Below are 119,340 nucleotides of genomic sequence, written 5' to 3'. Positions count from 1 at the left end.
TCCTACCTCCAACACTCCACCCTTACCTCCCCCTTCCCCCCCCCCTCAAACGGAGCACAGGGGTGATCATTCATCCATCCAACATTTATTGAGTACCGCTCCCTGCTAGTACAGTTCTAGGGGCTGCGGATACCAAGTGAACAAAACCAAGGCCCCGCCCTCCTGGAGCTCACCGGGGAAACGCCCCCCTTCCAGGCTCCTCCCTCAGTGCCCTAGACGCAGCTGGGGGAGGCAGGTCTGCCCTTCTAGCTTAAGTATTCTAGATAACCCCCCAAGTCAACTGTAAGTTCGTTGAAGACAGGTTCAATCTTCAGCTCGTATTTCTGAGGATCTAGAAACAGCAAAGCACTCTTCTCGGGCCCCAAAGATAAAACCTCGCCCTCTTGAGAGGCCCAGTCTTGCAGTGGAGGGGCTGGGGGAGGTGACAACTATGCTCGTTAAGATTGGCTACAAGACAGGCGGGGCCAAGTGCTACTTTGGTGCTCCTCACATAGAGGATTGATGTTTGGGAGGTGAATCATCTTTTTGTGGATCCCATTACTGTACTAGCAAAGGGCAGACTGGACACACACAGGCACTTATAGCTGGTTTCCTTTCCTTCTGCTTCACATTTGTTCTGCCCACAGGCAGGGAAGATTGAACCTCACCCACAGGGCTCTGGGCCAACTAGCGGAATGGGTAGCTGACTCCTCAGAGGCACTCAGGGCTGGGCTAGCAGGGTCGTGGCAGTTGTTTTGCTGATGAACATCAGGCACATGATCAAACCCTTTGGGTGCCCCAGGCAAGAGGACTATACACTTGGAAGCATTTCCTGTGAGACGAGGAAGGGCCAGTACCCTCAGAGACAGACAGCCTCTGTATGCTCAGTTCTGCTTCTCAGAAGCTATGAGCTTCTCCCACGAAACTGTTGTCTGGAGCTGCCCTTTCATAACTTGTCCTGTCTGCTCACTTCCTTTAGCTTGGTTGGGGAACTCCAGAGCCCCACGTCAGAGTTCAGGGTGTGCCTTAGGAGCTTCAGCACCTCTGTGGTGAAAGTAGAGTTGGCCTGTGACTGGGGCTGCAGGCCATCAGCTTCCCAGGCTTCATTGCAGGCTGTTCCCAACAAAGCAAGCCCTGATCTCCACCGGATCCCTGCAAGGCCTCCACTAGCCACCAGGAGGCAGTAGCCCAGGCACTTTCCACTACCCCTTGCAGCAAGTCTGAGCAGAGCTGATCACCTAGCCGTCTGCCTCACCCATGCCCCACTCCCAGTCCTATCTCCCAATAGCACATATTCTCCTCTCATGAGCCCAGACTTGGCCTTTGTCTCCTCCTGCCTTCCTCTGTCCAAAGAATTCCTACAGAAGCACTTTAACTCTCCCTTAGTAAATTCCAGAGAATGTTTCCCCAAACTTGGGAAACTAAAGCATAGACCATCCCCTCCTTCCCTACCTCTTCATGCTCCAAAGCCCTTGTTAGTTCTCTGAGGCAGTGGTTAGATCCTCTAATTCAGATGACAAATGGAGAACACACATGCAATGTAAGATGCTCTGCAAACCCTGCCACCAGCCATCTCCCCCCCTCTGAAGGCACTGATGCTGTGCCCAATCCCTGGCCACTCACAGCCTAGTTAGGGCTGCCCCTGCAGGACTTGCCATGACTGAGGGACCAGCTAGCCTCAAGCCACCCTGAGTCAGCTTCGCTGTTTCCTCTAGAGCCAGGAAATGCGGTCCTCTTCAGGTGAGCAAAGGCAGAAAATGCCTAATGAACCCCACTGCATAAAAAGAGCCTGCCAGCAGTCTGCCCTCTGTTCCCACCCCCCACCTTCACAGGTGCCATCTCAGCATCCAATATGCTCTAAGTTATATCCCTTTCACCACCACCCAGCCAAACAGCTGTTCAGACAATTCCCTGATCAAACAACACTGCCTTCTTCAGTTTAAATTTTATTTTACAAAAAGAGAAATAAACTGATAGGCAGTTATACTGACTTACAATTGTTCTGTTTGCTTTTTTAAAAAAGTGACATGAAACACAAGTAAAAATAAATACGTCATAGAAACAGCCAGTTGCCCAGTCTCTGGGGCAGGAGCACCTGCCCTGCTGAGAGAGGAGGGAAGCCCATGATCACACCAGCAGCTGGAACACCCAGCTACAGATGTTCCTCAAAGCCAGGCGCAGGTCCCAGGCCTCAGGGGGTGTCCTGAAGAAAGAAGATGGAAAACCAAAGCCAGGTGCCAGGTCCCTGGGGCCACCTCATCTCTCCCCCACCCCACTCCTCCTGGCAGCAGTGTGGCCTTAGTGGTTATCCATTGTGACCCCCTCAACCCACCTGGACCCCCTTCCCCGACCCCTCTGGAGAGGGTACAGGAAAAAAACAGTCTTGGGCGGGCTGAGGGGATTCTTCTGGTGAGTCCCCAGCCCACCCTGAGTAACACAACCAGATAACAATTTACACCCACGTGCACAAGGGCATGCGTGTGCACACATACACTCTCTCACACACACACACACACACACACACACACACACACACACACACACACACACACACACAAACCTGGGCTGAGCTCTCTTCCAGGGGAGGGCCCTGGGTCAGGTCACAGTATGAGGTCCCCTCTTTTCTGATTATTATCCCAGTAGTGGTAACAGAGAGTACCCAAATCACTCCCAGCCCCCAGCCTTACAGACTCTGCAGCCTGTCTAGCTACCTCTCTCCAATGCACTAGATTACTATATCAAATAGACCTCTGAGAGAGGAAAGGAGCAGACTAAGGTCCCTGAAGAGCAAAGAAGTTGGACACTGCCTGCTCAGGAAGTTCATCGTAAGACTCGGGTATTCATAAAAGGCCTAGGGCCAAGCCAGTGGCACAGAACAGACATTAAGGGGTCACAGTGGAATACACAGGACAGCAGAGAAGAGTCAGTAGGAGGGAAATAGAGTCTGAAGGTGACTGATGGAGAGCATAACCTTCTCAGGCAGACCTTGAGGTGTGGATTTCTTGGGAACAGTCAGCAGAGGGCCAGAAAGTCTCTTGGGGAACTAATGGGGGAAGGAGCTCTTCTCTCAGGAGTTTTGATGGGGGAAGAGTCACTGAGTTGGGTGCATAGGAGGCCATGGCTCAGAAAGGAGAGACTGGTCTTCTGTGGAATCACAGGGAACTGGGAAGCACAAGGGGGTCATGGCCAGGAACACTAGGAACAAGGAATGTAAAGCCCCAGAAGACCTTCCCCATGGGATGAGGACTCAGTTCCAGAGCAATGCCAGGCATGAACAGACAAGCAGAGAGCCTTGCTCTGCTGAGTGCTTTGGGAGTGACAGTCCTACCCAGACGGCTAAAGTTTGGTTGAGTGTTTCAACCTATCAGCAAAATATTACCCCAACGATTTGCTTCATGTCCTGGAGTGGGAAATTTTCATATTTAGTTGTGAATCACAAGTATATAGTGATTCCACACACTAATTCCTAGGGAATAGAGTTCCAAGGACCAGAGACATCCTTAAGTCAAAAGATGCTTAAGAAGCATAACTCAAGGGGGTGAAAACTTTGCAGATATCTAATCTGAAGAAAAATATCTGGATCCAACATGGTTCACTTACTTTCTCAATTAAATGGCTAATCTGTCTCTGTTGAATTTTTATCTACAAAGGTACTGAGAAAAGGGAATAAAGCATTATTACAAATGGTAATCCTGAATTATTAAATTGTACTATATTCCCTAGGCTGAGGATTTAGGCTAAACCAGACAGATGGGGCTTGAAAGGCCCTTGAAAACATTCTATGGAAGACAGTAGCGAGGCAAGATACCTAGACCTGATCTTCTGCCCTCCCCCTTATCACCATCCTTCCCTTACTCAGGCCTGGACGGTGCGTGGACATCAACACCAAGTGTTTCTGATCAAAGGAACTGTAAAACATGGTTCTTGGGCTCTGAGACATTTCCTGCTACCCTTACACATATGCTTATGTTTGGTGTGCATGCACGCTTGCCTACCAGCACACAGAAAGAGACGACAGAAAAGTCAAAGTATTTTCAGGTTCAATAAAAAAAAACAACAACAAAACAAACCATGGAACCAGTAGCACTCTTAATTTCCCATGATCCCAGCCCTACCCCCTTACACAATATAAGCTGCACATATCAAAGAAAATCTTGTCTAGCCAGGTCAGCCTCCCAAAACTATGGCCTCTCCTGAGTTGAAGCAAGACCCAGCCCATGGAACCACTGGGTAGAGAGCAGGCACATGCTGCCACTCACAACACCCATTACTTCCCGGTACCTTCAAAAGCCCATCCCTTCAGTGACTGGTTTTGGTTCCTTGCTGGGATAGTTTCTGGATTCTCAGAGCTTGCTGCTGTGATTTCCTAGAGGTGAACATAGAAATATCCCTCCTTCCACACACACACACACACACACACACACACACACACACAATTTCTGGGATCCCAGTGCTCTGGAGCCTTAGAGGCATCAGTTGTAACCCAGGTTGTGAGTGTGCTCTGCAAATCAGAGATCCAGGCTAGCTTACTCCCATTAACCAGCCTCAACCTGAGAGCCCACTCTAACTGAGTCCCTTCATCATTCATTCTTGGGATGCATCTGAAAGAGAAAGCACTGGTTGGAACTGCTGTTTTTAAATTATTAAAATAATTTGCATAGCTAAATTGTAGGTCTAAGGCTTCTATAAGTAGGAGAGTTAAATGTCTGACAGGGTGCTTATGAAAATACAGAAAGCAAGCTCCCTAAGTTCCACTTTTGGTGTAACTGAACAGTGCACACACACACACACACACACACACACACACACACACACCCATCCATCAGCCATCTCCTTGTCTCTTCTCTGGGGATAATATGCCAGAGTGTGCTAAGACTCCCCAACAATGGAAACAGGCTGGTCAGAAGAGCTGCAGAAGCAAGCAGATACTACTAGGGGTGAGCTGGCTAAGTTGCCTCCAGGGCTTGGCAGAGGCAGGTGCAGCAGCTGCCCAGTGAGGAGGGACCCATGGGTAGGTGGTAAAGCTCTAAAGCCAGACAGGGTTTGTTCATCATAAAGAACTGCCCAGCAAGGTCTTAGCAGCAGGGGGGAAAAAGGCAATATGAAGACAACCAGTGTTTATGCTTAACGCCTAGATGCCCCCTCGCCCCTGGCGGAGACCCAGAATGACTGATGTATTCTTTTAAGACGATTTAAGTCTCCTACAGAGGAAGGGCTCCTCCATGTTCCTTCAAAGAGGATGGAGGTAGCAGACACCAGGCCCACAATGATCATCCGATACGTTGAGGAAGCCAAGACATTTCCCAATAGGAAATCAACAGTCTGTTCCCTCAACCCAGCAGCCACCTATACACAGCTTCACTAGTCAGCATAGAGAGCCTGTCCCTAAGGTCATCCCAGGAGGACACAGCTCCAAATTTGGGGTCACTTACTTCCCAATTGCAAACTCCATGATCCTAAATTTCAAGCACTGTGGAATGAGTCTCACCATCACTAACTATCCAGTCACAGGATTCCCTGATCTTCCTGAGGGGCCATTTCCTGAAAACATAGTTGTTTAGTGTAAACCTTGGTCAAGCCTAACTTTCTTTCCTTGGTCAATTCACCATCTACCCAGGATTTATTCACCAGCAGCTATGGGGTCTGAGATATCTTAAAATTTCCCTTCCCATCTCCTACCCTCCTTACCCTAACCTCCCCTCCCACCCCCCCAAAAAAGAACCAAGACACATGAAAAGTCCAAATAATAAATAATTGCCCTTAAGAAATAAATTAACATGGAGCTCTCTAATGGAGAAGGAAAAGGAAAGGCCACCAGAACAGGCAGCTGGGGGCTCAGTTCCAACCTTGTGAAGAATGTTTTTTCTGGCCACAACTCCATGACCTCCCACTCACACACTGCAATGCTTCTCCCTCCCAGTCTCTGCACACAGACAATCTCACACCCCAGAAAGGGAGATCTGCTCAGAGACAGCCACTGGGGAAAGAGACACAGATTGGTAATGCCCATTTTCTCTAATAATTTCCCCCAAATTTTAAAACAAGTCTGGCTCTGATAACCAGGGACGTGGGTTAGCTGGGCCTTGTCTTCACCCAAGTAGAAGGAAACTTGTGGTTTCCATGGCTCTTCTCCTGGGCTCACCCTGATGTTCATACTAATAGTTGCCATGAACCACCACACTCTGATTTCCATTTTACAAAAGATAAATTCATTTCTTAGTTTCCCCTTTAGTCCCTCCCTCCCTCCCTTCCCACCCGCCTTCACCCCTGCTCTGTTACATACATGTAAGTACAAACATAAACACACACGCACAGGCACACACACACATACCTGGTCTGCTTCTTTCCCACCCCCTAAAAGGATTCCACTTCACGTGGAATCTCAGTCTGCCTACCCTTCTTCTCTTACCCTCCCTCCCTCCCCTTCCCTCTCCAGGCCAAGCTAAATCACCCAGTAAGGCAGCTCTCTCGGGAGAGAATGTTCCCAAAGACAGAAATGGGATGTGAGCATCTACCCTCAGATGGGCAAGCAAGCAAGCAGACAGCATAAGCAAGGCAGGCAGGAAGAGAGGCAGACTGCCCTGCCTCTCCATTCCTGTTTTAGGTCCCTGATTTCCCACTATTGCTGCTCTGTTGGATTATTTTTGCCTCTTTTGTTAAACAGCAACAGAGCCCTGCCACCTGTGGTCAACCACCCTTCTTTGTCCTCTTCCTTTTCCCTCCTGCCAAGTGCCCTATTCTCAGAAAGCCCAGATTGCTGCCTTCCATCTTGGTGGGCAACCTGCTGGGGCCCCGAGTGAGCTGCAGAGGGGCTCCCCAGCTATTTCCCAGTGACCTCTATTACATCATCGTCCTTATCCTCATCATCATTGGAGCTGAACCCCACCTCAGCAACCTCATGAGAGTCAAATGGAGGCACCTGGGACCGGAGAAGGCCGCCAGCTGGGTAGCCTGCATGTGGGGATATGTAGCCTGGGTAGACAGACATGCCCCGTGAAAGGTTGCTGGGCAAGACAGGGGAAGGAAAAGGCGCAAACATCCTCGGCTCGGACAGGAGTGGCTGTGAGAATGGGAGTGAGTAGCTGGGTAGTATCCCTGGTACAGAGGGGTTGAGCATGAAGGAGGGGTTGCTGGCAGTGACTGAGGTAGCCGTGGAAGAGGAACTGACGGGGCCTGCTGGCACCAGAGGGTCAGTAGTCACTGGAAACACCAGGCGGGCATCTGCCAGCAAATTGGACAGCTGGTAGTAGGAGGGGGTACTGCCCATAAACAGGGAATTCTCCCCAGCCTGGGAGGTGAAGGGTGGGGTGAGGTTATGGTTTAAGGAGACGGGTGGCATGGCAAACCCGCCAGAAACTGGATACCCGTGTTCATACGGCTGCACGGGGGCTGGCAGATGGCCCTTCCTGGACCGCCGGCGGGCTGACTCCTGGGCAGCAGGTGGTGTGGCCAACTTTCGCTTGTGGCCCCTTAAGTCCAACACTGGGTGCCTGTCACCACAGGGCTGGCCGGTCACCAAGAGGGAACTATTGAGGCAATGACCCCCATGTCTAGGTTCAGTCCCAAGAGCTGTCCCAGGAACAGCACTGCTGTCCACAAGTTGAGCTGGGGGGCCAGGCAGGGCAGCATTGGAGCTTGGGGAGCTCTGACGGGATTCCCGGGCAGCAGCCACATCTGCATACTGCTGGAGCTCACTGATGATCTCCGGGCTGTCTGGAGAGACAGGCCTGGCCAGCCCCTCAGGGTCGGGGGCTTTGGGTGATGAGGCACTGTGTCTGCCGTTGCTTGTAGACTCGAGAGAAGGCCCCTGGGAACCTGGGGATGAAATGTAGGTAACTGAGAACCAGAATGGTCAGGGAGAGAAGGCGGGTGTAAGACAAGATTCCATTAAAAAAAAAAATCCTGTCCTGTGGTCCCCCAAATTCAAATAGTTCGATGTGCAAACAACATCACCCAGTCAATTTTTCCCAATCACAAAGAAAGAAGTCCTTTGATCTAGGAAACAAGTCTATCCATGCAAAGACATGTAACTTCTCTGTACCCCAGTTCCCTGTAAAACTCCACCAAGGTGGATCCTATGAAATAAAGGATATGAAATGCTGAAAGATATTCTTTTAGTCACACTCCTTCTGGGGGCAAAGATGGTCAGTGACCAGGATGGGAGAAAAGAGGAAAATGAAGTTCAAAAAGCAGTCCATCCTGGTTAAAAACAAAACAAAATCCATGGCCATGAAAGTGAATAGGGCAACTGGGAAATCTGAAAATGGCCTGACTAGTAGGGAATATTATGGGATTGTTAACTTTTTTTAGTGCGATAATGGTTTTGTGACTAGGAGGAGTATGTCCTTAATCTTAGCAAATGTGTGCTGAAATATTTAGGGATGAAATGACATGATGTCTTCAACTTACAAATAGTTCAAATAATAGGAAGGAGGAGAGAGAAGAAAGTTTATGAGAATGATAACAGTCATTGGATCTAGCTGTAGGATACATGGGTGCTCACAGTGCTGTTCTTTCAACTTGTCTGCATGTCTCTCAATTTCCATGATAAAAGCTGGGAACAAGAGCAATCTAGCTCTCATACCCTCATACCTCATGGTGGGAGGATAAGTGAGAACCACTCCCACAGAGGGGACTTTTGCAAGAGTTCCTAACATTGTTAATGTGCCACACATATACTCTTTGATCTGGCAATCCCACTTCTAGGAATTTTTCCTATAGATACACCCATATGACTGTGAACCAGTACTGTAATGGTGGAGCACAACAATCTAAATGTCCAGGGACAGGGAACTCCGTAATGCACTGTATTACACCCATCTAACTGCATCTTGTGCAAACCTTCACTGAGGAACATTTAAAGAAAGGATAAGGAACAAGCACTGAGATACACTAGTAAATGAAGAAAAGATCAAACAGTATATTACAGTAAATTAGCATTTGTTTAAAAATGCAAAGAAAAGTTATATACATATATACATTTTTTTAATATACACAGATATACACGTACGCATATACATATCCCTGTACCATGTATATGTATAGAATATCTTTTAAAACAAAACAAAACAAAACAAAACAACAACAGGAGGGACTTCCCTGGTGGCGCAGTGGTTGGGAATCCGCCTGCCAATGCAGGGAACACGGGTTCGAGCCCTGCTCTGGGAGGATTCCACATGCCACAGAGCAGCTAGGCCTGTGTGCCACAACTGCTGAGCCTGTGCTCTGGAGCCCGAGGGCCACAACTGCTGAGCCTGCATGCCACAACTCCTGGGGCCTGCGCACCGAGCCCGTGCTCTGCAACGGGAGAGGCCACTGCAATGAGGGGCCCATGCACCGTGGCAAGGAGTGGCTCCCGTTTGCTGCAACTAGAGAAAGCCCGCGAGCAGAAACAAAGACCCAACGCAGCCAAAAATAAATAAATAAAAATAAATAAATCTATAAAACAAACAAACAAACCAAACAAAACAGGAGTAGCACCTCCAGGAAGGAGCAATGGATGACTGGAAGTATGAGGGAAGAAAAACTTACTTTTCACTTTACCCCTTCTTGTACCCTTTGAATTGTGAACCATGCACACATTATCTATTCAAAAAATAAATTAATTACAAACCAACCCCCCCCCCAAAAATGCCATGTAGGTCAACGGAAAGTAGAAGCCACTATACCTGAGGCAGCCATCTGACCATCTTCAGGGGCCTTTGGTTTGCCAGTCGCCCGGACAGCAAAGATTCGCCCATCACTGGTACGGATGTATGTCCCTAAGAAGAAACATGAGGAAGACTGTTAGGAGCAGACATGCAATACAGCCAACCCTGGGAAACTCCAGGCCTGGGCACTGTGGGCTCAGAAACAGCTATAAAACTGGTGTCACATCCTCTCTCAATATCCCTGAAATGAGGAGTGGGATGACTGAGCTGTGGACCCAATATTACTCACTTATTCCACAAACACTGACTGCGTGACTACCATATACCAGACACTGTTCTAGACACTGAAGTACACAAGACAGAAAAGGGCCCTGTCTCACGGAGCTTAACTCTAGAGGGGGAGATAGACAATTATACTAGAAAATATCAGGAAAGGTTAAATGCAATGGAGGAAATAAATAGGGTGCTGTGAAAGAGAGTAAATTGGCTCCTTCTGTTCTGGCCCAGGTCCTCTTGATCTGGAAGGAGCCTTATTTCCTCAATAACACCCCTCCCTTGGCAGGAATAATTCAAGACGGCTATTCTATTCCCACACAGCACTAGTCAACCTTTCCTTGGTCTTGAGCATGTCATTTGATCTATCTCTTGGTAGGGCTGCCTCTTGGCCAGAGGTCAAAAAACTTTTTCTTAAAGGGTCAGTTAGTAAATATTTTTGGCTCTGTGAGCCATAAGGTCTCTGTTGCAACTACTCTGCTGCTGTAACATGACAGCTGGGTGTGGCTGTGCTCCGAAGGTCTTTATTTATGGACACTGAAATGTGAATTTCATATCGCTTTCACGTCACAGAATACTATACTTTTGATTTTTTTTTTTTCAACCAATTGAAAATGGTTGAAAATGTAAAACCCATTCTTGGCTCAGAGGTACAGTAACAGGAAGCAGGCATGATCTGGTCCGTGGGCCACAGTTTGCATACCCCTGCTCTAGGCCAGGAAGAACCCAGTAAGGGGGCTACATATGACCTTCTCTGGGTGTCATGTATTTCATGGCATCTTTTCCCTGAAACTAAAAGTACTTTAACCCAACAGAGGCTAGGGCAAAATCTCCTTACTAAACAAAGACCCTCGGGGAGCCTCACACAGCAGAGGCTGACATGAAAGATAGGCTTCAGCTGTGTCCTAACACCATCCAGCCCAGATTTCTCCAGCAATCTCATCTGGAGAACTCCATAAGGAGGCCAGAGGCAGTGGACTTTTCAAATGGCCACACTGGAAAATTCTGTCATGCAACCCAGGTATACTTATTCATCCACCCACTACATTTTCTAATCAGAGACATCCACCCCACTCTAAGCAAGTAGGTAAGACGGCACAACAATAAACAGGTTGGCTTATAACCCATTCCACAGCTCATTCCCTCTGATTCTGGCCTCCCTGTGTGTAGTGTAAGTGCTAGACATTAAGCTTTTGACTGCTCAGACATCCATTTCAAAGACATCCATCTTGGGTAAACAAACTGCCAGCCATACGGCACAGCTACTAGCTAAACTACTAGGTAAGGAACCAGGCTGCTCCCTCCCTTGAAAAGTTCCTTTTTAGAAAGCCTGAGGTAACCTAGGTAACTAACCCTTGAGTGAGCTCGCTCTTCCCTTCCCACACACTAATTCCCATTCTTATGTTTTAAATTCACCAATAAAGGGACTTCCCTGGTGGTTCAGTGGTTAGGACTCTGTGCTTCCACTGCAGGGGGAACAAGTTTGATCCCTGGTTGCGGAATTAAGATCCCACGAGCTGCACGGCGTGGCCAAAAATATAAATAAATTCACCAATAAAGATTGAACCTGCGAAACCCTAGCCACCCCACTCTTGGACCCTAATAAAGACAGAGACCCAGGTCCACAATCTCTTTCTCTCTCTCTCCCCCCACAACCTTCCTGTGTGGCCCTTGAGTGTGCCATGTACCCTACAGGACCTGTGAGTAGTAAACCTTGTTTTTTCAAAGTTCCTTGATGATTGTTGCTGAGGTGCATCTTGCAATCATAATAAGAACAACAAGGGCTGGTCTAGCCACAACACTGGCTCTGGGGAAATGTATGTGGGTGCTTGCCACAAGTACTACAGGACTGGATGAGTGCCCCAGGCATTCCTAGCCGATACTATCGATAGGCTGAGACCAATACAAAACACTGTGTGTATCCAAACCCACTCCAAGAGTCTCCATAAAAACGATGGCAAAATATAGGAATGCAGGGACCCTAACTCCTTTCTTTTAAGCCACTGACAGATATCCTTTGAGCCCACCCCACTCGGCTAAGCTCCTAGAAATGTCATTTTCTCATGTTTCCCCCACGTGTTACACTCCTATAGGATGATTCCTATCTTCTCTCTAGCTCAAACCGTATGTATTTATTTTGCTTGCCAGCCCACCACTCTCAACCAAAGGTAGGGAATAAGCCCTTTGGTCAGGCTCTCACCTTTTGTCCCACGGATGATGTGGATGCTCTCACCAGCATTAATTCTTGCCTGTACGTCTGTGGAGCTGTTGAGTCCAGGAATAACAATATCTAGTGGAGACAACAGACCTCAGATTTAGATTACATGGGGCCTGACTGAAGGAGGGAAATAAAATGCAAAGTCCACATCCACCCCTGTTCCTCAATGGTTTCCCTAAAGCGTCTCAGTGGAGCAGAGGTCAGAACCAAGGAAGTTTTGAAACCAGCAGGGCCTCTCACAACTGTCTAAACAAAGAATACTGTGAAAACAAGAAACTTTTTAGAAATCTGATCATCTTTCTGATCAATTTTCCTTGATTTAATTTAAAAATCATAGAGTTTTTGGTTTAGAAAAAGTTTCAGTTCAAATGTTTATTTCTATTTTTGTTTCTCCCTCCCTAAGCTATTTGCGTGTATCTGCTGCTCCTGTCACTATGAAGAGAAAGAGCATTTTCAAGAATCAGCAGAGAAACAGGATTATGAGAGGCTCTCTCTTTTTTTTGGCTGTGCCGCAGGGCATGTGGGATCTTAGTTCCCCGACCAGGGATTGAAACCACACCCCCTGCAGTGGAAGCGTGGAGTTTTAACCACTGGACCACCAGGGAAGTCCTGAGAGCCTCTCTTTTTGTTTTTAATTTGTTTCAAATTTTTTTCTTTTTTTTACAATGAACAGCTATTATTTTCATACTCAAAAAAACCAATTAAGATGTTTTCATGAAAATGTATTATGAGTATTTCTAGATAACAAGATGAAAAACAGCATCATGAAATGCTTTCCTTCCCAATTACCCTGAACCACAGAATCAATTGCAGGGACGGATGGGCTGCCCAACTCCTACCACTGGCCCATCATGCTCGATCTACATTAAACTTACAAAGAAAGAAGCAAGCGACATTTAGGTCTTTTAACTAAAGAGGTTGAGAGCTGTCCTTCATACCCACCTGACCCTACAAGTCAGGCAGGACTCAACACATTCACACCTCTCTCTGAAGACCAACCCTATGTCCAGTGACATTTCCACAATCTCTGCAGTGTTCAGAGTCCATCCCACCCACCACATTCAAGAAAACCCAGTTCCATGTTGCTCTTCTTAAGACATTTCATTAGAATGCAAATTCTTCAAGATCAGGGACTGCTGCCTTCTCTATTTTTACCTAGAGTGCCAATGTAGTATGGCCTACAATGCAAACATTGTTTAATAAATACTTCCTGAATGAACAAAGTAATTTTAAAAGGGACAGCACCCTGGAAGAGAACTCAGGAGCTCCCAACCTGTTGTGGTGACCACCTTCTGCACAAGGACTCCCGCACGTTGCAGGTAGTTGATTGGGAAGTTCATAGCTGGATTTGTGCTGGAGGCAGAGCTTACACTACCTCCCAGTGGGACATGCCGTGGCATCATGGGGATTGGGGTGGACTGTACAGGACGAACACTGGCCACAGGCTTCTCATCACTCTTCAGTGTTGGCTGCCTAGGAGAGAAAGAGAAGCACACTAAGGAAGTTTGGCAGAACAGCCCTTACTTATCTTTCTGCAAAGACTGCTGAGCCTCTCCAGACTTCCCCATTCTACAGCCTCAGATGCTGCTGAGAGAAGGATCAAAAGAACCTGCAGGGTATGGTAAATTCAAAAGGAGACTAGAGGCAGGGCTGAGACAGAGAGGAGACAGAGATAGCAAGGGGTAACGCCTCTCAGAGTCTAAGAAGAATCAATGTCAGTGGAATAATGCCTTTTTGGAAATGTGAGGTGACATCTGCTCCTCTAGAATTTGGACTGTCTACATAAATTAGGAATTCGTCCTTGGAAGGAATTCGTCCTTGGAAGTCAGGTAGAGGCAAAGAGGCATTAAGTGGGGGGGGAAGTTCTTCAGAACACGGTGCATACTAATTTGAAGATAGATGGGTGGAATTTTCCCACTAACCCAAGAAAATAGGGCCATGTGACGTCACATGTTCTGGTGGTCTTGAGACTATCTATCCAACTTTAACCATCATTACCCTCTGAAATCTCAAGTTTCAATAAGTAATGCAGACACCTCTCTCTTCTGAATTACTTTTCAATGGACTTCTCCCAGGGCCAATCCCCAAAGTGCCCCTAAAGTCACAGCCACCACAAAAGCAGCAGCAGGCAAAACGCCGTGCACAGAAGTTGGGCTTCTACATGGCACAGAGCCATGGCCAGCCTGAGTACCGGTTGTGCATCTCTTACTACCAAAGTGCCAAAATGTTATCCTGTGGTCAATGATGCATTCCTCACTTTTCACCTTCCTTTCAACTGGATGTTGGTACCTTGAGAAAGCTACTCCTTATTTAAGGTTTCTGAAATAAAGCCCCTGTCTCTAAGATTTCTGAAGTCTGCATCTTTGGTCTTTAGTTCAGAGAAAGAGAGCCTCTTGGACTGGTATGCTCTTCCTCATCTGACTGAAGACTGGCACATAAAAGAACACACCACTGCTGTTGGAGTAGGTCTGCATGTCTCCTCAGTCACACTGCTCTCAGGTTGCCTTTGGGCAACCCCTGGGGCCCTGTGGATGCCATCATTCCGAGATAGGCCAGGTAGCACGGCAAGCTCACCAGGATCTGGGACCCACTTCCGCAATGCCTGCCCAAGGTGGCTATGCAGGAGCTGGGGGCCCTGCTCAGATGTCAATGGGACTCTTCTCAGGATAAGAAGTCAGAAGGGTAACAGGAATCTAGCCTAAGCCCCATACTCTGCAGGGGCTAAGGCTAGGAATTTGGGTGGAAAGGCCTCCTCACATGTACCCAGACAGGATAAGGAATCAGCAGGATCATGGGATGGCTCATCAAATGCTGTGAGAGGCCAAATGCCTCCCACAGGGCCAGAGTTGGGCCAGAAAAGGAGCTGAAATCTCCTCACAGCCCAGCTCATTTGTCACATCTTCCCTCCATATGGCTTTTCTCCTACTGGGTTCAGACTTAGTCCATTCCTGCTATTACAAGGAAAAGCCCAGAAAAGAGATAAAAGGGGTGGAGGACCAGAGAAGAACATACTCAGGCAACAGTATCTTGGAAAATGACACAGAAATAAAGTTTGAAGGCTTTGAAACATGGCAATTTTCTACTTGAAAGCATCTTATACATAAAAAGTAGCAAATTTACTCACCAAAATTTAGTCTTACATAAAATCTTACATGGCTTCAGTTCCTTTAGAAACTCATTTGACAAGTTTATTTTTTTGTAAACATGGAATAGTCAAAAGAAACAATTCTTAAATCTATCCCTCTCAAAATAATTATCTTTAATTCAAGATAATCAAATAATGTAAAAATGCAAACCAGGCAATCAGGAAGCTGATCTGATAAAGGCTATGAGGCACTTTGTCTTGTAATGAGGAAAAAAAAACAGAGATAACTATTCTATAATTTCCTACAAAGAGCTTTTCTCCCACCTAGCAATTGGCTTCCATGCTGTTCCTATTCTTAATAGTTCTGGAAGCTGTACTCAAGAAAAAGATTTTTTGCTCAGGAATAAGGCGGACACAGAGTGAAATCCCATTAGGAACAGCAGGATTCCCTGACTGCAATCCAAGACCCACAGAAGACCTGGCCTTCACTCTTGAACTTCGCTGCTAAGTGAGGGCTAGCACCAAGGTGCTGCAGATAGGAAGCAGCTGTGTGGGAGGGCTGGGCATTTGTGTTATGGGAAGCTGCATCTCCTCGGGAGTCCAGAGGGACTCTCCTGAGTCACAAGCCCAGCAGCTCACTCTTCCAGCCAGAGCTGCTTAAAACACCAGGGCTGCTGAACTGCTTCAGCACCTCATCCAAGAGCAGAACCTCTCAGTTCACAGCAGCCAAAGAGCAAGTTGTAGGGTCTCCCTTTATTTAAAAAAGGAACCAGTTGAAAGGCTTGACCCTGGCCCAGCAGCAAATCTTCCTCCCTTTTCAGTGACTCACCAGTTTCTCTGACTGAAGGCAGGGATGCTGGTCAGGCTCTGGTCACTGGCGGGGTAATACTGAGCATATGATGGGCGGGTGTAGGGGACCGATGTACGTTTGTCTTCCTCGTAGCTTTTCTTTGCTGCTTTTTTCTCAGCTTTGGTCAGCTTGTGATCCTTTCGGTTAAGGAGCAATGACTCATGCTCAAAAGGCTCCTGGGGACACAGGAGGATGTTGATTTAATTACCAGTCTTTGTGACATACAATAAGCCTTACTTTGAAACCAAGAAATGGCTGGCTGTCTCCAGTACTTAGCAAAGAGCCTGCTCACAGACACACAGGTGGGTTTACTGTCTTCCTGTCAGCAGCATAAATTCTCAACTCTAACCTAGCACCAGCTTTGGACAACCTAAGTCTGCCTTCCATATCAAAAGAATGGGAGAGTTCAGAGAATTACCAGACTATATTTTCAGAACTTTTCCCCCTCTCTTTCTGCTAGGAAAACTCACAACGGCCAAATTATTCTCATGACTGAGCACACACTCCTAGGATGAGACTAGGATAGGATAGGTGGTTTGGACAGGGGAGGGGGACTGTCTGGGGCAAGGAAAAGAAGCAGATGAATTCAAGTTGTCTGCATGAAACAAAACTTTGGATGAAGGAAACTAGCTTGCCAGACAAGCCTCCCTCAGTGGAGAGTGCAGTACTGGGACACATGCATACCAGGGTCTTACCTTGGTGATGAGGTGAGGGTATTTCAGACAGGCAAGTTGCAGGACTGGCTCCTTGATCCCCTTTATGTTCAAGGATGCTTGGGGAGCTGGCTCCTTCTCAACAAAGTGCAGTAGGTTCTCCACCTCCTTTCGAGTAAAGTTCAGCATTGGATTGAGATCATCCACGACCCTATCTAGAAGGGAGAAGACATGGAGAAAGTCAGTTCACAGCAAAGAAAACTGCAAAAGCATAGCTACAAATATTGGAAGAAAGGTTGTGGGTGGCATAATTGTTACCAATATCTAAACCATCTCAGGCCACCCCATATCTGAAAATCAAACAGCAGGTCTGAGACCCTCATGAAACAGAAATATGTTAAGAGAAAATTGCATAACCAGCTCAGCTCTTATCATTAAACCCATCTTCAACAATCTGAGGTAAATTCCCTCTTAAGCAATTATTTGAATCAGAATGAGATGGAAGGAACTGCTAACTTTCTATGACTGAAAGCCTGTGTTTCCACATCCTGCCGCCCTCCCCTCCCACTCTTGATACAATTAGAGTGGTAGCCTGTATAAATGTGCCTCTTCTGAGCGTGGAAGATGGCCCACCTGACATGCCCTGCTTGGAAATCTGACGGTCATAGATCTTCTTTTCGAGGGTGAAATCAGCCACAAGGCGATAGATGTGACAGGGCTTTTTCTGGCCGTAACGGTATACCCGACATACTGCCTGAGCATCATGGCAAGGGTTCCAGGAAGCATCAAACACCACCACTCGGTTGGCACCAATCAGATTCACGCCCAAGCACCCAGCCCTTTAAAACACAAGCCAATAATCACAGAACCTTTAGTTTTAAAGATAGTTTTCAAATTGGTTTTACCCTCTGTGACTCCTACCCCGATATTATCCTCTTTATCCTAAGCAGAATATACTGAATGATTCTGCTAATGAACAGTGCATTCCTCAAGCACTGAAAAGTATGCCCTGAAAGTCCAACATGGAAGTACCTACCAGCTCAGAAAGAAAACCCACCCTCCCATCCCTCTGTGATGAGTAAAGGCCCATATCTTGGCCCCAGAGTGATGTCACTGGCTGAGGGGAAATGTCTGCGTACCAATGTTTCTGATGTGTTTAGTCTAACAGCTTAGGAGAATGACTGGTTCATACCCTATCGAGGGCATTCTGATGGCAGAAGGCAGCACAGCCTGCAAGTCGCTTGGCATGAGACAAATAATGCCATCAGCCTTTTACAGTTATATTACACTTTCTACTTATTAAAGCACTTTCACATTCATCACATCATCTAAGCCTCAGAACCGTCCTGAGAGTAAAGATAATTATGACCATTGTGAATGAAGGTCTCAAAGAAATTCATGACACTATCATAATTGCCCTTCTAACACAATTTCTTTCTGGGGTCCCCTCTCTGACCTCAAGAACAAGTCACAAACCTGAGGAGATTTCTTCTGACAGAACTTGGACAAGCCTTTGTGGTACCTGCCCATGCAGTCAAATGCCCTGAATGCAGTCCTCTGACCTCCCCTCTCAGGATCCACTCACCTTGTGGAGAGAAGGAACAGCCAGGTGGTGAGGTTGCTGGGATCATTGAACTGATTAATGAGCCGCTCCCTCTCAAAGGCAGGGGTGCTACCATCTAGCCCTAGGACAGAAGGAAATACACAAGAAATGGACAGATGAGGCAGTGGTATACAGCAAAATCAATGGGCAAATGTGTTTAAAACAAAACAAACACACACTACAGTGCTCAGCTTCCACACCCTGGACATTCCGTGGGGATCTACCATGAGACCCAGGCATCTATAATTTTAAAATACCCCCAAGTGATTCACATGTGCAACAAAGACTATAAACTGTGTTTTTCCCTTTAGTATCTTGGGTCAATTCTAAGGCCAAGGTTCCTAGACTTCAGAGTGCAAAAGAATCACCCTAGTTAAGGAAGCCTGGCAAACACTGGCTTAAGGTAACTGCTCTGCCTCAGTCCTGTGAATCCTAGTGACTGCAAAAGGACCAAGGGTTTTGTGTTTTGATATGGGTGATGTTCCTCCCCCACGCAGGAATCCACATTGTTAACAAGCTCCTAAGGCTAAGAAGTTGCTCGAAGGAGACATAAAAAAAATAGAACTGGAGCAGTGGGATGGGACATATGAGTGAAAAGAGGGAAGCTCAAAAGAAAGAGAAAAGGTAAGCTTCAGTTAAGAAGCATGAATAAGGGAAGAGAGGGGTGACATTTGCCACCTATAGTAAAGCAGAGAAAAGGGCAAAGCTAAGGGTATGAAATACTACATGGAGAACTGAATCACTACCAATGTAGGAAGCATTAGTTTAATTGCCTGGTATTAGAGGCTCCCTCAATCAACACCCCAATCTACCTTTCAACTTGAGTTCCCACAATTTCCAAGCACAAAAAAGCTCAGCACTGACTCACTGGGCAAGCCTATAGTCAACACAAGGATCCAGGCTAGCTCCTGTGCTGGAGTCTCATCACCACCCCCTGAACCTCCATTTCTCTAAATCTTTCCTTTAGGCCAGGGCTTCTCAACAAGAAGATTTCCCCACCCTGCTACCCCACAGGGAACATTTGGCAATGTTTGGAGACAGTTTGGGTTGTTATAACGCTGTGGATGCTACTGCCATCTAGTGAGTAGAGAACAGAGATGCTGCTAAACATCCTACAATGCAAAGGACAGCCCCCTACAACAAAGAGTTAACTGGCCCAAATGTCAATATCTGGTCAATAAGTCTCTGAAGTCAATATTTCTCAACTTTTTTTTTCATTACCACCCCACTAAGGAGGCTTTTTACACATTTTTTCCCAATCACCATGCCCTCCATAAAATTTTAACACCACAGATATACTGTATATGTTTATTCATTATATACATATTTGTGCTTTATACTCTTAAAAAGTTAAGATTTTTTGTCTCCTCGAGAACCAATTTTCACCCCCTTAGGGACATCATCTCCCCCAATTTGAATACATGATCTAGGCTGTGTTCACTTTGTTCCTTCTGCCTAAGATGATCTTTGGGCCACACCAGCTCTGTATATTCAAATTCTCCCCATCTCTGCAAGTCTAGTGCAAGTCCCACCTCCTCCAGGAAGCCTTCTCCAACCATCCTCACCATGATGATTCTGTCCTCCTTAGAACCCCCATGAGGGCAATCAATCAGTGCTACTTTGAATCTGTCCTTGAGTTGCTGCACCTCAGATGATGACAAGGCATATGTCTTCTACATCTCTGCGCTCCCCCTATCTGGCTTAAGCTCCCCAGCCCAGGACAGTGCCTCACACAAAGCAGCTCGCTCTTAGTGTCTCTCTGCTCCTTAGTCAATCACAGATATTCTTGTTCATGTGATGGTGAATGGAGTAGGAGAAGAAAGGAAGAGAGAGAGGGGAAGGAAACTCTTAGGCAGACCTTGCCAAGGCTCCAGGAAGAAAGCAGCAATGAACTCACGGAAGTAGCTGACGTTTCGAACCCACTTCTGTACTCCTTGCCCCTCAGCACCAGGTAGACAGGGCGCTTCTCGTTTGCCTAGGAACTCCTCGATTAAAGCCAAGGTGGAAAGGCTCTGGCTGAAAGGGACACATTTGGTTCAGAAGGCTCCTGGACCTAAGGGAATCTTGTTCCCCAACAGGCCCACCTCAGCAGGCTCCCCTCTGACAGTGGGAGCTCCCACATCCTACTCCCCACAAAGAACCACCCTAGCTCATAAGGGAGTAGAGTCATCCACACAATTATTACCACCACCCTACTAAAAAATTCTCTATCCTATTACTTCCTCGATTGAAAAATTCTGAGATTTAGCTCAGTGCAGAGTAACAAATAGCATCAGCATTAAAAACCAACACTGCATGAATATGCCTTAGATCTAATTATAGGCCACAGGCAATATTATGGATCTTACTAAGGAGATAGATCATTTAAGTTGCTTCCAAGTTATCCAGAGAGCCAGTCCATAAAAGCAGTGTAACACTAGGCTCTCCCTAAGTTACAATCACCGCTTTCCTCTCAAAGTATTTTACACATGGGAACCCTCAGTCTGAGACTCCCAAGCCAGGCTCCTGCCACTTAGCTCTCACTGGAGCATAATCTAGTCGGAACAAAGGAGAAGCAATCTACTTTACGTCTGTTTCCCTGAGGAGTGAGGCCTTGATGGGACTCAAAGCTCTGGCAAGACTGAGAATGTGACTTGGAACAAAAAACATCATTTACTTGGCCTTATATACAAAGCTTAGAAAAAAAAAAAAAAAAGGCTGGGGAGGCACAGACGCAGTTTAGACCAGGGGTCAGCAAACGTTTTCTGTACAGGACCAGAGAGTAAATATTTTTCGGCTTTGCAGACCACACACAGTCTCTGCTGCATATGCTTCTCTTTTTTTAATTTTAATTTTTTATTTTATTTTTTTTGGCCGCACCCTGTGGCTTACAGGATCTTAGTTCCCTGACCAGGGATCGAACCCGTGTGCCCCGCAGTGGGATCGCAAGAGTCCTAACCACTGGACCACCAAGGAATTCCCTGCATATGCTTCTTTAAAAAAACAAAAACAAAAAAAACTCTTTTCAAATGTAAAAACTAGCTCTCAGGCTGTACAAAAACAGGCCACAGGTCATATTTGGCCTGTGTCACAATTTGAAGGATTAGACTGTGATCTCCAATGTTAGCCTAAGGTTTCAAATTGTTCTTTGCAGAGAAATTGCATTGGATAAAAAAAGAAACTCTAAGAAAGAGAAGAAATGCAAGAAGGTCCTCACAAGAAGCACTGGTTGCAGAGGCATGGAGATAAAAGGGCGCTGGTGCAACCCCGGATGGTCTCACTCTGCAGGGGTTGTATCACTCTTTACCAAAGACACACACTCGGCACTTTCTCTTCCTACCTGAACACAAGGATCTTGTCTCCAAGCTTCACACTTTCCTCAATCAGGTGGAAAAGCAGTACCATCTTGGGAGAGTTCTCTAAGACACCAGTCTGGTAATTAGTCAAAAGGTCCTTGGCCTATAGGAGAGGAAATGAGGCAGCTTGGAGCAGGTCCATGGTCAGATTACTAGAAATACAATTCTCTCCCTCAAAGGCAGCAGCTCACGGACAACCTTAATAGTTCCCTGCAGACCTTAGCAGTACAGTGCACTGCGCAAGACCCACCCTCTCCCCACGAAAGCTTTGCACAATCCCTTCTCAGCAGTGGTTTATGGCCACAAAAGTATCTGCTTGACTCACCCATTCATATGTGACAATGTTGTTGCCTCGCTCCTGGAAAGGGTTAAAGCCGACCCCTTGTAGGAACTTGCTATTGGTCGCCTCTCCCATTGAGGCGCTGTCCTCACTCTTGCCTTTTGTTCCCTGTGAAGGGCAGCGGGCACTAGTCGCTGATGAACCAAGCTCTTCCACGTCTAAGTCTTGCTCATTGGCCAGGTTCTCCTTCTGAAGGGCTTCGTACAGCACGTCGGGGTGATTCCAGATCTGAGGTTCAAGTTAAAGGGGAGGAAGCATAGGGCAGAGAACAATCTAAGGGTGTCCCAGGGAGTCTGGAAACATGCAGTTATTCAAACACACACCTCCCACAGCACATAGTCACACCAAAAATTAATGTCTCCCCAACCCCCTCATGGTCAAAGAGCCTGCACATTCATTTTCAGTAACCAACTCTGATTGCTATGATACATGAATGGGAGAATTCACACCAGGAGGCATGCCAGTATGATTGGTACACAACCAAAAAGGCTGTGTCACAAGTCTTGCATTCTTATTTAAGCAACAACAAGAACATTCCTGTTTCACCATGTGGCTACAGCCAACTACTGTATGAAACTATGAAACAAGACCAATCTCTCCCTATGGACAAATGTATCTAACTTACAGATGATCAACCGTAAGTCATTTCACGGACTATTCGTGGCAGGAGTTGAGAATTCCAGGGGAAAGAGAGGGGGGGCGTGGGAAGGGTATGTATGCACCGCAGCATCCCCAAGACCATGTCTGCTTTAGCTTGCTTGCCCTGGTCTAGGACTGTGGGTACAAAAGAAATATTTTGAAACCCATCTGTCCCCAGACACACACCTTCAGCTGACTTATTAAAGCAGTGCTCAATTGGAAATAATATCCAACAGGTTGGTTGAGAGCTGTCAAAGAAACAGATCCTTTGTGAGGCAACAGAGAGCATCTGGCCAGGTCAAAGACAAGTCAGGGTCCATCAACCTGTTCACGAGGCTCAGTGCTAAAGACACCTAGGCCTTGCTGTCCCCAAACCATCTTAAGCATTATCAGAATGAAAGAGATCTTGATCTGATTAAATACAGAATCAAATGGAAGGTATCCCTAATAATGTGTCTATGCTATGTATTTCTTGAATCCTGATTACGCTAGCAGTCAAAAATTTTGTCCCACGATGTTCCACCATCACTCCATTTCTCAGGTGAAAAAAATCAGTGAGAAAGGAAGTGACTTCTCAAGTTTGGTATAACAAGTTGCACATTTGCAAGGGGCACCATTTACATTATAGTCTATGAGTGGCACTCCCGGGAACTGTCTTGCCTTGGAGCCCTCAATTCAGTGAACTTCTTCCTTTATCAAGGACTCCCAGCAGGAACAACTCCCTTGGGACCGTGAGCATCCTTAGTCTGTGTCTTAGTATTCCCTGAGGCCTCAACACACCTTGCAGCAGACACAGAAAGCCTTGAGAGGGTTCAGCCCCAGCCAGCCGCTGCTACCACAGTCCCGGAAGCGGTCCATGAACTGTGTATACAAATCTCGCTGGATCTTAGAGAGTCGCACCAGGATCACATTTTCTTCCTTGGCAGGGAGATGAATCTTCAGCACAGTGTGGCCTCTCCTACAAAGGTACAGATCAGAATTGACAAGGCAGTGTGCCCAGGAGGGGTCAGTGCAGGATAAAAACAGAACCCTGCATTTCTGCCACACCGCCTTCTTTAGGATCTCAACATTCACAACAGCCTTACCATAATGCGGATTGGCTCAGCAACCATCAAGAAACTTATTTTGAGTATAAAAACTAAAGCAAAGAGGCAGAGTGACCTGGGAACTCCAGGTTCTTACCCTAATCTAGGGCTGCTTCTCTAAGCTTTCTCCACACATGCCATCTTAACAAGGAAAAACAAGGAGATGCTTCAGACTGGCCTAACCTACATCTTCTAAGATGCTGAAACTGGTGAAGCCATACCCCTGAGAACCACCACTTTATTCTTTCACTCAAGTCATTAGAATGGTAGCTGTCTCCTGCTTCTCTCAGCAAGTAAGGCAGATATCCCTAGTAACCTCAAAGATTAACTTCTGAGAAAAGCACTTCTGGACCAGACTCAGAGATTGAAATATTGGATATCCACCGTCTGCTAGCTATTCAGGAAAAGCTATTCAGTAAAAGGAAAGTTGTACTATTGCCCTACTAGAAAGGGGCCCTCCCACTGTTACCACCTTTCCCCTTCAGGAAAGCCTTGTCATGTCTATTCCACCAGGGCTCTCCAAGGATTTAGAAAACACAGCCCTGAGGATGGCTCACCTCTGCACAAAGCCCTCCAGGAGGCTGTGCAGGACATGGCTCCGGTACCGCATGAGGCGGACATCCTGAGGCGTGCTGTCAATACACTGTCCATTCAGGATGGGGCGCTCAAACATGTTGCTGAACTCCTGCCGGGTGCCAAGGAAGTCTGGGCGCACAAAGTCCACCATGCACCAGTACTCGATGAGGTTGTTCTGCAGGGGGTATCCAGTCAGCACCACCCGGCGGCGAGAGCGAATGTTCTTCAGGGCCTGTGAGGTGCTGGCCTGGCAGTTTTTGATGCGGTGTCCCTCGTCACAGATTACCACATCAGGGCCAGGGCGGCATAAGGCCTTCTCAAACTCTAGGGAGGGAAGAGGATCCGGAGTAAGAGGGTGAGAGGGTCTGCTCTTAGTCAACAATATGAGAAGTAGGGGTGCACCCTGGAGGAGACAGAAGAAATGAAGGAAGCAGGAAAGCAAGAGTCAGCCCCCATTGGTGAAAGGGAGCCAGCCATTCAAGCTCCTGTGCATTTGGTGTGACACATTAACCTGGCCTATTGACTCTTGCAGTAAATATCCCTTTTCCCTCTTTCCTTTCCTTAATTTTTTTCCCTTTAGGCTAAGAGTAAAACTGACTTGCATTCCTAGGGCTTATACCAACTAGGTAGCAGACAGCATGACTTTACAGAGTACCAGCCTAGGATTAAAAATGAGTCTGGATGATTTTGATGGGAATAATCCAGACACTTCCACTGGCTCTCACCATTGTCTTGGTGCCATCTGAGAGCTGGCTGGTGGGAACTAACTAAAGCACAAGGTCTTCCTGGAGTTACTCGCCAGTCAACGCTAAATGGCAAATTCAGCCACAGAAGCAAACCCAAAAAACAGAATCTCATAGATGAAGAGATCTATAAAATGAAACAGCCTCTGAACCTTAAAAAAAATTTTCTTCCCCAAATAGACCAAGGGCCCATAGAAGAGGGAACAGAACTAGAACTATGAGAAAAATGGCTTTCACCAAAAAACAAGAAAATTGGGATAAATTCTTCTTTTATAAATCCACAAACAACATTATTACTACTCTGTATATTAGCGATTTAAATACTTTATATTTTCTTAATGCTATCTCACAACATCTCTGGGAAGTGGTGAAGGGAGCAGTTACTCTTCTAACTATTCTATGAAAGACACAGGGGAGTCTCCCCCATGCCAGCCTGTGGCCTGGCCTACCCAGAATTCCACTGCCTGCAGAGAAAGCAATACCTTCTGAGAGCCAGTGCAGGTCATCCCACCTACCTCGGGGACCAGGATTTCTGGTTCATGTCAATACAACTCACATCAATAATGCTTCCCATTTGACTAGGTGCTATAGCAGACACTACTTCTTTTCCCCTGGATCACCCTTTAGAGTATTCCCAGAGAGGCTGCTCACCTCTTCGAAACTCCTGCTGTCGATCTTCCTCATCCAGATCAATGATGACCGGGTGAGAACGTTTCTTGGTTTTCTTCGGTCTACCTGTGGCAAAGGATTTCTTCAGGGTGAGGAGTCTGTACATTTCGTACCCCATCAGCAGCACCCCACCCTCTGACACCCAATCAGCCATCACTTTAGCACGAGCTGCCATTGTCCTGCAAGAGTGAACAGAAAGAAAGTATTATTGCTTCCCCTGCTCCCCAGGAAAAATTCCTCACAGTCAAAGCTGTGTTCATGTACATTCAGAAGTCCTTATTGCCAAAGACTTCATGTGGCAGCATCACAGGGCTGGCCAGCTGCCCAAGGACTTTCCCACCATTCTAGAGACACTAATTGCACTAAGGATGGACTGGTTCACTGATGACGGTTAAATAACAAAAAACAGAAATTCAATGGCACAAGACAAGCAAAAGTGACAACCTCCCTGGATGTACATTCATGACTACAATTCTACATTTGAGGGAGAATTTCAAGTTATTCCCACAATGAATACTAAGTAGTAAAAGCAAGGGCAACATTCTGCCTTTCACCTGCCCAGGTCCTCGTGAATGAAGAGCCAAGGACGCACAGTAAAGGAAAAAGAACAGCAGAGACCGGATGCCACTCAGCACAGTCCCTCTACTCCTAAACAATTGAGCCCTGGCTGTATTTCATTGACTGCTGTGTGGACTGACAGTCCTGAAATCTAGGAAAGAGCAGGTGATCAGCCACCAGTGGGGCCACTCATAGTCTCCTCATTTTGATGTGTGTGACCAAACATCACAAAAGGTGGTCTCTGCAGAAAAGAAAGTCTACCTTCTCAATTATCCATATCAACGAGGGGAAAGGGTAGCATGGATTGCTGGCTTGGATCAAGAAATAGCTTTAGATTTTTGGAAACCAGGTTGAATTTACGGAATGGAAATATAAATAATTTTCTTTAAATCTGAAACAAAAAAAGGTTTGCACCTTTCAAAGCCTGGAAGTTGTACTGTTAAAGGTCAAATATAGATTGGTGCTTAAAAGAAGAGACTGGTGATTAGGTTTCTAATAAAAGATAAATGTAAGAGGTGAAAAGTTAGGAGATGGAAAGTTTCATTTTATCATGTTGAATTTTATTACTATACACGTGGGAAAACGTGACCATGTACACAGATTTTTCAGGATATAAAAACATCTTCAAGCAGAATACAAGAAATTTTCCAGGCTACATGACTCTGACTTTACTGAAAAACTAGGCAGAGAAAAAATGAGTAGCAAGAAGAGAGAGGGGGATACATCAAGAAACCAAAAGGAATCTGGGAGGACAGGCACATACCCAGATAGACTGCCTTGACATCCAGATCCTGGGAAGAAGTCTAAAAGGAAAGGGGGGGACCTTCCCTGGTGGCGCAGTGGTTAAGAATCTGCCTGCCAATGCAGGGGACACAGATTCAAGCCCTGATCCGGGAAGGTCCCACATGCCATGGAGCAATTAAGCCCGTGCACCACAACTACTGAGCCTGCGCTCTAGAGCCCGTGAGCCACAACTACTGAGCCCATGTGCCGCAACTACTGAAGCCCGCACTCTGCAACAAGAGAAGCCACCGCAACGAGAAGCCTGCACACTGCAACAAAGAGTAGCCCTTGCTCACCGCAACTAGAGAAGGCCTGCGCACAGCAACGAAGACCCAAGCCAGCCAAAAGTAAATAAATAAAATAAATAAAAATTTTAAAATAATAATAAAAAAAATAAAAGGAAAGGGGCAGAGAGGAGAGGGCAGGCCACCTACTTGTGCTCATCATTCAAGATGTGAACTTTAAAGAACCGAGGCTGGACTTCTTCAGGCTTGTTGTCAGCTGGAAGGGCTTCAGGAGCTGGGAGCCACATGTTGAACTCTGCCAGCCAGTTCTGAAGAGTATTAACCTATCAGAAAGTCAAGTCCAAAAAGAGAGTTTTAGGGAACAAGCTCAGAGCTGAGCTCATAAGGCTTTTTAGTGCCCAGTAAGGCATTACTCCAGAGCTCTGCAGAGGGGTGACCAAGTGGTGCCTTCCCACTTACCGGCACAATGGCAAGGACGGTTTTGGCTGGCGTGTGGCGGAAGAGGACATCGATGAAGGAGATCACTTGCAAAGTTTTCCCCAGTCCCATGCTGTGGGCCAGGATACAGCCAAAGCCACTACTGGTCTTAAATCGCTCCAAGGACTCAACCAGGTTATCATACAGGAACCGGATCCCACCAATCTGACAGGGAACAAACACAAACAAATATCTTTGGCTGGCAAAGACCAGGGGTCTAGTTTACTTACTTTGGAAGTAGTCAGAATTAAGTAAATGAGCAGACATTATACCAGAGAGCTGGTGTGGATGGCTGCAGAAGTTTCCCTGAACCCTGACTAGTTTATTGGCTGGTGACGTTCTTCTCGGAGAAAACACAGAAAAGCATTCCCCTGGTATAGTGGCCCATCTGAGGCAAGAATCTTGAGTACCAAATTCCTGACTGGGTCCTTCACTTAGGCTTGGTCTGGCTGACCTTGGCTGCTCACCTCAAGGCAGCCCATTTCACGAGGAGCTATTCTTACTGTTAAGAGTTCTTACGTTGAGTCAACCTCTGCCTTCACAGAGCTTTCACTCACTGGTCCTGGTTCCAGGTTCTGGGTCAACACAAACTACTCTGATCCTTCCTATCAGAAAGTCCCTCAGACTTCTGAGTTCTCACATCTCTTCCAGAGCCACAACTCCCTAATCAAAGCACTGCTCTCCAGAGAGTATCTCAATCAGTCTTTCAGATCTCACAGAAGGAGGCTCAAGATTATTCAGCCAAAAGATTAGCACCTTCTACATGATAGGGCATCTCTCAGGCTTGTCCCTTCCCATTCATCAGGAATCCTGAAGCATCAACTGCTAGGAGGAAGAATCAGGCCTTTCCAATAGCTGCTCATGGTACCAAACAAGTACTTCACAGGCTGTGATGCGGGTGACGTCCACAGCAAGGAAGCTGAAAGGAGACCAAGAGAAGAGTCCAGATTTGCTGTACCTGATGCGGTTTCACTGCCCGTGCCAACTGCGGGGCCAGGAAGACATTCTCCTCCTCCGGAGGGTGGTTCAAGTTGACAAGGACCCGCCCCAGAGCATCGCGCTGGTTTAAGACGTCATTCACATGGGTGCCTCCTTTCTCCTCTTCCTCATCCTCCTCACTGACAGACTCACTGCTGTCCACAATGTGCAGAGTGTCCTCCTCTCCAGAGCTCAATTCAATCACCTCTGAGGCAGCCAACAAAACACAACAAAAACTCAGGAAGCAGAGATAATTTACTGCTCGTTGTTAAAACAGGAGAGCATGGAAACAAAGTTAGAACTTGTTATCACTTGTAAAAATTTTTGTTTCTATTATTTCTCTCTTTTAGCTTCATGTTAAGACAAGGGGAAAACTTATATTTACCAAGGAGACTCAGGGAAATTTGTCACAGTCAGACCCCAGACTGAATGAGGAAGGACTGAACAATCTTCTATTCAAAGGTACAGCCAATCTCTCAGGGCAAACACTGGGTCAGGAGGAAGGAGGGGCACCTCTGGCTCAATCTTACCATCTCGACTGCTTTTTTCATCCTCACTGCCACTGCTACTGTCCAAACAAATCACTTCCTGGGTCAAGACCCGAGGAGGCAGTTGGGGTCCATCACTTGCTCTTAAGACAATTTCCTCTGGGGAAAAAAAGATGGAAGGGAATGTCAAAACCACATTTAGCTCAAACATATTTTCCCAAATGATTTGCCATCCTCCTCCTTTGTTGCTCTCTGGGGAACTATCCCCTGAGAAGACAAGTAGAGGGCATCTGAAAAACCCCAGTCTTCTTCCCAAATTCCCTTTTCTCTACTGGCTCTTACTTCCTAGTATTCACCTGACCACTAGAAAATGTCCTAATCCCTTGGCATGTTAACATCCAAAGTTATGGATGAAAATCTAAATAACATCAATTTGAGGAGGTACATTTTTATCCATCTTACTTTTCAAATGAGATCCTTCTGATCATGTGCTTCTAAGAAACTGAATGGATTGAAAGGATTCCTGAGAGGCCACCATCTTATTCCAGCTCTGTCCTTCACCACAGTGTGCACTGAGGGTCTCTTCTCCCTGCAGCGCGGGGCCTTTCCTGCCACCTCCACTGCTTACCGGGAAGGAACTCCAGGGGAACGGTGGGAATGGGGGCTGCGTAATCCTTCCTCTGCTGTTCCAGGCGTTTTCTTCTTTCCAATTCTTCCTGTTGTGCTGCTTTGGTAACTGGCTCCAACTGATCCTCCCGGAGCAGCTTGCTAAACATTTAAATAAGAGAGAGTACTTGGGTTCACTTGAGATTTGGGCAATGTAATGTCAAGATAAAGAGGGAAACCATCATTGCTGGGCTCAGAGAGCTGAGGTGGGAGAAGCCATATCAGTCCCACTACACCCATGAAATGGGCAAGGTAAAAAAATAAATGGGACTTCAAGGCTCAGGTGGTTCTGGGCTAATATGTTTTTCATATTATTTAACTTCCTGACAGGTGCCCCTGCTGAATCATCTCTGCACATAACAGATCAAGAGTGAAATAGAGTAATATGTAATTCATAAAGCTGGAAAGCAGTATAAAAAACAGAGGTGTTATATGGGAAAGTAGGATTATGGATGATTCTACATCCTTATTTCCCAAACTTAAAGTAAATTTTCAAGTCATCATTATGTTTAAAAAAAAAATGAGGGTAGGAGGAAAAAAATATTTATCTCCTTTCAACAGCAAAATTGTCATTGGTAGAAGAAAGGACTATTGGGGATTTGGATAGTTAAGGAAGTTCACATCTGCTGATCTCTTAGCTCAAGGAAGAAGCCCTGCTTTGGACCAGACAGTTGTCTTCCAACTGATGTTGAGTTCTAAGAAAATAAGAACTCAACTTCTTTTATCTCCTCTTATTTTGAGACATAAGGAAAAAATAAAGGAAGAAACCAGAGTCCAACCAGAGCATGCTATGGCTGCTTCCCGGGCCTCCAAAGAGTAGGACACTCTCCAGGGGTGCTCGAGTGCCATCCACTTCAGCCCTGTATCCTCTGATAGCCCAGACCCAGTGGTCCTGAGCTGCATCTTCACTATTAATTGGGGCACACAACTTATACTTTTCTCCTTGGGAAATCGGACTCTCCTGCTCAAACCAGTCCTTTTGCTACTGACAGCCTTCAAATGAAGGTAATACTTCTATTCCCTCTCTTCCCCTCTTACCCAGAGCATAGCTCACCGTATGTTTCTCCTCATGTGGGAGGGCTTCTGAGCTCTCTTCTTTTTGGGGTCCTCGGAGGCAAGGCTCTTGCCTTGGTGGCGCCTAAGCTGCTCTGAAGGCTCAGACTGAGATGAGGTAGTTGAAGTGCACCGCGGTGGCCGCTGCCCATCTTCCCCCAGCTGGGCACACTCAGTGCCACACATGTCTTCCAGGGATGGGTCTGAAGAGACAAAGGGAAAGAGGTGCCAGGGACCAACCTTTACTGGAGGAAGAGTGGGTTTTGATGCCAGACACACCAGGGTTCAAATCTCAACTCAGCAACTTATTAGCTGGTGATCCAATAAAGCAAGTTACATCTCTCTGAACCTCAATGGACTTATCTATAAAATGAGTATAGTAATGTCCACACTGCAGACCTGTTGTGAGGACTAAATAGTGTGCATGCTTAGAACCAGGCCTGGCCCCCAGAGTAGGCTCACAACAAATGATAGCCATCACTCTTGATATAATTTAGCACTATGATCAGAGTGAGGAAGTGTCATGGTCTCAGACTACTCAGAAAGGGACAACTGAGTTCCCAATACAGCTCACACTCATTTGTATGACTCTAAGCAAGTCTCATCTGCCAACAGGGAGACCACTCCTCCCTTCAGTGTATTAAAGGATTCATTCAATTTACCAACCATTTAATGAGGGATTACAACATGGCAAGCACTGTCCTAGATGCTTCAAGGAATATTTCTAAATTCCTTCCCTTTAAGGAGTTTGTTTTCTAGACATAATAAGGCAAGGTGTGCTAAATACAAGAGGGGCAGGGAAACTGACCTAAAGACCTTCAAAGTTTAAGGTACCATTTTTCAGCCAAAGGTAATTAGCTAAACCAAGAATAATTGGGCTATGAAAGGTACTATTTCATGGTATGATCACACAAGGAATTATATGGGAGGTAAAATGTAAGTGAGAATTTAAAAGATGAACAGAATGTCTAATGGTATTATTGCCTTGGGGACAGGGGAAAAAGGGGAAGAAATTCCTGACAGAGGGAATGTCGTTTGTGGTATCAACCACCAGCAAGAACTGGGGTCTATGTGCACATCCCTCTCCTCATTTGCTGAGCTGCATTCTGTTCACTGGATGGGCAGGCTTTGACAATCACAAAGACCTGTCCCCAAGTCTGCCACAGCCTCCCAGATACAAGCACTACACAACCAAAAGGTCTTTCCCAAAGGTAAGAGGAATTCAGAATAAGAACAGAAATGCTGAAACTGAGGTGCTCTAGTCCATGCCACTTGGCTCTCAGGCAGGAAGGACTCAGGAAGTTTTGTTTTTTGTTGGTATTATTTTTGTTTGTTATTTTGGATTTACCAGTTTTCCACTAGTGTCTTTTTCTGTTATAGGATCCTATCTAGGATACTATATTGTGTTTAGCTTTCATGTCTTTTTAGTCTTCCCTAAACTGCAGCAGTTTCTCAGCCTATTCTTGTCTTTCATGACGTTGATTTTTTTTTTTTTTTGTCCCTACCAAGGGACTTGTGCAATCTTAGTTCCCTAAGTTTGAACCCAGGCTCCGGCAGTGACAACGCCAAATCCAAACCACTGGACCACCAGGGAACTCCCAACCTTGATACTTTTTTGAAGAGTACTGGTCAGGTGTTTTGTAGACTGTCCCCCAATTTGGGTTTGTCTGATGATTAGATTGGGGTTATGACTTTTAGGAAAGAATACCACAGAGGTGAAGTGCTCTTCTCATCACATCTTATCAGGGTACATGATATCAACATGACTTATTACTGGTGACATTAACCTTGAAGTGGTGTCTGCCAGATTTCTCCACTGTAAAATTACTATGTTTCCCTTTCCATATTTTATTCTTAAGAGGCCAATCACTAAGCCTGGCCCACATTCAGGGGGAAGAGAATTAAGCTCCATTTCCTGGAGGGAGGGGCATCAAAGAATTTCTGGACATATATTAAAACCACATACAAAAAAGCTTGGGGGGCGTTATTTGAGGCTTTCAGAACACAAATATCCTTAAAAGTTTCATCCACTAATTATAACATTCATCAGTGGATCTTACCTAGAGCAATTATTACTGTGGTGTTCTAATGGTGGTTTTCTATTTCCCTCTTTCCATCTACATTTATTATCTGCAATTTTTCTGTAAGGGAGATTTGTCCCTTCTCCCTCATTTATATATTCAACATTTAAAAAAACATGTCAGGGCTTCCCTGGTGGCGCAGTGGTTGAGAGTCCGCCTGCTGATGCAGGGGACACGGGTTCGTGCCCCGGTCCAGGAGGATCCCACATGCCGCAGAGCGGCTGGGCCCGTGAGCCATGGCCGCTGAGCCTGCGCGTCCGGAGGCTGTGCTCCGCAACGGGAGAGGCCACAACAGTGAGAGGCCCGCGTGCCGCAAAAAACAAAACAAAACAAAAAACACATGTCAGTATGGACTCAAGAAGAAACATGCAACCCTGTAGACTTTGGTAAAGGGAGGCCAGGGCTGCCACAGACCTCAATGAGTGAACCAGTAAGCTGATATCCCCAAGCTGAAAAAAAGACTTACCATGGGTCATCATCCTATGCACTCAACCACCAAAAAATACCAAAGGGCCGTCTCACCAGTCAGTGGCTGAGTCAGAGAATCATGAGTGTCCCAGACATTCTGTTACTGCTCACCTTCCATGGCTTGGTGTAGCCCCTCCTGGCCCTATTACCATTCTGGGTTCCCTATGGTCTATTTCATATTAATGTCAGATTCTAGAACAACATGGAGCTGGAAACTAATGTTTCGCAAGAGATAACAGAGCACAGGGGTTCAGTATAGACACTGAAGCCAGACTGCTGGGGTGTGAACACCAACTCTACCCCTTATTATAACCTTTCTGTTCCTCAATTATAAAAAGGGAATAACAACTGTAGTGTTATTCCTCAGTCTCAGAGGGTTGTAGTGATGATTACATGAGATAGCCTAGATAAAGCGCTAAGACAATGCCTGGCACACAGTAAACATTGTATAAAACAGCTGCTGCTTTTACTATGACTACCACTATTCCAGGTACAAAGAATGGGTTTGGTTTCTTTTCTTCTTTCTTTCCTACAATAACTCTACAAGGTAAGTTTTGCTCCCTTCATTCTAAATATGATAAACTGGGACTTCCCTGGTGGCTCAGTGGTTAAGAATCTGCCTGCCAATACAGGTGACACGGGTTCGAGCCCTGGTCCGGGAAGATCCCACATGCCGTGGAACAACTAAGCCCATGCACCACAACTACTGAAGCCCGCGTGCCACAACTACTGAAGCCCGTGCGCCTAGAGGCCGTGCTCCACAACAAGAGAAGCCACCGCAATGAGAAGCCCACGTACCACAACGAAGAGTAGCCTCGCTCGCTGCAACTAAAGAAAGCCTGTGCACAGCAACGAAGACCCAAAGCAGCCAAAAATAAATAAATAAATTTTAAAAATAAATAAATATGATAAACTGAAGCCCTAAAAAGTTAAAAAGATTTGCCTATGGGTATACAGGAAATAAGCAGGAAAACAGGAGCAGACAGTTATGAGAATAAGCTTTGTAGTCAGGCAATCCTGGTGTTAAATCCTGGCTTTGTCACTTACTAGCTCTATGTTCATGGGTTCAACTTCTCTGAGCCATAGTTCCTACGTGTGTAAATGAGGATGTAAATAGCTCTCTCATGGAAAATATTATTCTTTAAACCCTGGTCTGCCAAACTCCATACTCCCACAACCACATTCAACAGTCTGGCAGCGCACAAAGCTCTGGAGCTTGGTCAGCCATGCCAGGTAGCAGTATTTATTTGTATGGAGAACTCAAACTTCAGTTATATATCCTAACCAAAGATCAGAAATAAGAAAGCAAAGGGAGAAGCAGAAATGACATATGAAAACAGCATTTTGTTGTTACAAAATGAGTGTTTCTTACACGCACACACCCCTCCACATTCTAAACCTTTCCACTTGAGACTGCCGCAAACCAGACACTGTTCCCTCTCCCATCCCCTGCTTTTAGTTTAGCCTAACATACATTTGAGCATCTGCTATGTATCAGGCCCTGTGCCAAGGCACGATGGAATGGTCCACGTGGGGAAACATGTGTATACGTATACAGTGGAATGCCTAACAGCAATAACACTTGGGGAAAGGACACAATCTAGTCTTGCCTATCACTGGTTATGGGGGCGCTTCCTCGGGAAAGGTGAGACTTGGGTTTAATCTAACAGAATGGGTAGGCACCAGCTAGAAAAGGAAGGAAAAAAAGAACATTCTAGACAGGTAGAGGAGCATAAGCAAAAGGAATACTCTAAACAAGGTGGAATGGTTAGGAAAGTACATGCAGTTCAATATTGGCTAAAATGAACTAAGCAAAATAGCAGCACGAGTGGCCTTCCAACCCAACAACCACTTCCCTGTCTCTTCCCAGGAGCCCCTTGTCCAAGGATAACTTAGGTACAGACCAGAGGTACAGGCCAAGTTTCTTGGATGCTGGCACAGAAGTCAATCCCTGTTCCAGGGAAGACTAATTCCAAGGCCTTTTATTCCTAGCATTCTATATCCCATTGCCTGGTGTTTGGGTAGGGAGGGGAAGCTAATGTGGCCATTGTAAAAACTGGGTGGAGGGAGATGGTGGGTGTGGACCTGTGTGCATGCACACACACACACTCACATGTGAATGCCCAGGTTGATTCACTCCCCTGAAGCAGCACTGGAAGCATCTTCCTTGACTCTTACACGGAGAGACCACTAAAGATTTCAGGTAGATAACCTTTGCTTTTTGAACAGCAAAGGGGAAATGGTCAAGGGAGGCACCAAAGAATGTTCATGACGGGACACTGCAATATCATTAACAGGAGCAAGAGGTTAAAACAATCCCCTCTCCATTACCACTAGGTCCACAGCAGGCATTTTATAAAAAAGGCCTCCTAAAGACAGCAGAGTCCAGGGTGGTTAAGTGGCCTTGGCTCATGGACGTGTTCCACCTGCTGAGGAGACAAGGTGCCATCGCTCCTGTGTCCAGTCAAACATGAGAACTAAAAGAGAAGCTCCAAAGTAGAACTGCAAGTCTGGCTAGTTGTCTTCCCAAATTCACTACCCTCCTTAAACAGTCCTCTCTCATTTCCATCTGAAGCCCTATAGGAGGAAAGCTCAGCAACTCTTGGTCTTCCTTAAAGACTATCATTCCTTCAGGCCTCCCACTCCTCCAAAGAGCTAATACTTCCATAGCATTGTCATATAGTACTATTGTCACCTTCCTCCTAACTCACAGCCCTGAATTCTTCCCTCCTAATTGGGAGGCCATCAAATTTTTCCTCCCAAAGGAATAGATGGCTAGACAGCAGGCTCAGGGCTGTGTTGGCACACTTCAACTTGGTGTTTTGCTGGGTCCCTTGACCTGGTTAGATAATGACCTTTGATGGTCTCCTGGCCTTAAGGCCTTTTGTTTTGTTTCTATTTCACAAGCAAATTTATTGAGTAACCACTTGGAGGAACACCTGGAGGCAAGGCTACAGAGTAGGCAGAACAGAGTCAGAGTATAGACGGCAGGCCTTGAATATCGGTCTAAAGGGTTTGAACTTGATCTGTTGGGCAGTGGGAACTTGTTGCCAACTATTGTATTTATTTCTTCTGGTTTCTACCTTGCAGAGTGGGCTGTTCCTGGGAGGAGGAAGAACAAAACCTGATAGTCTTTGAATGTCACAAATTCACTATCAGACATTCCAACTTGTGAGGCTTGGCTGTGAATTTCTGTCTGGCATGGGTTGAATGTAGCCAAGCACAGTAGTAATTTTTAAATGATCAAACAGTATATACAATTCTCATGCACATTGAGTTCAGACACAGGTTTCCCCTTTCCTTTATATACAGGATACAGGTCTAAATCAGCTCCTTACCACCTAGCATTCTTTGAATCCTTAGCTTCTGTGTTCAACAACTACTATTTGCTTGTTAAAGGGGCTTTAGTTTATGGATGTGCTAATATTTAAAATTTGTTGTCATGTAAGTCAGTGTTTTACAAGTGCTTCATTACTGCTTCATAATGCTTACGGTGAAGTTTCTGGTTTCTACATAACATTATAATATACACTACATCTTAAACTATTCTTAATAATACAACTGCTATTTCCCTAAGTCAAAATATAACTTTTCACTGTGCTCTTTTGTACCTTCTGAATATTGAACCATGTGAATTTACAACCTAACCGAAATAATTAATTTAACTTTCAAAAAATAGCCCACCCCAAAATTCTAGAGTATAATCCACCAAAAGTCACTGAGGAAAAAAGATTAAAGATTCAACAAGGAGGTAGAGACATGTGCTTTGACAAAGGAAAATTAGTGTCTTCATGGTTTAAAAGTCAGTGACTACTACCACCCAAGTTCAGGATCATGGAATCAGACCTGGTGGCAGATACCTCTGAACTTTCTCCCTCATGCAAGCCAGCTGTGAGCAGTGATCACTAGAGTTATATAAACACCAATGAACACTTACATAAGCTTCTCAGGAACAAGTTATGAACACCATCACAACAAATATGATAGTCAAATGAGTAGCTTTGAAAAAAAAAAACCTACATTTCATTCATTAGGGGTATAAGGTACAAACACTTCCAGGGCCCTTTCTCCAGCTATTCCATTTCTTCTTCCTCCTCAATCTCATCTATATAAACAAAGATCAGTGGATTCCAAGTCTTACCATGTACCTCCCGACGTGATGTGGTAGAATATGTGCACGACAACCTATGATGTATGTGTGTCAAAACACTCAACCTGGTCTTCCCTGGTGGCGCAGTGGTTGAGAGTCCGCCTGCCGATGCAGGGGACATGGGTTTGTGCCCCGGTCCAGGAGGATTCCACATGCCGTGGAACGGCTAGGCCCGTGAGCCATGGCCGCTGAGCCTGCGCGTCTGGAGCCTGTGCTCCGCAACGGGAGAGGCCACAGCAGTGAGAGGCCCGTGTACAGCAAAAAATAAAAAAATAAAATAAAATAAAATAAAATAAAATAAACACTGAACCTGAACCTGAACACACCTTGATATCTCATTCCCAGTTTGCAAAAATACAGGGAACAAAGGACTATGTTAAACTTGATAAACAAGACCATAGGGGTACAATCTGCAAAGTCTAGAAATGTGTGCAACTGCAGAACAAGTGAATCCTTTTCTTCTATAAATAAGTTGCAAGGAGAAAAAGAAAACAAAAAAGAGGTAGGTTATATCTTAGCTGTACTTAAAAAGTTTATATGCTAAAGAGATTTAAAAGACAAATCAACTAAATGTAGACCTTGTAGGGATTTTAATAAATTAACAGTAAAAATATTTTTTAAAGATAATCAGGGATTATCTGGATATTTTATGATATAAGGAATTATTGATTTTAAAAAATTAGGTATGATAAAGAGCCTGTGCTCTGCAACGGGACAGGCCACAAACAGTGAGAGGCCTGCATAACGCAAAAAAAACCCAAAACAAAACAACAAAACTATGTCTATTTTTTTATTATGTTTGAGATTTTCCAGAATAAAAAATTTACAGTTTTTTTAACTTTAAAGTTTTAATGGAAAATAAAATGTAACAGGCACTAACCTCTAAACTATTTAGGTCTCAACTTTTCCACATTTGGTAATATACATTTATTTTATACTGGTAATCAACAAATACACATCATTTTGTGTTCTACTTTTTTTTTTTTTGCGGTACACATCATTTTGTGTTCTACTTTTTTTTTTTTTTCCCTGTTGTGGCCTCTCCCGTTGTGGAGCACACGCTCCGGAAGCACAGGCTCAGCGGCCATGGCTCACGGGTCTAGCCGCTCCGCGGCATGTGGGATCTTCCCGGACCGGGGCACGAACCCGTGTTCCCTGCATTGGCAGGCGGACTCTCAACCACTGCGCCACCAGGGAAGCCCTTGTGTTCTACTTTTAATCACTTGTTTTATATATAAATATTTCTTTGATATAGTCCACATGTCATTTTAATGCAAGCTAACAGCATACCACAGAATATTTTGTCATTCCCCTGCAGCTGGGCATTTGGGCTGTACTTTATTTTTCATTCACATCTATACTGGCATAAGCACCCTTGTACGAATTATTTTTCCTTTTGATTTACATATCTGTGGTATAATCCACTACAGCTGGGGAAATGAGCAAAGAGTATTAATGTTCAGGGATTGGCAAGCTTTTTCTATAAAGAGTCAGAGAGTAAATACTTTAGATTTTGTGGGCCATAAGGTCTCTGTTGCAACTACTTAACTGTGCTGTTGTAGCTCAAAAGCAACCATACGTAAACAAATGAGTGAATGAGTGCAGCTCTGTTCCAGTAAAACTTTATTTACAAAAACAGGCAGAAACAATCCTGAAAACGAACAAAGGTGGAGGACTCACAATTCCTGATTTCAAAACTTGCAACAAAGCTACAGTAATCAAAACAGTGTGATACTGGCATAAATAGAGATCTATAGATCAATGCAATAGAATAGAGCCCAGAAATAAACTCTCACATATATGGCCAAAATGATTTTCAACAAAACTGCCAATACCATTCTATAGGAAAAGGGCAGTTACTTTGCCAAATGGTACCAGGAAGCTGGATATCCACATGCAGAAAAATGAAACTGGACCCTTACCATATACAAAAATTAACTAAAATGGATCAAAGACCTAACTGTAAAGCCTAAAACTACGAAACTCTTAGAAGAAAAACATAGGGGGAAAACTTCATGACATTGGATTTGGCAATGATTTCTTAGATATGACACCAAAAGCATAGGCAATAAAAGAGAAACAAACAAACAAACAAACAAACTGGACTTCATGAAAACTTTAAAATTTTGCACATCAAAAGACACTATGAACAGGGCTTCCCTGGTGGTGCAGTAGTTAAGAATCCGCCTGCCAGGTTCAAGCCCTGGTCCAGGAAGATCCCACATGCCATGGAGCAATTAAGCCCATGCGCCACAACTACTGAGCCTGCACTCTAGAGCCTGCAGGCCACATCTACTGAAGCCCGTGCACCTAGAGCCCATGCTCTGCAACAAAAGAAGCCACCATAATGAGAAGCCTGCGCCACGCAACAAAGAGTAGCCCCCACTCGCCGCAACTAGAGAAAGCCTGTGCAGCATGAAGACCCAATGCAGCCAAAATTAAATAAATTAAAAAAAAAAAGACACTGTGAACAGAGTGAAATGGCAACACATAGAATTTGCAAATTATATATTTATTAAGAGATTAATACCCAGAACACAAAGAGACCTCTTAAAACTCAATAACAAAAGAAAAAACTGATTAAAAAATGGGCAAAGGATATGAACAGTCATTTCCCCAAAGAAGATATACGAATGGCCAAAAAGCACATGACAAGATGTTCGGCATCACTAATCATTAGTGAACTGTAAATCAAAACTACAATAACATACCATCTCACACCCATTAGGATAGCTACTATTAAAAACACAAGTGTTAGCAAGGATGTGGAGAAATTAGAAACCTTATGCACTGTTGGTGGGAATGTAAAATGGTACAGCTGCTGTGGAAAACAGTATGGCAATTCCTCAAAAAATTAAACATAGAATTACCATATGATCTAGCCATTCCACTCCTAGATATACACTCAAAAGAACTGAAAGTAGGATCTCAAAGAAATATTTATACATTCACGTTCACAGCAGCCCAAGTACCCACAGACAGAGGAAAGGACAAGCAAAATGTGATATAGACATACAATGGAATATTATTCCTTACAAAAGGAAGGAAATTCTGACMCATGCTACCACATGGATAAATCAGGACATTATGTTAAGTGAAATAAGCCAGTCACAAAAAGACAAATACTATATGACTCCACTTATATGAGGTACTTACAGTAGTTAAAATCATAGAGACAGAATGTAGAATCGTGGTTCTCAAGGTTCGCAAGGGCTGGGGGGAGAAGGGAATGGGGAGTAATTGTTTAATGGGTACAGAGTTTCAGAATGGGATGATGAAAACATTTTGGTGATAGACAGTGGTGATGGTTGCAACAACAATGTGAATGTACTTAATGCCACAGTATTGTACACTTAAAAATAGCTAAAATGCTAAATTTTACGTTACATATATTTTACCACACACGCAGAGTTGACTTAGTTGTTATGCTAAGTTAAAGTTAGACACAAAAGGCAGCATATTGTATGATTCCATTTACAGAAATGCACAGAACAGGTACATCTATACAGACAGAAAGTAGGACAGTGGTTGCCAAGGGCTGAGGGAGAGGATAATAGGAGTGTCTGCTTACAGGTAACAGGGTTTCTTTTTGGGGTGGTGAGGATGTTCTGATATTAGAAAGTGGAGATGGTTGCACAACCTTGTGAATATACTAAAACCCACTGAATTGTATACTTTAAAGTGGTGAATTATATCTCAAAAAAACACACACACTTTTTTTTTTTTTAATGTTGGCTTGGTGCTTCTGCTTCCAGCTAAGACGGAATAGCGTGAGGCAAACCAAAGGTGGCACCAAGAACAGCTAGGAATATGTTAGCAAATTTAAACAAACAAACAACAACAAAACTCTTTTGAAGGCATTGAAGAGATGCTGAGACAACCAGGAGTTGAAGGGACAAGATTCCAGAGGCAGAGAATGCTGCGCAACCATGAAAAAGAATGAAATCTTGCCATTTGTTGCAACATGGATCGACCTGGCGGGTATAAGTGAAATAAGTCAGAGAAAAACAAATACCATATTTCACTTGTATGTGGAATCTAAAAAACAAAACAGGAACAAACAAAATGAAACAGAAATAGACTCATAGATACAGAGAACAAACTGGTGGTTGTCAGAGGGGGTATGGGGAGACAGAGGAAATAGGCGAAGGGGATTAAGAGGTACAAACTTCCAGCTATAAAATAAATAAGTCATGGGGATGTAATGTACATGTATAGGGAATATAGTCAATAATACTGTAACAATTTTGTATGGTGATGGATGGTAGCTGGTCTCACTGTGGTGAGGGGCACCTGGAACTCTCACGTACTACTGACAGGAGTGTGAAGAGGTACAGTCATGTTGGAAAACATTTTGGCAGTTTCTTATAAAGTTAAACATACACCTACCATATGACCCAGTAATTCACTTATTGATATTTTATCTAAAAGAAATGAAAACAGGGACTTCCCTGGTGGTCCAGCGGTAAAGAATCCACCTTCCAATGCAGGGGACACGGATTCGATCTCTGGTTGGGGAACTAAGATCCCACATGCCGCGGGGCAACTAAGTCCACATGCCACAACTACTGAGCTTGCGTGCCTCAACGAGAGAGCGCTCTGGACCCTGTGCACCACAACTACAGAACTCACGTGCCCTGGAGCCTGCACATCACAGCTAGAGAGAAGCCTGCATGCCACAACAAGAGAGAAGCCTGTGCACAGCAACAAAGACCTGATGCAGCCAAAAAAATAAAATAAATAAAAATAAAATAAAATAAATGAAAAACATATCTCTAATTTTTTTAAAAAATCAACTTTACAGGAATGTTCAGAGCAGGTTCATTCATAAGATTAAATGTCCACCAACAGATAAATGTATAAACAAGGGGTAATATATTCATGCAATTGGAATACTACTCAGCAATAAAAAAGAACAAACTATGATCATATGCAACAATACATATGAATCTCACAGACATTATGCTGAGCAGGAGGCCAAAGACAAAAGAATATGTATTGTATAATTCCATGTATATAAAATGCTAGAACAGGCAAAGCTAACCTATAATGACAGAAATCAGTTCAGTGGTTGCCTGGAAAATTGACTACAAACGGGCATGAGAGAACTTTCTGGGAAAATGGATATTTTCTGTATCTTGATTAGGGTGATGATAACATGGGTACATACATTTGTCAACAATCATCGACCCGCACTGGTAAAAAAATGTGAACTTTACTTTATGTAAATTATATAATAAAGTTGATTTTTAAAAATCGTGTGATATTTCTAAGTTATTCTTAAAAAGAAATTCATAGCCTTAAATTAATGTCAAAAAGTAACAGAGAGTGGTCCAGAGGTTAAGACTCCATGATCCCAATATAGGGGGCACAGGTTCAATCCCTGTTCGGGGAACTAAGATCCCGCATGAGGCAAAGGGCAGCAAAAAAAAGCAAAAAAAACCAGACAGTAGGGCTTCCCTGGTGGCGCAGTGGTTGAGAGTCTGCCTGCCGATGCAGGGGACACGGGTTCGTGCTCCGGTCCGGGAAGATCCCACATGCCGCGGAGCGGCTGGGCCCGTGAGCCATGGCCGCTGAGCCTGCGCGACCAGAGCCTGTGCTCCCCAACAGGAGAGGCCCGCGTACCGCAAAAAAAAACCCAAAAAAACAGAGAGTGAAAATCAATGATGTAAATAAATTTTCTTTTCAAAAAATTAGAAAAAGAACAGGAAACTAAACCCAAAGAAAGCAGTAGGAAGAAAACAATAAAAAGCAGAGGAAAACATACTTTAAAGAGCAAAAGCAAAACCATAAGTTGATTCTTTGAAGCATAGATGCTACATCCTCAGAGAGCCTTACCACCACTGCCACAACCAACACACTGGCTAAAATAGGCCCTTCCTCCCAACCCCTGGGGCTTATTCCCTTTCTTTATTATTTACAGGGTTCTTATCAAGAACCTCTCCTTTTAGACTGTAGCTCCTTGAAGGCAGGGATTCTTTCCATCTCATTCTCCACTATATCCCTCAAGCCTAACAAAAATGCCAGCTGTCTAACAGATGCTCAATAAATATACGTTGAATTTTTCAAAATGAGCTTGTTTCTATTAAAAAAAACTGCCACTAGAGAAAAACACATATGAATAAAAAATCCACCGAAGTATACCAGTTCCTATTCAGTATGTTTATGTTCAATATCTTCAATATATCATCATTTATGAGTGCATATTGATGTTCTCTGTGGACCGAGCTTTCCCTGACTCAATATATGTCATGACAAGCCAATATATTTGCCAATAAGCCTTAAAAAGTTAAAAACTCACACAAACCAAAATGTGATTCACCTTCAAAATAGTCATAGAAGCCAGTTTGAGAGGGAAAAAAATTCTCATCATAGTTGCTCCTTGGGAAGAAATAACTCTTCACAGCATTAATGCTAAAAGTCACTAGAGAATTCTAAATTAAACACATCTTTTAAAGTGAGATCTGAGAGCAAGGGGACTGATATCACTCTAACTAACTTATTAAACAACCTAAGACATGAAGAAAAGAAAGGGCCAGGCTTTCCACTTAGCTCTCACAGGGCTGGGGAACAACTGCAAATCATTTGTAAAAGATACCAAGACTGCACAGGGGTTCTCAATCTTGGCCCTGCGGACATTTGGGATTGGGTAATCCTTTGTTGTCGGAGGCTCTCCTGTATATCGTAGGGTGTTCAGCAGCATCCCAGCCCCACCCCCATCTACTAGATTCTAGTAGCATCTTCCCAGTTGTGACAACCAAAAATGTCTCTATACATTGCCAAAGGTCTCCCTGGGGGCAAAATCAATCCCTGTAGAGAACCACTGCTTATAGCACAATCAAGGCCAAAATACTAAAGAAACAGTCATTTGTAAACACAACTACACCTCTTTTCAGCCCATCTGAAATTCTAGCCCTCTGTTGCAGACAGATTTAATTTTGACTCTGCTCAGCATGATGATGAAGATTTCTGGCCATCTCTGCAACAACAGGCAAGAATTACCAAGTTCTCAGCAAATCAGCCACAAGGTAGGAACTTCTGAGCAAAGGAAAAAAGACAGACTAAGGCTGAAATGTTGAAAGATTCTAGTTTAATTTCTGAATAAGATATAAAGAAATGAGAGAAAATGTAAAGTGAATACTTGGCTTCACTAAAATCTTACAGACAAGGTAATGTCTAGAATAATTTCACAAAATCAAAATTTTAAAAATCCAAATTAAGCCCAAAGATGCTGATGAAAACCACACCCCAATCTTTAAAATATGCCTTTCCTATGTCCTCTCACTTTTTCACTCATGAAATAAAAGACTATCAAACAATGTGAAAGATTGCTTAAACTGACTAAAATGAAATTACAGATTTTTTTTTACATTAAAGAGCACTGTGAGCAACGTTAAGAAATAAGCTACAGACTAGATGCTATTAACAATATAAATAGTAAAGGATTAGTATATCCAGAATATGAACACTTACAAATATGAACACTTAAATATGAAAAACATCATCACCACAAATAGCCAAAACTGACATCGTTACTTGAGAAATTTGAGCTGGTTCTTGAAGTGTTTCCCAGCTTTCTCTAATCACTCAACTTTATTATTCCATCAGTCATAAGAAAACATCCACTATCATCCTTAACATGGTTTTATGCCATGGTTTTATGCCAAACATGAATGGTTTTATGGTTTTATGCCAAACATGAATACTGAATCACCTACTCAGCTTGATTTCCCCCATTCCTTCTATCCCCCAGAATTCCACAAGCAACCCCACACCTAGCCATCATCATGCATTAAGGAAGAGAAATCTTACTGCTGCCCAAGGAACAGAAGGTGGAGAAAGAGCCAACTCCTATCTGGAAATGACTGCAGTTCACTGAGAAACAACACACCACCCAAGGCACCTGGTGACTGTGGCACCTGGCAACCTGCAGCCAGCTTCCTGGTGGGGAGAGCCCTTCCTTCTACACTCTGCCAAGGGACTAAAGAGACAACAGGCTCGTCACTGTTTCCTCAAGAGTTCTCCAAGGGTCTCTCAACTCCCTAGTAATGTGTGTTTTTTTTTAAAGAAATGGGCTAGGGGATTTCCCTGGTGGCACAGTGGTTAAGAATCTGCCTGCCAATGCAGGGGACACAGGTTTGAGCCCTGGTCTGGGAAGATCCCACATGCTGCGGAGCAACTAAGCCCGTGCACCACAACTACTAAGCCTATGCTCTAGAGCCCATGAGCCACAACTACTAAAGCCTGCACACCTAGAGCCCGTGCTCTGCAACAAGAGAAGCCACCACAATGAGAAGCCCGCGCACCACAACGAAGAGTAGCCCTTGCTCGCTGCAACTAGAGAAAGCCTGCGTGCAGCAACAAAGACCCAACACAGCAAAAAATAAAAATAAATAAATAAAAATTTAAAAATAAATAAATAAACAGATCTTTTAAAAAAACTGGGCTAGGCATAAAAAAAGAATGAAATTTTGCTATTTGCAACAACATGGATGCACCTGGAAGGTATAATGCTTAGTGAAATAAGTCAGACAGAGAAAGACTAACACTATATATTATCACTTATATGTGGAATATAAAAAATAGAAGAAACTACTGAATATAACAAAAAAGAAACAAAAACAGATATAGAGAACTAACTAGTGGTTACTAGGAGGGAGAGACAAGAAGGGAGGGGCAAGATAGGGGTAGGGGATTAAGAGGTACAAGCCTCTTATATAAAATAAATAAGCTACAAGAATATATTGTACAGTACAGGAAATATAGCCAATATTTTATAATAACTATAAATGGAGTATAATCTATAAAATTTTTGAGTCACTGTGTTGTATACCTGAAACTAATATAATACTGCAAATCAACTACATCTCTATTAAAAAAAAGAAATAGGCTAGGGATATGAATGGGAAGACAGAAGCAATGAAATATTTTTTGCTTGTTTCCCAAAGTATGAGTGATCCAAATATGGGAGAAATAAAAATAGATTAAAAACTCAAGCAAATTATTCCTAGAAACTTCAGAATCACTAAAGAGCTAGTGCTTTCACCACCTGCCATTCAGCACTACAGGGAGTAAAGTGGTACCGGATGCTGCAACTGCTTGAGAGAGGTGTCGGGGCTGGCGCTAGTTCAAGGGCCATGTCAATCTATGCTGGGCTTCCTGCTCTTCTTGAGGGCTCCAACTGGCAGCCTCTCTCAAGGAGGCTAGAATTAACAGGACCTCTGCACCCGCAAAGGGAAGATTTTAAGAGAGGAATGAAGAGAACAAGCCTGCTTGCAGCTTCGGGGGATTGTAGCCATTCCCTCTGGAGCTCAGGCAAGTAAAGCTCCATACTCTCCCACCTGAAAATCCATTTTAAATGGTGATGGAAGCACAGAATAACATACAAATCTTTGCAAAACACGCAAACTTCACTAGGGCCCCATGTAAGGGTGTCCACAACAAGCAAGAGGAAACTAGGAGGGCACAAATGCTGTCCCTTTTAAGAGGGGATGGGGAAAGAGTAACACCAACAGCTCAAATTCTGCTGCTTTTATTTAAGAAAGGACTTGGGTACACACACTAAGGTGATAGTCTTCCAAAATTGGTTACTGTTGTATCTGTTAACCTAAGAGAGTAGAAGACAGTAACACTGGTCCTATGAACAAACAAAAGCATGCTAGTAACCTGTATGGGGGGGGGAAATCAACACAACTCAGTTTATTTTTTCTGATGAACGCTTTGAAGCACTGAGGCTACGATCACAAAACACACACACACACACACACACACACACACACACACACTCACACACAATTCCCAGGAGGATTCAGTAGTTGAGAAAGGGCTGTACACAAAGACTAGGGTTTCACAAGCAGAGCATCAGATATCATTCTGGGAAAGCACAGGAGGCAAGAGAGAAGAAAGATACCTCCAGCACAACATTTCCTCCACAAAATGCATTCACATATAACTGAAACAGTTAAATGATCCCTTCAGACTCTTACTGAGGATAAGAATTTCTGATTTGAGAGCAGAAAACAAGGTAGGTTGAGGAGCAGATGCCGTGGAGGGCAGGGCTCAATTATCAGTTCCCATACCCCAGAGAGCATCATTTAAAGTCATGCCTTGGCAAAATAATAAACGATTGCATGTCACCGACCTCCTGAATTGTCTCATTAATTGAAACCTTAAATGTTAACTCTATGAATGCAAAAGGCTGGAGAGTAAATTCTGGTCAGAGAAAGGTAAAGCCCTTTCTGACTGACCACATTAGATATAAAACAAATCTTTTCCTTAGGGCCACAGAAAATGCAAAGAAAATATGCATCTATCTGAGAGCACACTGCGTCTTTGCTTCTGGATTAAAAGAGTGGCTGGAACGTAAGTACAACATTTCTAAGCTGGAAGAGCATTCAGCAGTGGGTCTACCAGGACCTTACATCCCACAAGGAAACTTTATAGACCTCTACCATATATGATCACCATCAAGGAGAAAACCTCTCATCTCCTCATGTTCAGTCACAAATTCTGTGCCTGAAGAAATTACCTAAATATCCCACTCTACTTCTCTCCATACCACTGTACTACCTGGTCTGGATTCTGGCACAAGCCTCCAAAGGGTCACCCTGCCGCCTTCTGATGAGTCCCCCTCCAATCCATGCTGCTTGCTGCAGAAAGAGAGCTTTCTGAATCTGATCATGTCACAGTCTCCACCCACCCAGGATCTTCTAAAATACCTTAAAATGTTCCTTCTACCCTTAGGATAAAATCTAAAATGCTTAAGGCTTTTTCTGATTGCTAGTATCCAGCCTTCTTTCTGACCAGCAAGTACCTCCCTCCAACCACCTGCACCGACACACCTTCCACCCCCTGCTCTCTAGCCTCAAAAGCACAGTGCTCTCAAGGTCTCTAGGCCTTGGCTGAGGCTGTGTCCGTCTTTCCCCACTTCTTCATCTAACAGTTATGTTTTAGATTCTAATGACAATTCTAACCTATACTCTCTTTTGGGTCTCTGCTTAAAGGTTAGCGTCCAGAAAGCCCTCTCTAGGTTTCTTCCTTTTTATTTTAGTATGTGCCCAACTGCTAAGCTGTAGTGCCTATCAATATAGCTGCAGAGAGAAAATTAATAGCTGCTGCTGTCTCTCTTGGTATGCTGTTTACGGAACTTCATTCAAACCTGGCACATTATGCTTCTGTATTCTATATTGGACCAAAGATTATTTGAAGACTTCAGAAGATGATTAAAACAATACTGAAAAACCTTCTCTTCAGGAGGGTTGCTGGGTAACTCCGAAGTCAGGGCAGGCACAGCAATTGGGGAATAGCTGTAGTCCCAGCACAGGTCTGTGGTGAGCCCTGCTAGATATGGACCCTACCCCATGCCCAGTCATGCCCAAGTCCATCCAAAACTGCTCTAGTCACTAGCTCTGCTCCCAAAAGCACTGGGGCCCAGCTCACCAGCAATGCTTGTTATCCTTCAGCTAGATTTATTCATGTTACAAATATTACCCATTCAGTCCTCGAAACAGCCCTATTAAGTAGATGATACTACATATATTCCCATTTTACAGATGAAAAAACTTGTTTCACAAAGCTATAAGCAGTAAAGACAGGATTTGAACTCAGGTGGTTGATCTGGCTCCAGAGTCCATGCTCTTAGCCACCACCCTGCACAATCTCTCCTCTACTCCCATTTCGCTGAAAGTTATGAGGGAAGAAAATAGAGTTCAGAAACAGAACCACACATGTACTGTGCCTTCGTTTACAACAAAGGGTAAAACAAAAAGGTAATGCAGAATACTGGATCAATTAGATAATCATATCGGTGGAGGTGGGGGGGTGATGAAGCTTGACCCCTACCTCACACCACACAAAAATCAATTCCAGGGCTTCCCTGGTGGTGCAGTGGTTGAGAGTCCGCCTGCCAATGCAGGGGACACGGGTTTGTGCCCTGGTCTGGGAGGATTCCACATGCCATGGAGCAGATGGGCCCGTGAGCCACGGCCGCTGAGCCTGCGCGTCCGGAGCCTGTGCTCCGCAGCAGGAGAGGCCACAGCAGTGAGAGGCCCGCGTACCGCAAAAAAAAAAAAAAAAAAAAAAAAAATCAATTCCAGATGGATCCTAGACCTAAATGTGAAGGTAAAACATTAAAGCTTCTAGAAGATAACAGGAGAATATCTTCATGACCTTGAGGTAGACAAATATTTCTTAAACAAAGCCCAAAAAGCACTAAACATAAAGGGAAAAAAATGATAAATTTGACTTCATTAAAATTAAAACATCTATAGATCATCAAAAATACAATCTAAAAAAGATTATAAAACTGCAAAAAATACACGAGAGTGAAAAATCAAGCAATATAAATGGGAAAGCTGTGTGTGTGTGTGTGTGTGTGTGTGTGTGTGTGTGTATTAAAAAGACTCACATCCAGATATACAGAATTCCTATAAATCAATAAGAAATTTGTGGAAGAAAGAAAAATGGTCAAAAACATGAGTTCAGGCACTTCACAAAAGTGAAAATGATCATAAACATGTGGAAAAGAGCTCACCTTAAGTAATTAGGGAAATACGAATTAAAACCACAATCAGATACTCCCACTCCCTGGATTGTTGGGAAGGAATGTTAAAGGCCCTACAATTCACTCTGGGGACTTCCCTGGTGTTCCAGTGATTAAAAATCCGCGTTCCAATGCAGGGGACGCAGGTTCCATCCCTGGTTGGGGAACTAAGATCCCACATGCCACGGGGCAACTAAGCCCGTGCACTGCAACTACTGAGCCCGCATGCCTCAACTAAAGAGGCTGCATCCTGCAAACTACAGAGCCCACGTGCTCTGGAGTGCACGCACCACAACTAGAGAGAGGCCTGCACACTGCAATTAAGAGCCCGCGTACCACAACGAAAGATCCTGCATGCTGCAACAAAGATCCCACGTGCCGCAACTAAGACCCGATGCAGCCAAAAAAGATAAATAAAATAAAATGTAACATGTATTAAAAAAAAAAAGTCACTCTGAACAACTGGGTCAATGTCTGACATGCTCTTCTGATGCAGGTTTATAAAACAATCTTCGGCCCCCAGCGCACCCAAACTCTCTGCCCCTTTGTTTCCCTAACCCTAGCACACAGAAAAGGAGGACAGGAACAATTATCAAAATCAGCACTACTTCATTTCTAACATGGAGGTCACCCTAAACTCTGACATACACTATTCTGAAAAATCAGTCCAACAACAGATATTCAAGTTGTCTCAGGAAAAAGTGACACAAGTTTCTGGGGAAGAGGAGAAGGAAGAGAGAAATACAGAATAAAAAGAAAAAGATTTGGCTTGAGGGAGTTCCTGCAGTCCAGTGGTTGGGACTCCACACTTCCACTGCAGGGGGCATGGGTTTGATCTGGGAACTAAGATCCCGCATGCTGTGTGGCGCAGCCGGAAAAAAAAAAAAAGATCTGGCTTGAATCTGTAATTTAAGGAATGCTGCTTTTCCTCTATGTTGAGAACAAAATGCTGAAATGCAATAGAATGCTATTAACACTGTCTTGCCTGTCTTAGTGCATTCGGTCACAGGTCTAACTGCTTCCCCCGCTGATTCATAGCCCTTTTGTTTTGGTGATTCCTTTTTGTTCCTAAAAACATGCCCATTCTTCCCTGTCTTCATCCAGAACAAGAGAACAACAGATCTAGAATTCAGGTTGCAGACTTTTCATTTTGTGGAAAAGAACCTAAAGGCTCATCAAGGACTTGCCCAAGATCACAAAATTTAGATGAAGATGGTTGCCTTGTCTTGTGGGGTGTTCCTCTCTCTATCATACACTAAAGTGCTTAGGCAAAGGCTTTCCCAGACCACAGTTAACAGCTTGGCTTTAGCCAGTGTGGACTGCCCCCAATCTCTCCTGCACCATCAATTTCTCCCTCCCTACCTGATCAGTCCCACTGGCAAAAAGTTAAAAAGATAAAACCTGTTTTCCACCTGTTCTTCTTTGAGTCCCTATCATTGCACTGAAATTGATCAAGGCCACCAAGGACCCCCACACTGCTAAATCCAACGGTCAATTCTTAGTCCTCATACTACCAGGACTATTGGTTGCCTTTAACTAACACGGTTGATCACTTCCTCCTTGAAATGATTTTTTTTTCCTACCTGGCTTCCATAACACTTTTCTCTTGGGTCTCCTATTACCTCAGTGACCATTTCTTCTCAATCTTCTTTCCTAGATCATCCTCATTCCTTCCCTGCCTCTGCTGCCAAGTGCTTAGTTGTTCAGACCACTTCTCTTTAATTTCTCTTATTCCTGGAATAATCTTATCCTGTCCTGTGATTTAAGTACCATTCATATACAGATATATCCCACTTTTTAACCTCCAATGTAGAGTTCTCCCGTGAACTTCAATTTGATAGTCAACTGCCCTCTGGACATCTCAACTTGGAGGCATAAGACATGTCAAACTTAACATGTCTTCAAAACCGAACTCCTCTCTGTCCCCAAACTGTACCTCTCCCCTCATCTTCCTAAGCTTAGAAAATGGCATCTTCAAGTTGTTCAATAAAAACTTGGAATCCATCCTTACCTTCCCTCTTACTCTGACACAATCTTTATCTCTTTCATTAACAAATTCTATTGGCTCCATCTTCAAAACATATCCAGAATCCAACTACTTCTACCACCTCTACCAAGCCACCATCCCTCCTGCCTGGAATTTTGCAGTATCCTCCTAATTGACCTGCCTGCTTTTGCCCTCAGCTCCTTCACAGCCTGTTCCTTACATATCATCCAGTGAGATCTTTCCTCCGTTTAAACCCTCTTATGGCTCCCACCTCACAGAATAAGACCCCACACAGTCTGACCCCACGGCCTCTCTTCTACCACCCTCAGCCTGGTACACTCTGCTTCAGCTACCCTGGCTCCTTGCTGTTTTCTCCACACACCAAGAAAGCTCCTGCCTTTGGATATTTGCTCTTGTTATCCTATCTGCCTGGAATGCTCTTTCTCTAGACAACCACCAGGCTAGCTCCCTTATTTCCTCCATGGCTCAACTCAAAAGTCACCTAATCAAGTAAAGTCTTTCTTGACCAGTCGACATAAAAAAGCATCATCCCACATTCATACCTTACCCAGTTCCCCTTTCTTCATAGCACTTAACACCTTCTGACATACTGTTTATGTACTTATTTATCATGTCTCAACCTACTAAAATGAAATCCCATGAGGAGAGGCATTTTTATCCCCTGCTGTATTCCCAATGCCCATGACCATGCCTAGTCAAAGAGTAGAAGCTCAATAAATATTACTGAATTACTGAATGCATTCCTTTCCCTTGCCACTCTCACATACTGTATTGTTCTCCTGGTGCCCCATGCTCTTTTGAGACCTGCCATTCTTTTAGGCACTAATACTGGGCTACATAGCTTTTTATGCAAATTTGACTCCTAACAGACTCTGTTAGGTACCTTTCTAACAAGACCTTGATTTCAGATAATGAATGTGACCAAGTCTACTCTGATAGCCTTGTAAATAAACGGTGGTCTATGGGCTGGAGAATAGTCACTTGGATTCACGGATAGATGAATAATCTGATTTGCTGGATGTTAATGGTTCATCTAAAGGGAGGTCTCTAGCAAAACATAAACAGGTTCTATTCTTAGTTCTGATTCCACTGTCCCCCATGACTTGGATAGCCAATAGAGATGACAGAATCTGTTATCCAAGCAAAATAAAAGCACATGTCAATACAAAGGCTTATACATGAATGTTCATAGTGGCTTTATTTGTATTAACAAAACAAAAGAAAAAAAGGAACTCCCCCCCCAAAAGAAAGAAACCCAGGGAATGGATAAACAAATTGGGGTATACCTATACAATAGAATACTACTCAGCAATGAAGACGAATGAACAATTGATATATACATCTGGATGAATCTTTTTTTTTTATAGATTTATTTATTTTGGGCTTCATTGGGTCTTCATTGCTGCTTGCAGGCTTTCTCTAGTTGTGGCGAGCAGGGGCTACTCTTCATTGCAGTGCGCGTGCTTCTCATTGTGGTGGCTTCTCTTGTTGCGGAGCACGGACTCTAGGCACGCGGGCTTCAGTAGTTGTGGTGTACGGGCTCTAGAGCGCAGGCTCAGTAGTTGTGGTGCACGGGCTTAGTTGCTCCATGGCATGTGGGATCTTCCTGGACCAGGGCTCGAACCTGTGTCCCCTGCGTTGGCAGGCGGATTCTTAACCACTGTGCCACCAGGGAAGTCCCACACATGGATGAATCTTAAAATAATTATGCCGAGTGAAAGAAGTCAGACTCCCAGAAAGAGAATGAATATACTATATGGCTCCATTTATATAAAAATTCTAGAAGACATAAACTAATCAAGGGCAGAAAGCAGAACAGTGATTTCCTAGGGACAGTCCCCTACTGGAGAACCGGGAAAACAGCAGAGAAATCAGCACAGGTAATGAAGTAAAAAAATACCAGAGGAAAAGAAGTGGGACATCTGGCTTTTCCTTGCAAACTCCATAAGAATAAGGGTAGCAGACTTCCCTGGTGGCGTAGTGGTTAAGAATCCACCCACGAATACAGGGAACACAGGCTCAATCCCTGGTCCGGGAAGATCCCACATGCCAGGGAGCAACTAAGTCGGTGCACCACAACTACTAAGCCTGTGCTCTAGAGCCTGCGTGCCACAACTACTGAAGCCCGCACGCCTAGAGTCCGTGCTCCGCAACAAGAAAGCCACCACAATGAGAAGCCCACGCACCGCAACACAGAGTAGCCCCCACTCGCCACAACTAGAGAAAGCCCGTACGCAGCAACAAAGACCCAACGCAGACAAAAATAAATAAAATAAATAAATTTATTTTTAAAAAAAAGAACCATGAGAGGCAAGCAAGACAGTCTGATGATATACCCTCACATCACTATCTTCTGTTATTTCTACTCATTCTACTATATAGACGGGAACTGCAGAACTAGCTGTGGGGAGACTCCAGCTGAACAAGCTGGCAGTGGATAGCAGAAGATGCTGTTGTGGGGGGTGGGGGAGTGAAATGGTAATTTCCTGCCAGAGGTAAACTGGAAATGGGGCAGAGACCTCTAGACAGTTTAAATGACAGGAAATTGATCCCTGAACCATATGGCAGCTGTTAGGATGAATGAGAACTGAAGACAGTAACATCAGCAAACGAAGAGGACAGATGCTCATTCTCCTGGAATCTGGAGAATGGCAGGAATGCATCTTCCTAGGCTCCTGAAGATCCAAGCAACGACGATCTAGTGCAATGTTCAGGTATAAAACTGAATACCGGTGTGTTATAAAAAGACAAAAACTTTATTCCTAGGTCAACAGGAAGCTTACAAACAACCAAATCCTATGCCATGAAAGGTTAGAATTAATTGAGAAGCTGTGTGGCTGGCCAGATGACCTAACATTAGACGAATGATGAAAAGGAAAAGTCCAATGCCACTTCAGCAAGTTGGGGACAAAGGAAGGGTGAGCCAAGCAAACCAAATAGGAGCCCAGAAGGGGTCCACCAGCTACAGAGGGGCAGTTCTCTCCCAGTAGGAGCAATTTATAGTCACTTGAAGTAGCTAGGAGGCAGAGCAGCCCTGCAGGAGATGCAATAAGCTTTCTGGAGTTGTGAACCCCTCTAATAATCTCTCCTCAGATAACTTCCTCATCTTCACAGAAGCAAGATTGTGAATGTAACTTAGGAAACTCACAGACCACTCACGGTTATCCTCACACCCATCTGTGGCCACCTGATGGGTCCGTGACCACCAGACCACCTCTTTGTCTCACCACAGGAACTCTGCCACTGACTCCCTCCATGACTTGAACAAGCATGCTCCAGTCTCAAATCTTTAGACCTAAAGACAAGGTGAATACTAAAGGTCCTTCCAGCACTAAAGTGAGGCTTATATAGAGGAACAACAAATTATTTCCTGGGGAAGAGCATATGAGTTCATTGTTGCTATGTTCCAGTCTTTGCCTTCTCATGATGGATGATGACCTAAGAAATCCAACTGCCAACACCAAGTTGTCTCAGCAAAAATTCTATTAGAATAAAGATAAGGCAACCTCTGTCACTCACTAGAGTCACTCACCATCCAGCAGGTCTTCCTCGTCACCCCTGCCATGCTCCTCCACTGCCACCTCCTCCTCCTCCTCCTCCTCCTCTTCCGCATCCTCCAGCTCCACGTCTGGGTCCAGGTCTGGATCGCTCCCTGAGGCGGATTCGTCTGACATGGCTCCCAGAGGTCCTCAGTGGACATTACCGTCTCATGGTCCACTGCAGGGATCCTAGGAGGAGCACAAGAGGCATCAGAATCACCAAAGGCTTCACTTAGGAGCATGAATTTTTCAAAGAGAAAATGTCAAGGATGAATTCCCTGGGAGCTTTTCTAAGCAGGTCAGCTAACCATACCCAAATCTCAACCTTCCCCACAAGGGCACTGGCCGTAAGACATATTTTGGTGACTCTCTGCCCAGCTCAAGCTTCTCTTAGCTGCTTCTTTGGTCCCTTTAAGATATTTTCTTGCCCAAACGCCCTATACACCTCAGAATTCCCATTTGTTCGTTCCTTCATGCATCAACTGTTCCCTGAGCACCAACTCTTTATATCTCTATATATACATATACATGTATATATAATCACAGGCACTGTACTAGGCTTTGGGGACACAGTAGAAAGAAGAAAAAAGTATGTTAGAGGGTGTTAGTTGGCTAGTGTGTGCCAGAAGGAGCTGTTATTTTATAGAGGGGGAACAGGGAAGTTCTCACTGAGCAGAGGCCAGAAGGAAGAGGGAGCCACACAGACATCTAGAGGGACTGAGTCCAGGCAGAGTGAGCAGCAAAGGCGGAGCCCTGGAGCAGGAGTAACTGGGAGTGCTCAGGGAATAAGAAGTGGGCCCTGCCTTGGAGCACTACAAGGAAGATGGTCCACTCTCCAATCACCTAAATAAAGCGCTTACAGGCAACTGGCTATTTATCACACTGTCACTCCTCCCAAATACATAGGTAGCCTCAGGCTCCCCGTGGCTCAAGAATACCCCTGTGCCCACATCTCTGTTCTCAGGTTCTGCCCTACCTCTTGGCCCAGTTCCACCTCCATTTCTTCCAAGAAGCCTTTGTCAACTGCCCCAGTCTTCTGGGATCATATTCCCTCTTCTGAACTCCAGTAGCCATGCTAACCATGCTGACCTTCACCAAAGGCTTCATATGAGCTACCTGGCAAAGTGTTTGCCTTCTTTGGTTTCTCACCTCCTGACCCAACAGTAAGGCCCTAATGGCAGGGATTTAGCTGGGAATTGCTTCTTTGTATCCTAAACCTAGAAGCATGTCCTATTCATTCATTCATATTCGCTCTCTCTCTTGCCAACCAGCTCTATTACATTTACTATGTGTCAGGCACTATGCATGTCTGTCTGTTTCTCTCTCCACTTTACTATATTAGCAAGATCATTTCTTCTTGAGTGGAAAGAAAAAACAAGACAAAGAAAGTTAGACGGACTGTTTTGTGACAAAGCAAATATTGCAAAATATTAACATGAAGATTCAACAATTCTTTCAATTTTTTGGTATACTTGTTTTATTTTAATAATAAAATGTGGGGGAGAAGGGCACAAGATAAATAATCCTTTATAAGACAAACTGTTGTAGACAACCACATCCAGAATCAGGTCATCCTAAAATTCCTCTCATCTCCCAAAATTAAAAAAAAGAAGGAAACACAAGTCTCTAATTATTCAACACAAATACTATTCCAGAACTGGAATCTCTTATTAAGGTCCAGACACAATTTGAAACAGAATTTCTATGTTCTTCCGAACAGAAACAGAAACAAAACAAAGCAAACTGGATCCTTTAGAATTTTGGAAAACTGGAATTTAAGTTTAAGACTGCTCAGTTAGGGCTTCCCTGGTGGCGCAGTGGTTGAGAGTCCGCCTGCCGATGCAGGGGACACGGGTTTGTACCACCCCAGTCTGGGAAGATCCCACATGCCGCAGAGTGTCTGGGCCTGTGAGCCATGGCCGCTGAAATAAAATTCAAATTTTTGCATTAATAACACACTTCCAAAAACATTTACAAACGGCATTAAGGTACAGGGAAGAAAAGTGATCCACAAATAAATATTAATATAAATAATGCTGGATTTCCCTGGTGTCGCAGTGGTTAAGACCGCCTGCCAATGCAGGGGACACGGGTTCGAGCCCTGGTCCGGGAAGATCCACATGCCGTGGAGCAACTAAGCCCATGCACCAAAACTACTGAGCCTGTGCTCTAGAGCCTGTGAGCCACAACTACTGAGCCCATGTGCCACACTACTGAAGCCCGCACGCCTAGAGCCTGTGCTCCGCAACAAGAGAAGCCACTGCAATGAGAAGCCCGTGCACCGCAACGAAGAGTAGCCCCCACTTGCCACAACCAGAGAAAAAGCCCGCATGCAGCAACGAAGACCCAATGCAGCCAAAAATAAAATAAAATAAGTAGTAAAAAAAAAAAAAAAATATATATATATATATATATATATAAAAATATAACTAATGCTGAGCTACCATTCACTGACAAAGCAGATTCCAAGTCTCTGAAGGAAACCTATATCTTTAGTTCATTAGGCTTTAGAAAGGAAGTAATAAACCAATTAAATATCAGCAGGTTTAGAAGTGAAATTTATTTCTAAATATTAGTATAATGAAAATTCATCAGCAACTACTCTGTGTTTGGAAGTCAATGTTCATAATCAGCATAAACCCCCTGTTTCATTCTCGACTGCTTAATAAGTGTTTTGCTTACAGTGAGCCTGGCTGATTATGGAGTGGCTTTTAGAGAACAATTTTTAATTAGCAAGTACCTTTAGGTAATCTGAATTCCTGTCATTTTAGAGAAGAAATTGTGTGGTGATGGAAGAATAACAATCACTGAAAGGTCAGCAATAACAATGAAAAGCCTGTAAACCCCCAGTTAACAAACATCTTCAAAACAACCTCAGTCCCAAGCTCCTGACAGACAGAAGCAAACATCAATTAAACATTCAACAACCACATATATTACACTATGAAAGACATTGATCCAGCCCCCTTCTCAAAACATTTTAAAAACAGAGGAAACTTTATAATAGTACCCAAGCCATCAGATGCCCATAACAGAGAAGAAACTGGAAAGTAATGGATTTCTTAAGTCCCATCAAATTTGGTTTTTCTCTTTCCTTCCCTTCCATGAGCCACTAAATTTCTTTACATAGAGGACACAATGAATTCTTTTCTCAGCTCTTTAGAACCATACAAACTACTTAAGGGGCAGGTTTTGCTGTTACTGATCACCTTCAGAAAAGCAACAAAGGGAAAATGGCAGAGGAAAAGCTGATCTTGGGGGGCAGCAGCACAGTCAATTAAACTTTGTCTCTAAGGGGTTCCACCCACCCACACAGACACTTCCATGTGGGCACAGCCTTTCAGAACCCAGGGAAGGCAGCCCTGATTCAAAAAATTAGCTCTTAGCATAACTGATAGACAGACGTGAGAAAAAAGTTGATAAGGAAGAAAATGCATCTCCCCATTTGCTCCTCATCCCATGTGAAACACTGCTTCAACCTCCAGTGAAGAGAAGCTCTGCCTCTAAGACACAGAGATACTAGGAGAGTGATCATGGGTGTGTTGCACCTTAATAAGGACCTATATTCCTACAAAGCAAATTCTGGGACTCAAATTCTATTTTAATGAAATGGGAGAACTAGCTATTTAAAGGAACTCCAAACAGAACCACTCTGAAAGGTAAATATTCAACCCCTAAGTAATATGTTAATTTCTACAGTTTAATATATTGGGATTGCTAAAAGGAGGCTATAATTACGAAGAAACACACAGCCAATCCCAGTCAAGCCTCTCAAAGCAATCTTGAGAGTGAAGGAAAAGGGTCTTCTGCCCTGCTAAATTAAAAGACCACACCTGTCTGTAAAGTGTTGCCTGACCAAGAATCAGCAGAATTAATCATGTGGGCACGGCCCTTAGACTAACCCCTGGCAGGGAGACACACAGGAGGAAATAAACACACAAAGACACACACACACACACCAGAGGGGAGACAGCAGAAGCAAGAAGAACTACAATCCTGCAGCCTGTGGAACAAAAACCACATTCACAGAAAGATAGACAAGATGAAAAGGCAAAGGGCTATATACTAGATGAAGGAACAAGATAAAACCTCAGAAAAACAACTAAATGAAGTGGAGATAGGCAACCGTCCAGAAAAATAATTCAGAACAATGATACTGAAGATGATCCAGAACCTTGGAAAAAGAATGGAGGCAAAGATCGAGAAGATGCAAGAAATGTTTAACAAAGGCCCAGAAGAATTAAAGAACAAACAGAGAAGAACAATACAATATCTGAAATGAAAACTACACTAGAAGGAATCAATAGCAGGATAACTGAGGCAGAAGAACGGATAAGTGACCTGGAAGACAGAATGGTGGAATTCACTGCTGCAGAACAGACTAAAGAAAAAAGAATGAAAAGAAATGAAGACAGCCTCAGAGACCTCTGGGACAACATTAAACGCAACAACATTCACATTATAGGGGTCCAAGAAGGAGAAGAGAGAGACAAAGAACCAGAGAAAATATTTGAAGAGATTAGAGTCGAAAACTTCCCTTACATGGGAAAGGAAATAGCCACCCAAGTCCAGGAAGTGCAGCGAGTCCCATACAGGATAAACCCAAGGAGAAACATGCCGAGACACATAGTAATCAAATAGGCAAAAATTAAAGACAAAGAAAAATTATTGAAAGCAGCAAGGGAAAAATGACAAATAACATACAAGGGAACTCCCATAAGGTTAACAGCTGACTTCTCAGCAGAAACTCTACAAGCCAGAAGGGAGTGGCATGATATACTTAAAGTGATGAAAGGGAAGAACCTACAAACAAGATTACTTTACCCGGCAAGGATCTCATTCAGATTTGATGGAGAAATCAAAAGCTTTACAGACAAGCAAAAGCTAAGAGAATTCAGCACCATCAAACCAGTTGCTCTACAACAAATGCTAAAGGAACTTCTCTAAGTGGGAAACACAAGAGAAGAAAAGGACCTACAAAAACAAACCCAAAACAATTAAGAATTAAGAAAATGGTCATAGGAACATACATATCGATAATTACCTTAAACGTGAATGGATTAAATGCTCCAACCAAAAGACACAGGCTTGCTGAATGGATACAAAAACAAGACACATATATATGCTGTCTACAAGAGACCCACTTCAGAACTAGGGACACATACAGACTGAAAGTGAGGGGATGGAAAAAGATATTCCATGCAAATGGAAATCAAAAGAAAGCTGGAGTAGCTATACTCATATCAGATAAAATAGACTTTAAAATAAACAATGTTACAAGAGACAAGGAAGGACACTACATAATGATCAAGGGATCAATCCAAGAAGAAGATATAACAATTATAAATATATAGGCACCCAACATAGGAGCAGTTCAATACATAACGCAACTGCTAACAGCTATAAAAGAGAAAATCAACAGTAACACAATAGTGTGGGACTTTAACACCTCACTTACACCAATGGACAGATCATCCAAAATGACAATAAATAAGGAAATACAAGCTTTAAATGGCACAAGAGACCAGATAGATTTAATTGATATTTATAGGACAGTCCATCCAAAAACAGCAGATTACACTTTCTTCTCAAGTGCGCACAGAACATTCTCCAGGATAGATCACATCTTGGGTCACAAATCAAGCCTCAGTAAATTTAAGAAAATTGAAATCATATCAAGCAACCTTTCTGACCACAACGCTATGAGATTAGAAATGAATTACAGGGAAAAAAACATAAAAAACACAAACACATGGAGGCTAAACAGTACGTTACTAAATAACCAAGAGATCACTGAAGAAATCAAGGAGGAAATCAAAAAATACCTAGAGACAAATTACAATGAAAACACGACGATCCAAAACCTACGGGATGCAGCAAAAGCAGTTCTAAGAGGGAAGTTTATAGCTATACAAGTCTACTTCAAGAAGCAAGAAAACTCTCAAATAAACAATCTAACCTTACATCAGACTCCCTGACTTCAGACTATACTACAAAGCTACAGTAATCAAGACAATATGGTACTGGCACAAAAACAGAAACATAGATCAATGGAACAAGATAGAAAGCCCAGAGATAAACCCATGCACCTATGGTCAACTAATCTATGACAAAGGAGGCAAGCATATACAATGGAGAAAAGACAGTCTCTTCAATAAGTGGTGCTGGGAAAACTGGAGAGCTACATGTAAAAGAATGAAATTAGAACACTCCCTAACACCATACACAAAAATAAACTCAAAATGGATTCGAGACCGAAATGTGAGACCGGACACTATAAAACTCTTAGAGGAAAACATAGGAAGAACACTCTTTGACATAAATCACAGCAAGATCTTTTTTGATCCACCTCCTAGAGTAATGGAAATAAAAACAAAAATAAACAAATGGGACCTAATGAAACTTCAAAGCTTTTGCACAGCAAAGGAAACCATAAATAAGACGAAAAGACAACCCTCAGAATGGGAGAAAATATTTGCAAACGAATCAAGGGACAAAGGATTAATCTCCAAAATATATAAATAGCTCATGCAGCTCAATATTAAAGAAACAAACAACCCAATCCAAAAAATGGGCAGAAGATCTAAATAGACATTTCTCCAAAGAAGACATACAGATGGCCAAAAAGCACATAAAAAGCTGCTCAACATCACTAATTATTAGAGAAATGCAAATCAAAACTACAATGAGGGGGCTTCCCTGGTGGCGCAGTGGTTGAGAGTCCGCCTGCCGATGCAGGGGACATGGGTTCGTGCCCCGGTCTGGGAAGATCCCATGTGCCACAGAGCGGCTGGGCCCATGAACCATGGCTGCTGAGCTTGCACGTCCAGAGCCTGTGCTCCTCAACGGGAGAGGCCACAGCAGTGAGAGGCCCGCATACCGCAAAAAAAAAAAAAAAAAAGGCATCATCAGAAAATCTACAAACGACAAATGCTGGAGAGGGTGTGGAGAAAAGGGAACCCTCTTGCACTGTTGGTCAGAATGTAAATTGATACAGCCATTATGGAGAACAGTATGGAGGTTCCTTAAAAAACTAAAAACAGAATTACCATATGATCCAGCAATCCGACTACTGGGCATATACCCAGAGAAAACCATAATTCAGAAAGACACATGCACCCCAATGTTCATTGCAGCACTATTTACAATAGCCAGGTCATGGAAGCAACCTAAATGCCCATCGACAGACGAAAGGATAAAGAAGATGTGGTACATATATACAATGGAATATTACTCAGCCAAAAAAGGAACGAAATTGAGTCATTTGTTGAGACATGGATGGATCTAGAGACTGTCATACAGAGTGAAGTAAGTCAGAAAGAGAAAAACAAATATTGTATATTAACACATGTATGTGGAACCTAGAAAAATGGTACAGATGAACCAGTTTGCAGGGCAGAAATTGAGACACAGATGTAGAGAACAAACGTATGGACACCAAGGGGGGAAAACTGCGGTGGGGTGGGGATGGTGGTGTGCTGAATTGGGCGACTGGGATTGACATGTATACATTGATATGCATAAAATTGATGACTAATAAGAACCTGCAGTATAAAAAAACAAATAAAACAACTAATACTAAAAAATTAAACACACACACACACACACACACACACACACACACAAAGCCTTTGTTCACAAAGCAGCCCAAGCCTGGAGAGTCCACACTGAAAAATGCAATCACACACTGCTTCACCATTGCAGGGCAGCCTGTGAAATTTCAGAGATGTCTTTGTGTTCCTCAGCAGCATCCTGATCCTGCCTTTGATAAAAACAATCCATTCCAAACTGCCATGTCCTCATTAATTTTGGTGACCTTGAGTAATACTAAATTTCCTCAAATGATCTCAAAGCAATTCAACAGCAAGTGCCACTCACACCTTTTTTCCATTAAGAATATAAACAAAACCATGCACTTATGCTAATTTACAAGGGGAGGAAAGTTTTCAGAGCATGAAAACATTCAGCCCAAAACTTTAAGCAACACCCCTTCAAAGAAACCCATTAGTCAAAGAATTTACATAATTCAAAGGGGAAAAAGAGTTCAGTTCATATATATTAGTACTGCCTGGGTATCTACAAGATTCTTCCAATCTGCTGTGAGAGATCGACTGTGGAGCTCTAAAGTTATTTCAAAACACCTTTCTTGTGCAAGATAAAGACCTGATGTGTACTTCAAACTTCCACGTAGCCTAAATGCCTTTTGACTATCTTTCAGTTACTTAAAAACACATTTAATACACATAAGCAGCCACAGAGCTAAACTGACAAGAGATCAAAATATTTTATTCAGAAACCTAAAGAGACTTTTGGCAATTAGAAAATTAAGACAAAATAAGGAAGGAAAGGTGAACAAACATTCAAGACTCCAAGGAGCAGGGCCACAGGAGACAACTCCCAAAAGGCAATGCAGTGAGGCCAGCACCAAGCACAGCAGAGGTACTGAAGCCAAGTTTAAAGAATCAGTCAAGAAACCTAAATTATAGTCACAGCTCAATGGGAAACTAGCTGCATTACCTTGGGCATATCAGTTCTCCCACAACTTCCATTACCCCTCTTACTCCAGCCTAGAAGAAAGATGGGCCTGAGTTCATCTTTAAGACCCCTTCCAGATTCTATGACAGCAGTTTTTAAAGGGTGGTTCCCTCAGGTCCTGAGGGTCCTCAAGACCCTTTCAAGGGAGCCAGAAAGTCAAAATCATGCATGGGTTAAAGAGCCATTCAAAGTGCAAGATAGACCAATAGATTTTAATGTAACAGAATACAAAAAGTTCCTTGATATGGTTTCAAAGTCTCTGTAACAATTAACCTTGAAGAAACTACCATTTTTCGGCGTTTCGGTATAGTACCAAAGAATACCCACAGTGGGGCTTCCGTGGTGGCGCAGTGGTTGAGAATCTGCCTGCCAATGCAGGGGACACGGGTTCGAGCCCTGGTCCGGGAAGATCCCACATGCTGCAGAGCAACTAAGCCCATGCGCCACAACTACTGAGCCTGCGCTCTAGAGCCCGTGAGCCACAACCACTGAGCCCGCATCCCTAGAGCCCATGCTCTGCAACAAGAGAAGCCACCGCAACGAGAAGCCCATGCACCGCAACGAAGAGTAGCCCCCACTCACTGCAACTAGAGAAAGCCCGCATGCAGCAACGAAGACCCAAAAGCAGCCAAAAATAAAAAATAAATAAAACAAAGAATACCCACAGTTATCTGAAAAGGATATTAAAACACTCCTCCCTTCTCCAACTACATTCTTCATGTACTTTAACAATACAATAAGTCAACAACAAAACAGTAAGTCACAACAGGCTAAATGCAGAACCAGATCTGAGAATCCAGCTGCCTCTATTCAGACATTTTCAAATTTTCGAATGTGTAAAACAATGATACCCTTCTAATTTTTTTGTTTTGGAAAATATAGTTATTTTTCATTTAAAAGGTTATTTATGCTAACATAATTATTTTATTATTTTTAAATGAATTAATATTTTTTTATTTCTCAGTTTTAATTTCTAATACAGCATATATTGACCAATATAACCAATATAAACAAAAGTTCTTTGGGGTCTTCAATAATTTTTAAGAGTAAGTTTGAGAACTTGCTCTCCTAAGACAACAAAACTCTAAGATCAATGGTCTTTTCCCCCAAATTTTCAGGTATCACAAAGAAAGAAAAATTGGCGTTTTTTTTTTTTTTAATGTAACGAGCAGAGGACCACTTTACATGAATATCATAAAATACTCCATACCATATTCAAATAAAAAAACACAAAATTAATCTGATATATAAATGATATACACAGGTTATTTTATAAATGTAATTAACCATCAAGGGCAAATTTTCTCAATAACTGAAGTTAATACTACATTTGCAAAGTCAAATTTTCACTTTTACCACTGAATCTCTGCTATCCACATCCTGTTTAAAATAGCCAAGGGCTGAGGTTCCTTGTGTACACTGCCCCCCTCGTAAAGCTTCCCTGGCTTATGCCCTTCATCCAAGAGGTCTCTGAGAAGCACATCCCTGCAGAGCCAGTCCCAGGAGTTTTGAATAAGTAGGAGTAAAGCCCTAGAAGGCCACTACTGAGGGGAGCAAATGAAAGATTCATTTCATTCTCTATGGAGGCAGCTGAAAAAAAAGAAGAGGGAGGGGTGAGAAGAGGGAAGGAGGCGGGGGGAGGGAGAGAATAAACAATTGAGCTGGGAAGATAGGAGCTAAAGCAGGGATGACAGCTTTGGCTATGAGAAGCCTGTGCGACATAGCCACTGCTCCCCAGAGAAATCTGGGCTCTGAAAAAATCTCTCTCTCTCTCTCTCTCTCTTTCTCTCTCACACACACATACACCACATATGTTAAAACATCAGATCTGTGTAATATGAGAGTGGTTAAAAAAAAAAAAAGTAAGATCCCTGGATCTCTAAATACAGGGGATGAGGCAAGAGTAAAAGCAATTCTGGCTAAATATGTTACCATTCAACTTGTGAGTCCTGTATCTCTTTCCACACAGCTCTAACTTCTTAAAACAGGGATTTCAGAGATAAGGGCCAACTTGGCAGGGGCATGGATGGCCCACTTTCCCTAGGCTTCCTGGAGCCTAAGCCAGCCCTGAGTCCAGATCACCCTAAAAGCAGGTCAGGTTTATCTACTACATGGCGAGACTGAAGAGGCTTGGAGAGAAGCCAAATCATGCTTGGTGTCCCATCCGACTCCCCCACCACAACCATCTCCACTTCCCTCACCAGTCTCTTCCCCTAGCCCTCTGAGACCCCTCACTCTCCTAAGAGTTCTATCATAAAACCACGGAGTTCAGTCTGGATGCTTCAAACCCAGACAACTACAAGCTGTGCACAGAGAGGATGGTTTACCCTTCACAGCCCTGCAAACATTCAGCATGAACTTTGGTAAAGACTTCGCTGTATCTAGTCAACCTACCCACGAGACACAATCCTAAAAAGCTCTATGCAAGTAGCATTTCATCAAATCAGAGCTTTTAAAAATAAGACTATAGCAGGGACCCTGACATGAATCCTTCTATACTATAACTAGCCACTAACTTTCTGAATTGTTGCTGATCACTTTAGATTTTCAGTTATTATTTCTTTTAAAATAATTATACCTACATCATATAGAGGCTGTATACTGTGGGTTTTTCCTAAATTGGTATCTACTATAAATAAAAGTAATAATGGATGACTACTATTTTGCAATATATATTCACATAATTGTATTTCTATGGCTACTCAAGTTTCTCACTTTGGCTTTGTCAGTGACATGGGTACTCTGTGCACTTAGCTCCTTAACGACATAGGTAAACTCTTATGGCTCCACTTCTCACGGTTCTAAAATGAATGGTAATGCTAGTCAGGTGTAGACCCCTTATGGTGCCTATGGCACAATACAAAAATATATCTGGTCTTTGCCCCTGGTTCCTGGCACAGAGCTCCCAAAACCCTTGGAATTTTCTGAGTGATAGGAGTGTCTTTTGTTATTCGTACCAAGCCCCTTTTGACCAGACCTGAATTTATGTTAATGAAGTAATTTAGGGTGGGGTCCCTAGAAAGCCTCAGGATGGGACTGGTCACCAGTAAGACCAAATGACTAGAAGGAACTTTCAGTCCTACCCACCAGCCTCCAAGATGGGCGCAGGGAACTGGAGATTAAATTATATAAAAACTCCTGAACACTGAGATTCAGAGGGCTTCTGGGTCAGTGAATACATCGAGATGCTGGGAGGGTGGAACCTGGAAAGGGCACTGAAGCTCCACAACAACCCCTGCCACCCCATACCTTGCCCTATGCATCTCTTCCATTTGGCTGTTCTTCAGTTGTATCCTTTAAAATAAACCAGTAAACATAAGTATATTCCTGGGTTCTATGAGTCACTCTTGCAAATTTTTGAACCTAAAGAGAGGTTCATAGGAACCCCTGATTTATAGTCTGTCAGTGAGAAGTATGGGTAGTCAAGGACTTGTGACTGGTATGTGAAGTCAGGGCAGTCTTGCAGGACTGAGTCCTTAACCTGTGGAGTCTGTACTAACTCTGGGTAGTTAGTATCAGAATTAAATTGTTGAACACACAGTTGGTATACAGAGAATCAGAGAATTGGTTATTGATGCTGGAAAACATCCCAATGCCACAAGGATTTACAAGTGACAAATCACAGGAAAAATTTATATCTGCAAAGAATAGAAAATTTAAAGATCCATTATTTCTTGACTTCCCACATGCAAAAATAAATTGTGGCACTTACTTCAATGCAACAGGTAACCTGTACCTTTAAACTACTAAATGTCACATTTCCAGTTGACTTATATTAGTAATTACATGATACACAAATTTGTAAATGGGAATCCACAATGGGTTCACCTCCTCAAATCACAAAGGAAGAAAAGAATCACAGATAAACCAAATCTGTTTCTAACACCGCTTTCCACATTTTCAATGAAAAATAAAAACTGATTATGAAATTTAGGAAAAAACTAGCAGAACCAAGGAGGATCATTTAGTGACCTAAGCAATTTAAAATGCGTATAGAAAAAAATAATTAAAAATTAATAAAATACGTAGATCCTAACCATCACCTGTCTATTAGATACCTCCCCCCTCCCTTGGCCAACACACCCCCTCCGACAACCAAACCTATTAGTAGCTACTAAAATGTGGAAGAATTGAATTACACTAATGAGTTCCATTCAAACACAATGCCTTGACTCTCAAAGTGGCATCATCCTTCTCTAGAATGCATGAGGAAGTCAGGATCAGAATGAGAATTGGAATAATCCTAGGACTAACTGTGCACATCCTACCACATATGTAAAACAATTCTCTAAGAACTGTTTCAGATTAAAGGAGACTAAATGCAATGTGGGATCCTGGATTAGGTCCTGGACCTGGGGAAGAAAATAGCTATAAAAGCCAGTACTGAAGACAATAGTTGATGCAACTGAATATGGACTATGGATTAGATAATAGTATTGTATCAGTATTTTATTTCCTGATTTTGAGAACTGTTCTGCAGTTATGTAAGGAAATGTCTTTAGGATATACATGAAGTATTTAGGGGTAAAAATAAAAATATAACCTTCTAAAAAACAGTTAACAAAGACTAGAATAAAATCATGTTTCTGGTTCTCCAAAGATTTAAACACTTAACGAGTACAAAAATATCTTATTTCAAAGTACAGATTTGAAAGATTACCTAGCTAACTATTCTCCCTAGTTAATCAGTAACAAATAAGTAACAAAATTCCTTTCCTTTAAGACACAATAACTTAGGGTTAAAAAGGCTAATTAAGCCTCCCAGCATCCCCATGAACAGGCAGTCTACTCCTGCTAGGGAGTAGACTTCTCTCCCTCTTCCCCTGAGCCCAGCAAGAACTGGATCCATCTCTGAGGCAAATCTCACCTGGGTTCCCTCTGGAAGGCTCTAGGTCTGATCAATGTCATAAACAAATAGCACGCCACAGCCAGGTAGAAAGTGGACTCACTGGCTTGCCCTCCCTCTTTGTGTAGATGTGGCCCAGTTTAGAACAGTCTTCCAAGGAAACTTATGTAAGCAATCTAGATTATGTGTTTCACTGTTACTTTATGGCCAAGGTTATTCAACCTGTGCCCAGTTCTTAGGCTCTTACACACACACACACACACACACACTCTCTCTCTCTCTCTCTCTCTCTCTCTCTCTCTCTCCAACATTGTAAAAATATGTAGTTTAAGATTCATACCGCTGAACCAATCATGAGAGTTAACTTAAAAGTTGCACTGTAAGTCTCTCTCTAGTCTATCACTGGACATAAACACTGAAGAAACCAGTGACATCTGAATATTAGCAAAGATAAGTGGGAAAGAATGTGTGCACCTGACCTAAAGCAAATAAAGTAGAAAAAAGGCTTCTTCTTTCAAATTAATACTCCTATAATGTCTCTGGGGAAAAAGCATATGGAGTCTGGACAAAACTCAGGCTATAGATTTTGCAAGTAAGAAGAGGATCGGCAGGAAAACCTCATTTCTGTAACCAGAAAATAACGGATGCTAACCTTTGGGAAAAAGGGCCATCTGTCAAAGACTGGAAGATGACCTGTGTGTGTGTGCATACCCAGTCGGGTACATCCCATCACTCTTCAGATAAAGATGCTATTCCATAGAGACAAAGCCAAACTTCAATATACCAAATGAGACGTGATATAATGAAGAGACCAAAATAATTCACACAGGGGTTTTATGGCCAGGAGATATTGTCATGATAGTGGGGATGAAGGGCAAAGGCTGAGATGAAATAAAAGCTTGAGGAAATATTTTAAAGAAAAAAGTGGCTGAAAGTTATTTGGAGATGGGCTTCCCTGGTGGTGCAGTGGTTAAGAATCTGCCTGCCAATGCAGGAGACACAGGTTCAAGCCCTGGTCTGGGAAGATCCCACATGCCATGGAGCAACTAGGCCCATGTGCCACAACTATTAGGCGTGCACTCTAGAGCCCAAGAGCCACAACTACTGAGCCCATGTGCCACAACTACTGAAGCCCATAGGCCCTAGAGCCCGTGCTCTGCAACAAGAGAAGCCACCACAATGAGAAGCCTGTGCACCACAATGAAGAGTAGCCCCTGCTCACCGCAACTAGAGAAAGCCCACGCACAGCAACGAAGACCCAACGCAGCCAAAAGTAAAAATTAATTAATTTTAAAAAAAGAAAGTTATTTGGAGAAAGAATGGTCAAAGGGAAAGGCAGAAGGGCTAGCATTTTATTCAGGCCAAGCTTAGGTACCTTCTGTGATAAAGACACTGTGCCAGGCACTGTGGGGGTGATATAAATATATGCCTCAAGAAAGAAAACTCAGATGTAGAGCAAGAAGCCATAAGTCTCCAAAACAGAAACAACAAAAGTCATCTTTGGACACCAAAGATGTCAGTAGCATTTGAATAAATACCAAATGCCAAATCAAATCGAATCATAATTTAAAATTATATCCCTAATACAAAAATGAAAAATGACATTATTGTCCCACTAGGAAATTTATGATGCATTTTTCTCCCCTACATAAACTTATGCCTTAAACACATCTATACTCTCTTACATGGTCCCTTGGTGCCCAAGGATACTCATTCACCCTAGTGCAGTTAACAGTATAGTCTGGGGCAGCATGGTTTCTCTTTAACCAGGGTGAGGCTGTACCCTGGAATTAAACCCCAAACCTTTGCCTCATCAGCACTCACTATGCCAACCTAAAACAGCTGGCAACCACCATCCAAGAACAATCTAGTTGACTGAGAGTGAAGAATAAAAGTGGAACACCTAGAGACAACTGCCAAATCTCAAGGACAGACATTCCAGGCCTGCATTTGGGAAAGAGGGCTAATAAAGTTCCAATCTTCTAGTCATTCAGTCAACAAGTAGTCATTAAATATTCTTGTGACCTATTCTCAAGTGGACATTGCCCCAGCACTGCAGGCAAAATAAAAAGGCCCCCCAAAGAGAAGGAGAGTGAGTAATAGAAAAATGACAGGACGAGGAGCTAATCCTCCCTCCTGCTCACCACAGCATACAAGAATAAGGAGTGCAACTCATTGTTATATAAGAGTAAGGCTGAACAAAAGGCCCAGCTAAGTCAATGGTGGCATCTGCAGAATGTTATAAACCCAGGGCTAGAGGATGCCACTCAGCCATGCTAATAGATAAACTACTGAACACCCCCACAACACAGCTATTTCCAGACTCTCCTTATCATCTCTCCCATTAACTAAAAACAAAAATATTGCCTTCCATAACAAACAATTCTGACAGGTGGGCCTCTTCACATTCAAAAGTCTCTGTTTTAAGATAGTTCTGCTCTTAATGAAGTTCATACATTATTTTTGCACCAGTGTAGATAAGATATAGTAGGCAGGCCTCTACTTAGATTTTTGACTTGATATTAGTATTATACAAGCTGTATTTTACTCTTTATAATAAATAAAATACTGATATTTTAAAAATAATTATACATTTCGAACTTGGACAGGCTTCTAAAAAATGCCACTCACATAGAAGGATGGAAAGAACCCATGCAGTTTGTTTTTTTTTAACATCTTTATTGGAGTATAATTGCTTTACAATGGTGTGCTAGTTTCTGCTTTATAACAAAGTGAATCAGCTATACATATACATATATCCCCATATCTCTTCCCTCTTGCGTCTCCCTCCCACCCTCCCTATCCCACCCCTCTAAGTAGACACAACCCATGCAATTTTACAAATGCTGTTAGCACTGCTGTTATCTTGATCAAGAACTATGAAATGCACTCCATTTCAAATTTCAGAATGAACACAAACCAAGATTAAGTGCACCACTTATAGCTTCCCCACTGATTCCACTTTTGTAGCAAAAGCCTATAAAATTATCTGCAAAAGAAATTATCAACTGAGAGTGAGTACTTGAATACTGGGTATACCAGAGTCATGAAGGCAGGACAGCACCAGAGTTAAGATTTCAGATCAACAGCTCTAGAAACTATCTGGTGGAAACCAACAAGACAGCACCACAATGAACAAAGTACATCTAACAAGTTGGACAAGAGTGTCCTGCTTGGCCCCTTGGCAATGGGGGAGACCCCGCAAATTCTCCCACTGCAAAAACACCTAGAAATATGGATAAAATTATATAAGTATCCATTCGAAATGCACAACTGCTTTCACAAAAAAAAGTAAGAGAAATCCCCAAGGAGCAATGATGAAAGGCAAACTGAAAACACAAACAAATACTGCTGACACTACAGCAGTCCTAGGAGAAGAGGAGGGTGCCAGCCTTGCAGGGGATGGGATGGGGGACAGGGGGATAAAGAGATAATACCCTGGGCTCAAAGAAGCAAAAAGAAGGGACTGCGACCTCTACATAAGGCCAGGACGTTGAAGAGTTATACTCTTATGAAAGAGTGGTCTAGAAAAAAATCTAACCACCAACACAGAAGACAACATAAAATCTTGTGTCAATCTAGGTCAGAGGGGAGAAAAAAGGTATCCATCCAATGGGAGTCTGTAACCAGAAGTCTGCCCTCAAACCAATTTGAGGTTGAAATACATACTTACCTAGGTGGTTCAAGAAATTAACCAAAACTAACTGAGGCCCCAAGCAAGTGATACATCCTAGTTGCCTAGAAATAAATGTAAAACATCTCTTGCATATACCTCAACCTGGACCACCAAGATAAAGCCTTACTGAAGATGAGCTCACAATTCAAAAGTATAAACAGAGGAGGGACTAATCATACAAAAGCAAGAGCCAAGAGGGTCAGATTCCTAAAAATCTACCTATACTGTGAAGGGAGAACATCCTTGCAGGAATGCAACAGAAGGACATCAGGCTATTCTCTGCTCGGTAGCCTGTGCTCAACAAGGGGACTATTCCTGGGAAAGGCCAGTCAGCTGCAGGAAACTGATGGTACTGCTGCCTCAAAGCCTCCTTTCTTTGGGACTTCCCTGGTGGCACAGTGGTTAAGAATCTGCCTGCCAATGCAGGGAACACGGGTTCGAGTTCTGGTCCGGGAAGATCTCACATGCCGTGGAACAACTAAGCCAGTGCACCACAACTACTGAGCCTGCGCTCTAGTGCCCGCGAGCAACAACTACTGAGCCCACGTGCCACAACTACTGAAGTCCACGTGCCTAGAGCCCGTGCTCCGCAACAAGAAGCCACCGCAATGAGAAGCCTGTGCACTGCAATGAAGAGTAGCCTCCGCTCGCCGCAACTAGAGAAAGCCCAAGTGCAGCAATGAAGACCCACAGCAGCCAAAAAAAAAAAAAAAGCCTCCTTTCCTTAAAAACAAGAGACGGGGGGCCCATGGGCACTGGTGTTAAGCAACCCTATAGACAAAAGGTCTGAATCTCAACAGAAAAGAATCTGAGACTGAGGAGGCTCAATCTTTATACATGTTCATGAAGCTCAATCCTGGCAACTTATGTAGGTTTCCCAAAGCATCTGAGACTGGCAATCAGACTGTGCTGTACAGGACTGAAAAGTCCTCTTTGTTCTCATCTCTACACACTGCCTTCAGGTGTCCCACACCCTCCATTATCATCAACAAAATGGGAAGAAATAAAGCTTCCCGCTGGACTTCCCTGGTGGTCCAGTGGTTAAGACTCCACACTCCCAATGCAGGGGGCCCGGGTTTCATCCTGGGTCAGGGAACTAGATCCTGCACACCTCAACTAAAAAGATCCCTCATGCCACAACTAAAGATCCTACATGCCAACAACGAAGATCCGGTGCAGCCAAATAAATAAATATTTAAAAAAAAGCTTCCCTCATTTAGATTTGTAAAAAGGAATCAAACACATGATCCTCATGTGTTTCTTAATAGCATCCTATTATAAACATACAAATAACATATACTACATGCTCCCACAAAGCTGTGACTGTACCCTTTAAATTCTTTTTTCTCCCTATTATAACATCACATCTGGCCTTGTTTCTTCAACAGGCTATATCTGGTTTACCCAAGAAGCCATATATATCTATGATTTACTGAATCCTAATAAAATTAATTAGCCTCTTTTTTAGAGGATTAAAGGAAAGGGCAGACACCAAGAGCCCCACTTATACTTCTGAGGTAATCCCTCTATTTCTAAGTCCTTACTCTATATTTGGTTAGGCATCCTAGATAACAAATCAATATCTTCAGTTACATATAAAGGAGGACCCCAAATCTACTGCATTCTGCTAACTGGGGCCCACACCACAGTGGGCATTTGTTGTTTTCCTGTGTAACGCAGACAGACAAATTGCTTCACTGCTTTGGGGAAGATACTCCTGACCTGTGGTAAGAACCTGAGTTCTTACCGGGTCCTGGTAGCAGTTTCAACTACTTCAGAAGGCTTGTATCTATATAACGCATTAACACTGGGATAAAGATGCTATAGCCAGTGGACAAACTCTGAAAAGCCCATCAGTAACTGAATCAATTATTTAATTTTGCTTTCCAAAAGCTGTCTCCCTCTGAGTTGACTCTAAACAACAGGAAGTAACTGATTTTTAAGGAAGATTTGAAAATAACCATAGCATGTCTAAAGAATTATGTGAACAGAACTTCATGATCTGTAGAGGACAAGCTGATACTCTGCCACCTAATAACTAATCCTCCCATATCTGGGCCTTTTCCAATGTCAGGGAAAGTCAATACTTTCATTATGTGCAGACTTAACAATCAGTTAAAACTCACTAAAGATACTACTGAATGCTTACACACAGAAAAGAGTTTAAAAGGAATAAACGCTTCTCAGTGAAGTGATGAAGCAAATGTCATGGTATTCTACATTCGAACTGCTGACTCTGGTGATTTTTGATAAACACAAGGGGGCAGGGGAGTGGTGATGTGTAAAAATCATGACTTAGAAATCAAGAAGTTCTTTTACTAAAATGCATATTCTCTGTACCCGCACATAAAGAGGCTCTGAGATCTTGAATCAGGCTGTTCTATAAAGCTTCAGAGAAAGAACAGAAGAGATGATGACAGAACCAATAGTTGGAAAGCACATACACCATATGAAACCAAATCCATTACCTAAGGATTCAGCCTCCTAGCCAGGGTACTAGCCAACAAAGAATAGTGAACAGCAATAGAAGTCCACTTTAAAACAGGAGAAAGAGGACTTCCCTGGTGGTCCAGTGGGTAAGACTCTGCGCTCCCAATGCAGGGGGCCTAGGTTCGATCCCTGGTCAGGGGATTAGATCCTGCATGAGTACTGCAATTAGGACCCTGCATGCTACAACTGAAAAGATCCCGCGTGCTGCAACTAAAAGATGCCACATGCTGCAACGAAGATCCTGTGTGCCACAACTAAGACCTGGCACAGCCTAAATAAATAAATTTTTTTTTTTTTAAGAAAGGGAGAAAAAAGATGGTTCCACAAAGATAGTTCTAATACATTCAAGTACTAAAATCAGAAAAACGTTTTTAATAACAGGTTACATCCCTCATGTCAGAAATTGACCATTACCTACTCTAAGTTATTAAAATTGACAAAACAGCTCACCAAGAAGAAAGTTTGGTGGTCTCTAGAATGTCTCTTTCTAGAGAGTGATACCTCCAAAACTTCTGCTCAGCTGAACAAAAACATATTAAACAACTACCATCTACTGGGGACACAAAGATAAAGAGCAAACACAGGTCAGGTCAGATCAAGCATTAAGAGGAATGAGGCCCAAAGCAAGTTTTGAAGAAAGAGTTGGACGGAGTTAGGTAATGGCAGGGTGGGTGGGGGGGTGGGGAGTTGGGTAGGGGATAGAGGGGACAAGATAATGGAGATGAATAGAGAAGAGGAGGGAAGAGTTCAAAGATAGGGAACTCTATGAACAATAATTGAGAGACAAGAAAGAGCAGAATGTGAAATTAAATCCAAGAAGGTTGTGTTACTAGAGCGTAAAGTAGGGAGTATGGGGGAAGAGTAGAAAATGAACCTGGAAAAGCAACAGGGCAAAGATCACGGAGCACCCTGTGTATGTTAAGGAGATTGGATATTATCCTACAAGGAAGATCAAAATAACATGATAAGCTCTGTCTTTTTTTTTTTTGCGGTACGCGGGCCTCTCACTGTCGTGGCCTCTCCCGTTGCGGAGCACAGGCTCCGGACGCGCACGCTCAGAGGCCGTGGCTTACAGGCCTAGCCGCTCCACGGCATGTGGGATCTTCCTGGACCAGGGCACGAACCCATGTCCCCTGCATCGGCAGGTGGACTCTCAACCACTGTACCACCAGGGAAGCCCGAGCTCTGTCTTTTATAAAGATCACTCTGCACCATAGAATGTTATAGAATATAAAAGCATAGGTATATGCAGTTTCAAACTGAAATCCCAACTCATTTTTTCAGTGTGACCTTAGGCAAGTCAATCTCTCTGGGCCACTGATTCCTCACCTGTAAATTGGAGGTATCCCTTACCTTCAAGGATTATTAAGAGAATGAGGTGGTGAAAGAATATAATATAAATGTAAATTGTACTGTGAAATTACACAGTTCAGTATTTAGCACATTGTAAGTATCCAAAACATGGTCTGGAAGAGATATTTGCTGGAAGAAATTGTAAGATGGAATAAGAGAAGACAGGAAATAGCCAGTAAAAAAGCCAGAGGAAAGGCCAGATTTGAGAACTATTTAGGAGGTAAAATAAACAGGGCTAGTGGGTTACTATTCTTCAGGTGAAAAAGACACATAAGACTTCTCTTCCAGGTTTCCCTAACCAGGGCCTATGGTGCTGCTGTCAGTTCCTCCTCAGACACCAACCCAGACTGGAGGCCAGATGCTACAACATAGCCCAGCTTTTACTATCAGCACTGCTGAAAAGGCAACAAATATATCATGGAGTGGGAACTCTTAGATGTCAAGAGAGACCCTAGTTAATGGTGCCATTTAACCAGAGCAAATTTACCTTTTCCTCATTTGGGGTAATGACACCTATACTTCAGGTGCTGCAAGTATTCATGCAGCATATAAAACAGTAACATAATAAGGACTCAATAACTTAACACAACACAAACAAATCCTATGTAGATGTGAAGCTTATTTTACAGTGTCTCTCATGAAAACACTATAGCCTTATCACAGCTCCAGCCCACCTGGAAGTCCTGGTAGCTGAAATTGTACAATACACATCCGTGTGTTGGTTATCATACAGGCAACCGATGCCCCATCTAGGGAGAGCCTATTTTTATTTCTAAAATGTGTGTAACATCTTCCACCATAATATGTGCTATCTGGTTTCTAAACAAATAAAACTGGTTTCAGAGAGCTCATCTCTGGAAATAGCAGCTGGGATACTGTAGTTTTACCCAAAAGTTAAGTAAAAATTGGCCCCAAGCCCAGAAAACAGGCATTCCTCCCAGACAAAACTGGATAAACCAAGTCTACAAACAATGAGTGGATAAAATAGTAGGGAAGTAAAGACATGGAGAGAGCCGGAATAACCCACACCAAAAGGCCAACCCATAGCTCAAGAAGGGAACCAAGGAAGGCTTTAGAATGTACCAGTTCTGAAGCAGTCAGGTGAGGCAAAAGTTACCAAGTGTAAGACACCAAAGTTACTAAATGAAAAGTATCTGGAACATAGATATTCTCCCTGCTATGCCAAAGGTAAGATTTACGTAAGCAGTATGAACTAAATGCTCTATTCAGCTTAAGATTCAAGATTCCTTATGAGAGGTTAGGCAGCTGGAGAGATATAACCTGGGGAAGGAAGAATATCAATGGAGACAAAATTCAAACACAGTAAATGTGAAAAAGAGTTTCCACTTCAACAGGCTAATTTATTGATGCTGCTATTGTTTCACACATTTGATTTCTTATAAGGACTGTACTGATTATACATGTCACAAGGTATTACTTCCTACTTTCACTTATGAAATATTAACAGAAAAGAATCTTCAAAGGAGAAAAACTTGCCAAAATGCCCTTGACATGGAATTGTTCTTTAAGATGCTGCCAGAGCACATGGTTTTGATTAAAAACAAAACAAACAACAAAAAAAAACCCACAAGCCATCCTCTAAACATCTAAAATGTTTTTTTTTTTAAAAACGTTTAATCTGAAATATTGACTGCAGAGTCAGTAGATGAAGGGCAAGTCTAACAGGGCCCAGCTGACAGATGAGACCAGGTCACAAGTCTCTGATAGAGGAATCTGTACTGAGAGCACCGATTGGGTCAATCAGTGAATTCTAATTTGCCCTAACCAGAGCTTGCAAGACAGACCTGGTGAGGTTCATGAAAAAATCTATTAATATATGAAACAGATGGCTCTGCCAAAGAGGTTTCTGACCTATTAGAGGAAAAGTCTTTCTGAGAACATAAAATAGATACAGTAGAGCAATTCAGGGGAAGATTTTCAAGACCATTTTTACAATATAATGTTGTATAAAAAGTGCAAAAAACTTATAAATATTTAGATCCCAATTTCAAAAATAGAATTACACATGTGCAAGTATTTATATATGCATAGGGGAAAAAAAAGACAAGAAAGAAATGCACCAAAAGGTTAACCATTTTTATCTGAGTGATAGTTTTACCAAAAAACTTATTACTTTCTTCTTTATTCTTTTGTTTTACAGTAATAGATAGGACTTTATAACTGTAAAATCAGTATCTTTATACATGTATTCTCTCTCCACAAAGTCAAACCATCAGTGAACAAATCCTGTTTGACCTCATCCCCCTCCTGAGCTGCATCGTATTTTTCAGGCTGTGACTGCTTTTATCCATAGCCATATCCAGTGACCAACAGGGCAAGCTCTCACACTGCCAACAAAAGTTCACTGGGTATCTATTACAAGGACCCCATCTTAGGCAGGGCTCACATGAGGGCCTAAAGCAGCACGTAAAAAAGATCATCAGGGCTTCCCTGGTGGCACAGTCGTTGAGAGTCCGCCTGCCGATGCAGGGAACATGGGTTTGTGCCCTGGTCTGGGAAGATCCCACATGCTGCGGAGCGGCTGGGCCCGTGAGCCATGGCCACTGAGCCTGCACGTCCAGAGCCTGTGCTCCACAACGGGAGAGGCCACAACAGTGAGAGGCCCACGTACCACAAAAAAAAAAAAAAAAAGAAAAGATCATCAATAGTTAAAGTCACCCTTGAAAAGCCTTTTCTATTGTCCACATATAAATACAGTATGAATAGTTTTATGTATGCATTCCTGTAGATGTATATACCAAAAATATTTCCAAAAGCATATAATATTCAGAAATTAAACCTCTCGTGTATCTTGCTGCTTGGACCAGTTCAGCAATTCTTCATTGGCCCTCAATTTTTCCTCCCCATCCCCTCACCGGTGAGTACTTACCAACTCATCACCACACCACCTAAACAATTTCTGTTCTGCCAATGGTCAAGAATTCTTTACATTTATAAGTTTTGTCAATCTTATTAACTAACAGCACTGACTACATCCACTGCCTTTGGGTACTCACGGAGTAAAATGGTGAGTATAAATTACCCCACTATTTAAATCATTATTTCTGGGGACTTCCCCAGTGGTCCAGTGGTTAAGACTCTGCACTCCCAATGCAGGGGCCCAGGTTCGATCCCTGGTCAGGGAACTAGATCCCACATGCCGCAACTAAAGATCCCGCAAGCAGCAATGAAGATCCCACATGCCGCAAAAACAACCCGGTGCAGCCAAATAAATAAATATTAAAATCAATCAATCAATCATTTTTTCTTACTCTCTCTTTTTCTTCCTTCTGCAATTTAAGCAAGGTAAAATGTTAGCTATAATTCCATTAAAAAATTAAAGCACCTTTTTATTGGGAGTGTAAAAAGGGAATCTTAGTGTTGTTAGGCTTAGTGTCAATCTACTTAAGGACATAGGTAAGATTACATTTATTGAGTGCCTTAATAAATGCACTTTATTAAGTGCATTAAGCACTTAATAAAGCAACTAAGCCCATGGGCGACAACTACTGAGCCTGCGCTCTAGAGCCCACGCGCCACAACTACTGAAGCCTGCGCGCCTAGAGCGTGTGCTCACAACAAGAGAAGCCACCGCAATGAGAAGCCCGGAGGAGGCAAACCTTGAGGCAACCCCTGAAGCAAGGCAGAATTAGACAAGTGAGGGGGGGAGGAGAAGACATTCCACACAGGAGTCATGACTTGGATCTGAGGTGCACTGAAAAGGCAGAAAGTGTCTGGTTTTCTGGAAAGGGAGATAAAATGATTCATCAATAAGTACTGATTGGGACTTCCCTGGTGGCACAGTGGTTAAGAATCCACCTGCCAATGCAGGAGACACAGGTTCGAGCCCTGGTCCGTGAAGATCCCACATGCCATGGAGCAACTAAGCCCAGGTGCCACAACTACTAAGCCTGTGCTCTAGAGCCCACGAGCCACAACTACTGAGCCTGCATGCCACAACTACTGTTGCCCGCATGCCTAGAGCCTGTGCTCCGCAACAAGAGAAGCCACGCAATGAGAAGCCCACGTGCCACAAGTAGAGAAAGCCGCTCACGGCAACAAAAACCCAATGCAGCCAAAAATAAATAAATAAATTTATTAAAAAATAAAATAAAATAAATAAGTACTGACTAAGCACCTAGTATTGACCAGTACTGGTAGGTACTAAAGATACAGAGATGAGAGAACCCTGGTCACAGAGTGATGATTGGAGCCCTCCAGGAATCATCCAGTCAACTGACACAGATACATAAACACATAAGATGAGCAATCTGGTAAGTATAACATATGACTAAAGTTGATGACTAGATAAACAGAATGTAGCATATCCATAGAGTGGAATATTATCGAGCAATAAAAGGGAAGGAAGTACTAACGCATTCTACAGCATGGGCAAACTTTGAAAACATTATGCTAAGTGAAACAAACCAGTCACAGAAGGCCACATACTATATGATTCCATTTATCTGAAATGCCCAGAATAGGCAAAACCATTGAAACAGAAAGTAGATTAGTGGTTACCAGTGGGTAGGGGGAAGGAAGAATTAGGGAGTGGCCACTTAATGAGCGCAAGTTTCTTTTTGCAGAAAAGAAATGTTTTGGGACTTGCCTGGAGGCACAATGATTAAGAATCCGCCTGCCAATGCAGGGGCCACAGTGTTCGAACCCTGGTCTGGGAAGATCCCACATGCCGCGGAGCAACTAAGCCCATGGGTGACAACTTCTGAGCCTGCGCTCTAGAGTCCACGTGCCACAACTACTGAAGCCTGTGCGCCTAGAGCGCATGCTCACAACAAGAGAAGCCACCACAATGAGAAGCCCGCACACCACAACGAACAGTAACCCCCGCTTGCCGCAACTAGAGAAAGCCCGCGCGCAGCAACGAAGACCCAACGCAGCCAAAAATAAATAAATAAAATAATTAATCAAAAAACAAAAACAAAAAAAAGAAAGGAAATGTTCTGGAATTATATAGTGGTGATGGTTGCATAACCTTGTGAATATACTAAAAATCACTGAATTAAAACACTTTAAAATGGTGGAAATTTACGGTATGTGAATTATATTTCAAAGGAAGGGAGGGAGGGAGGAAGGAAAAGGTTCTACAGGACAGAGAAGGAAATAATTTTGCCTGGAAAGGCTGGTGAAGACTTCTCAGAGGAGGCAACAGATCTGAACGTCAAAGGACAATCTCTTCTTTCCTTAAAGAGACGGATGGAAATAGAGACACAGATGTAGAGAACAAACGTATGGACACCAAGGGGGGAAAGTGGCGGGGGTGGTGGGGCAGTGGTGTGATGAATTGGGAGATTGGGATTGACATGTATACACTAATACGTATAAAATGTATAACTAATAAGAACCTGCTGTATAAAATTCAAAAAAAAAAAGAAGAGACTGATGAAGTCATTCAGAGAGAGGGAATGACACATGCAGAAGTACAGTTTCCATAGGAATAGAGGCTGGGGGAGTAAATGGGGAAACTGTGAGAAGTAGACAGGCCAGATCTTGATCCAGCAGTCTCCGGAGGACTTTGTTTAGGAGTCTGAACTTCGTCCTATATAAAAATTGGCAAATATGTGGCACTTGGCACCACTCTCCTGTCTGCACCTCTGGCAGACATAACTATTATGCCATCGAGCCCTTCTCTGCTGAGCTCAGAAGTGGCCTCAGTATCTGTCTCCATGCAATCCTTCCCACAGTCCATGTGCCCCCAGTGGGAGCCACTAAAGGGTCTCAAGCAGGAAAGTGGCATCATCTGAATTCCCAATTTAAAAAGAACACTGGTGGGACTTCCCTAGTGGCGCAGCGGTTAAGATTCCACACTTCTAATGCAGGGGGCCCGGGTTCGATCCCTGGTAAGGGAACTAGATCCCACATGCATGCCACAACTAAGGAGCCCGCCTGCCTCAACTAAGACCTGATGCAACCAAATAAATAAATATTAAAAAAAAAAAAAGAACACTGGTAACTATGTGGAGCACTATTTGAAAACTGGCTTTAGGAACCCCAGCTACAGGAAAAGCAGAAGGATTTTTAACTGGAGAGAAATGGGTGATAGACAACGCTTTCAGAAGGACTATAAAAATGAGAGAAGGCCCTGGGTTAAGAGGAAAGAAACCAGAAAGAGTGGAGAAGGGGTAAGGCATTAGCAAGGAAAAGTCACAGGAAGGAAAAGGAAAACTTATATATGAATCTGAGGCTTGAAGTCTGTCATACCCTTCACCAAAATCAGAAAGAACAGTAGAGGGATAGCTGGTTTGGTGGGGAGAAATGAAAAAATCCATGCAAGATATTTGATAAGTGCTAGAAAATAAACATAAAAGAGCCAACTGGTAGTAAACATGCTTTGGACAGGAAAGCAGCACACCAGGGAAGAATAAAGGCTCTGGGACGAGATGGCCTGGGTCAGAGTCCCAGCACTGCCACTTTGTATCTAAGGAATACTAAAGAAGTTACTTAATTTCTCTAAACCTAGATTTCTTTATTTATAAAATGAGAAGAATAACAGTACATATGTAAGATTTTTTTTTTTAATTAAGTGAAAAAAATAATTAGCATATTGCCTAGCACACAGTAAGTTAGCTTTCAATTAATGTTGGTGATTACCTTTAGCTACTCCATGATGACAGTATGTAGTATGACCAGCTATGCTTTGGAGAAGCTAAACTGTATTACCCAAAGAGTTGGAAAATCTTCCCAACTCTGAGATAGGACAGGAAAGCAGAGGATTCTTTGAATTTTGAGGTCAAGGAATTAGTACCATTTCAAAAGCTCAGCCTTTTAGGTTTAAAAACAATTCCTTGGGCTTCCCTGGTGGCGCAGTGGTTAAAAATCCACCTACCAATGCAGGGGACATGGGTTCCAGCCCTGGTCCGGGAAGATCCCACATGCCGTGGAGCAACTAAGCCCTTGTGCCACAACTACTTAGTCTGCGCTCTAGAGCCTGCGTGCCTCAACTACTGAAGCCCATGCGCCTAGAGCCCGTGCTCCGCAACAAAAGAAGCCACCGCAACGAGAAGCCCGCGCACTGCAATGAAGAGTAGCCCCCACTCACTGCAACTAGAGAAAGCCTGCGTGCAGCAACGAAGACCCAATGCAGCCAAAAATAAATAAATAAATAAATTTATTAAAAAATAAATAAAGGGCTTCCCTGGGGTGCAGTGGTTGAGAGTCCGCCTGCCGATGCAGGGGACACGGGTTCGTGCCCCGGTCCGGGAAGATCTCACATGCTGAGGAGCGGCTAGACCCGTGAGCCATGGCCGCTGGGCCTGCGCGTCCGGAGCCTGTGCTCCGCAACGGGAGAGGCCACAACAGTGAGAGGCCCACGTACTGCAAAAAAATAAAAAAATAAAAAATAAATAAAATAAAAACATTTCCTTAAGTGTTCTTAACTTGAAGCAAAGTCTACTTTAGCTCAGTCACTTATTCAATCAGTATTTATTGCAAACTCTTAGTACAAAGAATTGTGCTGGACACTGTAGGATGCAAAATTACACGCAGTGTAAACGTGGTACCCATCCTCAAGAAGATTACACTAGGAGGGAAGAAAAGCTTACACACACAAATAGCTGAAGCACCAGGCATACTGTGAAATGTTACTGATGCACTGCCAGTCATGAGAGTCAGAAGAGGGAGGACTCACTTCCAATGTGGATGAAGCTGTCACCTGAACTTAGTCTAGAAAGATGGTCAGAAATTCAATCGGCCAGAACACAGGTTCAGGAGAAACAATGTGAATAGAACAGCCAAAGAAAACAATGTGAATACAGACACAAAGCTGAAAAGTGCTAAATGTATGTTTCTGGAAGAGCCAGGAGTCAGGATTAACTGAAGAACTAGCCACAAGATAACTGGCCCTATGTTGAAGACAAATGAAAGGGAAAAGCCATAGGATGAAGCCTGGATATCCTGAGAGAGGCCAGATGGGAAAGGCCAGAAACTTGTTTGGGGAGTAGAATGATGCATGTGGTCCCACATATGCTGAGCAAGATATTTCTGAAACCACCTTCTCACAGCTGAGAGGATTTTAAAGCTGCACAGGACTTCAGACTCTAATCCAGCCCTACCATCCTTCTGACTGAGGACACCAAGATCAAGAGAGCTGACTGAACTGCCCAAGCCATGGAGTTAGTGGCAAGATTGAGTGAAGCCCTGGTGGGCAGACTCAGTTCAGGGCACTTTACACTCATTCCCATGACCAGAAAGACATGTCTAAAAGCCAGGATGAAATGTGGGTTTGTTGCTTGGTAAAGAAACCAGGGTTATAGAATTGAGTCACTTGGATAGCCTGAAGTGGTGGGAGTGAAAGAGCTAGATTTCTGAGGGTCAGGCTACAGAGGGAATAGAAAAGGAAAAACAACAAACCTGGGTTACATCCACATCCAGGAGGAAAAAGGAAGGGGTTTTTAAACATCTGAGAGGCAGGCAGAGAATCAGGATAGTGCAGAATCTTAGAAGCCAAGGTCACTGTCTCCTCTTCAGCTGACAGATATGTGTTCCATAAATATCTGCTGAATGAATGGATAGATGAAGACAGAGTAAATGCAAAAAATGTTTGAGCCCCCACGTAGGTAAAGCACAGTGCTAAGCACTTCATATGAGAATAAATGAGGTAACCTCACAACCACCCTATTAGGCAGCATTATCATCATTATCTCACTGCATTTCAAGATGAGAAAACAAGTTTAAAAATTGCCCAAGTTAAACAGCAAGTATCAGAGCCAGGATTATATATCAAGTCCTCACTATTAAGGAAACGTTAATTTTTATCAGGGTAGAAAATGGCAAGGTAATGGTGTTTAAGAAAAAAATATTCTTATTAGTTAGAGACACATACTCAGTGACAAAGTCTGAGATTTAGCTTTAAAATATGCCAATAACAGCAAAAAAAGGTGGGAAGGACAATTGAAAGAAAAAATTGGGGAAATATTGGTCACTATTGAAATTGAGTGATGGGTCCATGGGGTTCATTATACTATACTCCCTGCTGTTGTATGTTTGAAATTTTCCATAATAAAAAGTCCACTCATATGCAGCTTCCCTCCCTGCAAAGATGGTAGGGAATGGGGAATTAGTCAAAACAAGGGAGAACAAACATCAAGAAAAAAATTTTTGTCTGGGCAACAAGGAATTCACTCAGAGATAGTATTCAGGAGAAAAACAGGACCAGAAGCCAGACCACAAAGGATTAAGAGATATAGATAAAGCAAGTAGTAAGGAAATGGCAGTAAAACTGCATTTTAGATAAAAGGAACAGGAAGGAGAGGGCTAGGATGGCATGAGAGGTCAAGTTATATGGTTCTACCTTGTATGTAGGTAAAAACAAAAAGGGGAGGGAGGGAGGATAGGAAGATGCTAGAAAGAAGATAACTGAGTAATCAATTAATTGATCAATCAATCTATATATGAAACAAAAACATGAAAAGATGCTCATCACTTACATTTAAGGAAATGTAAATAAAAGTTATCTAGGTTTTAATTGTCAAAGATTAAACTTATTGACAATGTTCAGTGTTAGAGGAGAAATATAAATTGATATAATCTTTCAAAAGTTATGTGACAGGGCTTCCCTGGTGGCACGGTGGTTGAGAGTCCGCCTGCCGATGCAGGGGACATGGGCTGGTCCGGGAAGATCCCACATGCCGCGGAGCGGCTGGGCCTGTGAGCCATGGCCTGCGCGCCCGGAGCCTGTGCTCCGCAACAGGAGAGGCCACAACAGTGAGAGGCCCACATACCGCAAAAAAAAAAAAAAAAAAAAGTTATGTGATAATATCTAGTAAAATTTTAAACATGCATAACTTTTGACACAGAAACTCCACTTGTAGGAATTTATCCTAAGAAGTATACAGAGTACAGAAAATACGAAGATATATTTACAAGGATGCTTGTAACTGCAGAGAAAAAGAAACAAATGGCTATCACCAGGGGACTAGGAAAATTGATAGAAATTAACTACGTAACTATTAAAAGATAGATATGTGTCCGAAACATGGGGAAATGCCCAAAATAAAGGCATTACATGAAGACAGAAAGCAAATTATAGAAAAGTAGATATACTGTTATTCCATTTCTGTAAAAAGGAATTACTTTATCTCACACACATACAGAAGCACAAATACATCCATGTCAGCATACACGGTGGAAAAAAGTGTGGATATATATAAACCAAATTCATGATAGTGGTTAACATTGACACATGGGATTATGGGTTCCTTTCCTTATTTAAAAATGCCTCCGGGGAGGGGGAAGGGTAAACTGAAAAAACTTTAAAAAAATAAATAAAATAAAATAAAAATGCCTGAATTTTACTGTGCTCATATATTACTTGCATAATCAGGAAAAAAGTCAAGGAATTTCCAAAAGCAAGAGTAATGAAAGTGCCATAATAGAAAGGAAAGGGGAAAAAATTAGTGAGCACAAGCCCTAAAGTGAAGTCACAGGTCAAGAATGAGGCAGACAGAGAGCAGGTCTAGGGCCTGAGGGAAAAACAGCCTTGCAAAACGTGCAAGCAGCTGCTGTGGGAACTGGGACCCTGAGAATGCAGCACAAGAGCACCCGGAGGGGCAGAGGCAGCTCAACTGAAGTGAGGCAGTGGGAACTGCTGACAACCAAAGCAGCCCATTTTCCTGACTCCCCAGAAACACTGGGCAGCCTAGGGGCAGCGAAAGAAGCCAGGGGAGAGAATTCAGGGTTGGCAACTGGCAGAGTGCAAAGGTTCAAGCAGGTTCTCAGACCTGGGGAGGGCAGCAATGTAACTGTGGACCATGGCAAACCAGCATCCAAACTAAGGTGGGAGGTGGGTGAAATAGTAGAGAAGAGAAAGGTAGAGAGATAGGGTGGGGGAAGACAGTGAGAGTGGATGGCACAATGAGAACAAAGAGACTAAGCTCAATCCAGAATCACACTTAAAGGATTCTTTCCCAAATTTCCATTTTTCTTCCAATTTCTAAACATCATCACATTAGGAGGAAGATCCCAATTTGTGTCACTGGGCTTCAAGGGCAAAAACTCTCCACCTGGTTTTGGGTGTTTCTCATAACCCGTAAGGGATCTGTGAGGAAGGTGGAGGCTCCATCTAGGTTCCCCCCACACCCAGCTCTTGCAGAGTTACTAGGCTGCTGTTAATAGAGCAGAAGCTCTACTCCCTGTGTGGCACTACCTTCTTTGTGTGTATCCTCTACTGGCCAGAAGCCTGGAATAAGGAGTGACTGTCACCCCCAAACCGAAGCCCTAACAATATCTCATGAGGACGTTAAAAAAGGCCCTAAACTTAGAAAACCTGGCATCAAGTCCCACCTTTTTTTCTTATTGTCTTTGTGAACTTGAAAGCAAGCCACTTCACCTCTTTGTGTTTGCTTCTTCATCTATAAAATGGGGATATCTGCCTAACAGTGTTGCTGGGAGGATGTAGTAAAGTAAAATGTACATCAAAGTGTTTTATGAAACAATAATATCATACATATGAAAGGTATACGTATACTTATCATAGTAAAGCAAACATTTTTCAATTCTACCTATATATCACTTTCATCAATGGTGCTATAAAACCATAAATGGGTGCTAGCACCTTCAATGTGCCTATGCTGGCTGAAATTGTCCATGTTTTTATTGCTTTTAACCTATATAACAATTTTCTTCACAAGATTTCAACACTGCTCACAAATTTCTTCAATTTAACAGTTGCTTGCCACATTTAAAGTGCCTTATGCTTTGTCTCAGTTTTCCTTTTTATCTTATGTCAATTTTTATCTTTAACTACAGTTACTTTTCATGCTTCCCTTTTCTTCAGTCTGTTATGTTTGTCACCTACATGAAAGAATAACCGCATTAGGTAGGCTTCAATAGAGTTCCTTACACCTGGACAGTGGGATTCCTATGTGGTCTGATCAACCATGAAAATTAATTCAAAGTAATTTAGGTAGTATATTCTCAAGTTATTTTACCACTAAGAAGAACCAAGAGGGTGATTAAATGAATTGGCACAATTCCATTACTTCTAGGTTAATAACTCAGAACACAGAGCTTCCTAACAAAGAACTAATATATCAATTTCAGTGTTAGTACAGTATTAGGCTGAACAAAGGACTAATACAGATAATTTCATAATCACTGAGTTCAAATTCCTAAATAAAGTTTGGGCAAATGATCTTATATCCTGAATATGGCCACATTGAGCTCAGCTGGATCTTCAAAAAGTCCATCAGCTGACAAAAGTCACAACATCCTAGTGTTAAATCCATTACCTACACCCAGGCTGGAAGTAGCTGTCTAGAGACCTTGTAGCCCAAACTGACTAGTCACTGTTCTTCACACGAGGACAAATTGCTCAGAGCAGTAAATGGCCAGTGGAAGATCTAGATAATACCCATAAAGAACTGTCACATTCTCTTCCAAGGGAAACTTTTGCCAAGACCCAAAGAGAGCAAGTAATAGCTCCCCAGCATCAAAACCATAAACATATGGAATAAGCAACACATTTTCACAGCAAAATTACGTATTATGTATTTTAGCAACCTGGAAATACAAAGGCAGAAGCACTGCTTCAGCCAGGGTCTGAGGCACCCATGAAATCAGAACTCTCATCACATCACCAGCTCCACAAGGAATGATTTCATGATATTTTACATGCAGAGGTCATTCATTTCTTCACTAAACATTTATTGAGTAGCTACTTCTGTATCAGAAATGTTTAGATACTGGGATATAGAGTTAAACAAGACGAGGTCCTGCCCTCACGTAGGTCACAACATAGGCACAGAAAACACACAAAAATACCCAAAGTTAAGAGTACAGTGATTATGAAAGAAGCTTTCACAGATTGCAATGCCATACAAAGGAAAGGCATTCAGCCTAATCTGGGAAGAATCAAGGAAGAGTTTTAAGTGATGGTGCCTGAATTCCTAGTAAATTCAAGCCTAAGAGTCAAACAAGCACTAGAACAGGAGGAAAATTAGTAGGAGAAATAGCCTGAGAATGCTGGGACATTCAAGGAGCTCACTATAACTGGAGCCTAAAGTGACAGAGGAGGGCTTCCCTGGTGACGCAGTGGTTGAGAGTCCGCCTGCCGATGCAGGGGACACGGGTTCGTGCCCCAGTCCGGGAAGATCCCACATGCCGTGGAGCAGCTGGGCCCGTGAGCCATGGCCACTGAGCCTGCGCATCCGGAGCCTGTGCTCCGCAACGGGAGAGGTCACAACAGTGAGAGGCCCGCGTACCGTACAAAAAAAAAAATAAAAAAATAAAGTGACAGAGGAATTGTGGCAGAAGAAGACTAGAAAGGAAGATACCAAAGAGGCCAGGTCATAAAGGTCTTTGTGAGATGTTGAAGTAGAGATATATCAGGATCTAGATGTTCGTGTATTTTGAGGCCAGGGGAGTATTATTTACTTTTAACTGAAGTTAAAGACCACCCCAAATGGAGGGGGAATTTGACTATGGAAGACTGGAAGAGATTTAGGGCCAGTTATTTTGAATCATTTCTGTCTGGCTCATACTTATTTTTCTCTCTACTTTTTTTTCCCCCTCTCACAGGGAAAAAATAAAACTGAACAATTCTATAACAAAGCCTGTGAACCTTCTGTTCATCAAAAACATTTCTGAACAGAGTGCTAGATTCTATCAAACTAGCCCAAATTAGAGAAAGACGACAAATCTCTCCAGCATCTGGAGACTTCCAGGCAAAAAGACCAAAGTCAGGTATATGATGCCAACAGAAGAAAGCTAGAGAAATATTCTGATCAGGGGCCACACAGAATATGCTGCCTGGCATACTCCAGCACTCTGTCACTGGGGATGCCCACTGTTCCCAAAACAAGGACATGCCAAACAGTTACCTCCTGGCTTCTGCATAGAAACTGCCAGGAAAAAACCTACCAGTGCCAGGAATGACCTTGGACTTTATAGTGTTGACTCCCGGCCACCAGTACTGGATAAAGACTACCTCAACAATTCTCTCACCTGTCCAGGGTGCCAACAGGTGTAGACAGAAGGCTGCCTTCCTCACCAGACAAGGAAACTGAACCTCTCATCCATGCATAGCACCCAGCCACACGCCTATTACTAATACTACTGAGAACAGTAACTCCCACATAATGATATACACAACCTACTACTAACAGCAAGCACTGACCACCCATTAAGCACCAGGCCCTCATCTCCAGTCCTCACTACAACCTGCAGAGGTTATTTTAACCCCATTTCAGAGACTGAAAAAAATTAAATTAAAAAACAAGGCTCAGAAAGGTTAACAGCTTACGCAGGTCAAAAAGCAAGCAAGAGGTAGAGATGGGATGACCCCAAAGATCATGCTCTTTCCATTGTACTAGACACCTCAGAATCTTTCCAAAGAAATCAAACACTCTAAGCTTTCTTTCCAAGAGTTTCTGAGGTTATCCATCTAAGAGGTAGTCAAAACGTTTTTCAGCAGTCAGTTTGCCTTCAAAGCAACAAAATAAAGTTTTCATTTTATTTGATCAAGTGAATATTCCAGATGGAAAAATGAAAGAGACGTCAAAGAATTTATTTATTATCTAAGTGTCTTGATTTTAAACCTCTTCATTTATTTTTGGCCAAAATACATACAGAGAAATAGAGAAGAGAGCAAAGGACAGAAGTTCATTTAACTAGATAGGAATGGAGATTAACAATTAAAGCAAAAAAGCATTCAAATATAATTTATGCAGTAATAATTAAGAGGCAAGGAATTTCAAACAGGCTGAGCCTTACCTCAATCTTATTCCTCCTGTTCTAGGAGACAGCACTCCAAGACATCAGCAGACACTCCCAGCCTACATACAGTGAACCAGACAAAGGGAGTAAGCAACGCCTTCATGCTCCCAAAACCACAGTGGGAAGGAAAGTGTGATGGCTTCCTGGGGAACCTAAGCACATATACAGTATTTGTAAATCATAGCTCATCAAGACACACACAGCAACAAAATGTTTACCTTGTGGCTTGTCTACAGGCATACTTAAAGTTAACAGGTGTATGTAAATAAAACAAAGCAAAAACAACCCCATACCATTGTGAACTTTTCCCATGGAAATATATGAGGATAATCAATTGTCACTAGTCAAAATCAATACTTTTTAAAAACTTTATTCAATGGTTTTACTGATTAAAAGCTTGATATGCCTGAATCACTTCTTCCTTCATAGACCTATAGCCACTTCTGAAATATGAACTATTACTATTAAAACATGAAAAACATCACCATTGTAGAGGTGCCCAACACAGTGCCTGGCATAATTCAATAGATATTGGTTTATGAAAGAATGAGTTACTTAAGATAGAAAACTTAAGAGAAAGAGACAGACAGAAATAATACAGTGCAAGGGAAATATATGATTTTTTAAAGATTAAGGGGAAAAACAATCCCCAGAACCATCAGTACAACTACAAATAGTCAGAATTACCTCACATCTCACCCGAAAATTTATACTCTAATATACTCCAATGAGGCAATACAATTCCTAACACTCTAAACAAACTCTGAAAGTGCAATGATTCTGACACTTTTTTTTCATATGAGATTTGATATCTCATCTATAGACAACACACCAACTTTTGCCTGAATACTATATAGAGAGAGCTCTGGTGCACAGATGCAGGCCTCAGCTATTTGGAGTTTGCACATTGCCTTTCAATGATACAGATGAGACACAGTGTACAGACCAGACAGACAACACTTCTAGTGAAGATAATGTCCTGGGAGAGTTAAAATGACGGTCACTAAGATTTAACAGATTTAACGTAATGACTTCACGGTAGTAGGAGAAAATGAAGTTTAGGGATATAAAGAACTTTTAACAACATAAACTGTTAGAGTTTTCACATCCCTCTCTAGAGTTGCATACATTAAACAATGACACATAAATTAGTGAAAAGAGGCTCTTAATGTAGATTTAGAATTGGACTGAAAAATCCCTAGAATTTATATATATTATACTGTCTAAGTTTGTCTATCATCATAAACAACAGCCATAGTGCTGAAAAGAAAGTATGAGTCACAATTCAAAAACAAAGGAGAAAATAAATGAACAGAGGAAAGCTTTGGATCCAAATACCACAAAGAAATTCTTTACTTAAAACACTGTCAATGACAGCTACCATTCTGACTTGGAGTAAGAAGGAATGGTCCACACTGTCTTCTATTCAGGAAGAAACTCAATTCAGCCCCCAAACGCTCCTTCCAGCACCATCTACCTCAGTGCCCAGCCACCAACACAGTCAGCCACATCCACTAGCAAGGGACAGGAATTCTAAGATCTGAGTCACCCCTCCCCCTCAGTAAGAGGTCATTCTCTATCAGAAAGCCCACTCTGCAAAGGCCCCTTGTTCGCCTCACAGGCTGCTACCACCATGGCCCACAAAAAGCTAATTCTCCAACTTCAGCAGCCTACCAACCCTACTCTATACTCTCCAATTCACAACTCCGGCTTCACCCTAACTCCAAGGTAGCCAACACTACTCACCGAGACATTCTTGCGACAAGTTCCCTACCTGAGAACCACTCAACTCCAGAATGCTGGGCCCTGGAGAATCCAGCCCTTTGCTCAACTCCCCTGTGCCCAGCTGAGCTCCTGCCTTTCCAGGAACTAATCACCGATTACCTCAGAGAAGCTAAATACTCAATACTCTTTCTCCCCAGTCTGATCCCAGTCTGCCAAGTTCACGGACCTGGGGGCGTGGAGGGGTTGGGGAGGAGGGCAGGGAGAGACGCATCTCGATTCGCCTTAGGGACCAGGCACATCAAGGCCCCTAGAATTCCAAACGCATCCTCCCCCCAATCCACCCGCTATGGCCAGCCTCCAGGGCGTCTGCATCAGGCGCTAAGAGCGCACGCCTCTAGAGTTAAGTCTCCGTGCCCCTATAACTCCCTTTCCCGGCTACAAAAATTCTAAATACCAAGCCAACACGGCCCCGGGTGGAGGCGAAGACCCCCGCCAAGCCTCCAGCCACTGGGGTTCCCTAGGTCGGATCCAGCGCCCCAAGGCCTGGGCTGCCGGGACCCGCTTGCTGACCCAGGCCGCTGAGCGCCAGGGGCCCGGGCCGCGTCTCCACTCCGCCCCCATTGTTGCGGGTCCCGGCGGCCCGAGCAGGGAGCCGGGGGCCGGCACCCGCACTCACCTCCCGCGCCGCGGCTCCGGGCCGCGCCGGGCCGGGCAGGGCCGAGTGGCCGAGCGTTCCTCTGCGCCCGCCTTGGCAGTGCCTGCGGCAGCGGCGTCTGGGGTGGAGGGAAGCAGCCGGCCAGGCCCGGGCGCCGCGGGCTGGCTCCGGCTGAGCGTCGGTCTTCTCCTGCGGCGGCGCTCGCAGCCTCCGCTGGCGGTCCGCGCCAGAAAGCGTCCCCCTCTCGGCCCGCGCGCCCGGCCGCCCGGACGGGAACATGCGCCGCCGACAGGAAAGTTCCGCTGAGAGCCTAGCGGAGGCCGCTGTTGACCCGCGCCGGGTGGACAGCGATTCCTCCTCCCTCTACAGAGCCGTCTATGCTACAGATAACTTTTTTCAGGCATGAATGAGGCACGGAAATCTCAGGCCGGAAACCTAGGAATGGTTTTAGTGGTGGGTCCGACAGAATGGGTTTGCACCCCGCTAGCCACCAGAGAGGCACGTTGACCAGTCAGTGCTTCAATTGAGCCTCGGTTCCTCCTCATTCCTCACCGGGGGATAACCCTGGAGGCTTGTTAGGATTGGATGAGATGATGGAAGTGCCTGGTGCGGAGATATGGGGCTCAACACTGGGGATCGGTCATTGCTGATGCTGCCAATGATGATTGCTACTACTGCTATCGCCTCCTACAGAGGTTAGGCGCAGCTCTCAGGGACCCCTGAAATTGATGCGCACCATGTAACTCTAGGTTTTACCCCCTCCCGTCCGGTTTCCTGTTAACTGAAGCTGGAAAAAAAGTGGAGACAAGAAAGGGCTTTCCTGATCACTGACACTCAGGGGGAAGTTAAGGATGCAGGTTCTCCTCCCTCAAGTTGGGAATTACTGCCATGTGGGCTCCAGTTAACGAGAAGAGTGAACTGTGTCGGCTTTCTTCACTACAGCCCCAGGTTCCCTTCCTCCTCCTCCTTATCCCAAGAAGTGAACATTGACGAGATGATGAAAAAATTCTGAAAGTGGGTTCTGTTTTCCTCATAAAATCAAGAGGATAAAAAAATCGTTTCTCAGACTTCCCTGGTGGCTCAGTGGTTAAGAATCCGCCTGCCAATGCAGGGGACACGGGTTCGATCCCTGTTACGGGAAGATCCCACATGCCTCGGAGCAACTAAGTCTGTGCGCCACAACTACTGAGCCTGCTCTCTAGAGCCCGCGAGCCACAACTACTGAGCCAGCGTGCCACAACTACTGAAGCCCACGTGCCTAGACCCCGTGCTCCGCAGCAAGAGAAGCTACCGCAATGAGAAGCCCGCGCCCCGCAACAAAGAGTAGCGCTACCCCGCTCGCCGCAACTAGAGAAAGCCCGCGGGCAGCAAAGGAGACCCAATGCAGACAAAAATAAGTTAATTAATGAATTTTTAAAATCCTTTCTCCTTCCCACTTCCTTTTTCTTCTGGGCCTTCACACCTCTAGATATCAGTTATTTTTTGGAACAAATTAAGTTATACAAATACAAATGTGTGTTCCCAAACTATCCATGGGAATTTAGATCTGCAGAAGGTGCTCCAAAAGTATCACAGCTTTCACATGTCCTTAGATTTTCCATTCTCACTTAGCCCCTTGGCTTTTGAGACTCAGGAAATTTTACCTTGATACCCTTCTCCCTTGTCTGAAGCGACTTTCCAGAAAAGCTCTGAGATCCGTCACTTGAACCTAAATTAAATTTTGTCACTGTGTCACACATGTATACACATGGATTTCCATTTACATTATCCTCTGGAAGGAAAGGGCTCAGCTGGCTAAAGACATTTCGGTAACCATTTGGAAACAGCAGGTTCACAGATAGAAAGCAGCATGCTCAAAACCTCTGGAGGCTCTCTGCTCCCTCAAGTAAGGGAACTTCATCCTATGATCTTAAAGGACAAAGGATGCCTCAAAAGCTGGTTCACTTTTCTCAGAATCTTGAGATCACCTGAGGTCTGACCCCTCCGTGCTCCACATTTTCACCAGTTGGCCTCTTAGCTTGGACTACCCATGTGACACATAAAGCAGATTTGGTCTCAAGTGTCAAAGTAGGTTCAGGTGAGAGCCCTAAAGATGACCAAAGTGAGGAGAAAGAGACCAGTGAAGCTGGGCAGAAACTTGAGAGAGCAGTCTTATTGTTTATCTCCCTCCCCTCTCCCAAAAGACCCAATACACAACTATCAGAGACACCCACACTTACCTGCCTCCTCTGTTACTGAGGTTGAGCAACAAGGGCCAGGGCTGGCTCCCCTGATGATGGAAGCCTCCCAAGATGCCATTGCCCTTCTGTGACATCACTGCTTCCTTGCCCTCTGGGAGCTTCCCTGACAACTTGAATGATGTTATGCCCTCACAATCACCTTTGGGAATCATGCTACCCCCCAATTCACTAGTAGGAAAGTGGGTTATATTAGGGAGGAATCCTTAGAGTGATTTACACGCATAGCTGCCTATTGATGGCTCTGCCTTCAAGTGCGGTTTAAAAATCTGGGGTCTTCCTGCTGGGATTAGAGAAGACTCACCAGTGACTTGTTAATCAGAAACTATAGCTCGGCCTTCTTCATCACTGTGAACCCACACCTGGAAAAATACCCTCTTCCTTTCACCTGTTTAACCTCCTCCTCATTCCATGAAAACCAGCCCAGTCCTTCTTCCACCAGCCACATTTCCAACCCACTCCCACTTCTGGATGTCAAAAAACATGATCACTCTGAACCAGGTTCCAAGGTGACAGATAGTTGTTTTACTTTCTTTGACAGCCATCCTATTCTTTATTTTTAAATTTTTGGCTGCGTTGCGTCTTTGTTGCTGCGTGCAGGCTTTCTCTAGTTGTTACGAGCAGGGGCTACTCTTCCTTGCGGTGCACGGGCTTCTCATTGCAGTGGCTTCTCTTGTTGTGGAGCACGGGCTCTAGCCGTGCGGGCTTCAGTAGTTGTAGTGCACACACTCAGTAGTTGTGACTCGCAGACTCCAGAGCACAGGCTCAGTAGTTGTGGTGCATAGGTTTAGTTGCTCCACAGCATGTGAGATCTTCCCTGACCAGAGCTCAAACCCGTGTCCCCTGCATTGGCAGGCAGATTCGTAACCACTGCACCACCAGGGAAGCCCAGCCATCCTATTCTTGGGATGTTTTTTAAATTTCACCTTGTACACTGCTTCTCTTATACTAGATTATAATCTCTGGGAGGCTTGAAAAAAAAATCCACCCCAGCATCTATTGAAGACCTGACAAAGCTGCTGCATCATAAAATTCCCCATTCAGCAATTACCTATTGGGTACCTACCTTGTACCAGGCACTGTGCTGGATGCTGGGGAATACTAATAAGACGTGCCAAGCATAAATGTAAGCATTTTAGAGCTATTAATGCATTTGATCCTCACATCGACATAATGAGGCATGTGTAAGTGTCACCCCACTTCAAAGATGGAAAAACTGAAGCTGGGACATAAAGGGTGGGGTTTGAGTACAGGACACTCTTATAAGCATGCACTGAAGTGAAGAACTATACTCAAAGTTGAGCTTGGAGTACTCTGGTCTGTAAAGTGAAACTAATAAAAACCCATCCCATCTGGATGTTCATTCAGACATTTGTTGTCCCCGAACTGTATTTCAGATGCTAATCTAGCACTGAACAAGAGATTACAGGTCTCTGCCCTAAAGTAGCTTACCTTCTAAATAGGGGAGACAAATAGTAAAAAATAATTTCAAATTCTAATAAGTGCTGAAAAGAACATAAAACCAGAGACCTGTATGGGAGAGAGGCTGTCTAGAGAGGGAAGAATTGGGTAAGACCACCCTGATGAGGCGACCTGTGAGCTGAAATCTGAATGCCAAGAATGCTAGAGAGAAGCATGTGAAGACTCAGGGAAGGACAATTCTAGGCAGAAGGACCAGAGCTCAGGAGCAGCATAAGGTTGGGTAAGAACCACCAGATGACTGCTCTGGAGAGTGGAAAAGTAGCCTGTAGCTCTGCTCCCAGATCTCATGGTCTTGAAGGGATCAATTTCAGGGGTGGTCCTGGGAGGGTGTGAAGGATACTGCTGATCAACTTCTAGGGAAGCAGCACAGATTTACTGTAGTACCTGATAAATGACCATGTACAATAGACAGATGTCATAGAAACAGATGCTTTTAAAAATTTCTACAGAGAATAATTCCATTCTTTCCAAGAAAAAGAAAGACATCCAAACTGAAAAAGAAATAAAATTATTTCTGTTCACAGATGACATGATCTTATACGTAGAAAACTCTAAAGAGTCCACACCAAAAAATTAAAAAAAGTGATAACTAATAAATGAATTCAGCAAAGTTGCAGGATACAAAACCCACACACAAAAATCAGTTATGTATTCATACACTAACACTGAACAATATGAAAAGAAATTAAGAAAACAATTCCACTTACACTAGCATCAAAAAGAATAAAATACTTGGTAATAAACTTAAAGAGAGAAAAAACTAGTACACACACACATAAAAAAACCTCTAAAGTGTTGCTAAAAGAAATTAAAGATACAAATAAGCAGAAAGTCATTCTGCGCTCATGGATTTTTAGTACTACCCAAAGCAATATACAAATTTAATGCAGTCCCTATCAAATCCCAACATTTTTTGCAGAAATATAAAAATCCATCACAAAGTTCGTATGGAATCTCAAGGGACGCTGTATAGCTAAAACTGTCTTGAAAAAAAAAAAACAAAGCTGATTTAAAAACTTACTACACAAAACTACAGTAATCAAAACAGTATGGTACTGGCATAAAGACAGTCATGGAATAGAATAGAGTCCAGAAATAAACTCTCACATATAGTCAAATGATTTTTTAAAATAAATTTATTTATTTGGGGCTGAGTTGGGTCTTTGTTGCTGTGTGCAGGCTTTCTCTAGCTGTGGCGAGTAGGGGCTACTGTTCATTGCTATGGGCAGGCTTCTCATTGCAGTGGCTTCTCTTGTTGTGGAGCATGGGCTCTAGGCTTACGGGCTCAGCAGTTGTGGCTCACGGGCTCTAGAGTACAGGCTCAGTACTTGTGGCACATGGGCTTTGTTGCTCCATAGCATGTGGGATCTTCCTGGACCAGGGCTCGAACCCATGTTCCCTGTGTTGGCAGGCAGATTCTTAATGACTGTGCCCCAGGGAAGCCCTAGTCAAATGATTTTTGATAAGAATGCCAAGATCATTCAGTGGGGGAAAGGACAGTCTTTTCAACAAATGATGCTGGGAAAACTGGATATCCACATCCAAAAGAATGAAATTAGACCCTTTCCTTACACTATATACAAAAATTAGCTCAAAGTGGATCAAAGACCTAATGTAAAATCTAAAACTGTAAAACTCTTAGAAGAAAACAAAGGGGAAAAGCTTCATGATTTTGGATTTGGCAATGATTTCTTGGATATGACACCAAAGGCACAGACAACAAAAGAAAAAATAGACAAATTGGACTTCATGAAACACCACTGTACATCAAAAGCCACTATCAACAAAGTGAAAAGGCAACCCACGGAATGGAAGTAATATTTGCAAATCATGTATCTGATAAGGAATTGATATCCAGAATATATAAAGAACTCCTACAATTCAACAACAACAAAAACAAGCAAGGCACTTCAAAAATGGGCAAAGAACTTGAAGAAGATATACAAAGGAGATATACAAATGGTCAATAAGCACATAGAAAGATGCTTAACATCACTAATCATTTGGAAAATGCAAATCAAAACCACAATGATACACCACTTCATACCCATTAGGACAGCTATTATAAAATAATAATGTAAAAAAAACCCCAGAAAGTTACTAGCGTTAGTGAGGATATGGGGAAATTGGAACCCTTGTGTGTTGCTGACGGGAATGTAAAATGGCACAGCCACAGTGGAAAACTAATGGTTTCTCAAAAAGTTAAACATAGGATTACAAAATGATCCAGAAATTTCACTTCTAGGTATATACCCCAAATAATTGAAACTATGGACTCAAACAGATACTTGTATGCCAGTGTTCATTGTAGCATTATTCACAATAGCCAAAAGGTGGAAAAAACCCAAGTGTTCATCAACAGATGAATGGATAAACAAAATGTGTTATATCCATACAGTGAAATGGTATTTACCCATACAAAGGAAAGAAATACTGATACATACTACAACATATTGAAAACAATATGCTAAGCGAAAGAAGCCAGAAACAAAAGGTCACATATTGTATGATTCCATTTATATGAAATATTCAGAACAGGCAAATCCATAGAGACAGAGAGCAGATTGGTGGTTGCCAGGAGCTAAAAGGGGTGGGGGGGAGAACAATGGAGAATAAGTACTTTATGGGTATGAGGTTTCATTTTGGGGTGACAAAAATGTTTTGAAATTAGATATGTGATTTCATAACATTGTGAATGTACTAAATGCCACTGTGTTGTTTATTTTATTGAAATATAGTTGACTACAATGTTGTGTTAATTTCTGCTGTACAGCAAAGTGATTCAGTTATACATATATGTATATATAAATATATATATATATATATATATATATATATATACATACATACATTCTTTTTAAGTAGTTCACTTAAAATGGTTAATTTTTTGTTACATGAATTTTACCTCAATTTAAAAGAAACTAGGGACTTCTCTGGTGGCACAGTGGTTAAGAATCCGCCTGCCAATTCAGGGGACACGGGTTCGATCCCTGGTCTGGGAAGATCCCACACGCCGCAGAGCAACTAAGCCCATGCGCCACAACTACTGAGCCTGCACTCTAGAGCCCGCTAGACACAGCTACTGAGCGCACGTGCCGCAACTACTGAAGGCCACGTGCCTAGAGCCCGTGCTCTGCAACGAGAGAAGCTACCGCAATGAGAAGTCTGCACACCAGGACTTCCCTGGTGGTGCAGTGGTTAAGAATCCATCTGCTAATGCAGGGGACATGGGTTCGGGCCCGGGGGAGGGAAGATCCCACATGCCTCGGAGCAACTAAGCCTGTGCACCACAACTACTGAGCCCACGTGCCACAACTACTGAAGCCTGCACGCCTAGAGCCCGTGCTCTGCAACAAGAGAAGCCACCACAATGAGAAGCCCGCACACTGCATGGAAGAGTTAGCCCCCGCTCGCCACAACTAGAGAAAGCCCGCACACAGCAACGAAGGAAAAATAATGAATAAATTTTTTTAAAAAAAGCCCGCACACTGCAACGAAGAGTAGCTCCTGCTCGCCAGAACTAGAGAAAGCTGGCGCGCAGCAATTAAGACCCAACACAGCCAAAAATAAATAAATAAATTTTTAAGAAAAGATTTAAAAAAATAAATAAATAAAAGAAACTAAAGCTCAAAGAGGTTGAGTTACATGAGATCTCATAGCTAGTAACTGGTGGAGTTAGAATTTGAATACAGATCTAAGAATATATATATTCACAGATCTAAGAATATATATATATATATATATATATATATATATATATATACACATATACTCACGTTGCACAGTGAGAAGACAAAGTGTTTACTAATCTATAGGTAAATGACTGTTATGCTGGTGCTTTTCTGAGAGTAGGTTCCAACAAGGGAGAAGGGATGATGCCTTCCAAGTAGTAGGTGATCAATACACATTTTTCTGAATAGGGTGGGAAGAATGGTCCCCACTTACAGACTCCGAGGTCTGTAGAGAACTTGGAAGTATCTGGGAGGGGCTGAAACTTCCTCTAAGCAGTGAGGGGTTCTTCCTTAGGGTTGGTGGTAGGGAGGCAGAGGCAGCTCCTCTCACATTCTGTATGACCTTGGACAAATCACTTAACCTCCCTGAGATGGGTTCTTCATCAGTAAAATGGGAATAACATGCTTGCAATGGTGAGAAAGAAATGAGAAAAATGGCTATAAACAAACTTTCAAAGTGCTAAACGTATGTGCAGGTTTATTTAGTTCAGAGAAATTTTGGCCAACATCTTTGCTGTTTTAAGTCAATTCCAGCATCTCCTTCTAGAGGAATTATTAGCTCTTACTTCTACATGAGATCGGCTGGGATTCCCCAGACTCAGCTGCACTTTTGCAATTATCTTGGTGATAGCACCTACCTCATGCTTATTGGAATTGTGTTTGACTCTTCCAGATGGGACCAGATTGGTCCATCTCAGTAGCGTCAAAGTCTGGTACAGGAGTGGGTTCCATGAACATGTATTGAACAGAATATTAAGAGTTGTCTACAGCCCCCATTTGCCATGAGGGGATTCAGTTTCAATTAAAACAAAACAAAACAAAACAAAACCCTGGGGATTTGTTATAGAAAGATGAAAAGCACACAGGCCCTGAGGCTCCTGGAGGATACAGACACACAAACATAATTATAATACTGTCTTTTTTTTAAATTACCATATATATTTTTAAAATTAATTAATTAATTAATTTTTGGCTGCATTGGGTCTTTGTTGCTGCGCGCGGGCTTTCTCTAGTTGTGGCAAGCGGGGTAGCGCTACTCTTCATTGTGGTGTGCGGGCTTCTCATTGTGGTGGCTTCTCTTGTTGTGGAGCACAGGCCCTAGGCGTGTGGGCTCAGTAGTTGTGGCTCACGGGCTCTAGAGAGCAGGCTCAGTAGTTGTGGCGCACGGGCCTGGTTGCTCCGCGGTATGTGGGATATTCCCAGACCAGAGTTCGAACCCGTGTCCCTTGCATTGGCAGACGGATTCTTAACCACTGCACCACCAGGGAAGCCCTATAGTACACTCTTAACTCCTGTGAGAACCAACTATCAGCAGAGGTTCAAAGGAGGAAACATTTTGTTCGACATTCCAGGAGTCTAATCTTCCCTTCAGCTACTTCTTACACATTTCTAGGCCTAACTCTATTCCCATAACATCACTCAATGTATTGTTCATCACTGGGTGCTCAGTAACATGTGGTTGCACCAATTCAGGCCTCAGAGCCACCATTCCCTCTTGCTCAACCTCTACTCCCAGTTAGTAAACTTACTCTGCTTAAGGCCTGGCCCAAAGTCACCTCTTCTGTGATGCCTCCATGAACCTGAAGGCCAGTCCTTTCTTTGGGCTTTCTTGGCACTTTATTCCACAAATGCTTATTAGGCCATTCTGTTTCAGCCCTGTAGACAGAGTTATACAACTTGACCTCTGTCCTAAGAGCTTGTGCCCACTGGGGGAGGCAGACCAATAGAAGGCAGTTACACCACTGCAAAAGGGAAACACAGGGTAAATACCCTAAGGGTCACAGGAGACACCTTTGGTGTCTACTAAGCCATTACTCCCCTTTCCAAAACAGCCCACCCACTCAGGAATGAGGCTCATAGAGTATGTTTGTACTATGTGTCAGTTCCCTAGCAGTAGCTGATTGGCCCAGGGAGAATACCTAATTACAATTGGATTTTATGGCCCCAGAACTTGGAGTCAAGTTTCAAAGATGCAGAGAGCTATGAAGTAAACAGTCAGAGGGCACTGGGCTGAGAGTCCCAAAGGAGAAAGGGAAGAAAGGACCAGGGTTCCCGGCTGTGGAGTCCAAAAAATACCCACCTCCTTTCTCTCCTTACAATCAGGTCCTTGTTTTGCTTAAAGGAGCTTCAGGGGCTTTGGATATCATCACAACAGCCCTAATTCAGACAGGATTGGCCAGGCAGGCTCCCAACCTAGATTGGGGTGAAAGGAGGGAGGGAATAGGCAAGCCAGATCAGGAGCAGAAGTGGGAGTTGGGTGAAAGATGGATAAGAGGATTCTGAGTAGGGGGAACAGGATAGGTAAAGGCCAAGAGGAGGGAAATGCATGAGTAAGATACAAAGAAACAAGGCTAGAAATATGACCAGGGGTAGGGTCACACAGGCTCTTGTAAGTCACATTAAAAGTTTAAGACATGCTTAGGTGGAAGGCTGTGGGCTTCCTGGGAGAGCTAACTCACCCCTGTGTCTTTTCTTTCTCTTGCTCCAAGAAGAGCCCTGTCTGCACTTCGCTACCTCTTGGAGTCTCCAGAGGACACATAGGTGGAGAAGGTTGTGTGAGGAGAGTTATTTGTTTTTTTCTGTGCTTTCCTTCTATCCAGAACTTCTCCTCTTCCTGTGAGGCCACTCTTGGCTGTTCCATGAGCTTTCTCAGAAACAGGCATAAACAGTCTCGAGTCTCTCTTCTGTCCTCCTGGCCGGCCTTTTGTATTCCACCCTTTCTCATGTCTGCACTGCATGGATGAGACCCTGGCTGTTTTTCTGCTCTGTTCTGGCTCTCCATGGAGCTTTGGGCCTGAGCTTTCGTGAGTTCTCTCCCCTCAGTTTCCTCCTGCCACCAGCTCTTTGTGAGTGACCGAAACCGTTTTCTTTTTTTTTTTTTTTTGCGGTACGCGGGCCTCTCACTGCTGTGGCCTCTCCCATTGCGGAGCACAGGCTCCGGACGCGCAGGCTCAGCGGCCATGGCTCACGGGCCCAGCCGCTCCGCGGCACGTGGGATCTTCCCGGACCGGGGCACGAACCCGTGTCCCCTGCATCGGCAGGCGGACTCTCAACCACTGCGCCACCAGGGAAGCCCCGAAACCGTTTTCTTAAATGTGACTCTCCAAGAGGAGAAACCTCTGGCTTTACCCATATGAAACTTGAAAGCACTTTAAATAAGGTGCCACCCCCAAACTTTAAGGGAGTTAAACTAATTTTTTAAAAAGATTCGATGTCTTGTTCATTCTCCTGATGTAGCTATTGACATACACTTCACACTGGAGTGTCTGAAATTGTGGTGGTCCTAATTTATAGGATTTCTTAATTAAAATGTCTGCTGAATAAATTTGGTTTTTGTTTTGGAAAAAAGAAAAATTTAAGACAACTTACATTTGAAATTGCACCACAGGTGGAGGTTGGGGATCACACCTGGGGGTAACAGAACCTCTACAACGGTCCAAGCAGGAGACGTTGGTGAACTAAACTGAAGAGGGGGGTACAAATGGACAAATGGAGTCAGAGATGTTTAGGAAATGGCATCTCAGGTGTTGGTAACTGAAAATGGGGTTAAGAGAAGGGAGGAGTCAAGGTTGACACCTGCCTACCTGGGGATGCCTTTTATGGAGAGGGGAACTTACCTGAGAAGCAGAGCTAGAGGGGGTGTGGTTGTTTAGAGTCTCATTGCTCAAACCATGACCAGAACAAACAGCCTGGCCTCCCTGGGAGCTTTTGATAAATGCAGATGCTCAGGTCCCAACCCAACCTACCACAATAAAGTTCAAGAGGCTCTCACTGATTCAGTGCCTGATGAGTTGTCAGTGCTGGTCCCTTTGCTTGTCTTATGCCTCGTTCTTTACCCAGTTTAATCTTTCAGGGACCACTGGAATTTTAAGCCCTTCAGCACCAAAATTTGTAAATGGAGTTCCTTGGGTTTCAGGGGTCTGTGAAGACTGAATGTGTATGCAGACTCTGATATGTATGGACAGTTTTCTGGGGAAAGGACCCACAGCAAGGTAAGGACCTAGAAGATAGAGAACAGAAAAATAGAGAAAGTCAATGAAATGAAAAGTTGGTTCTTTGAGAGATCAATAAGACTGACAAACCTTTAGCTAGACTGACCAAGAAAAAAAATATTCTAGTTATTAAAATCAGAAATGAAAGTGGGAGTCTGCTCTGAGGGTTCTGAGCCAACAGCTTCTTTGCGGGAAGAAAAGAAGCCTCGTTTGAGAGAAGATGGAGGGCCGGAACAGCGCCATCTCCGCCGGCGTGTGCAGGGCCCTTTTCATTGGGTACTGCATTTACTTCGACCGCAGGAGACGGAGTGACCCCAACTTCAAGAACAGGCTTCGAGAACAAAGAAAGAAACAGAAGCTTGCCAAAGAGAGAGCTGGACTTTCCAAGTTACCTGACCTTAAAGATGCTGAAGCCGTTCCGAAATTCTTCCTTGAAGAAATACAGCTTTGTGAAGAGCTACTAGCTCAAGGTGAATATGAGAAGAGTGTGGACCATTTGACAAATGCAATTGCTGTGTGTGGACAGCCACAGTAGTTACTGCAAGTGTGGCAGCAAACTCTTCCACCACCAGTGTTCCAGAGGCTTCTGACTAAGCTCCCAACAATTAGTCAGAGAATTGTAAGTGCTCAGAGCTTGGCTGAAGATGATGTGGAATGAGAAACAAATGTCAACATAATAATCTCAATTTAAAAATATTTTTAAAATCTTAACTTGGAAGATGATCAGCTCTGGGGGAGTAAGGGCAAATAAGCCTGTTATGGACTGTCCTCCACTGAAATTTACCAAAGTTAATTTTTACTTTGTGTAGATCCATTTGTCTGTTTTATTTATTTTTCCCAGTGAAAAGTGTATTTTGATAGAGGTTTTCATTTTATAAATACACTATCAGTTACTGAAATATGGATTTTATTTATTCCTAAAACGTGCAATTAGAATGTACATATAAAACATCACATTACTTACATTAAAAATACCCAGTTGGGCTTCCCTGGTGGCGCAGAGGTTGAGAGTCTGCCTGCTGATGCAGGGGACACGGGTTCGTGCCCCGGTCTGGGAAGATCCCACATGCCGCGGAGCGGCTGGTCCCGTGAGCCATGGCTGCTGAGCCTGTGTGTCCAGAGCCTGTGCTCCGCAACGGGAGAGGCCACAACAGTGAGAGGCCCGCGTACCACACAAAAAACAAAACAAAAAACAAACAAAAAAAATACCCAGTGCTCAGTTTTGAAAGATAGGCCAAAAAAAGTGTAGAAGAACACTGAAGAATGTATTTTTTTTTTAAGCTAGTACAGTTCGCTATACATCAGAAAATTGGATGGAAACTTGATTGTGTATTAACTGAGCATTAAAATCTTAAGAGATTCTTTCTTGCCATTTAATATCTTACATATGTATAATGTGCTGCTATGCTATAATAACAACTTCACCCCCACTTTTGAACTGTTTTGTTTAAATCAGTGGGCCTAATGTGTTCCGGATATTTATCTCCTTGTATTTTAGATATGTGTAGTTGCAAATAGCACCAGGAATTAGATCTGTATACATCCTTAATCTAGCTGAGTAAGCTTCGCCAGTTAATGTCTGCCCTCATTTATAAAACGAGGGAATTGGTCTGCTAATTCAGCTTCTAATTCCTTTAGTTCTGTTTAGCATTTTCATATCCCTTTTTCTGAGGGATATTATCTGTTTGGGCAACCCGTTGCATTTTTTAATACTCTGAATTTTGCATGCTTGCCTGACTTAGCATTTCTGAATTGATTTTTTTTATTTTTTAAGGTATAACTTGTGTTGATTTTCACTTAAATCATGGTACTGTCACTACTTTTGTAAATTAATCTGAAATTTAATTTTCAAGGTAACTGGGACAATATGCTTGTAAAAGTGTGTGTTCCCCTTTGCTTTTATCATCAGTGTACCTCCTTAATCCCCTTCCAGCCTGATTCACTTATCTTGTTATGAGAATAAGGTGTAACTTTGTGGCTGAAGACTTGCAAAGAATGAAGATAATTCTCAAAATAGTGACATTATCTGCAGCCACAGATTCAGTATCAGACCCGAGAATAAAGATCTTTGGTACTTAAAAAAGAAAAAAGAAATGAAAGTGGGAATATTACTACCGATTCTATAGAAATAAAAAGGATTGTAAGAGATTACTACGAATAATTATATGCCAACAACTTGGATAACCTAGATGAAATGGATACATTCCTTAGAAACATAAAACCTACCAAGACTAAATAATGAAGAAATAGAAAATCTGAATAGACCTATAACTAGTAAGGAGATTGAATCAGTCATCAAAAATCTCCAGCAAAGAAAAGCCCTGGACCTGATGGTTTCGCTGGTGAATTCTACCAAACATTTAAAGAAGAACTAATACCAATCCTTCTTAAACTTTTCCAAAAAATTGAAGAGGCAGGAACACCTGCTAACTCATTCTATGAGGCCCTGATACAAAAGCCAGATAAAGACACTACAAGAAAACTGCATACCACTATCCCTTATAAACACTGATGTAAAAATCCTCTACAAAATACTAGCAAACTAAATTTAGCAGCGTATTGAGAGGATTACACACCACAACCGAGTGCAATTTCTTCCTGGAATGCAAGGATGTTTCATCATTCTAAAATCGATCAATGTAACACTGCACATTAATGGAATGAAGGGGGGAAAGCACATGATCATCTCAATTGATGCAGAAAAGGCATTTGACAAAATTCAACACCTTTTCATGATTAAAATGTTCAACAAACTAGGAACAGATGGAAACTACTTCAACATAATAAAAAACATAAATGAAAAACCCACAGCAAAAATCATACTCAATGGTGAAAATCTGAAAGCTTTTCTTCTAACAACAGAAACAGGTCAATGATGGCTGCTTTTGCCACTTCAGTATTGAAATTGATAACCAGAGCAATTCGGCAAGAAAAATAAATTAAAGGCATCCAGATTGGAAAGGAAGAAGTAAAATAATCTGTTTGCAGATGGTAGGACCTTATGTGATAAACACTAAAGATTCCACACAAAAAACTGTCAGAACTAATAAATGAATTCAGAAAATTAGATACAAACTCAATACACAACTGTGTACTTCTATATGCTAGCAATGAAATAAACAAGAATAAGAAATGTTGGCAAGGATGTGGAGAAACTGCAATCCTTGTGCACTGTTGGTGGGAATGTAAAATGGTACTGCTACTATGGAACACAGTATAGCAGTTGCTCAAAAAATTAAAAATGGAATTATCATATGATTCAGCAGTTCCACTGCTGAGTATGTACCCAAAAGAAGTAAAAGCAGATATTTACACACCCATGTTCATAGCAGCATTATTTACAATAGATAAAATGTGGAAGCAACCCAAGTATCCATCAACAGCTAGACAGATAAACAAAAAATGGTATTTAGATATACTGGAATACTATTCAACTTTACAAAGGGAGGAAATCCTGACATATGCTACAGCATGAATGAAACTTGAGGACATTATGCTAAGTGAAATAAGCCAGTCACAGAAAGACAAACACTGTATGATTCTACTTTATGAAGTATCTAGTCAAATTCATAGAACAGAAAAGTAGAATGGTGGTTGCCAGGAGGTGGGGGGAGTAGAGAATGGGGAGGTATTGTTTAACGGGTATAGAGTTTCAGTTTTGCAAGATGAAAAGACTTAAGGTTATGGAGACAGATGGTGGTGATGGTTACACGTTATGAATGTATTTAATACCACTTAACTGTACACTTATAATGGTTAAGATGGTCAATTTTATGTTGTGTATACTTTATCACAATTTTAAAATGAAAAAAAAGAGCTAAGATCCACTAGGATCCAGAAAAAAATGTTCCATAGTTGGATGTGGGGCTTACAAACACAACACTGGGGAACTCAATATTGTTTAAGATCAAAGTAACATCTTTTTCCTATAAAAAGCATTCATTTGCTTTGTAAGCATATTTGGGAGTTAAGAAACATAAGTCTGGACTTCCAAGAGCTACATGTCAACTGTCCTGGATTCTCTAACCTCTTAAGCAGCCTTTGGGGGTCCCAGAACATGTTCATTGTAGCCTTTGTCACATTGTAAGGCTTTTTGTGTGGCTGTCTCTCCTAAGAGCCTATGAACATGAGGCAGGACCCTGTTTCCTGCCCAGCACATGATGCTCAATGAATAAATGAAGGAATGAGCAAACGAGTGAGCAGCAGGAGAGAGAGATGCATCTGCAGTTCTAAGGAGGCCGAGGGAAATCAGAGTTTGGGTTCTTCCTGTGGTTCCCTTCATCTATTTCTCTTAACCTCCTTTGCAGCCTATTTCTCATACCACCTGCAGGAGGCCTTCCCAGATTGTGCCCAGCTACCACACTGAAGGTCTGGACCTCCAGGAGAGTTCCTCCTCCTCATCTGCCCTTCACCTGGAGGAGGCAGCAGGCAAGGGCTTCACAAAGGGAGGCATGAGCTGCCTAAAAAGGATGTGGTAGGCCAGGGGGAATCAGGCTTTCTGCTCCAGCACCTCCAACCCCAGGCCCTCTAAGAGGGGGAACTGGCATGCTTCCTCATCCCTCCTCAGGGCAGGTGTTCCAACACCTGGTGGAGGCCACTGGGCTGCTCCAGCCCCTCTGGGAAGAAGATGTTGTTCTCCAAGGTGGCATCTTCGTGAGGCTGCTGAAGGGCACGGTTGAGTGCCACAGGCCAAGAAGTCCCTGGTGTGTTGGCTGAATGCTCACCTCCTGTGTCTCCTTTCCTAATGGATGAGAAAACAGCTCTGTTCTCTTTGTCCTTAGAGCTGAGCAGCCTTGCACTAGTCAACTTCTCTGAGCCATAGTTTACTTATCTGTCAAAATGGAGCATGATGCCTACCTCATAGGACTGATGAGGGAAAGCTTCAAAGGGCTGAGCATAGGACCTTGCACAAAGTAGGTGCTCAGTACCTGTCAGGAGTCTGGACTGAGTGTAAACTTCAGCCCCAACAGAGGTTAGAAACTGTCCCCAGAGGCCTGGCTGTTGCATCACCAGTTAAACCATGTGATTGAGCTAGTGACAAAGGCTTTGGTGCCTCAGCATCCTGAGATAAAGGATGGGAAGGGCCTGTTTCTCCCATCTTCCTCCCATGAGTGGCACCTGAGAGGGAACCACGGGACGGAGATGGCTTTAGAATAAAACACGAAAGCCAACACATATTGAGCAATCACCGGGGTCAGGCTAAGCCCTTTATGTCCATTAGATCATGTAATCCTTGCAAACACCACGAGGAGGGTACTATTCTCTGCATTTGTCAGTCTTACTTTTATTTATTTATGTTTGTTTATAAATAGACTCTTTTTAGAGCTGTTTTAGGTTCATAGCAAAATTGAGCGGAAAGTAGAGTTCCCTAAAACCCCCTTTCCCGACACATGCACAGCCTCCCTGCCATCAGCATCCCCCAACACAGAGGTACGTTTTTTCTCAATCAATGAACCTACGTTGACACATCATTGTCACCCAAAGTCCACAGTTTACGTTAGGGTTCACTCTTGGTGCTTGTACATTCTACAGGTTTTGAGAAATGTATAATGACATGCAGAGTTTTACTTTTCAATACCAATTTTATTTTTTATCAAAGTAGTACATGCTCAGTGTAATGCTTTGGCTTCAAAGTCAGAGTACAAAAAAGGCTTATATTGAAAACCAACCATGCCTCTTCCCTGCCCTCTCTGCCCTTCCTAACCCCAGGCCCAGGCTCCAGGGGCAGGGTGGCGTCCTTATATACCCAGGGGGCCACACAGTTGGTACCAAAGTACCAAGAACGTCAAAAGGGACTGGAGACAAACAGCACATTAGGGCCAAGTAGCCAGATAGGCTGAGCACACCCTCTGCCCTAAGAGGATCAACCAGGCATGTCAAATGACATTCTAGAGGTATTTTAAAATCTTTGCTTGCTTCTTCAGAAGTCCCAGTACTCATTTTCAGGGTTTTGCTGGATGAGGGGAGCTAAAGCCACACACAGGAAGGGCACTATGATGCAAAGCTGCCTGGGTGGAGGGAGATTATGGTTCTGGCTGGCTGCATGGCCTGCGAAAATATCTCCCCTCTGGACTTTGAGGTCTTTGTGTAAAAAACCAAGGGATTGGACAGGTGATCACTAGGGCCCTGCCTGTGCTGACAGATTGAGTTTGGGCTGCTACTGCTGCTAACAGCCCCTGTGAGCCGGGTGCTTCCTTGCAACCACCCTCAAAACAGGCAATATTGCCTCATTTTACAGATGAGGATTGAGACTCAGAAGGGCTGTCAGGGCCACACAGTTAGAGAGGGGCAGGGTCAAGATTCTAAACCAGAGTGCACACTCTCCTTCCCTGGAGCTGGATCCCTGAGACTTCTGTCCTGTTTTCCCCAAAATAGATGCTCTAGTTTGTGTGTGGCGGGTGGGTGGTTGTGTAGGTAGGTGGGTAAGAGGGGGTCCCATGGCTTCCAGTGACAGCAGGGCCCAGCTTACTTGGCCTCCAGGATTTCAAGCCTCTAGGCCCCACCTCATGGTGAAGACCATTATGCGCACATCCTGTTTAATGCTAATCTCTCCTCCTAGGCCACTGGTTCTCTGCCTTGGCTGTAAATTAATCACCTGGGGAGCTTCGGAAAACAAAGATGGCTGCGCCTCACCTGTCAGAAGAGCACCACAGGTGATTCAAATGTGCAGCCAAGCCTGGGAACCTCACATTAGCCTGTCGGCTTACTGAGGATCCTTGTTCATTCCCTCACCATGGCTCACCTGGCGGTGGGGAGTGTCTGCTCTTTGCCATGCCTCCCCTGCCATAAAGGCAGAGCAGCCTCTGTTCTCAGCTGCAATGTAGCTGCCTTTCTCTGTAACAAGCTCTACAGCATCATTACTCTGCTCTCCTGAATTCATTGTCCTCCTGAAAGTAGCCAAGGCCATGATGCTTCTCAGAGATTCTCTGGAACAAAAGCCCCTGGAATCCAGGCCTGCCCTGGCTTGTGGTGTGGAGAGCCCACCTTGCCTGGGTCCTCTCTGCTCTGCATCTTAGGGGAAAAGAACTGGGGAGGACAGGGTTTGTCCCCCACCCAGGCTGCCCTGGGCCTTTTCTGGCTCCTAGGTGAGGCTATCAGCCTCACAAAACCAAAAATGTTCCGTATTAAAAAAAAGGACAAGGACAATTCTGGAAGCTACAAGGGTCTCAGAAGAGAGTCAAGCAAAGCTGAATGCTACCTGAAGGAAGGGAGTCTCCTGTTTTCTGCCTACTGAACTCAGCTACAGAAAGGTGCCTGATGTGCTCCTGACTTAGGACTCCTATGTGGGCTTCGGGCCACAGAAGCTTAGATGCTGATTTTAGAGCCCGCAAGAGAGAAGCAAAGTTGGCAGCAGAAGATCAGGTGAGAGGTGGGCTTGGGGATGCATTGGCAGTTGTAAATAAGCTGAGTCAGAACCAGGAACTGGAAGTGGTAGTGGGGGAAGGTACTCATGGCAGTGCTCTGAGGGGGCCACTAAACACGGCATTCCTTGGCCTGTTCTCATCCTCCATGAAGCCTGGGCTTTGAAGCCACAAATTCATGGCAGGTCAAACCTGGAAGTGTCTGGAAGCCATGTGGCATGTGGTTTTCAAACTGAGTTTATTGGAACTATAGGGGGTTCTTCAGAATTGGTAGGGACTCTGACACACCATGTCCTGCAACTACCAACATGGCTCTCTTATTTACTTAATGAACAGGTGTACAAGATTTCACTGCGTTAAAATAAAAAGATTCTGTGCTAAAATAATGCTATCAAAAATTGAAAACCATGGATCTAGTAAACTTATGAGGGATGGATGGGGAAACTTACCCAGAGTCACCCTCTAGTCACTTACCCCTCAGGCCAGGTCTATCCCCACAGCATAACCACTGGCTTTATGGAGCAGACAGCAGGAGGTTCTCTCTGGAGGCCTTCTTGAATGCAGCAACAAAAATGGCCAAGAGAGGAGCCACGTGAGGAAGAGTCACTCTCAAAAGAATGAGTGACCCCAAGACCCAGACCTGCAGACCCTGAAGGGCAGTGTGAAGCTGCCTTGGTCAATTGTCAAAAGCCCTCAAGATTCTAGTCTGTTCTTACCTTCAGAGAAATGTAAGGCCTTGGCCTGGGAGGTGGGGTCCCTGGATTCTAGGCTGCCCCACCATTTCCTGGGACTTTGGGCCACATTCCTGGGACATTAGCCTTCTCTTTAAGGGAGGAAGCTGGGCACGCTCACTCAGTCCCTAGACTATGGGCCCTTGAGGACAGGACCTGTCATCTCCACTGTGTGCTGCATCCTCCTCAGTCCAAGGGATTCAGGTACAGGGCTAGGCACAGGAATCCTTAACTTCACGGAAAACAGTTTTGTTCATTGGTTTTTAGAACAGGGCTCCCGTCAAGTGGCTCTCCTCATCCTCCACATACCAGCTGTGACCTTTGACAACAGTGGATGACTTTCCACACTTTCTGTAGTGAAGCTTTCTCCTCCCTCCTGTTTTCTCCCCTGGGTTTGCTCCTTTGGTGGTGAGAATCTCAACACTCCGGAGAGAGTGAACGCTGGGGACTTGCATTTCTTCTCCTTGATAGTCTTTTATCCCTTCTTCCTCTGAGCAGTCCAACAGGTGAAGGTGTCCCAAGGCCATCAGGGCTGCTTATTAATGCAACAGAATTTGGCCGCATGTGCTTGCCCAAGAAGCAGGTGGAATATTCAATAAGTAGATGATCATGGATGGATTGCGCTGAGGGGAAGATCTGGTCCCTAGCTCAGACAGAGGTCTTAACCTCTTTTTGCCATGGAACATCCAGAACACCAGTGAAAAGGACCTTTATATGTACTCATTTGGGGCAGGGCCCTCCTTTCCCACCCTCCCCCTGGGTCTTGAGGGACAAACCCATAGCCAAAGACCACAGCCCCAAGCCCCAGCTGTTCTCACCTCCTGGCAATGACCAGAATCTGAGAAACTGTCTCCTTCCCCAGGTCTCCAACAGATCCCTTCACCCCCTACAACCTAAGCCCTTCAAGACCCCTCTCCAGAGTCCAAAGGCCACTTCTGAAGCCTTCCATCTCCCCAAGTCATGCCCAGTAGTCCCTGATTGTCCCGGTCCCTGGTCCTGTGGGAAGCAGCCAGCTTTGTGACTTCACAAAAGGCTATCCTGTGACAAGTTTGGGCCTGGTGAAGCAGGAGCTGGGCAGAGGGGCTCCCCCCAGGAACATCATGTGACTTTTCATGGAGAGACACCCCTACCTCTGAGGGAATGAAGAGGAACTGCCTCATAGTAAGAGCCCAGGACACCCTCTGCACCTAGAAACACCTCCCCTTGATAACTTCGGCTCCCAGGCCTAACTGGATACTCCTGGCTATATCTGGCAATATCTCTTTGGGGTCCAGGTCCAACGTGGCCAGGTTTGGGGGTGGGGCAGTAGGTGATTACTTCAGGTGGTGGTGGTGGATCTCTGACATCTGAATTGACGGTCAGATCAGCTTCCTTCCATCAAAGTCATTCTGCTCCAGGCCTTTCAAAGTGAAAGAACTGATAGGGTGGGAAGCTTTATCTGACCTGAGTCTTCCTCAGGGTCTACTCCAGCAGTCCCCAGAGTACCTTCAGGTGGGTCAGGCCAGAGATTCCTGAGTCCTGTAGAAAAGTCTTGTGCGTACAAACAGGCATTGTCAAAATCCAAGGGCTTCTCTCTCCAATGCTGACTCCACTGTTGTTTCTTCCAGGAAGGATTTACAATTCTAAAAACCTGAGGCAAAAGAGGTTCCTTACCTCCCCTGTACCTGTTCCCCAACCTCCAACTCTTACCTGGAGCATAGCCTCTGGGAAGAGCAGGGCCCCAGGAGTCAGCAAGGATGATAACTGGCAGCCAGGCTCGGGGATCTGACAGGTCCTGGGAGTAGATGGAGGGCAGAATTTGGGCCTTTTCATGCTCCAGCCCGTTTGCGCTGGGCGGGTCCATTGTGAGGGTGGCCCAGGGGACACCATCTCTGGCCATCCTCTCTGGACTCTACTTTGATTGTGACATCGCCATCCTGCCAGAGGACCCCAGGGAAAACAGTGAATGCACTCTGGGCAGGGTTCCAGATGCAGGCTTCATCTCAGCAGGGAGGCAGGGTCGACAGGCTGGTTTGGGGAGGGTGACATGTCTGAATTCACATCTAAGGAGCTCCTTGGCCTTGACTGCCCTCACCCTTGATTGACGGCAGCCTTTTCAGGCATGAGGAGGCCTAGGAGCAGATCCTCTTAAATCCACCCTCTGATATGGGGATATATGTATATGTATAGCTGATTCACTTTGTTATAAAGCAGAAATTAACACACCATTGTAAAGAAATTATACGCCAATAAAGATGTTAAAAAAAAAATCCACCCTCTGACCCACTCAGTTTTTAGTTCTGTGCTGGGACAGAGAGTAGACAGTGATCCCTAAGAGTGGTTACTCCACTACTTCCCAGTGTGTCTGAAAATGTGCCCCAGGATTTTTCTGGTAAGGAGCTCATTTCTCATTTTGATGAGGAAAGCTTGAGCTCTTCCAGCAGGCAGTAGTATCGGGGGCAAAGAGAAATCAGCCAGGGCTGAGGTAGTCCTGAAGAACAGCAATAGGGTCAGCCACAGACCAAGAGTAATCACAATAGAAATAGCCACCACTTAGCTAGCACCTCCTGTGTGCCAGACCCCAAGCTAAGCACTTTACAGGCATGGTTCCACTTAGTCCTCATAACAATTCTAGAAAGGAGGTATTATTCCCATTTTCCAGCTGGAGAAACTGAAGCTCGAGAGGTGAAGTAATTAGGCCAACTACGGGAGCACTAGTGTTAGGATGCAGATCTGTCCACCTCCAAAGCTAGACTCAACTGCTGACCTATCTCCTTCTGCAAACTCTTCCCAATAAAGAGGCAAAGAAACTATTTTCTCATCTGTCACCATCGGTGATAGGGTTAAAGAGAGAACGGGGAGAAGGGAGGACTTTGAGCCTGATATTACCCAGATCAGCTTTCGGATAAGGCAACCTTGACTGCTTGGCCCGTCTAATCTTTAATGAGACCCATTGGGAGGCAGCTGTTCTGATTTACTTCTAACTATTTTGCAGGTGATTTAAGTGAGGCCATGGGGGCCATCAAGGGGAGTCCTTGGGGTCTGTGGCTGAGCAGTGGTTCTGAGGTGGGGCTGCTAGATAATATATAGAATGTCCGGTTCAATTTTAATTTCAGATAAAGAATAATTTAAAATATATAAGTATGTCCTCAGTATTGCATGGGGCTCTTCTGGGGGCTCCTCACTCTGGCTGGGATCCTGGTACGTGGGAATTGGGGCGGGGCTGGGGGGTCGCTGCTTCATTTCTCACCTGAGTCTTAGGCCCCTCTATGAACTTGTGCCTGTGGGAGCAGGAGAGGGTACTGACTTCTGGAGACTGCAGCATCTGTGGCCACTGGACGAGGTGGAGCCTCAGTTTCTCACTCTGTGAAATGAGAATGGTGGATGTGGATGCAGTCATACGGGGTGGTTGCTTTGCACACCTCTTGGGCAACAGGGGTAGTGTTCCATCTTTCTAGGAGGCTGTAGGGGCTCCCAGGAAGGGGGAGGGCACCAAGTGAATGACTGAATTCCCTTTTTTGTCCAGGTTGGGGTCCCCAGAGCCTGGAAGCCCCGAGCCTCTCCTCGGTGGCTCCTGTGACTCCCGGACACTTGCAGTAGCAGTCTTGCTCAGCAAACAGAGTGGGAATAGATGTGGGACAGGAGGAGGCACAGGAGTTGTGGTGGCACCAGGGTGGCGAAGGGCTAATGGGAGCACCTGGGTCCGGTGAACCTGGAAGTAAGTGAAGGGAAAGAAAGGGTGGTGGAAAAGGGAAGAGGGGGAGATGGGGGAGACAGAGGATAGGGGAAAGAGGAGGAGCATCCTGAAGCTCAGAGGACGTGGTGCTATTGATTTTCCTACCCCAGTGCATGGGCATGTGTGGGGATGAGGGCAGGTTGGAGCATACCTAAGTCTGTAGCCCTTCGTGCTGGGACCAGGGCTGGGCTGCTCTTGCTCTCCCTTTGCCACTGGGCAGCCCTGCAAGCATGACTTCTTGACCTTTTGGATGGTGGCTGCTGCTTTTTGAGGCATACCATAAGGGGAGATGGGCACACGCAGAGCAGAGGGAGACAAAGTCCAGAAATGTTCTTCTAAAGAGGCCAAGGAATCTCTTTATCCAATGATTCAGGTGTGATGTGCCAGGTCAAGATGGGTGTGGGGGCCTGATTTATCTGTAGCTTTGTACTTGCACGTACTTAGATGTGAAAGTGTTGGCTGTGAGGACTGGTGCCAGTGCATGGGAGTGCATGCTTGTGTCTCTGGCACACGTTACCTTGGCCTACGAAATGTGACAGTGAGTGTGCTTGAAATGTGTCTGCAGCCCAGAAAATCTGAGTGCAGTCTTTTCCCCTTCCCAGAGCGGGAGTCTGGAAGTGCCTGCAGGTCTGCAGCTGCAGGTATGTGGGGGGGCTTTTGGCAGAGGTATGGGGGGCACAGGCATTATAGAACAGAGATTATGGAGGAAGCAGTTGCTAGACAGGTCTTATATAGCTCCTGTTTTGCTTCCCTAGCCTCCTGGGCCCTGGCTTCTCCAAAGGCCCTCTGGCATGCCCCTTATTCCCATCATTTACCCAGGGCCCCAGGCTGATTTTCTGAAGGGGAGCAGTGCCATCTGGTGGCAGGCTGAGGCTGTGCCGGGGGAGGCAAGCTGGAACCTGGGTTCCCGCAAGGGATTTGCATTTCAGGACCTCAGTCAGTGGGGAAGTCACCACCATACTGGCTAGATCATGGAAAAAGGGAGGCTATCTAAGGCTTGAGTGCTCCATTCTCATGCATTTTGGGTTCATGACCCAGGGAGGCATGGCAGGAAAGTCAGGTGAAGGATTGCTGTAGCACCGATGTAGGAAAGTTATCTATCAGTCCAGCCCTGTGGACCCATGAACCTGGGCCCCATTCCTTGGGCCACCAATCTGGGCTCAGATTTCTCATCTGTGTAGGCGGCAAACTGTACCTACCCTGTGGGGTGGTAGTGAGGGTTATATGAAAAAGTGTGGTTAAAACACTTGGCTCAGAGCTATATAAAGTCAGAGGTAATGGTAGTGGCCATTATAGGCAAAGTCCCAGAAGCACAGAGAAGAGAGCTATGTATTGTGGCAGGTGAAAGCGTTGCAGAGAGGTGGCACATCTGCCACACTGCCACCCAACATTCTAGAATTTTGTGCCTGAGTATCACCTGTTTCAAGTTATATACTTAAGAGGAGGGAAGTCTCTTTTCTGGAAAGCGGGGAATGGGGTCCGGTGGGGAACAGAATCAAGAGACCCAGCACCCAGGCTCTGGCTAACTTCTTAATCTAGCTATGGAACCTGAGCATGGCAGACGGCTTGCTGTGTCCCATGTTCCCCATGTGAAAGTGCTGACTGTGAGGACTCCGTAAAAATGCACAGAAACTTGCTCAGGACTCCCAGAGATAAAGGCTCGATAGGATCTTGTCAGGGAGAGATTCTGCTCAGTTGTGGAGTTTACCTTTCACGTCTCCAAAAAGGGATCCCCAAGTCAGAGTCAGGAGTCGTTCTGGTTCTGCTGCTAATTGGTTGTGTGATGTGAGTCAAGTCACTCTCTCCGGGTCTCACTTTTCCCAGCTGCAAAATAAAGGAATTAGATTACCTCTGAGGTCAGCTCTGCCTTAATCTATGTCCTTTTAATTTTTTCCTTTTCTCTGCCTCACATGTAATACCTAGGATAAATATTTATTGATCCTACAGGCTAGGTCTTGAACAGGAAGACCAGAGCCTTCTGCTTAATGACTGATGTGATTTCTCATACACTTCGGGAAATATTTTCTTAGATCCTGGTAGGTTCTAGGTATAACGGGGCCAATGGGAGAATAAAACAACGGCTCTTCCCTGTCACACAGGGCCGAATAAAGTACTGGGAAGGTATCCAGCCGTTCTAGCTTTGGGCTGGCAGAATCGCGTCCCTCGCTTTTCGCTTCCGCCTTCCTGAGCAGCCAATGAGTACGTAGCAGTTCTCGTTTACACTAAAAACTACAAACCCCAGAAGTCAACGCGCGGGGCAAAACTGCTCACGCGCCAATCAAGACTTGGTGGGCTCCGCCCCTAGAGGCGGAACTTCATTTTCCACGCGACTTCGGCGCTCGTAGATA

The 119,340-nt window shown here is 43.8% G+C and overlaps 1 protein-coding gene, 1 long non-coding RNA gene, 1 other non-coding gene and 1 pseudogene across 10 annotated transcripts; 2 read left to right on the top strand and 2 right to left on the bottom strand.

The window, feature by feature from the left end:
- Window positions 1-1,912: 1,912 nt before the first annotated feature.
- RAD54L2 (RAD54 like 2) lies at window positions 1,913-93,952 on the bottom strand. 7 transcript variants are annotated; one of them, XM_027120946.1, is made up of 25 exons: window positions 93,765-93,952; window positions 91,361-91,515; window positions 85,001-85,143; window positions 55,727-55,922; window positions 40,802-40,858; window positions 30,948-31,149; window positions 29,856-29,995; window positions 29,270-29,386; window positions 28,720-28,946; window positions 27,744-27,926; window positions 27,474-27,607; window positions 25,681-25,877; window positions 24,268-24,610; window positions 23,406-23,583; window positions 21,972-22,214; window positions 21,631-21,749; window positions 20,209-20,327; window positions 18,294-18,393; window positions 17,342-17,547; window positions 16,751-16,923; window positions 16,035-16,231; window positions 13,394-13,593; window positions 12,103-12,192; window positions 9,648-9,740; window positions 1,913-7,794 (listed from the first exon to the last, which is right to left on the bottom strand). In XM_027120946.1, exons 4-25 carry the CDS (start codon window positions 55,866-55,868, stop codon window positions 6,800-6,802), a joined length of 4,455 nt encoding a protein of 1,484 aa, XP_026976747.1. In that variant the 5' UTR covers window positions 55,869-55,922; window positions 85,001-85,143; window positions 91,361-91,515; window positions 93,765-93,952; the 3' UTR covers window positions 1,913-6,799. The 7 variants fall into 7 exon arrangements, with proteins under 7 accessions (XP_026976747.1, XP_026976751.1, XP_026976746.1 ...); XM_027120950.1 differs by having other exon boundaries at window positions 91,361-91,422; XM_027120945.1 differs by lacking the exon at window positions 85,001-85,143.
- Window positions 79,708-79,779, top strand: TRNAG-CCC (transfer RNA glycine (anticodon CCC)). Its single transcript has one exon. It is a non-coding gene; the product is annotated as a tRNA-Gly (tRNA).
- An 11,438-nt stretch (window positions 93,953-105,390) lies between the features above and the next one.
- On the top strand, window positions 105,391-106,082 carry LOC113628154 (mitochondrial import receptor subunit TOM20 homolog pseudogene; annotated as a pseudogene).
- A 4,506-nt stretch (window positions 106,083-110,588) lies between these two features.
- LOC113627936 (uncharacterized) lies at window positions 110,589-119,295 on the bottom strand. Of its 2 annotated transcripts, none has more exons than XR_003435813.1 (3): window positions 118,912-119,295; window positions 118,701-118,816; window positions 110,589-116,620 (listed from the first exon to the last, which is right to left on the bottom strand). It is a non-coding gene; the product is annotated as an uncharacterized LOC113627936 (long non-coding RNA). The 2 variants fall into 2 exon arrangements; XR_003435814.1 differs by having other exon boundaries at window positions 110,596-114,907; window positions 116,507-116,620; window positions 118,701-119,295.
- Window positions 119,296-119,340: the final 45 nt, after the last annotated feature.

This window comes from Aethalodelphis obliquidens, unplaced genomic scaffold, assembly GCF_003676395.1.
Source record: "Aethalodelphis obliquidens isolate GAN/ISIS:26980383/991018 unplaced genomic scaffold, ASM367639v1 scaffold22, whole genome shotgun sequence".
Classification (NCBI taxonomy): Eukaryota; Metazoa; Chordata; class Mammalia; order Artiodactyla; family Delphinidae; genus Aethalodelphis; species Aethalodelphis obliquidens.
Note: the sequence above shows the minus strand (reverse complement) of the source record. Positions and strands in the feature narration are given on the sequence as shown.

Bases quoted from the DNA above. Each gene is read 5' to 3' on its own strand.
- RAD54L2 (XM_027120946.1), bottom strand. From the start codon at position 55,868: ATGTCAGACGAATCCGCCTCAGGGAGCGATCCAGACCTGGACCCAGAC. The intron at 28,947-29,269 runs GTAAGATTGAGC...TGGCTGCCTCAG, and splicing joins TGAAAAAAGCAGTCGAGATG to AGGTGATTGAATTGAGCTCT. The intron at 22,215-23,405 runs GTGTGTTGAGGC...CTTGAACCTCAG, and splicing joins CTTTCTGTGTCTGCTGCAAG to ATCTGGAATCACCCCGACGT.